At 46.4% G+C, this 123,277-nt stretch overlaps 4 protein-coding genes and 2 pseudogenes across 25 annotated transcripts; 2 read left to right on the forward strand and 4 right to left on the reverse strand.

Moving 5' to 3' along the window:
- The first annotated feature begins 10,097 nt into the window (after positions 1-10,097).
- On the forward strand, positions 10,098-11,306 carry NPPA (natriuretic peptide A). The gene is made up of 3 exons (XM_077130820.1): positions 10,098-10,286; positions 10,401-10,727; positions 11,295-11,306. The coding sequence occupies exons 1-3, from the start codon at positions 10,164-10,166 to the stop codon at positions 11,304-11,306; spliced, it is 462 nt and encodes a 153-aa protein (XP_076986935.1). The 5' UTR covers positions 10,098-10,163.
- A 2,412-nt stretch (positions 11,307-13,718) lies between these two features.
- Positions 13,719-85,153, reverse strand: CLCN6 (chloride voltage-gated channel 6). 4 transcript variants are annotated; one of them, XM_077151298.1, is made up of 23 exons: positions 84,832-85,153; positions 83,997-84,056; positions 53,424-53,489; positions 53,019-53,084; positions 51,229-51,295; positions 48,511-48,617; positions 47,783-47,909; positions 47,145-47,212; positions 45,971-46,029; positions 36,915-37,047; positions 26,793-26,906; positions 26,328-26,494; positions 25,700-25,826; positions 24,880-25,006; positions 24,430-24,583; positions 24,151-24,310; positions 23,957-24,063; positions 22,669-22,855; positions 21,681-21,838; positions 21,308-21,464; positions 19,940-20,047; positions 19,642-19,767; positions 13,719-16,690 (listed from the first exon to the last, which is right to left on the reverse strand). In XM_077151298.1, exons 1-23 carry the CDS (start codon positions 84,916-84,918, stop codon positions 16,610-16,612), a joined length of 2,613 nt encoding a protein of 870 aa, XP_077007413.1. In that variant the 5' UTR covers positions 84,919-85,153; the 3' UTR covers positions 13,719-16,609. The 4 variants fall into 4 exon arrangements, 3 of the variants coding, with proteins under 3 accessions (XP_077007413.1, XP_077007412.1, XP_077007414.1); XM_077151297.1 differs by lacking the exons at positions 53,019-53,084; positions 53,424-53,489; positions 83,997-84,056; positions 84,832-85,153 and having other exon boundaries at positions 51,229-51,765; XR_013171281.1 differs by lacking the exons at positions 13,719-16,690; positions 19,642-19,767; positions 53,019-53,084; ... (1 more) ...; positions 83,997-84,056; positions 84,832-85,153 and having other exon boundaries at positions 21,308-21,430; positions 51,229-51,765.
- LOC143674914 (extracellular matrix protein 1-like) lies at positions 59,098-63,862 on the reverse strand (annotated as a pseudogene).
- LOC143674915 (cyclin-dependent kinase 1-like) lies at positions 63,863-72,510 on the reverse strand (annotated as a pseudogene).
- MTHFR (methylenetetrahydrofolate reductase) lies at positions 84,898-98,598 on the forward strand. 7 transcript variants are annotated; one of them, XM_077151307.1, is made up of 12 exons: positions 84,898-85,090; positions 87,634-87,879; positions 89,019-89,257; positions 90,040-90,150; positions 92,913-93,106; positions 93,796-94,046; positions 94,306-94,440; positions 94,679-94,859; positions 95,141-95,323; positions 96,272-96,373; positions 97,411-97,530; positions 97,824-98,598. In XM_077151307.1, the coding sequence occupies exons 2-12, from the start codon at positions 87,647-87,649 to the stop codon at positions 98,019-98,021; spliced, it is 1,947 nt and encodes a 648-aa protein (XP_077007422.1). In that variant the 5' UTR covers positions 84,898-85,090; positions 87,634-87,646; the 3' UTR covers positions 98,022-98,598. The 7 variants fall into 7 exon arrangements, with proteins under 7 accessions (XP_077007422.1, XP_077007420.1, XP_077007421.1 ...); XM_077151305.1 differs by lacking the exon at positions 84,898-85,090 and adding an exon at positions 85,183-85,283; XM_077151306.1 differs by lacking the exon at positions 84,898-85,090 and adding an exon at positions 85,205-85,283 and having other exon boundaries at positions 87,637-87,879.
- Positions 98,599-98,947: 349 nt separating this feature from the next.
- Positions 98,948-120,974, reverse strand: C2H1orf167 (chromosome 2 C1orf167 homolog). 13 transcript variants are annotated; one of them, XM_077151292.1, is made up of 21 exons: positions 120,686-120,798; positions 120,308-120,328; positions 117,163-117,305; positions 115,068-116,224; positions 114,861-114,904; positions 114,188-114,395; positions 113,394-113,530; positions 112,184-112,293; positions 111,571-111,757; positions 110,050-110,180; positions 109,296-109,476; positions 106,945-107,131; positions 106,696-106,850; positions 105,745-105,953; positions 104,048-104,192; positions 102,411-102,690; positions 101,004-101,109; positions 100,429-100,627; positions 100,083-100,218; positions 99,699-99,809; positions 98,948-99,254 (listed from the first exon to the last, which is right to left on the reverse strand). In XM_077151292.1, exons 3-21 carry the CDS (start codon positions 117,263-117,265, stop codon positions 99,132-99,134), a joined length of 3,909 nt encoding a protein of 1,302 aa, XP_077007407.1. In that variant the 5' UTR covers positions 117,266-117,305; positions 120,308-120,328; positions 120,686-120,798; the 3' UTR covers positions 98,948-99,131. The 13 variants fall into 13 exon arrangements, with proteins under 13 accessions (XP_077007407.1, XP_077007401.1, XP_077007406.1 ...); XM_077151286.1 differs by having other exon boundaries at positions 120,303-120,328; XM_077151291.1 differs by having other exon boundaries at positions 120,275-120,328.
- Positions 120,975-123,277: the final 2,303 nt, after the last annotated feature.

Raw genomic sequence — 123,277 nt, forward strand, 5'->3', positions numbered from 1 at the left:
CTCACTTGATGTTTCTTTGAGTGATAGGGAGTTGGGAATGGTGGTTCTTTGTCCTATTTCTCATTTTAACCCAGTTCAGAGGTTATGGATATTTAATGAGGTCAAATTAAGATGTAACGAATGAGATTTCCGAGCCGCTTACTTTCCCACAAAACTGTGAACTTTGTCTAACATTTGAGTAATCAGAATGGTTAACATTTATAAAGACTTTATGTACCAGGCACAGTTCCAAGTGCTTTACTTAGGTCCTATAATCCTCACCACAGCTCTATGAAGTAAGAACTTTTGTTGCCCTCTATTTTACAGATGGGGAAACTGAGGCACAGGATGGTTACATAACTTGCTCACGGTCACACAGTTACTAAGTGGCAGAGCCAGGACTGAAGCCCGTGTAACCTGACCCCAGCACCCCAGCTCCTCACCTTTTTACCATCCAACCTCTACCAAGTCAACGAGTTGAGCTTGCTGCTGGAAGGGACTGTCCCCCTCTTAATGCTCTCCTGGTGGCAGCACTCTGCTCAACATTTGGGGCCACCGCCTGCTGGTGGCATTTCCCTCCTGCTTAGATGATGCATGCACCCCCTCCCAAGTGCAGCCAGCATTTCAGAATTCTTGCAGGCTGAGGCCCAGAGCTTCCACAAATAGGGCCCCAGTGGTGATGCCACACACGTGATACATCCCGTTACTTGGGCCTTTTCCCCCAGCAAAGTTCCAAGAAAAAGGACCCCAAAATGACCTGTGAAAGAATCAACTGTGATTGCTGGAGGCTGGGGAGTGGGTAGCCTGATATATCCAGCAGGGTTGGGTTAATGAAATTAATCTCCCTATGTGTTTGGTGTTTGTGCTGCCTATGGACACCCTTTAAAACCAGCCTTTCCTAACTTGTGACCCTGTCCCCGTGTAACTGTAGGCATCGTCTCAACCTCCCTAATTTTCCTATTATCAACCTTGTCCTCCAAAGAAACTACCAAATTATTTATCTCAGGTGCTTGTCACTTGACTCCTCCCTAGAAAGATGTGCTGGTGAAAACAGACCGGAGGAAGGTCTTCTCTAACCCACAGGGATTTGGGAGCAGGGTGGACTGGCTTTGCCAGGAGATGGGGGAAGTTAGGACAGTGGTAGGATTGACAGCGTCATGTCATGGCGCCAATTCTGTAGCTGTGACTTCCTCAAGGAATGCTGAGCTGCTCTTCATCCCTCCTGCAGCAGCTTTGACCCTTCTGAGAATGATTTGTGGCAAGGAAAATAAGTGCCTGTCTCTTCCTCTTCCCCCAGGGCCAAGTCTAGACAAGATCATTAACTTGGCCATTTTTCTTCACGCTATATTCTCAGTCTTCTATCTCTCTCTCACTAGGACCTATCAGCCACTGCCTTAGCTTCGTAGGGCTCCAATGGTGACACTATACATGTGATCTATCCCATTACTTGGGCCTTTTCCCCAAGCAAAGTTCTATTCCAGAACATGACCCATTTCTCCTATAAGGGTCAGGAGCCATCCCCGTACAGCTGCCTGGATATCCTGGAGCATTTTAAAAATCAAATTTCATATCTGCCTTGGGTAACTGACTCCCACTCTAAAGTCCATAGCTCTCCTTGCTTCGACTCTGTCATTGCTGGTCTGAAGTCTCTTGCCTCACTGCTCAGTGCACACTGAAGCTTCTTCCGTCTGTAGTACCTGCACTTTTCTCTTGAGGTCTTTCCTTGGCAGCTGGAGCCAACTTGGTCCCCCTTGGGCAGGAAGGGCATGCTGGAGAATTGACGAATACCAAGATGTTCATCCAAGCGGTTTAAGACACTTTGTTTCACACCAGTTCCTTGAGTCCGGGAGAGGGACTGGGGCAAAGGTCAAGCTCCAATTGCCCCTGGTGGGAATTGACGTCCTTCTTTCCCTGTGTCACTTCCCCACTCTCCTGCTGATGTTTCCTGGGATTGTCTCCAAGATAAAACTATTTATATTTGAATCTTTGTCTCAACTTCAGAAGAATTCAAACGGGACACTCCCAAATGATTAAACCTTCTCCAGTGCCCACCCTTGATGACACCAGCCCTTGAAATCTTCCTTGACTCCCGTCTGGCTGGACCCACCCGATCAGGCACCATGCCCACCCACTCCTTCCTTCCAGCATCTCCCGCACGCGACCCATACCTTCCATTCCCGGTCTGAGCCCTCATCATTCATGCCGATACTGGCACACCGGCTTCCTAACTGGCCTCCCCACTCCAGGCTCCCCTGATCCAGCCCTTTCTGCATCAGGGGAGAAAGTAGAATCTGTGGGCTACCCAGGGAGGGCAAGGTGCAGTGGTGAGCACCTGTGTATATGCCTGTGGTGGGAGGGTGGGAGAGGCACGGAAGGCAAACTCATTGACTCAGTCATTCAGGAAATATTTTCTAAAGTAGGTGTCTGGCTCTGTGCTAGATGCTGGGATATAGCGGTGCCCTGAAACTGACTCAGGCACCGCCTCATGTCTGCTCTGCCAGCCTGCACCTCTGACTTCCCAGCAAATGCAACCTTAGCAATGACTGACGTGGTTCCTGCGGCTGCTCCCCATCCCCACTCCCACCCCTGCCGACCTCCAGACACCAACCCCCCCAAGTGCCCACATGAACAGCACCCACCAGCAAGGAGAGATTGCCAAGCCAGGTCAGGTCATGGTTGCACTGGACCCTGGGGATGCAGCTTCCCTAACTGCTGCCTGGAGGAACTGGATAGCCCGGCCCTGGGTGAGGGGATTTAGCAGCTGGGGCTGGAGCGTGGGCTTTGACCAGTGAGAAGCAGGAGATGGGAAGGAGCCTGCGGGTAAGAGGCTCATCTTTCCTGCCCCCATGGACTGCTCCCAGGTGCTATGTTCCATGAGGCTCTATGGATTTGTTCAGCATGACCTGCCCATCAACCGCTAAGATGCTTTTAAAGCAAAGCTGTGGCCAGTTTGGTAACACATCACTATCTTTGCTCTCCCTCCTTCCCTGCCTGTGGCGGGCAGCCTCTGAGATGGCCCCCAGTGATGTCCAGCTCCTGGTGTCTCACCCTCGTGTGCCCCCTCCCCTTGAGTGTGAGCTGAAGCTAATGACTCACTTCTAATGAATAGCATAGAAAAAAGGTGATAGGAGAACAATTCCGAGATTAGGTTACAAAGACACTGTGGCTTCTGTCACTGCTCTCTCTCTCTCTCTCTCTCTCTCTCTCTCTCTCTCTCTCTCTCTTTCGATGCGGTGGAGAGGCCCATGTGACAGGGAACCGACGTCCCCAGCTGTCTCCGTCTGCCATGGCTGCTATAACAGAGTACCAAAGACTAGTTGGCTTAAACAACAGAAAATTTTTTTTAACTTTTTTATTGTATAGTATAACACATATACAAAGCAAAGAAACAAAAAAGCAACGTTTTCAAAACACTCTTCAACAAGCAGTTACAGGACAGATCCCAGAGTTTGTCATGGGCTACTACACGATACTCTCAGATTTTTCCTTCTAGCTGCTCCAGAATACAGGAGGCTGGAGGGCTTAAATATTTTTTTATCATCGCAATAGACTTTTCTTCCTTCTTTTTTTGTGAAAAATGACATATGTACAAAAAAGCTATAAATTTCAAAGCACAGCATCACAACTAGTTATAGAACATATTTCACAGTTTGACATGGGTTAGAATTTCACAGTTTTAGGTTTTTACTTCTAGCTGCTCTAAAATACTGGAAACTAAAAGAGATATAAATGTAATGATTCAGCATTCATATTCATTTGTTAAATCCTATCTTTTCTGTACAACTCCACCATCACCTTTGATCTTTCCATCCCTTTCTATAGGGGTGTTTGGGCTTTGGCAATTCTAAATTTTTTATATTGGAAGGGTCTGTCACTAACACGCAGTAGAGAGATGGAACTAGCTGATGTTCTGGAGAGGCTGGGCTAGGTTTCAGAACTTAACTGGACCAGGGACTCATCTGGAGGTTGTGGGTTTCTGGAAAGTCACTCTAATGCATGGAGCCCCTGTAGAATCTTATATATTGCCCTAGGTGTTCTTTAGGATTGGCTGGAATGGTCCTGGTTGGCTTGGCAGGTTATGTCATTTTACTTTTAATTCCTGAAATTCTGTGTGCAATCTATATAATAAAATGACATTTTCACATACACTGCTTTTTAACAGATGGTGCCATTGATTACATATCACATTTATGCATTATTTCTTCATATTTGATCAGGATTGCATTTCTTCATGTATAGAAAAAAACAATACCTAGTGTCTTAGGGAATTAAATAGCATCCTTTTCTTCAGCTAAATTTTCCTAGTTTATTGTGTGCAAACTCTAATTGTGTCATGGTGATGTGGAGGCCACTGAATCAGAGGGTATTGAAGTTTCTATGATGGGAAAAATGTTGTTTAAAAAGTTTTCAGTCAGTTGCTTCTATTAGTGCCATCATTTCAGATGCGTGCAGTGACTGGGTTTGCTCAATAAATTACACTTTAAGGCAAAAACAAAAACAAACAAACAAAAATACTAGTGTTTTAAATGATAGCCATATTGACTCAAAATAAGTAATTCAGGTTGGGGAGGGCCACGGTTGGTGCAGCTCCTCTTGGAACCGAGCTCTTCCTATCTTCTTTCTCTGCCACTCTTGCTTTGGGATTTTGTCCCCGTGGTCTCTCTCCCTGCAGGCACTCAAAAGATGTCTCAAGAACCAAGGCACCCCGAGGGAGCCAGGGATGCTATGTCCTCAACCGCTAGGTGGTTCCTAGTTCTTAATGAGCTGAAGCCCAAGATAAAATGGGGAAGAGAAACTGGATAATTTTTCCTGGCTGCAAAGAACCCAGGTACCCTACTTCTGAAAGTGCAGGGGAAAGGGAGGACATTGCGAAGGGGAAAACCAGACATGCATCCCCTGCCTTGTATCAAAGTTCTTCATCTTCCTTCCCCACTTGGATTTTCTTGAGGATTCTCTTCAATGACTCCAGTGGTTCCTAAAATGGTCATCTCCTTCCCCCATCCCCCACGGGCTGGGGAGTGGAATCTCACCCCATCTGAGGAGTAAATGTGGTCCCCGAGGGACTCGATGGACAAACCAGCTATCTCCCTTCTGCAATGATTGACTTTGGAGCTCCCCTTCTCCCTGCCACTATGCAACTGAGTCAGCTATTTAACAAATGTACAGTGTGAAAATTGAATGATTAGCTTATTGACAAATGACTCAGGAATCCTGAGACCCAGGTGACTGAGCTAAACTTTAAACAACAGAAATTTTTTAGCTCCCAGTTCTGAAGTCTTAAAGTCTGCATTCAAGGTGTTGGCAATGGCCATGCTTCCTCTTAAAGGGGAGAATCCATTCCACGTCTCTCCTCTGACTTCTGCTGTGTTGCCAGAAAACCATAGCATTTCTTGGCTTGTGGCCGCATAACTCCATCTCTGCCTCCGTCACATGACCATCTCTCTGCCTTTGTTTCTGTATCTGTGTTCAGATTTCCTGTCCTTATAAGGACACCAGTCTTATGGGCTTAGGTCCTCACCTTAACTCATAACATATTCAAAGATCCTAGTAACAAATAAGTTCACATTCACAGGTTCTGGGGTTAGGACTTGAACGTGTCTTTGGGGCAGGTGCTCACAATTCAATCCATGACACCCACCAGCAGCCAGCAAGGACCTGGGGCCTCCCGACAGCCACAGGAGTGTGCTTGAAAGCAGAGTCTCCCCGAGCCGAGCCTTGAGATAACTGCAGCTCTGGCAAACACCTTAACTGTGGGAGACTTGAGCCAGAGGCAGCCAGCTAAGCAGTTCCAGATACCTAATCCACAGAAACAATGAGATAGTAAACGTGGGTTTTTTTAAGTTGCTAAGTTTTGGGGTAATTTGTTACGCAGTAATTACTAACTAATACACTATCTTTTTCCTTCACTCTTACTTCCCTTGGATTAGAACCTGCAGAACCTCAGAAGATCATGGTCTTAAAGCGAACCCATTCCTGTGGGTGTAGACCTGTGGTGGGTGGGACCTTTTGATTAGGTTATTTCAGTTGAAGCATGCCCCATGTGGGTCTTAATCTTTTAACTGGAGTCCTTTGTAAGAGAAAGAAATACAGGGAGAGATACACACAGAAGACAGAGAGATGGTCACAGAAGCTGAAAGAGAAAGCCATAGAAACAGAGAGGAAGCCAGAAGCTGGGAGCACTGGAACCCAGAAGAGAAGGGAAAGACCAGTGGATTTCACCACGCGCCTTGCCATCTGACAGAGGAGTCCAGGTATGGTCTGAACGGTGCCTCGATTTGAACATTTTTGTGGCCTCAGAGCCCTAAGCTTGTAAACTAATAAGTTCCCAGTGTTAAAAGCCAGCCCATTTCTGGTACATTATGTTTTTCAGCAGCTTTACCAGACTAAAACAGAACCCCCATAAGGCTCTTAGCAAGTGAGCTTTTGCCTCAAGCTTAAGTTTTTTTTTGAGGAACTGACATTCGCCATCCAGCTGAGGAAGTAGCTTTACCTATTTCCTTCTTCTGCTTTGGGCCCTGCCCCCAACTTCCAGTCCCCAGTGACCTCCTTATGGTACCAAACACACACAGCATCACTTTCACACCTGGAAACACCCATCTCTTAAGTATGCAACGGTGTCCTCCCAGTTTCGCCCCACTGAGTCTTCTGCTCTAGACTGTTTGGTTCTAACAGAATCATGTCATGAATGTGACAGTTTTTCCTTCCAGTTCTGCTCACGAATGATGTTTCTGGGACCTCATGGAGGGGTGGGAAAGCAAACTCTGGGATAGAAATGGGAGATGCTCAAATTCTGGGTTCTCTCACCCACTTGCAATGCTCACATATGACTAAGACTCCTTCTTTCCCGTGATAAAGAGATGCTTTTGATTTTTCAGCTGGTGGGACACATGGGGGTGGGAGGTGGGTCTGATTTTTGTGTCTTTGGCTTTTCTTCTTTCTCATTCCTATAGGCTGACTTTTGAACACCCCCTTAAATATTAACTCCTCCACACACACCCCGAAGTAGAGCAGGGGCATGGAAACAGAGAGAAACTTTACGTCAAGTCATTTTCCATTTCAGGCTGAAATCAAGGGCTTTAATGTGATTTGGGATGATCCACGCATTTGAGGATTTTCTGTGTTTCTGCTGGGTCCTGTTTGGGCAGGTGGCATGGCTGGTTCTGCATAAAGCTTTCAGAGCAGCAAAACAGAATATCCCTTTTCTTGCCAAAAATAACAATAATGATAACAATAATAAGTACCTGGTTGATAGAAGAAACTCAACAAACGATGCTTTCACTCTGGAAAAGGAAAAGTGACCTTAACTAAAGGAAGTGGGGAAATTCTGAAATCCTCTTTCTGGAACCTGGGGTGGGACTTCCACTTCTTCTTGGGCCACCTGCAGACTTCAGAAGTGGCTCAGGACAGAGAAGCAGCAGTGGCCCTCAGAGACATAGCCATTGCTATGATGCCACCCTGGCAGTCTTTGCCTGCATCAAAGGTCTGTCTCAAAGGGCATCTCCAGGAGACAGGCTGTGTGACGCATGCAGCAAGGAGCACCAGTTCCTCCCAGTGAGGCTGCTCGCTGGATCTCCTTTGCTAATAATAACTCTGCCAACTGGGCAATTACACTGTGAATACATTCCAGGAACTGATCAGGACACAACGTTTTTTGCCCCCCAGAATTCCTATTCAGAATCGCATCCATTTCAGATTTCAAGTTGAGTTTGGCTTGCCAAATTAGTGACCCAAATCCCCAAACTTGCTAAAGAGGGTCCCCTTTTCCCTCAGTCTTAGAATAAAATCGCCCTGCATGCTTCTGGTGACTTTTGACCACTCTTGGTCCTGTTTCCCTGCTTTATCATAGTGTAGCGTTCTGTCCATCTGGTCAAACAGGGAGTGTGCACAGCTGGGGAAGGATTTGACCAGGACCAGACTGGCCACTCACACACATTTTCTGAGCTCCCACAGAATAGATAAAAATACATTAGGTGTATAAACAAGTCATGGGGATTGGATGTAGCCCTTTCCTTGAGATCGTCCAAAAGGAGAGCACCCCAAACACACAGAGACACAAAACACACAAAAGAGCTGCCCACGTGTACTTAGAAAGATGGGAAATGGAGGTGTGTTTAATCAGAAAACTGCTCCTAAAGGGTGTCTCATAATCTTCTAGGGTTTCCATCACAAAGTACCACAGATTGGGTGGCTTAAAGCAACCGGAATTTATTGTCTCAGTTCTGGAGGCCAGAAGTCTGAAATCTGCAGGTATCATCAGGGCTATCCTTTCTCTGAAGTCTTTAGGGCTCTGGCAGTGGCTTGTCTGCAATCCATGGCATAACAATCTCGGCCTCCATCGCTGGCTATTTTCTCTCTCCTTGAGTCCAAATCTCCCCTTCTTAGAAGGTCAGCATCATATTGGCTTAGGGTCCACCCTATTCCAATTTGGCCTCATCTCAATCATATCTTCAAAGATCCTTTTACCAAATGGGATCACATTCATGGGTCTGGGGGTTAGGACTTGAACAGGTCTTTTGGGAGGATACAATTCAATCTCTAACAGCTTGTTTGGGAACTGTCATGTCACGTATACTTGAAATAGATTAAGAATCCAGGTGTTAAGATCAGACCCGGGCTCAAGTCCTGGTTTTGCCACTTGGGCAGTTGACACGACCTCTCAGAGTCTCAGTTCTGTCCCCTCATATGGCGACGGTACTACCTACCTCCTGGGAGTTGTGATGAAGATGAAATAATCCACGTGAAGCTCTCAGCACACTGGCTGGCACATCATAATTCACCAAGAAGGGCTACCTTTCCTATGACCTTGCAACTGTATACTTCAAAATGCCTTCAGACATTAGCTTGTTCAAACCTCACCTGTGAGGTGAGCAGGGCAGGTTTTTACATTTCCCTCATTTTACAAAGGGGGAAGCTAAGGCCCACAGACTCGTATAACTGGGCTACCAATGCAAAGTTCTAAACCCATCCAATTTAGTGTCCCCATCTTCCCCTTCCCCCACCATCTGTATGTTGCATTGAATGGTATACTAACGTGCAGTGCTTAGCAAATGGAGGGAAGGGCCTTCATTAAATGCAGACCACCTTGCTGCCTCGTATTTATCTTTCAGGGGCCAGGAAAATTGAAGCTCTAAGTAGTCCAGTCATGTTTTTGGACCGGGAGAACAACACGGAGGACTTTAAGGGAATCTGTGCATTACATTCGCCTCCTATCTCACTCCTTCAGCCAACTCGCCATTGAAGCTTTCCTGGAAAGGTGATGGAAGAACATTGTACCTTCAGACTTAAAGAGTCTGAGCTTCTATATGCAGCAAATGAAACATCAGGATGCTCTAAGCTTCTAGATCCTTATAACCTTGGGGGTGGGGGGTGCTGTGGAAATGTGTGGAAGAGGAAGAGTTTGGAGAAAATTTATGTTCCCCAAATTTTATTGGTGTTTATATGGGGAGCTGAACTTGGAACATTCATAACATTTGGCTTCTGGCTGACTTAGTACTCTAAAAAATAGCTCCCTCTTCACCTGACTGCTGGGAGTGACTGCCAGGAATGAGGGCAGCCCTGTTCGAGGCAAGAAGTCTGCCCGTTCCCATTGATGAGTCAGGTGTGAAGTCAGCTTGAGCATCTGGACTAATTTGTCCCGAACTGTCAGCTGCCTGCCATTTCCTCCCCTCCCGCCCTTATTTGGAGCCCCTGACAGCTGAGCCACAAACAAACTGGGGAAGCTGGGTGCTGGCCAATCCTCACCCACTGCTTCCCCGCATGGGTCCCCTTGCCCAAGAGAAAGAACCCTGAGGCATCGGTGTGAGATAGCCAAAGATTCTTTTTTGCTCTTCTCACACCTTTGAAGTGGGAACCTCTTGAGGCAAATCAACAAGAATGTGGCTCTTGCAGCTGAGGGTCTGGGAGGTTGTAGGGGCTGCTCAAGGTTGAGGGCTGTGACAAGCTCTGCTGGACTGATAACTTTAAAAGGGCATCTTCTGCTGGCTCCTCACTCAGCTGCTTTATCGCTGCAAGTGATGGAATGGGGAGGGTTCCATCTCTCTTGTGCACTCAGAGAGCTGGAAGGAGGGGCTATAAAAAGAGGAGGCACAGGGCAGCTGGGAGACAGAGACAAACGAAGGACGAACAAGGGAAGAAGAGAAGAGATAGAAGAGGCAGCCATTATCAGGTCACTGACCCACTCCAGCATGGGCTTCTTCCCTACCATCTCTGTGGGCTTCCTCTTCTTTCTGGCATTTCAGATTCCAGATCAAACCAGAGCTAACCCTGTGTACAATCCTGTGTCCAATGCAGACCTGATGGATTTCAAGGTAGGGTCAAGAGAGGGGCACAGTTTTGGACCAGGGGGGTTTCTGATACTGGGTTGTTCTTGTTGATTTTCTCCAAGTCAGTGAGTTCTCTCCCTGTATTTTCCCTTTGTAAAGAATTTGCTGGACCGTTTGGAGGAGAAGATGCCTTTAGAAGATGAAGTTGTGCCCCCACAAGTACTAAGTGATCAGAATGATGAGGCTGGTGCAGCTCTCAATCCGCTCCCTGAGGTGCCTCCTTGGACCGGAGAGTTCAGCTCAGCCCAACGAGATGGGGGAGCCCTCGGGCGGGGCCCGTGGGACTCCTCTGAAAGATCTGCCCTCCTGAAAAACAAGCTGAGGGCTCTGCTCACTGCCCCTCGGAGCCTGCGGAGATCCAGCTGCTTTGGGGGCAGGATGGACAGGATTGGAGCCCAGAGTGGACTGGGGTGCAATAGCTTCCGGGTAAGTGGAGTGGGACATGGGAATGGGATAGGGAGGAGAGAAATTATAGCTTTTTTGAGGCTCACACCTTGTCAAAGAACACCATTGGGGGAAACTTCAGCAGGAAAGGAACCAGTGTAGAAGTTTGTTCCATTTGAGTTTTCTGCTCTGATTTGATGGGTGACCCATGAGTCTCAGGATGATGCCAGCATCCTCAGCTACAGCGTGCTGATAAAGTGTAAACAAAAAGCTACTTTCACTCACACTGGGAAATTGAAATGTTCACAAGGCAAGCATTGTGAACTGCTCGTTGGTAGTTCATGTATTGGGGAAAGGGGAACCTCCCTTAGAAATGCAAGAACACGAAATAGCAAATGAAATTGACAAAGTTTGCCTTCATTGACTTCTCATGAGTAGACTGTGTACCAATCATGAAACGCAAAGGGTCATCAGTCTGGGAGTTGGGGGCAAGTGGGGAGTAGATGGTCAGGGGTCAAGTTAAGTGAGTTAGCACAGTCATCTTAGATCGACTTTTCCAGGAAAGCCAGGTCACCAAGCCAAACTTTTGTTTCTCTGTTCTCTTTTTAGTACCGAAGATAACAGCCAGGGAGGAAAAGGTGGGCCAGGCCCCTGCACACTGAGAGAGAGACCTTCATCCCTGGGTCTCTCATGCAACCTTGTCCCATCTCACTGTCAAGTTGAGTTGTGATGAGCACTTTATTCAAGCTGCAGCTTCCTGTCAACATTTCTTGCATTTTTATGCTAACTTTAGATAAAAACAGTTTAATTGTGGCATCCTGTGTCTCCCACCCATGCATTAAATTTTAGGGTAAATTCTCACCTGTTACTGAAAGCAGTTTGAAAATGAATAAACTTCAGCACCATGGACAGAAGGCAAAGGCTTGAGTTGGTGTGATTTGTTTCCGGGGGAGAGAATTCAACCCGATATTCCTTGTTAGAGAGAATGCCCTGTTTATTCCTTTCTCCATCTATTTCTCCCTTTATCCCTTCTTCTTTTCCTCGTTTTTCCTTTTTGCCTCAAACTGCAGTTTTCAACCTGCACTGCTTCTGCTCAGCCCCAGTCAAGAGTCCTGAAAAAAACCCGGGAGATCTTAAGAGCTCTTATTTTGATTCAGATTTGCTTATGTCTAGGGAAGCCATTAATTGAAAAGAAACTTGAAAGCATCTGGGCTGCTTCTCTGGTTACATCTAAAGTAGTTTGTACTCAATTGACAGTTTTTACTCCATAGGCCTTTATAGATATTTTTTTAAAGACATTTATAAAACTAAATTTTCTGATGCATTTTGAGAATGTACCTGAGTGAGTTGCACATTTAGTTCTGAAAAAAAAAAAACAAAAACGACAACAACTAGGCAGAGTGGTGCTATGTTTAAAAGTTGAGCAAAGTGGAGAAAGAAATGCTTGCTCTGCTGACAATCGCAGGTTTATATGCCTTTTAGGTACAACACACGTGTCTAAAAAATAGCCATTTTTCCCTAATTCATGTCCGAGGTGCCTGGACTTGAAGATTTTACCGAGAATGTGAGAGCTGCTGGAGAAGACACAGCTTCTTTTTATCTGCTTCTGAAAGGGCGTTATCCTTAGAAAATGCCAGGCAGTTAAGTTCTGAAACAGGGATAGTATACTATTTTCCCATCCTCTACCCCCAACACCCTACTCTCCCCCTTAGGTTCTACCACACTCCTCCAACACTCCCGCTTCCCTTTTCCATGCCCTTGTTTATACTGTTTCTTCCACCTGAAATGCCCTTTACCCGGTCCTCCTGAGGATATGCTACTCATTCTTCTAGGCTCATTGCAAATGCCACTTCTTCCTTGAAGCCTTCCCTGATACCATGTGTCCCAAAAGTTAATCTTCCTTTCTCCCTGGGCAGTCTTCTGCATGTTAACTATTAGGACAATTTGCTGTGGTACCCAATTCTGTGCATCTATATTTCTGGATTGCAAGCTCCTTGAGGGTAAATGGCCCCTTCTGCAGCACATAGCAGTTGATGCTGGATAAATATTGGTGAAATTGTCTTGGTATTATACAGAAATTGGGGAAAGGGGAAATAAAGTAACAATTTGCTCCTTGTAGAATTGTTGGTTAGGGAGTAGGGTGGGAGGGAGAGCTCTAAATGAATCTAACTACTTCCAATTAAAAAATGTTCCTTATTTAGACTTCAATCATCGAAAGGCAGGAAACCAAGAAGCAGAAAATGACTAACGGGACAAGGGGGAAAGAGTCAGAAAAAAAGCTTTCATTTAAATTCTGGTCCCTGAGGTCTGGCCCTGGGGAATGTGAGTCCCTACAGGCGGTTGAACTCCAGGGTATCATAGAGCACAGTGGGTTCTCATTGGAATCAACTTAAAGAGCCAAATTAAAACCCAGAAGATGCCCCCTGGGGCTTGGAGGCCACCTGGGGACAGGAGGTGGAGCCTGGATCTGAGACTGCTCCCACTACTTGAGGAAGGGTGACAAGGCAGATCAAATAGAGACAGAGACAGACACATTTCTTGAAAAACCAAAAGCAAGTGAACAAAAGGCAATGACAGATGGCACTGACAGAAGCCAGCTGCAAGGTCTGAATATCTACAGACCTGGCATCAATTTTATTTCTTCTGGTTGGATCTCAGCAGAATCTGTGGGCAAATTCCTAAATACACACTGTCAGGAATATAAATGGATTCTCCACCTACTGTACGGAAAGCAGCAGCTGGAAGGAATAGGTGGATTTTGTAGGAGGAAAGGATACAAAAACAAGATGTAGTTGGGTTACTCTGAGGGGAGAACCAGAACAGTGGTAACCTGGTTTTTGCTGGGACGCACAGGACTTTGTTTTCAATAAGGCTGTTGTCTAATATAGATGGGTGAATTGAAGTCATGCTGGCAGAGCTATGTAAGGAGAGAATTGAGACTGTGAAAGTACTTCCTAGTTTTGCAATTAGGAGAGGGAATAAATGAAAAGTCAAGAACCACTCTAAAGAAAGAACTCGGTGGAGACAGAAGCCTAAAGGGGATGGATGAAGATATTTATTCTGATGTGTTACAGTTACAATGAGAACTTCCAAGTTCCAAAAGTTCAAATAAAAATAGACTTTCACAAATTAAAAAAAAATACAATTTATATACACAGAGGAATTAGCTAACATTATTGTACAAACAAACAGCACAAACAGAAAACAGGAGGCTGCGGCTGTCCGCAGGCGCCGTGGGGTGACACTGCCCCCCAATACTGCTGGGACCCACAAGGGGGCTTCCGGTCCTTGTGGAGGCGCTCCCGCTGGCAAGGACCGGGTCACTGCACAATTCTGCCTCGGAAATGCGATCTGGTCAGCTGGTCAAGCAAGCCAATTGCCCATTCCAGCCAGGAACTGTTAAAGCAGCTCACACAGCAGGCTCTTGTGTCCCCTCAGCAGGTGCCTCGGCTGGTGGGGGGTGGGGTGGGGTGAGACATGAGAAAGCAAGCTGGGGACGGAACACAGAAACGCACTCCTGACTAACCCCAACCCCCCTCTGTGTTTTTGTTTTAAAATTAAATTAAACATTTAATTTTGAAATGTTACTGAGGACGATGGAAGTCTTAACTCTCTGGGGCTGGGTGATAGGTAAGATGTTGAAAATGCTGGTTTTTAATTGACAGAAATCAAAGGAGCAAAGCTTGCCATTTAGTTACAAGTGGAGAAATGGTCATCTTTGGGCTTATCTGGAAAGGGCAGATGTGAACAGAGGCGGGAAGGAAACTGAAAGTGCCCTTCCCGAGGACCTGGGCCACCCAGTGGGTGCAGGGGGTGGAGGGCCCTGGCATTCTATTGTCTATCTCTAGGCTAAACTGACGGGAACAAAATATCTGGTGACTTAAATATAACACGAGGTGCCCGAGGGACGCATTCCAACAACCCCCGCCTCTGCAGACCAGCAGGCCCCTCGCAGGCCCTCAATTCTGCCAGGGTAAGAGGTGGAAAGGGGAGGACTGAGCTTCTGGGGCAGGCTGCATGCTCTTCTCCTGACTCAGGCAACTGTTTCCTTCTTAAGAAAAGGAAGAAACTTTATGGTAAACCTCGATAGCCCCATGAAGAAACAGGGGCAGCTAGCCCAACACAATCACCCTGAGAGGGCTTTACCTCTTTTGGTCCTTGTGACTTTCTGAACTATTTAGTGGAAGCATTATTTCCCAAATCATGTGCATCCAAGGAAGCTAAGAAATTTAGAAGTTATATAATTTTTGTCAAAGAGATAAGAAAATGGGACAGAATGAAGGTGGTCTCCCAGGCAGTTGAAAAAGACCCTGTAGGAACTTTCTCATTTAAGGACAATTATTCTCTTGAGTATGCTGAGCCAGAGACCTCAAATGGCAAAGACTAACATCCATCCTCAGCTCAAAAGGCAGACTCTGCAAAGGAAGTCAGCTCACGGCTGAGGGTTAGAGGACAGTGTCACCAGAGCCAGGCACCGATGTTTTAAAAAATCTAAATGCAAATGAATGTCACGTTGAGTCCCAAAGCAAATCTGCCACAGGACTGCTTGATGGGACCAAGATGCAGCGGAGAGAGCAGAAGAGGAGGTGCAAATGTCTGATACTTAAATGTTCACTTTGGGTGCCTATTCAGAGGGGGCCAATTTTACCCAGCCTGGAGAAAGGGGGTCATGGGAAGAAATGAGAAGGGTTTCCTATGTCTCACGCTGAACTCCTGGGGCATGTGCTGGTAGAGGGAATCTTTATCCTGCAGAACAGCAGACCCTCCAGAAGTCCCCATTTCTGACCCCTCAGGAAGTTAGGGATGGTGGCAACCAGCAGGAAGCGGAGGGAAATTTATGAAAGGCTGACAGCCTCTTCCTCCAATAAACCGCTTTTTCCTAACACTCTGGCTTTAAAGGTACCTTTCAGTGGTCACTGGCTCAGAAGTTTATTCCTTTCCATCTTATAAACAACAGTACCCTTTCCCTAAGCTAAGTGAAGCAGTTTTACATAGGGGGGGCCTGCCATGCTTTTCATTAACCTTGGGGGGTGATACCAAAATCCTCTGGGCTGTGGCTGCTTTCCCAGGAAGACACAGATAAAATTTAGGGAAGTTTAGTAATTCATGGAGGTGAAAAGGACCAGGGACAAATCAGGCTGAAAATGGGTGACTAGGAGGCCACGAGTAATTTGCAAACTGCAAAGAAATGTTAAGGATAGACACACTTCTGACCCTACTGTGAAATGTTTCATTCATACTATTACCGGAATTTAACATTTGTGCTTCTGGCGGGTGCTGGTTCTAAGGAGATTCAAACCACAGGAGCAGGTGAGGGGACCTGCTCCCACCCAGGAAGCAGAACCTTTCCCTAAAATGAATCAGAGGAGGTGCTGAGTTAAGCACCTCAGTGAAGGAAGGCCTTCCTGAAACACGGATGGTTCTCTCAGTGCCCAGTTCCTAAATTTAGTAATGAGCTGCCTTTTGCAGCTGGCATCCCCCCAGAGTTTGCCTCGGCCAAAGTCCCTCCCATGGTTTAAGGCAACAGCTGGGTTCTCTAAGAAAGCAACAAAGGGGGGGCACAGAAAACTGCTTTGAATGTCACTCCGTGGGTTAGGGCTGACGTCCACCTCTGGTCCAGGCACTAGCGGGGGTGCCTATACCAACACTGGAAGGTAGGAACACAGGGGGCAGAAACAGGAAGATGCTTGCTGAGAAAGTCAGAAGAGTCCAAACTATTGATATTTCTGGTTCAATACCATCTCCCCAGTCTCTGACCAGCAAAGCATTCAATGATTCTGGACTTTCCAAGTGAGAGAGTGACTGGAGCCTTTCGTGCCCTGGAATGGCCCCAGCTGGCTGTGCAGGTGAGTGTCAGTGAGCCGCCTCCACAGGCAGCCCTGGCAGAGGCCGCTGGCACGGGAAGCAGGGGGGCCCAGGCAGCCTCAGATGGTCTGGTAGTGCTGCCTCAGTCGGGCCTGCAGAAACTCATACGTCAGGTTGTGCCGAGTGATAATCCCAACAATCTAGGGAGAGAAGAAAATGACCCAAGTCACCCTCACCCACAGGATAAAACGCTTTGGCAAAACATGAGCAAAAAAGAACTGCCCACCCCCAAGAGAGCCTCTTTTGTTGCTCAGATGTGGTCTCTCTCTCTCCAGCCAACACAATGAGCAGTCTCACCACCCTCCCCCTCTCTACGTGGGACATGACTCCCAGGGGTGTGGACCTCCCTGGCAACGTGGGACAGAAACCCTAGAATGAGCTGAGACTCAGCATCAGGGGATTGAGAAAACCTTCTCCACCAAAGGAGGGAAGAGTGAAATGAGACAAAATAAAGTGTCAATGGCTGAGAGATTCCAAACAGAGTTGAGAGGTTATCCTGGAGGTTATTCTTATGCATTAAATAGATATCACCTTGTTAGTCAAGATGTAGTGGAGAGGCTGGAGGGAACTGCCTGAAAATGTAGAGCTGTGTTCCAGTAGCCATGTTTCTTGCAGATGATTATATAATGATATAGCTTTCACAGTGTGACTGTGTGATTGTGAAAACCTTGTGTCTGATGCTCCTTTTATCTACCTTATCAACGGATGAGTAAAACATATGGAATAAAGATAAATAATAGGCGGAACAAATGTTAAAATAAATTTAGAGTGAAATGTTGGTGACTGGTGAGAGGGAGGGGTAAGGGGTATGGTATGTATGAATTTTTTTGTTTTCTTTTTATTTATTTTTCTGAATAGATAGATACAAATGTTCCAAGAAATGATCATGATGATGAATATGCAACTATGTGATGATATTGTGAATTACTGATTATATATGTAGAACGGAATGATCAAAAGTTACAAATGTTTACATTTGTTTGGTGCTTTTTGGTATTTTAAAAAAAAATTTAAAAAGTAATTAAAAAAAAAAAGAATTGCCCAAATGGCCATGGTAAGCTGAGGGAGACCAAATCCATTTATAAATGTCCAATACTTGCTTTTTAATGAAGACAGAATGACTGGGCATACTCATCCTAGCCTCTGGATAAGGAAAAGATGAACAAATAATTAAGGGCCATAAACTGGAGGCCTCTGGGGACAACGTCTAACTCCAGAAAAGGTTTCAGCTGGGACAGCTAAAACCTGCATTTCATTGTCTCTTTAAACAGGGCACACATGTTCCCTCTAGCTTTCTCAGTTCCCATCACATCCAGCCTGCTTCACGTATGTTGCAAAAGGCGTCACGTAACCCCTGAAGCCTTCTGGGAGGTTGTGTGTTAAATCTCATAATTACCATCTATTAGAACTACAGAGTCATTTCTTGGAATTCATTATGGTGGTTCAGATTTGTCATTGATGCTGGAGACACCAAAACCACATTATAAATTGAGTCAGAACTGGTCATGGAGATGGCAGTTACGTCACTGATGCTGGGGACATCAAAGCCACATTACAAATTGAGTCAGAACCGATCAATGGAGCTGGCAGTTATCTTTCAAGGAACACATCTGCACTTGCTGCAACCAACGCTGCGTAAAGCAATCTGTGCTGCATCAGGGTTCTGCTGATGGGGCTACTTAATTTTAAAGAGGTGTGATCTCCTGGAGGGCTGTTTGGCAATATGTTATCAAAACCCTCAAAAGTGTGATCACTGAAGTGAAATTTAACTACCTAAATGCCCAACAGTCAAAGAATACTGAATAAGTGATGGTAAGGCTGCACCAAGGAATGCTATATTGCCATTAAAATAATATCACAGGTGAGTGTTTTCTGCCATGGAAAATCATTTTCTGAATAGGAAGTGAGCAATCAGGCTGTTAAACAGCAGGAACAGTGAATCCATTTTCGTTAAAGCTTGATATACAAAATCTCTATTTTTAGATGCATAGAAAAAAATACTGAAATGACTTGTAAAGTTAATATGGATCTGACAGATAAAGGTTTGATTTTTGTTTTTGTTTTTGGGTACTTTTGTTTTTTCTCTTTCTCTATCTGTAGTCTCATTCTTCCACAAAGAAAAAACAGTTATTTGTGTAATAGGAAAAACAGTTCAAAAAAAGAAGAAAAAATGGAAAAAATGTGCAGTAATAATTACTAGGTTTTATATCTTCTTAAACCCTTCAAGTATTTTGCTCGAAAATCTCTCATTTAATGTCACAGATTCCTCCAACAGGTGGGGAACTGGGGAATGCAAAGAACAGGTGCCTTTCTCCAGGAGGAGCAGGCTAAGGGTGAAGAAAAACATTTAGAATACAGCAGAGGAGCCCGGGTGCTTCTGGGAAGCACGAGGCCAGCGGGCACTGGCGGCATCTGCTGGTCAACAAAAGACAGACGGCAACAAACACGCAGAGCAGAGCGCAGAGCCCCACCAGGGGGGAGACAGGCAGGGCGGCACCCAGCCAGGGAGAGACAGGCAGGGCGGCACCCAGCCAGGGGGGAGACAGGCAGGGCGGCACCCAGCCAGGGGGAGACAGGCAGGGCGGCGCCCAACCAGGGGGGAGACAGGCAGGGCGGCGCCCAGCCAGGGGGAAGACAGGCAGGGCGGCGCCCAACCAGGGGGGAGACAGGCAGGGCGGTGCCCAACCAGGGGGGAGACAGGCAGGGCGGCGCCCAACCAGGGGAGACAGGCAGGGCGGTGCCCAGCCAGGGGGAAGACAGGGAGGGCGGCGCCCAACCAGCAGGGAGACAGAGAGGGCAGCACCCAGCCAGGGGGGAGACAGGCAGGGCAGTGCCCAGCCAGGGGGAGAGGATTTCAGAAGGACCCAGCACCACTCCGCCCCCTCTGCACTTGCACCCACGTCCTCCCTGGCTCTTGGATGGGGCGACCCAGAGGAGGTTCTAGCTTGAGAAACTGTCCAGTGGGATCCTAATGTTTCTCAGAAACAGCACTGCCGTTAGGATGCTTTCTAGAAGGCTGGTAGATGGACAACAGAGGGACAGAGCTGTGAACACAGACATCTTCCTTTTTCTGCCCAAAATTAAGACCCACCTCTCCCACGGCGTTCACCACCGGCAAGTGCCGCAAGCCCATCGTCCTAAAGAGGTTGAAGACCTGGGAGACGTGGGTATTGGGTGAAACAGTAAAAGGTGCAGGGTTCATGTACGGGGTGACATCCTGCAGAGAAGAGACAAACTCAAGTTACTCAAGGCTGGTTTGACCCTCCCAGGATTGGGTGCCAACAGCATGGCCAGGAGAGCTCAGAAGAGGATGCAGCTGTGTCCCAGACAGCTCAACACCACTGGCCTCCTTTCCTGGTTCCCTGGTCCCAAAGCTCAGTCCTTCTTACCACGATCATCCGGGGGTTCAGCAGTGTCAGGTCCAGGTCATGGATATCCGGGTACCGCGGGTAATCCTCAGCCATCTCGGCATAGGAGAGGCGCGGCTGGCTGGCACTCTGCAATTCCAACCAGGATACGGTCCTTGTAACCTGAGGGATGACTGCTGAGGCCACGTTTAGGACCATTTCCCTTTACAAATGCATCCCCTCATCCCGGCCCCAGTGATGGAAAGGCATGGGGCGGAGGCCGGCGGCAGGCGCTCTGGGGCAGACACCTTGAGCCAAAGCCAATTCTGGGCCAATTCCTAGCTGTGAACTCGGGCCAAGTTTCCTAACCTCTCTTAACCTCCCTTTCTTCATCTGTAAAATGGAAACACGTCATTCTTACATCCCAGTGAGGAAACTGCTCATCCACAGTAGCTTTGTCACTCATTCTCCACCACCAGTCTTCTGGATTTCCCCCAGGCTGCCCACTGCTGCCAACCCTCCCTGGGACGTGGGCTGCACCCCAGCTTGCAGGTCGAGCGTGGGACCACGAGTGCTGGCCACTGCTGTCCACCCCCCTAACTCCCTGTCACTCTATCAGGTGGGGTGTGGCTGGTTTCTGCATTCAGACCCGGCCTTCCACGATCTGCCTACTTCATTCCCTCCAGCTTTTTCACCGCCCCCGCCCCCCCCCCCCCAACGTACACCATGTTCTATCCCAGCTCCAGCCAGGCTGGTCCTCCCCACAGACCAGCCCCGCCCTGGCCACTCCACCCTGGGCCCTTCCTGCTTCACCTCCTTTTAACTGCAGGCCAGTCACCCAGGGAAGACCCCAACCAGGAGAGTCGGTTTGGAAACTGGGTCTCTGGGCAACCTTTTCAGTTTCCTTTTCAAGAGATGAAGTATGTGGAGGTGGGTGGGTCTAGGTGGCCAGGCACGACCCTGAACAACAGACCCCACCCCTCCTGCTTATCACCACAGAAACAAAACGAGAGAAAAAAGACTACAGGAGACTTCATAGAAAGAATGGTACTTTTTTTGATAACGCACATAAGAAGGTTCATTTGTATCAGAAATAAAAATATAAAAATTCTAGTAAAGTCCCAATACTGTAAGGCTACAGGCAAGCAGGAGGATGCAGGAGAACTGGTCCAGAGACAGAATAAAGACTGACTGATGGGATCCCTCACTCAGCATCTTCCTAGGGAGACACTGTCTGCAGCAGGGGTTGCAGGAGCCCTACACCGCCTCTCAACAGCCCCCTATTTGCACATGAACTCCCAGAAAGAAAGTGCCTCTCTTCTCTTCCTGGAGCACAGAGAATGTGTTCCTACCTCCTCTGTACCTACCATACACCACATATCTTCATTGTGCTAACAATGAGAGACTTACTGACTGACTCTCAGAATAACAAACCCCTCGGACGAGCAGGGTGACAAGCTGTGACCGAAGGATCAGGCCGTGGAAGGTCAAAGGGCGGAAGCGCTCCTCCATGGTCCAGTCTTCACTCGGGGACTGGTCAGGGTAGAGGTTGGGGTAGGGAGTGTATCTGTTACACAAAAACCAGACACTGCCTAGTGTACCCTAAGCAGGATCACTCCGTGCCCACATCCCCAGCATGCTCCCAAATTCCCATGAAGCCGGGAGCCAGGTGATACCCTCTGAGCAAAGGGCTGACTCCAGCGGAAACCAGGAAGGCACCAGTGCCCCTCGTGGAGGAGGAGTGTGCCTGGCTGCGGCAGGCCCTCCCCACCCCCCGGCTCACCGTCTCTCCAGCATCTGCTGGAGGAGGTCCTCCTTCTCTGCCGGCTCCTCCGAGGCCATGTGGTCATCGCACATGTTCCGCAGCTCACTCGATGGGTAAGACTTCATGGACTGGCTCCGTTTGCGCTGCTCGCCGGCTCGGGTGAGGATGCTGGATTTCTGTGGACAGGAGGCATGGAGAGCTGCATTTGGGAGCACCAACACAGCAGAACCAACTTGGTTGAAGGATTTGGCTGACAGTGAGGGTCAAAAGCACATCCTGACATAAGAATTGCAAGAAATCTTCTCAGATGCTCAGGGTCTTAGAGTTCAAAGAAGCCTCTTGGGAGTCTCATGACTTGGGTGTAGACCCCTGGGTTTTGCCGGTCCAACAGCCCTACCCCTTTGATTTGGGAATAGTACTTCCATTCTCCACGGGAGAATCGTCCCTCTCCTGTGTCACGTCCTGGTGGAACTGTCCACTAATGCTCCCCAGCCCTAGCCACCAAAGACAAGGGGTGGGCTCACGACCCAGGTGAAGCCATCAGACTCTTCCTCTCCCTGGATTCTGAACCTAGAGTAGTCCCCTGGGAACCTAGGGAGTGTCTGCTGGCCCCTGGTGCCTGCACCCCCACAGCGCTCCAGCCTGCATCTTCAGCTTTCCCATCAGTCTGGTGCTTCCAGCTGATCTGTTTTTCATGCTTAAGTAGGTCAGAGTCCATTTCTGGTTTTGGCAGCTCTAGAACCCTTAATACAACTTGCATTTTAGTAAATAATGAATAACGAAGCCCGCTGTAAAAAATTCTTGCTAAGGCCAGAATGAATGAGTGCACATCCTGCAGCCTGTACAGTCTACAGGTACCATCGAACCTATGCTTACTGCCATGGCTACTGAAAGAGTGTGCCGATTTCCCACCTACCTACAGGTGTGTGGCACACACTAGACCACTGGGAGCATGAAGGAACCACGTGTCTCCTTGCCCACCTCTGCACTGGGGCCATCTTCCTACCTTGAATCTGATGTTGTTACTGATAAGCTGGTTGCCCTTCATGAACTCCTTCTCGTTGCCCCGGTTCTCCGTGACCACGGGGAAGGCGTGATGCACCGTGGTGCGCAGGATGCTGACCAGGCTTTGGATGCGGGTGTGCGGGTAGACATAGGTCAGGTTGGGCTCCATGATGTCGCTGGCTCTCAGTCTGGGGAGGGAGGGGGCAGCTGTGCAGCTGGAGGCAGAGCCCGCAGCTCCCTGGGAAGAAGCTGCCGTGGCACTGGGCTGGCTCCCCTGCACTACCTGACCACTTGGGGCCCTCTTCTGGACCATCTCTACTGGTCTTTAAGCCTGAGCTAGGAGACCCTAAGCCTCAGCTGTCCCTTCCCTTGTGGTCAAACAGGTGAGCCTTTACGCCTCCCTCAGCCCAATACAGATGTCCTCTCGCCATAAAACCTACCTGCCTGCCAAGGGTTGATCACTCCCTCCTCTGCACTCCATGGCACATCCCACCTACCTCAACTGAGCTACTAATTATACCATGGGAATTAAAAATATAAACACGGAGTTCCCCATTAGCCCAGTGGTCGGCAAACTACAGCCCACTGGTCAAATCTGACCACGCTCACTCAGTGACATGCCTGTCTGTGGCTGCACCGGCAGAGCTGAGCAATTGTGGCAGAGACTGCATGGTCTCTATATCCCACCTTGTTTTTACATAAAACATTTGCAGGCCCTGAATTAGACTGTGAGGGCCTTGCAGATATCTGGACCTAGAGCCCAAATATTTATGGACTGATGGGTTGTCTGGTGATTCTGCCCAGAACAGTCACTGCTGAGAGTAAGCCATTTTGTTAGGCACACGTGAAGCAGGCCAGTTGTCACACCTGGGCTTGGCATACTCTAAGTTAAAAATTCAAGCATAACACAAACTTTACCTGGAGACCTCATTCTGGGAGAGCTGTCATACTTAACCAGAATGCCATAGGAGCCAAACAAACCCACAAAGCACTGGCCCCTGTCTCCCCCAGCCTCCACCCACATTCTCCTCTTTTTCCCACTGTCTTCCCCTCTCCTGGTGCTCCCAGCCATTCAGAGCTGCTCAACTTCCTCAGGCACACTCGGCAACCAGTGTGCTTGCTTTGTGAAGGAATTTCCTGTTGCCAATGACTGTTGTACCTTCTTCCAATCCAGGAATCTCTCGCTATTATTTCAAAACCAACCATTTCCCAACCTAACACAAACATTCCTTCGGCTCTAGAGCTTATGAGTTCTGAAGCGAGGACAAGAAGAGAAATTGTGGCCTTACTTGTCCATTTCCACCTCTGTCTCCCATTCCAGAAGTGGCACCCCTCGCAGGCCCACATGGATATCATAGATGCCTTTGTTGAAAAAGTCCCCAGTCCATTTGGCCACCTGGAATGCAAAGCCAAGACTGAACACAGGCACTTATGGGTGAATGTCACCCCGAACGTGAAAGGAGCCTAGAAGGGGGGTGCTCACCATCAGGGTGACCATAATGGGGAGCCCGTAGGTGATCTCGTTGGTGGACTCGATCAGGATGACTGTGAGGCTGATGGTCATGCGGACGACCCCACCCAGGAAAGCCGCAGCACCAATCAGGGCAAAAGTCCCCGAATAGATGTGGCCCAATCCAATGTAGCTAGCGAAGAAAGGAACCGAGGACAAGGCTTAGAAGCACATCCGTAGATGGTGGGAGAAGCCTACATCTTGCACACTTGTGCTTATGTACACATGCATGCACGGAGGCATCCACTGTACCTTTTTAGGACATTGGCAACTAAACGTCCAAAAGCTGCTCCGCACAGCAGAGAAGGCACAAAAAGTCCGCTTGGCACAGAAATGCCGTACGTCCAGCATGCAAGCAGGAAATAGAGGACGAAGAACAAGGCTAAGGTGATGGGACTGAAAGTACCTGCAAGGCAAAAACCAACCTGAGTTCCACTACCAGGTGTCTGCCAAGACCTACCAGACCCTCAGCTCCTGTGAGGTCCCTCTTTCCCCCAGATGGTTCATCTCCCAACACTGGAGGCAGAAACCCCAATCCTTCGTCTGGGGGATTGTTACAAAGGAAAAGCCTTGTTTCTGCTCAGAATTAAGGGTAAGCTTGGCTGTCTTTGAGAAGTAACAAAGGGACAGAGGAATAATAGACATTTATTCCCTGCAGAAGAAACCATGTGCCCGGGGACAGGCTGCAGCACAGACACTCACTCTCCTGGTGGAAGAGTTGAAGGATGGCTGACTCCTGGGGGTTGAAGAAGAGTGTGGCCATGTCATTGTAGGTCTCATTGGGACAAAAAAAGGTCTTGATACTTGAATTCACATCTTCTGATGTAACCTAAGAAGCAGAACTCAAAATGTCAGTAGAAGAGCACGTCATCAGGACACTCCTGAGTCTTCAAGGGGTAACTTTGCGAGGAGGCAGAAAACGTCTGTCTTGACATTACTGGTAAGTTACAGGGGCCGCAAAGAATGGGTCCAGATCCTGTGGCAGCACCTGTGACACCACATTCTCTGCACATGGGGATGAAAGAACCAGGGTAAGGGCCTGGATTCCTCCACATTCACAGAAGGAACGACACCTGCGGGTCACCACGGATCCCCAGCTGCTTCCTCCCAGGTGCTAATCTTCTGGGGGACATGAAAAGAGCCTAGCCTGACAGTCCTGAGGACAGGGGGTGGGGGTGGGGGGAATGAGGCAGGTGAGAGACAGATGGCTAGGAGGTGACAGGGGTCTGGAGAGGTTGAAATCAGGACATTCAGCACACAGAGTATCTGCTCAACAGAGAGGAGTCCCCTTCTCTGACAGCCAGTGTTGTTTACAAAGGTGGGGAAAACAGAGACCATTCGGCACTTAGACTCTCTGGGGTGAAAAGACAACCATAAATTCCTGCAACTTTTAAAAATTTGATATGTGTGTTGAACAATGAACCCCACACATCCATAAGCCCTAAACAGAGTCAAGTCAGACATTTCTGGATCCTTCTTCGTGGTGGGTGTGAGATCAAGGCAGCAGGTGCGCTGAGGTTACCTGGAGCTGGAATGAGTCGTTGCCGATCTGACTGGAGGAAGACATCTGTCGGCACTCCCCTAACACCATCGAGGCTACAAACACCACCACGGTGGTCACCAGAGACACCAGGAGGCTCTCTAAGACTCTAGGAGAAAGCACACCTGTTACTGGGCAGTAAAAAAGACACTCTGGTCTTGGGAACTCAACAATACAACCCTGCCTACCTCCCAACCATTCACCAACAATTGTATATTTTGTGTCCCACCAAGTTTTCCATAAAAAATGTAGTCAAAGTAGGCTGCTGCATCACGTCCTCTCTCTCCACGGAACGGCATGGCCTTCTACCTAAGTCCCAGGTCTCTGCACACGACAGCACCCTCAGCAGGGCCACACTGACCCTTCTGACTTGGTCATGCGTCCTAGCTGCAAGTCAAGAGCAGAGCTGATAAACAGACTAAGTTCTGACTTAGCCTTTCAGTCTGACAGAGAGTAGACATATGACCCTATTCTGTTCTGAGTCTTAGATGTGGAATCAAAGCTGGGATGGGCAGCAGGCTCTGTTCCCACAATGTCTTCTTGGGGGACACGGTCCTGCTCACACAAAGCTCAGGGAGCCCCAGCAGGTTGGGGAGGTGACTGCAGGTACCTGACGAGCTTAGGTTTCGGGTGCACGTTTCGCATACGGTATTTTGCGAGTCTCTTGTTCAGACAGTTGAAGGCGGCTCCTAGGAGGCCCCCAATGACCCCCATCACGATGAAGAAACCCAAATCCATAGCTGTCCAGAGATGACATTTTTTATCAGAGTCAGAGCACTGAGAGAAGGGGAAAGGGAGAGAGAGAGAAAAACCACAGTGCCCATGAGAACAGGAAGGGGGCGGAAGAGGGGAAGAGAGAAGCAAGAGCTGACGCCACCTTCCCTCTCAGGGAGCCAGTCCTGTGCTGGAATCTTGCCCACACCGACCACGGGGCCTACACAGGAGAGAGACCACAGGGGCAGAGGTGCCCCTCCAGAAGCTGTACCTACCCTTCTGGTCACTCCTCCCGGTACTTTACTTACGAGCAATTTTCATGGGTCAAGTAAGAAATTCTGGGGAAAAGGACAAAACATACCTTAAATTCGCCAAAGTTCAGTAATCCGGGGAGCTGGAAGGAACCCCAACTTCCAAACTGAATCCCAGAACGAAAGAAGTTGAGGGTGAAGGTGGCGGACATGGAACAAAAGAGCTAGGGGACAGGCGACAAAAACAAAACCCAATAGTGAGGAGTCCACTTTTTCCTTGGCACATCTTCAAAAAATCAAAGCTCTACACAGAAACCTGCAAATCTAGCTTTGGACACAGGGACTTGATAACCACTGCAGTAAATACACCACACATGTGAAAAAATTTAAATCAGGTTACAGGGAATTTTCATTCAAACGACCAATAAATACTTGTTGAGAGCCTGTTGTGGACCAGATCTCGTACCCAAGAGGAACAGCGAACATAAAAGGGAGCACCTTCCACTCTGAGATGGGAGGATTGAGTTCAAGTTCTGACTCTGCCACTTCTTACTTCTAACTATGGCCAGTTTCGTGTTTTAATGTCACGTGTTCAGCAAGTGAGGAAAATAGGAGATTGACTGGGGGCTTATTGTTTGGGTGATGTGAATAGTATTAACATGAAAAGGGTAAAAAAAGTTCTTTAGGGAGAAGATGGCAGCTTAGTAAGGCACGCAGGTCTTAGTTTCTTCTCCAAAACAACTACTAAAGAACTAGAAACAGTACAGAACAGCTCCCGGAGCCACAACAGAGACCAGACACACAGCGTACTCCATTCTGGAACAGCTAGACTGGTTAAGAGACTCCGCTGCAGTGAGGTCCCTGAGAGGCGTGCGCTTCCCCGGGCCGTGGCGGCTGGTGGCCGGAGCCCCTCCCTCCCTCCTTCCCGGGCCGGTTGGGAGCTTCGGATCGGCGGTTCCCCAAGCCGCGGCGGCCGGCGCCCCTCCCCCACACATGGCTTCCCAGGCCAGCTTGGAGCCTCGGATTGGTGGTTCCCCAAGCCGTGGTGGCTGGCGACTGGAGCCCCTTCCACATACGCAGCTTCCCGGGCTGGCTGGGAACCTCGGATCAGCGGTTCCCCAAGCCGCGGCGGCCGGCGCCCCTCCCCTACGCGCGGCTTCCCGGGCCGGCTGGGAGCCTCGGAACAGCAGTTCCCCAAGCTGCGGCGGCTGGCGACCCTCCCCCACAGGCGACTTCCCGGAGGGAAAGGAAAGAGTCTCCAACAGTAGTAGAGACTGAGCCCAACCTAACACCAATAGTGGCATTAATGAACAACTTCTGACTACTAAAAATAGGCCCTCAGCTCAGGCAAAACTGATCAAGGCGGAAGTCGCCGATTGGGCTAACTGAAAAAGAGGAAAGGGGGCGAATCAGAACCTTCTGCGGCTGTTTCTACGGAGGCTTCGTTGCCTCTGGGCTCAGCGCTGGGATTACACAGGTTGCAACTGCCCCAAACGCAGAAACAGGCTGCTTTCAGGGCTCTCTACCACCTGAACTTTCCCCGCAGGAGGGGTGAAACGCAACTCAGGTGGAATCCCTCTCTCAAGGAATTCAGATCCCAGGACTTCACAATTTGAAGCCATTAAAACCAACCTACAACCTTTCCTCTGTCTCCACCACACACCCAGCAGCGAGAGTCTTCCAAAGTTAAAGGAGCCACAACATCTTTTGCTGGTGGGACCCGCAGACAGACAAGCACCACATACTGGGCAGGATAAGAAAAACAGAGCTCAGAGACTTCACAGGAAAGTCTTTCAACCTGCCGGGTCCCACACTCAGGGAAATCTGATTAAATGCCCGGACGCCAGCAAAAAATAACAAATCACACCAGGAAAATTGAAGATATGGCCCAGTCAAAGGAACAAACCAATAGCTCAAATGAGATACAGGAGCTGAGATAACTAATTCTGAATATATGAACAGAAATGGAAAACCTCTTCAAAAACCAAATCAATAAATTGAGGGAGGACATGAAAAAGACATGGGATGAACAAAAAAAAGAAATGGAAAGTCTGAAAAAACAAATCACAGAACTTATGGGATTGAAAGACACAGTAGAAGAGATGAAAAAAACAATGGAAACCTACAATGGTAGATTTAAAGAGACAGAGGGTAGAATTAGTGAACTGGAGGATGGAACATCTGAAATCCAAAAAGAAACAGAAACTATAGGGAAAAGAATGGAAAAATTTGAGCAGGGGCTCAGGGAATTGAATAATAATACGAAGTGCACAAATACACATGTTGTGGGTGTCCCAGAAGGAGAAGAGAAGGGAAAAGGAGGAGAAAAACTAATGGAAGAAATTATCACTGAAAATTTCCCAACTCTTATGAAAGACCTAAAATTACAGATCCAAGAAGTGCAGCGCACCCCAAAGAGAATAGACCCAAATAGGCGTTCTCCAAGACACTTACTAGTTAGAATGTCAGAGGTCAAAGAGAAAGAGAGGATCTTGAAAGCAGCAAGAGAAAAACAATCCATCACATACAAGGGAAACCCAATAAGACTATGTGTAGATTTCTCAGCAGAAACCATGGAAGCTAGAAGACAGTGGGATGATATATTTAAATTACTAAAAGAGAAAAACTGCCAACCAAGACTTCTATATCCAGCAAAATTGTCCTTCAAAAATGAGGGAGAAATTAAAACATTCTCAGACAAAAAGTCACTGAGAGAATTTGTGATCAAGAGACCAGCTCTGCAAGAAATACTAAAGGGAGCACTAGAGTCAGATACAAAAAGACAGAAGAGAGAGGTATGGAGAAGAGTGTAGAAAGAAGGAAAATCAGACATGATACATATAATACAAAAGGCAAAATGGTAGAGGAAAGTATTACCCAAACAGTAATAACACTAAATGTTAATGGACTGAATTCCCCAATCAAAAGACATAGACTGGCAGAATGGATTAAAAACCAGGATCCTTCTATATGCTGTCTACAGGAAACACATCTTAGACCCAAAGATAAACATAGGTTGAAAGTGAAAGGTTGGGAAAAGATATTTCATGCAAATAACAACCAGAAAAGAGTAGGAGTAGCTATACTAATATCCAACAAATTAGACTTCAAATGTAAAACAGTTAAAAGAGACAAAGAAGGACACTATCTACTAATAAAAGGAACAATTAAACAAGAAGACATAACAATCATAAATATTTATGCACCGAACCGGAATGCCCCAAAATACGTGAGGAATACACTGCAAACACTGAAAAGGGAAATAGACACATCTACCATAATAGTTGGAGACTTCAATTCGCCACTCTCATCAATGGACAGAACATCTAGACAGAGGATCAATAAAGAAACAGAGAATTTGAATATTACAATAAACGAGCTAGACTTAACAGACATTTATAGGACATTACACCCCACAACAGCAGGATACACCTTTTTCTCAAGTGCTCATGGATCATTCTCAAAGATAGACCACATGCTGGGTCACAAAGCAAGTCTCAACAAATTTAAAAAGATTGAAATCATACACAACACTTTCTCAGATCATAAAGGAATGAAGTTGGAAATCAATAATAGGCAGAGTGCCAGAAAATTCACAAATACGTGGAGGCTCAACAACACGCTCTTAAACAACGAGTGGGTCAAGGAAGAAATTACAAGAGAAGTTAGTAAATATCTCGAGGCGAATGAAAATGAAAACACAACATATCAAAAACTATGGGACGCAGCAAAGGCAGTGCTAAGAGGGAAATTTATTGCCCTAAATGCCTATATCAGAAAAGAAGAAAAGGCAAAAATGCAGGAATTAACTGTCCACTTGGAAGAACTGGAGAAAGAACAGCAAACTAACCCCAAAGCAAGCAAAAGGAAAGAAATAACAAAGATTAGAGCAGAAATAAATGAAATTGAGAACATGAAAACAATAGAGAAAATCAATAAGACCAGAAGTTGGTTCTATGAGAAAATCAATAAGATTGATGGGCCCTTAGCAAGATTGACAAAAAGAAGAAGAGAGAGGACGCAAATAAATAAGATCAGAAATGGAAGAGGAGACATAACCACTGACCTCACAGAAATAAAGGAGGTAATAACAGGATACTATAAACAACTTTACGCTAATAAACACAACAATTTAGATGAAATGGACAAGTTCCTAGAAAGGCATGTGTGGCATACTTTTATTCTTGGCCTGGTGGCTTAGTCTCTTTCTCTCCCTCCCTCGCCATTTTGGCACGTCCGGTTCTTCTAAGCCTCTGAATTACAAGCCTCACCGGCGACTACTGATGATGCAGCCTTGTCTCTCTAACCCTATTGGCCTTCTCCTTAGTCCTCCACCTACCCAACATCCTCTGCTACGGGTACACTCAGGAACAGCATCTCTATGGTCACAGTCACTCATCCGTCCTCCCTGTGTGATTGGCTACCCTCCCCTGGAGGCCACGCCCTAACTCCGCCTCTCCTCAAACTGTATATAATCCAGGGCTCGTCAAGCCTCGTGGTCTTTAGCTTCTGGCGGCCATGGCGTAAGTGTCTACAACAATAAAGCTACCTCGCCTTATGCCTTAATTGACTCGGCCTCCAGTCCTTTAGACCCGCAGCGAGGTCTCCTGCGCGCGCCCCTTGGACCCAGACCCCCGGCTCGAGCCCCTTTTCTGCGTGCGGCAGTGTCGTCTAGCAAGCAGTGAGAAGCTGAGGAGTAGAGGGTCCCCGATAGCTTAGCGGTTGGGCCAAACCGCAGGCATGAACAACCAACTTTGACTCAAGAAGAAATAGATGACCTCAACAAACCAATCACAAGTAAAGAAATTGAATCACTCATTCAGAAGCTTCCCAAAAAGAAAAGTCGAGGACCAGATGGCTTCACATGTGAATTCTACCAAACATTCCAGAAAGAATTAGTACCAACTCTGCTCAAACTCTTCAAAAAAATCGAAGTGGAGGGAAAGCTACCTAATTCATTCTATGCAGCCAACATTACCCTCATACCAAAACCAGGCAAAGATATTACAAAAAAAGAAAACTACAGACCAATCTCTCTAATGAATATAGATGCAAAAATCCTCAACAAAATTCTAGCAAATCGAATCCAGCAACACATTAAAAGAATTATACATCATGACCAAGTAGGATTCATCCCAGGTATGCAAGGATGGTTCAACATAAGAAATCAATTAATGTAATACACCATATCAACAAATCAAAGCAGAAAAATCACATGATCATCTCAATTGATGTAGAGAAGGCATTTGACAAGACTCAACATCCTTTCCTGTTGAAAACACTTCAAAGGATAGGAATACAAGGGAACTTCCTTAAAATGATAAAAGGAATATATGAAAATCCCACAGCTAATATCATCCTCAATGGGGAAAAATTGAAAACTTTCCCCCTAAGATCAGGAACAAGACAAGAATGTCCATTATCACCACTATTTTCAACATCATGTTGGAGGTTCTAGCCAGAGCAATTAGACAAGAAAAAGAAATACAAGGCATCAAAATTGGAAAGGAAGAAGTAAAACTATCACTGTTTGCAGACGCTATGATACCATACGTCGAAAACCCAGAAAAGTCCACAGCAAAACTACTAGAGCTAATAAATGAGTATAGCAAAGTAGCAGGTTACAAGATCAACATTCAAAAATCTGTAGCATTTCTATACACTAGCAATGAAGAAGCTGAGGGGGAAATCAAGAAACGAATTTCATTTACAATTGCAACTAAAAGAATAAAATACTTAGGAATAAATTTAACTAAAGAGACAAAAGACCTATACAAAGAAAACTACAAGAAACTGTTCAAAGAAATCACAGAAGACCTAAATGGACGGAAGGGCATACCATGTTCATGGATTGGAAGACTAAATATAGTTAAGATGTCAATCCTACCCAAATTGATTTACAGATTCAATGTAACACCAATCAAAATCCCAACAACTTATTTTTCGGAAATAGAAAAACCAATAAGCAAATTTATCTGGAAGGGCAGGGTGCCCCGAATTGCTAAAAGTATCTTGAGGAAAAAAAACGAAGCTGGAGGTCTCATGCTGCCTGACTTCAAGGCATATAATGAAGCCACAGTGATCAAAACAGCATGGTACTGGTATAAAGATAGATATATCGACCAATGGAATCGAATAGAGTGCTCATATATAGACCCTCTCATCTATGGGCATTTGATCTTTGAAAAGGCAGTCAAGCCAATTCACCTGGGACAGAACAGTCTCTTCAATAAATGGTGCCTAGAGAACTGGATATCCATATGCAAAAGAATGAAAGAGGACCCGTATCTCACACCCTATACAAAAGTTAACTCAAAATGGATCAAAGATCTAAACATTAGGTCTAAGACCATAACACAGTTAGAGGAAAATGTAGGGAGATATCTTATGAAGCTTACAATTGGAGGCAGTTTTATGGACCTTAAACCCAAAGCAAGAGCACTGAAGAAAGAAAGAAAGAAAGAAATGGGAGCTCCTCAAAATTAAACACTTTTGTGCATCAAAGAACTTCATCAAGAAAGTAGAACGACAGCCTACACAATGGGAGACAATATTTGGAAACGACATATCAGATAAAGGTCTAGTATCCAGAATTTATAAAGAGATTGTTCAACTCAATAACAAAAAGACAGCCAACCCAATCACAAAACGGGAAAAAGACTTGAACAGACACTTCTCAGAAAAGGAAATACAAATGGCCAAAAGGCACATGAAGAGATGCTCAATGTCCCTGGCCATTAGAGAAATGCAAATCAAAACCACAATGAGATATCATCTCACACCCACCAGAATGGCCATTATCAACAAAACAGAAAATGACAAGTGCTGGAGAGGATGTGGAGAAAGAGGCACACTTATTCCCTGTTGGTGGGAATGTCAAATGGCGCAACCACTGTGGAAGGCAGTTTGGCGGTTCCTCAAAAAACTGAATATAGAATTGCCATACGACCCAGCAATACCATTGCTAGGTATCTACTCAAAAGACTTAAGGGCAAAGACACAAACGGACATTTGCACACCAATGTTTATAGCAGCATTATTTACAATTGCAAAGAGATGGAAACAGCCAAAATGTCCATCAACAGACGAGTGGCTAAACAAACTGTGGTATATACATGCAATGGAATATTATGCAGCTCTAAGACAGAATAAACTTATGAAGTATGTAACAACATGGATGGACCTAGAGAACATTATGCTGAGTGAGACTAGCCAAAAATTAAAGGACAAATACTGTATGGTCTCACTCATATGAACTGACGTTAGTGAATAAACTTGGAATATGTCGTTGGTAACAGAGACCATAAGGGGATAGAAATAGGGTAAGATAGTGGGTAATTGGAGCTGAAGGGATACAAACTGTGCAACAGGACTGGATAAAAAAACTCAGAAATGGACAGCACAATACTACCTAACTGTAATGTAATTATGTTAAAACACTGAATGAAGCTGCATGTGAGAATGATAGAGGGAGGAGGGCTGGGAACATAAATGAAATCAGAAAGAAAGATAGATGTTAAAGATCGAGATGGTATAATATAGGAATGCCTAGAGTGTATAATAATCGTGAAATGTACAATGTACAAATTTTAAAAATGTTTTGGCATGAGGAAGAACAAAGGCATGTCATTATTGCAGGGTGCTGATAATAGATGATAATTAATACTTTAAAATGTCACCTTATGTGTGAGACTAAAGCAAAAAATGTTTATTTGTTACAAAATTTAGATTTTGACTAGAGCATTTCCTAATATAACTCATGTAGATAGTTTGATTGAATGTCATAAGTACTTGGAATCTCAGGTAGCACATGAGATTTTGTTGGTTTGTCCAGAGTGATCCCCTGATGAATCCCAGAATGATTTGATCAGTGACTGGAAAAGTACTTGCAAGCCCCCTTTGGGGAATGGTGAGAGTGGGGAGAAATTCAACTTCCCCAAGTTGAATTCTTGATATTCTCACAAGCAGTGTGGACAACCAAAGCTATAGGCTGAGCCCCCAGTCTTGGGGTTTGTTCACATGAAACTTAACCCCACAAAGGATAGGTCAAGTCTACTTATAATTTAGGCCTAAGAGTCACCCCCAAGAGAGCCTCTTTTGTTGCTCAGATGTGGCCCCTCTCTCCAGCCAGCACGACAAGCAGCCTCACCACCCGCCCCCTCTCTGCGTGGGACATGACTCCCAGGGGTGTGGACCTTCCTGGCAACGTGGGACAGAGATCCTGGAATGAGCTGAGACTCAACATCAAGGGACTGAGAAAAACCCTAGAATGAGCTGAGAATTAACATCAAGGAATTGAGAGAACCTTCTCGACCAAAGGGGGAAGAGTGAAATGAGACTAAGTATCAATGGCTGAGAGATTCCAAACATAGTCGAGAGGTTATCCTGGAGGTTATTCTTACGCATTAAGTAGATATCACCTTGTTGTTCAAGATGTAGTGGAGATTCAACTCAACAACAAAAAGACAGCCAACCCAATTACAAAATGGGAAAAAGACTTGAACAGACACTTCTCAGTAGAGGAAATACAAATGGCCAAAAGGCACATGAAGAGATGCTCAATGTCCTTGGACATTAGAGAAATGCAAATCAAAACCACAATGAGATATCATCTCACACCCACCAGAATGGCCATTATCAACAAAACAGAAAATGACAGGTGCTGGAGAGGATGTGGAAAAAGAGGCACACTTATCCACTGTTGGTGGGAATGTCAAATGGTGCAACCACTGTGGAAGGCAGTTTGGCGGTTCCTCAAAAAACTGAATATAGAATTGCCATACGACCCAGCAATACCGTTGCTAGGTATCTACTCAAAGGACTTAAGGGCAAAGACACAAACGGACATTTGCACACCAATGTTTATAGTAGCATTATTTACAATTGCAAAGAGATGGAAACAGCCAAAATGTCCATCAACAGACGAGTGGCTAAACAAGCTGTGGTATATACATACGATGGAATATTATGCAGCTTTAAGACAGAATAAACTTATGAAGCATGTAATAACATGGATGGACCTAGAGAACATTATGCTGAGTGAGTCTAGCCAAAAACTAAAGGACAAATACTGTATGGTCCCACTGATGTGAACTGACATTCGAGAATAAACTTGGAATATGTCATTGGTAACAGAGACCAGCAGGAGTTAGAAACAGGGCAAGATAATGGGTAATTGGAGCTGAAGGGATACAGACTGTGCAACAGGACTAGATACAAAAACTCAAAAATGGACAGCACAATAATACCTAATTGTAATGTAATTATGTTTAAACACTGAATGAAGCTGCATCTGAGCTATAGTTTTTTTGTTTGTTTATTTGTTTGTTTGCTTGTGTCTTTTGTTTTTCTATTATTATTTTTATTTTTTTCTTTATATTAACATTCTATATCTTTTTCTGTTGTTTTGCTAGTTCTTTTCCTAAATTGATGCAAATGTACTAAGAAATGATGATCATGCATCTATGTGATGATGTTAAGAATTACTGATTGCATATGTAGAATGGAATGATTTCTAAATGTTGTTAATTTCTTTTTTCTTTAATTAATAATAAAAAAATTAATCTGTAAAAAAAAAAATGTCGTGGAGAGGCTGGAGGCAATTGCCTGAAAATGTAGAGCTGTGTTCCAGTAGCCATGTTTCTTGATGATGATTGAACAATGATATAGCTTTCACAATGAGACTCTGTGAATGTGAAAACCTTATGTCTGATGCTCCTTTTAGCTACTATATCAACAGAAGAGTAGAACATATGGAATACAAATAAATAATAGGGGGAACAAATGTTAAAATAAATTCAGTTTGAAATAGTGGTAAATGAAAGTGAGGTGTAAGGGGTATGGTATGTATAGTCTTCTTTTTCTCTATTATCATTTTATTTCTTTTTCTGTTGTCTTTTTCTTTTTCTAAATCGATGCAAATGTACTAAGAAATGATGAATATGCAACTACGTGATGATATTAAGAATTACTGATTATATATGTAGAATGGAATGATATCTAAATGTTTTGTTTGTTAATTTTTTTTAATTAATAAAAAAAGTTTTAAAAAAATGCATTATTAATCCTCATATAGTTTGGAGGTTGCAGGTGTTCTGGAACAAAGAAATTTCCAAGACGGTCAACCCTTCTGTTCTCATGAGAACTGCAGTTAAATGTATCAAGAGATGTCCAGTGTAATTTGGGGGGTGTGGTTAAGTCTAGGACAGGTTTCTCCTGAAGGCTCTCCTCACCACTTTCCACGTGAGCCCTTGGTTCCAGAAGGATGAGCCCTCCTCCAGGCTGAACAAGGTACCCCCAATTGGAGCCCCAAAAGCTGCAGCAACTCCAGCAGCTGCCCCTGCTGACACGAAGTCTCGCTTGTCTCTAAGGAGAGATGAAAGAGAAAAGGTTTATAGGGGAAGAATTCTCGGGCCACGAAAAGCCAGTTATTCACTTCCCTATCCAGGAACGTTTTATCTCATGACTCATGAACAGTTGGGGGTTGCAAAAGGACAACTCTCTGGTGAGCTCACTTAAGAGGAAATACAGTTCATTTAAATGCCAAATGCCCTCCTTAGAGTCCCTCCAGGAGTGCTGGCTCCTCTGCCTGGGGGAGCAGGAGCACTGCAACTTCAGTCCACTATGCAAACATGAACTGCAGAGCCTGTCCAGCCTCCTTCTTCAGGGGCAGGGCAGGCACTCCCCGCTGTCACTGCTGAACCCGTTCCCTTCCTCCCAGAAAATCACAGCACCAGTAAAATCGTCAAAGTGCTGAGTACTCCTAAAGGAGTTATACAGAGAACTCCAAGGTCCACTAGGAGGACTTGACTTCTGAATCTGGGCCACAGATTCCAAGGTCCTTATAAGGTGTGTGGGTCATTAACACATACAAATCTCACAGGCCCCAAAATGTCTACTGAGTACAGCCTCTTCCGACCTAGGAAGGCAGCTGACCAATGAAATCATTTTGGAATGCTAAATACACTCCAGAACATGCCTGTGGACTTTCTTCACTGTATTTCCAATGTTGGCATCACTGCACAAGATGCTGCTAGGCCTTCCAGCACGAGAAAATAGAAGCCATGATGCCAGTTTAATGTTTTATTTTTAACATTTTTTATTGTGAAATGCAACATATATACAAAAATACGCTTTTTAACAAGCAGTTAGAGAACGGGCTTCAAATTTTGATACGAGTTACAGTTCCACAATTCCATGTTTTCCTTCTAGCTGCTCCAAGACACTGGAGACCGAAAGAAATATCAATACACCGATTCAGCAGTCATACTTAATTGTTAAATCCTATCTTCTCTGTCATAACTTCTCTTTTTTCTTTAATCCTTCTCCCAATCTCTTTAGGGATATTTGGGCTAAGTCACTTCTTATTTTTTCATGTTGAGAAGGGGTGCCAACAACATGGGACAGAGGAATGGAACTAGTTGATGTTCTTGGAAAGGCTGGTCCCTCTGAGTTTCAGGACTTATCTGGCCTAGGAACCATCTGGAGGTTGTAGGTTTCTAGAAAGTAAACTAAGTGCGTAAAACTTCAGTGGAATCTCAGATAGAGCCCTGGGTATTCTTTAGGGTTAACAGGAATGACATTGTTTGGGATTTGGCAAACCATAGTAATTAGCGATATCTAGCTGAAGCTTGCATAAGAGTAGCCTTTAGAACAACCTCTCAACTTTATTTGAACTCTCTTAGTCACTGATACCTTATTTTGTTACATTTATTTCCCCCTTTTGGTCAGGAAAGCTTTGTTGATCCCAGGGTGCCAGGGCCAGGCTCATGGAGACTTTCACCCCTGAATGTCACGTCATACATAGCAGGGGATAGTAATTACTTTACTTGCAGAATTGGGCTTAGAGAGAGAAAGGCCACATCTGAGTAACAAACAGGTTTTCCAGAAGCAACTCTCAGGCATACTTACAGGTAAGCTTAGCTTCTCCGCTACAGAAGTAAGTTTCATAAGAGCAATCCTCAAGATTGAGAGCTTGGCCTATTAACTTGGGAGCGCCTAATGTCTGAGACAGTATCAGGGGTTCCCCAGAGGGGAAACTTTAATAGTTTCATAATTTTTTTCTCCAGTCCCTCAAGCAACTTTGCCAATACTTCTTAATTATCCGCCCAACAGACTCTGGAATATATCCAGGTACTACCTTAAGCTACACAAAATCACAAGCCCTCATTCCCATTCTGGGTTCCTTGTGTTCGGGTTATTTAAATGAGCTATCCAGACAGGTTGAGTTAGATTATGTGTTTCAGAAAATTTAGGTTTCGGACAGAATAAAACTCTTTTCCTTTGGTCTCATACAGTTGGTGAAGTTCTAAAATATATACAATATCATCTTTTATCCTGTATTCTGATTTACCTTAGTCCCAATTGGATCGTTTTTGTTCTTATCTCTAATTGAAGCCAGATCTCTTTTCTGGTTTAACAGTTCTATGTAGTAATGCTAACTTTCAGAGCTGTAGAACTCCAACTCTGTGGCCTAGGTGTCACACAGGTACCCAAAGTTTCAGGGAAATACCAGATTATACACACACAGGATACAGCATTTCAGAATCTAGCCATAAAACTTACAGCTTCAGTCTAAATGTGACTGCTATTTGAGCCTTCAATCTAGGCCCCAATTTTCTTATGAGTATTTTCTAAAAGAGACCTGTACAATATTTGTTCTTTTGTTTCTGGTGTATTTTGCACAATATAATGTCTCCAAGGTTCATTCACCATTACTGCATACCCCATGACTTCATTCCTTTCTGTAGCCGCACAATATTCCATCGTATGCATATACCACAGTTTGCCTTTCTGCTTCTCAATCAATGCATCTCCTGGCCACCTCTGCCCCTTAGGCATCATGGATAATGTCCAAAATAAGCAACCACGTCTTACAGCGTCCTCAGTTGTACAATCATCAGCACTCTCGATTTTAGACTGTTTTCACTGGTCCAGACAGACAAAGAACCAATAGGCCTGGCCCCACCAAATATCAAATTTAAACCTCCCCTTATCTCTTGTCCCCACCCCCCCTTTTTATCCCTGATATTGCTGTGGTACTATTGCCGCCTTCCTGCTAATTATAGGTTATAGCACGCAATATTACTTTTCTCCCTATACCCCTCTATTATTAACTCTCTGTACAAGATCAAATCTTTGAAGTGGTTTATGTAAGAACCTTTTATAATTATAGAGTTAATTGGTGGAATACAAGACTCTATACAACCCCTTTCAATTGTATTCACCTTCAATATGGCAATGTTACTTATTACCCCACTAATGACTACTCTCACTTCTATCTGTTCCCTCATGTTTAAGTTCAACCTCACTGGATAACCATTCAGCCGTCTCTAGCTTCTGTGAACCTCTAAGTCCCCTGTAATCTACATGTGAGCCTCTGAGTTTACCTTCACCAGTGTCATAGTAGCGAAATCATACAGCATCTGTCCTTCTCTGTCTGGCTTATTTCATTCAGCATTATGTCCTCAGGGTTTGCGCACCCTGTCACACACTTCAGAACCTCACTGCGTCTTACTATTGGATAATATTCCATCATACGCATATACCACATTTTGTTTATCCACTTGTCTTTCGATGGGCACTTGGATTGTTTCCATCATTTGGCAATTATAAATAGTGCCGCTATGAACACAGTCATGCAAATGTCTGTTTGTGTCACTGCTTTCAGCTCTTCTGGGTACATACTAAGTATTGGTATCGCCGTGTCATCAGGCATCTAGATACTTAGTTTTCTGAGGAACCGCCAAAATGTCTTCCACAGTGGCTGTACCATTATACATTTCCACCAGCAAGGCGTAAGTGTCCTAATTTCTCTACATCCTCTCCAACTTTTGTAGCTTCCTGTTTGTTTATTAGCAGCCATTCTTATCGGTGTGAGGTGATATCTCATTGTAGTCTTGATTTGCATTTCCCTTGTAGCTAATGAAGATGAGCATCTCTTCATGTGCTTTTAGCCACTTGCATTTGCTCTTCAGAAAAATGTCTATTCATATCCTTTATCCATTTTATAATTGGGTTGTTCTCTTATGTTGAGTTGTATGATTTCTTTATGTATACAGGATATCAAACCTTTGTTTGACATGGGTTTCCAAATATTATCTCCCATTGAGATGGCTGCCTCTTCACTTTCTTAATGAGAACCTTTGAGGCACAGAGGCTTTTTATTTTGAAAAGTTCCTGCTTACCTATTTTTTCTTTCATTGCTTGTGCTTTGGGTGTAAAGTTTAAGAAGCTACCTCCTATTACTAGGTCTTGGAGATGTTTCCCTTTATTTTCTTCTAGGAGTTTTATGGTACTAGTTCTTATATTTAGGTCTTTGATCCATTTTGAATGAATTTTTGTATAGGGTGTAAGGTAGGGGTCCTCCTTCATTCTTTTGGCTACTGATATCCAGTTCTCCCAAGACCATTTTTTGAAAAGCCTATTTTGTCTCAATTCAGTGGATTTGGGGGCCCTGTCAAAGATTAAATTGACCGTGGATTTGATGGTCAATCTCCACACTCTCAATTTGGTTCCATTGGTAAATACTTCTATCGTTGTGTCCGTACCATGTTATTTTGATCACTCTGGCTTTATAGAAAGCTTTAAAGTCAGGAAGTGATAGTCCTCCCACTTGGCTCTTCTTTTCCAAAATATAAATATTTCCCTTCCAAATAAATTAAACAATACACTTTTCCAAGTCTTCAAAGTAGGTTGTTGGAATGCTGACTGATACTGCATTGAACCTGCAGATCAGTTTGGTCAGAAACGATACTTTTTTAAATTATTATTATTAAAACAACAAACGTACAAACATTGTTTTGTTATTGTTGTTGTTGTCACATACTTCATAACTTTATTCTGTCTTACATCTGCATAATATTCCATCATATGTATATACCACACCAGCTGAATTAATTTTAAAGCAAATTTTAATATATATAAATATACCATTCTAGTGCATACAAACATTCTTGACATACATTCTTGACATGGTTACAATCAACGACTCACAATATCATCATAGTTGTGTATTCATCACCATGATCATCTTTTTGAACATTTTCATCTCTCCAAAAAAAAGAAATAAAAAAGAAAAAATTCATACATGCCATACCCCTTACCCCTCCCTCTCACTGACCACTAGTATTTCAATCTACTCAATTTATTTTTACTTTTGTTCCCCCTATTATTTATTTCTTATCCATATTTTTACTCATCTGTCCATACTGTAGACAAAAGGAGTATCAGACACAGGGTTTTCACAATCATACAGTCACATTGTGAAAGCTATATTATTATACAATCATCTTCAAGAAACATGGCTACTGGAACACAGCTCTACAGTTTCAGGTACTTCCCTCTAGCAACTCTAACACACCATAAACTAAAAAGGGGATATCTATATAATGCATAAGAATAACCTCCAGGACAACCTTTTGACTCTTTGAAATCTTTCAGCCATTGGCACTTTATTTTGTCTCATTTTTCTCCTCCCACTTTTGGTCAAGAAGGTTTTCTCAATCCCTTGATGCTGTGTCCCAGCTCATTCTAGCATTTCTGTCCCACGCTGCCAGGGAGGTTTACATCCCTGGGAGTCATGTCCCACATAGAGAGGAGGAGGGCAGTGAATTCACCTGCTGCATTGGCTAAGAGAGAGGTCATATCTCAGCAATAAAAGAGGCTCTCTGGGGGTGACTCTTAGGCCTAATTTTAAGTAAGCTTAGCCTATCCTTTGCTGGGATAAAAGTTTCACAGGGACAAACCCCAAGATTGAGGGCTAGACCTATTGATTTGGTTGTCCCCACTGCTTGCAAGAATATCAGAAATTCTCCAAATGGGGAAGTTGAACTATCCCCCCTTTCTCCCCATTTCCCCAAGGGATACCTCTTTACTCACTGTTCAAACCACTCTGGGATTTATTGGGGCATCAAACTAACCTGGACAAACCAACAAAATATCATGGTCCATGTACTTACGGTGGAACTGACATCTTGATGACATTCACCCTTTCTATCCATGAGCACAGAATGCCTTTCCACCTATTTAGATCTTCTTTGATTTTTTTTAGCAATGAAATTTTTTAGCAGAAAATTTTTTTTCTGCATACAAGTCCTTAACATCTCTAGTTAAGCTTATTCCTAGATATTTGATTCTTTTAGTTGTTATTTTGAATGGATTTTTTTTCCTTAATTGTGTCCTCAGTTAAGTCATTACTTGTACATAAAAACATTACTGATTTTTGTATGCTGCCACTTTGTGGATTTATTAGCTTTTGTTGAAGATTTCTCAGGGTTTTCCAGATATAGGATCATGTCACCTATAAATAATGAAAGTTTTACTTCTTTTTCTATTTGGATGTCTCTTATTCTTGACTGCTTCACCTAGGATTCCACTTCAATGTTAAATAATAATGATGACAGTGGGCATCCTTTTCTCATTCCCAGTCTCAGGGGAAACATTTTCAGTTTCCCTGTTGAGTATGATGCTGGCGATGGGTTTTTCATATATGCCCTTTATCATACTGAGGAAGTTTCCTTTGATCCCTACCTTCTGAGATATTTTTATCAGAAAAGAAGGCTGAATTTTGTTGTATGCTTTTTAGTGTCAATTGATATGATCATGTGATTTTTTTTTCCTTTTGAATTGCTGATGTGCTTCCTGTATTACACTGATTGATTTTCTTGTGCTGAACCACCCTTGCACTCCTGGCAAAAATCTCACTTGGCTGTGATGTATAATTCTTTTAATGTGTCATTGGATACAGTTTGCTAGTATTTTGTTGATAATTTTTGCATCTATATGCATTAGGGTGATTGATCTGTAGTTTTCCTTTCTTGTACCACATTTATCTGATTTTGGTGTTAGAGTGAAGTTAGCTTCATAAAATGAATTAGGCAGTGTTTCTTTTTCCTCAAAATTTTGGAAAAGTTTGAGCAGACTGGTGTTAGTTCTTTTTAAATTGTTTAATAAAATTTCCCTGTGAAGCCGTCTGGCCCTGGACTTTTCTTTGTATGAAGATTTTTGATGACTGAGTCTCTTTACTTGCAAGGTTTGTTGAGATCCTCTACTTCCTTTCAAGGCAGTGTAGGCATTTCATGGGTTTCTAGGAAATTGTCCATTTCATTTAAGCTGTCTAGTTTGTTGGCGTATAGTTGTTCATAGTATCTTCTTATGATTTTTAAATTTCTTTAGGATCCATGGTAACAATCCCCTTTTCATTTCTGATTTTGTTTGTATTCTTTTTTTCTTTGTCAGCCTAACTAGGGGTCAATCAATTTCATTGATTTTCTCAAAGAACCAACTTCTGGTTTTGTTGATTCCTTCTATTGTTTTTCTGTTCTTCAGTTTGTTTACTTCTCCTTTAATCTTTGTTATTCATCTTCTTCTATTTACTCTGGGGCTAGTTTGCTGTTCTTTCTCTAGTTTCCCCAGTTAAGTTGTTGATTTTTGCTTGTTTTTTTTTTTAATACAGGCCAGCACTGCCTTTGTCATGCCATAAATTCTAATATGTTGCATTTTCATTTTCATTCATCTCCAGATATTTAGTTATTTCTGTAGTAATTTCTTCTTTGACCCACTGTTATTTGAGAATGTACTTATGAAAGTTCTTTAATCTCCATGTACTTGTGAAAGTTCTAGTTCTTTGGTGGTTATTAATTTCCAACTTCATTATGTTGTAGCTGGAGAAACTGCTTTGAATAATTTCAGTCTTATTAATTTATAAAGACATGTTTTGTGCCCAGCATGTGATCTATCCTGGAGAATGTTCCATGAGCACGAGAGAAAAATGCATATCTGGTGTTCTGAGGTAACCATCTATAAATGTCTGTCAGGTCCAACTCATTTATCACATTGTGTAACTTCTCTATTTCCTTGTTGATTCTCTTTCTGGTTGTTCTGTCTATAGAGGAGAGAGTGGACTGAAGTCTCCCACTGCTATTGTTGAAACATCTATTGCGCCCTTCAGTTTTGCCAATGTTTGCCTCCTGTACTTTGGAGCTTCTTGGCTGGTGGCATAAACATTTATGACTGTTATTTCTTCTTGGCAAATAGTCCTTTTTTAAATATGTAATATCCTTCCTTGACTCTTACGACATTTTTATACTTAAAGTTTATTTTATCTGATATTAGTATAGCTACTCCTACCTTTTTTTGTTAAAGTTTGCACAGAAGATCTCTTTCCATTCTTTCAGTTTCAATCTATTTATAACATTGGGTCTAAGACGGGTCTCTTGTAAGCACATATAGAGGGATTGTATTTTTTTTTAACCATTCTGCCACCTGGCTTCTTCTAATTGGTGAGTTTAGTCCATTAATGTTCAAAGTTATTACTGTAAAGGCAGCTCTTGCATCTACCACCTTATGCTTTTAGTTTTTGTCAGATCTCTATGTTTTTCCCTTTCTCTCTTTTTACCCTTTAAGTTACTCTTACTGATGACTCTTCAATTCTGTGCCTTCCTCCAGACATCCCTCTCCTATCTTTTTTCTTTTTCAGCCAATAGAAATTCCTTTAGAATTTCTTGCAGGGTAAATATCTTGTTGGCAAATTCTCTCAGGCTTTAATCTCTTCCCCAATTTTGAAGGACAACTTGGCTGGATAAAGGATTCTTGGCTTAAAGTCCTTCCCATTCAGAATCTTAAAAATATTGTACCTCTGCCTTCTTGCCTCCATGGTGTCTGCTGAGTAGTTTGAACTCAGTCTCATGTGGTTTCTCCTGTATATAGTGAATCACTTTTCTCTTACTGCATTCAGGACTTTCTGCTTCTCTTCAACATTTGACAGTCGATTAATATGTCATGGAGTAGGCTTATTTGGATTTATTCTATTTGGGGTTCGCTGGATATCTTTGGTTTGCATATTTATGTCTTTTATAAGCATTTGGAAGTTCTCCCCCAATTTCTCTTCTACTAACCTTTCTAGACATTTACTCTTCTCCTCTCCTTCTGGGACACCAATGATTCTTATATTTGTGCTCTTTGTTTTATCCATCATTTTCCTGAAATCCTGTTCCATTTTCCCAATATTTCTTGCCTTTTTTTGGGGGGGGGGGGTGCATTCAAGCTCAATCGTCCTTTCTTCTAGCTCACTTATTCTTTCTTCTCCCTTCAAGTCTACTCTGGTGTTTCTCTAGCATATACCAGCTTGTATCTTTGCTGATTTTCAGAAGAGCTATTCAAAGCCTGCCTCCTTTTCTGAGATTTAGGCTGCTTAGGCTAGCCAGGCTAGAGCAAGTATCAGGTTTGACTGGAAGTAAATGAACATATTTGCTTTTTAAAAAAATAATAATTCCTCATCTTTCCATACCTGTCACTTCGGAAATAGGGGAAGTTAAACTGGATCTTCTGTAAGGAGATGCTCTGAAACTAAACAAGAGAGAACAAAATCAGAGAAAGGCTGACAGGAACTCACAACTTCTGGAGAGTTCCCTTTGCCTGAGCATACCTGGGCAGATGTGCTGCAAGAAGGAAGAGTCTAGGACAGTGAACTAGAAAAAAAGAGGCTATCTCTTTTGGGAGGGAATTATCTTCAGTGTCCCCCAAATTTCTAGTCTCTTCAGAAACTGCATTATGCATAGTCAACAAATCAGAAACAAAATGGAAACCAGCTGAGCAATGGGTAAAGAAGAACTGAAAGCTGCTGTAAAAGATAGAGCTAGCTCTTCTTAGGGGATGTCTGGAAGTACGGAAGCTGAAATAGTCATTTCAATCTGTTCAACAAATTCTTGTGTTGACATCCCATCCCAATCTGTGCTTGCCTTCCCCCTGCCTCTCAGCTCACAGGGATCTCATGTAAAGGAGTTGAGGCAGTAGCTAGAGACCATCAAAAGATGGGTGCTGGAAGAAAGAATCTTCACTGCTTTCCTTCAACAACTCACAGTCACAGCAACTTTCTCCCATTAGAGCACGAAGGGTAAAAGCCTAAAGCAATTGAGGTTTCTAAAACTTGCAGCCCTGGAATGTGGAAAAGCCCATAAGAATGGGGGTTCTGGAGTCTTGAGCTAGTGCCTTAACCTCTCTGGGCCCCAGTTTTCTTGTCTGAGAATGGGTATCATGGAAATGACTAAACACTCAGAGTGGATACACAGCAAGGAGGTGGTACTCAGGTGCCTGGCACAGTCTATCACACAGTCAGCACTTCACCACCAGGAGCTATTATTATTACTGCGCTACTTTAAATGGAAATCAGCACAGAACTGTGCCTAAAACCATCTTAGTTGACACTCCCAGCCTCTGGAGAGTTGATGGCCCTGTGATGACCCACCTGGCTACCCTACATGGATGGAGGAACTTGGCAGTGGCTAGCAGAGCACCCATCTGATCAGACTTCACGTATCTTTTCAGCGGTCCGAGGACTTGGCAGAATACTGCTAAAACTCTACAGGGCAAGTGGGAGGCAGATAACGTATTCTTCATGTCAACCCAAATTGCAATCAGATTCCAAAACCATGGGTCACAGGAGTGAGAACAGCAGCCCTTACCTGTGGGAGGCCGGCCCCCACCACTGCTCCACTGTGAATCATGGGGCCTTCCTTCCCCACAAAGAGCCCTGGGAAGAAGTGAAAAAGGGGGGACCATCAGCACAGAAAAGTTTCTGGGTCAGCTGACCTTTGCCACATTTGTCTTTTCTTGAGAAATATAGACAATTATATGAGGAAATGCGTGGGCTAAATTCCCAACGAATAAACTCTGTTTAAAGTTTTGTTAAGGGGAAATACTCTTTAAACTCTAAATCATGGGTCAACACACTATAGCCCATGGGTCAAGTCTAGCCAGATGCCTCTTTCTGTATGGCCCGAGTGCTTAGAACCATCCTCAATTTTACCTCTTGGCCTACAAAGCCTAAAATATTTACTGTCTGGCCATTTACAGGAAGAACTTGGTGACCCCTTCTCTAGATGCCTGAAAATCCTTTTGCTAAAAGAAAACCCCATAAACTAACTAGTCATTCTACTTCAAAGCAGAATGGTGTGCTCAGTCCAGCTATCTCTACAAGGTAACATGCTGACAATGTCTGCTCAAGGGCAGCCCAAATCTAATTATTTTACACGCATAATTCTTCTTGCCATCTTTACCCCTTGAAAGCTTTAAGGATAAAAATCTGAAAGATCCTCCTTACCTCCGGCCACGCTGAACAGCACCCCAAAGACTTTGCAGAGCAGCGTCCGGAGACGGACAATTCCTGGCACCTTCACACCATTCAGATAGCATTTGATCTCAGGAATCCCAGAACCTGCTGCCACTGGCTGGGGGGGAGGGGGGGGAGGCACACCATAAACTCAAATCCGTCAGCTCTTCAGTGACCCTCAAACCCAGACCTGGACAGCTGGGGAGGGAGAACTGATCTTCAAGGTCTAGCAGAGGTTCTCAAACGTCAGCAGCGTCAGCACCACCTGGAGGGCTGGGTAAGACACAGATGCTGGGCCCTAACCAGAGCTGCTGATCTGCAGATCAGAGGTGGAACCCAAGGCTTTGCATTTCTAATAAGTTCCTAGCAGATTCAGCATCACCTTTCCAACAACCAGTGCTGGGACCCAATGATTCTGATCTAATTGGTCTAAGCTGGGGCTCAGGTATAAATGTTTACTAAAAGTACCCACAGTGATTCTAACATGCAGTTAAGGTTGAGAATCACTGCCCTAATCTAGACTTTTCATCTTAATTAATCTCACCAGAGTCTGAAAACTTTACTTTGGAAGACATCATCTCTAAGTGAGCAAGAGGTAACTTTCTGCAGAAATCTATATACATTCTAAATCTAATTCAGTCTATGACATCCTAGAAATGGCTACAGAGCACAGGAATCTGAAATTTTAAAGCAAACAGGCAACACCCAAACCACCTCACCTCAATTAGGACAAGAAGGCTTGCCAAAAAGACAAACGTCAGGTTAAAGCCCAAGAGTTCAAGGAGGGATAGGGCAAGGCAGCCTTCCCTGCTGCACTCCTCCACCGCTGCAGAAACCAAGTTAAGGAAAATGTGTTCCCCAACCAAGAACCCTTCTTGCATTTACTTGAAATGGTGTAGCTTCTCCTCTTCTAAAACAGGTTGGCTACTTACTACATATCTTTCTATTCTCCATTTATAGATTAAAAACAAAACGCTGCCTGAGGTATGTCCTACAGTAGGAATCATTTTAATTTAAGAAATACTTCAAACATTTAAAAAGTAACAAACACAAGATGTAACGGAGAGGTTGGAAGGAACTGCCTGAACATGTAGAGCTGTGTTCCAGTAGCCACGTTTCTTGATGATTGTATAATGATATAGCTTTCACAGTGTGACTGTGTGATTGTGAAAACCTCGTGTCTGAGGCTCCTTTTATCTACTTTATCAACAGATGAGTAAAACATATGGAATAAAAATAAATAATAGGGGGAACAAATGCTAAAGTAAATTTAGACTGAAATACTAGTGATCAATGAAAGGGAGGGGTAAGAGGTATGGTAAGTATGAATTTTTTTCTGTTGTCTTTTTACTTCTTTTTCTGAACTGATGCAAATGTTCTAATGATCATGATGATGAATATACAACTATATGATGATATTGTGAATTACTGATTATATATGTAGGACGGAATGATCATATGTTAAGAATGTTTGTGTTATTTAAAAATAATAATTTAAAAAAATAACAAACACACATAATCTTACTCCAAGAAATTTCAGCATTTTGCCATATTTGTTTCAGATTTAAAAAAAAACTAAAATGTCAGATACTGAAAAAATGAAAAAAAAAAACTCTGTTTCCCTCTATATCCTGCCCTGGGAGAAACCACTAACCTGAAATTATTGTGAATCTTTCTCTCCATATTTTCTAAGTGCCCATATTGTTGCATGTTTTGAAAAATGATATTGTACTTTATGTACATTCTACAACTTCCTTTTTTCTCTCTTTCAACATGAAGTTTTTGAGAATTGATACATATTGCAGCTCTGATACATTCATTTCAATTTCTGTATAAAATTATATTGCTTGTTCAATTCCCAGTCCCTGCCCATGCAAAAAAAAAAAAAAAAGATTACATTGTTCAAAAAAAAAATTACATTGTTCGAACATTGCACAATTTTTCCATTCTCCCATTTTTTTCATCTTTTTTATAGTAATGTTACAAATTACTCAATTAACATAAAACAATAACTACAATAACAATAAATCTGCTGTAGTCAGGAGTCATAAACCATACCTTCCCCACCAACATTACCATCTTCTCTCGCTCCTCAATCTTAAGGGACCCGGGATGAGGCCCAAGCTGGCCGCCCCCAGACACAAAGGGAGGACACACCATGGGGCAGAGGAACCATCCTCCTTGTCCCCTGACAAGGCCTGATCCATCCTTATCTTTCTATAGTTTCCAAGGGCAGGCTAGAAGAAGATAGCTCCCATTTGCTTTGATTCCAACTTTTTGCTGTCATGAAGATGCAATAATGAACACTTTTGTGTACATTTAAGGTACATATTAAAAGAGGTATGCTTTCCTATTTGCTTTCATTTGCATTTCTGAGCAGTGGTGAGGTGAGCATTTTTAAATAGCGTCATACCATTCTATTTTCCTCCTTGAGAATCACCTGTTCATACCCTTTGCTCATTTTTCTATTGGGCTGTTTTTACTTTTGTTTTTATTGAGTTGAAGTAGTTCTTTCTATATTCTGGATACTAATTATTTGGCTCTTATGTGCATAATAGATAACCTCTCCCAGGTTATGGGCTTGCTTTTCATTTTGTTTACAGTGTTTTATTGCTGATTGGGTTTTTTAATTTTGACTGTTTTTATAAATAGAACATTTATTTTGATGTGATTGAGTTTATTGATCTTTTCCTTTACAGTCTGTATCTCTTGGGGTTTTGTTTAAGAAATAATTTCCTACTACTGACATCTTATGGTCATATTTTAAAGCTTACTTTGCTCATTTAATCTATAATTCATCTAGAATTATCTTTATTTATACTATAAAGTAGGACTCTGATTTTGAATTTTTCCACATGCATAACTAGATGCCCTCACATCTTTAAGGAAGCATCCATTCCTTCCTCACTGACTTACGACACTAATTCTGTTATTCATCAAATTTCTCTATCCACCAGCTGCTCCTTCCCTGTTATTTTCCATTGGTCTAATGGGCTATTCCTGTACATACCACACTGTTTCAATGGCTAGATCGTAAATATTATAAGTCTGGACATCTAGTAGGGCAAGTTTCTCTACTCGTTCTTTAAAACTGTCTTGCCTACTTTTGGCCCTTTACTCTTCCATGCAAATTTAGAAAGAGAATTTTCAAGTTCCAAGGTAAATTCTATTGGAATTTCCCTAATCAATGGACTAATTAGGGAAAACAGGTATCTTGATGGCATGTGTGTCTTGCCAACCATGAACATGAGTCTATCTTTCTACTTATGAAGGTTTTCTTTTTGTGTGTCCTTCAATAATAATTAAAAACCATCAAGCCGAGTGGCTAACAAATAGCCATTCAGAGATCATGTTTACTGTTAAACCTGTTTCTCGGCAAGAAAGCCATCGCAGTGACCACTCAAGTCCAGGAACACCAGGAACTGTGAAAAGGATACATGTCTGTACCACTCCAAACTTGAGTTGGGTGAAGAGTCGCACAAAAAAATCCACAAGGAGGCCCACCTGTGAAGAGCAAGAAGGCACCAACAGCCCATCCCCAGATGTATTAGGGACAGTTCCCTTGAGACACCATGACTCCCACACCACGTTTACAAGGCTAGGCAAGTCACCCGTGTTATTAACTGGCCATGCGTGAATTAACTTCCCTTCAGTCACTCTGGTTTTTAAGGAGATCCCTGCTCCAGCTTGGTGCCACAGCCCCTCCACAGAACAATGGAATGGGGTAGAGCTAAACTGAATGATGCAAAGAGGGGGAAGGATGCAGAAAATATATAAGAATAAGGAAGAGCATCCCATGATTAAAGAGTAAAGATATTGAGTTACGCGAACAACTGCTAAACTCTTTCAGAAGGCAATTTCAAAACAACTCCAAAAATGCTTTCAGTAATACACAGTGGGATAAGCATACAACTTAGGAAACTACTTTGAAAAAAACATTCATTTAGGGTACACCGTTAATGTAGGTTGGTTCATATCAGGCAAAAGGCAAACCATGGGTAGATAAGAAAACAAAGTGTTCCACCACTATTCTGCTCTCTTAAATCCATGCTGAGGACTTAAAGAACTGGAAGGACTTTGGATTTTGTGGATTCAATACCAAAGGCTTCCTTATGGCCTTCCCTCAAGTCAGTGCCTGGAGGGTTATTAATATTGATAAGAGTCAGTAGGGAGAGAAGCTGGTTGCTACATTAGAAAGGCAAGTTTCATATCAATATGAAACTAGAAGAATGACAAACAATTAGCTTGCTAAGGACTTTGCTTATTACAGAGAAATTTGCAACCGGAAACATGAATAGCAAAATAGACACCCTGGGATTTATTAACCCAAGTCCTCCTCCCAACCCTTTACGGCATCCATTAGAATGTTACCAAAGAACCTTCTGAATGCCATTAGTCTCACCTAGTAAGGCACTCCTTTACCTCTGGACTTGTTACAGTAAAACTTGACAGGTGCTATGAAAATAAAAATTGTGGTTGGCCCTTGTGGCTGTATTTTATTAACTACACGTCTATATTTTATGGGTAGATCATTGTATTGATGGAAAATCAGATTTGACATGTGTCATTTTGATCAACTGTCAGCCTTTCCAGTTTCTCTTTTTTCAGGTTTGACCATGTCAACTCAGAAGCTGTACTTCTAGAACGTTTTCTACTACAATTTTTGGCAATGTTTCACAACATTTCCCTATTTTGTGATTCATCTGTGAACTTGCTGAGCCCTGGGACCCCTGTTCATTCAGGCATATCTCTCCACCCACAACCGCCAGCTCCACCTTCTAGACAAAATTAGTAATGAAAAGGGAGAAAGCCCAGGACAGGAAATAAATTTGCTGAAAACTAGTCCTACCCTGCTTACTAGCATGCTATGCTAAAGGATAGGCACACCATTCGAAATTTTGTCCCACTACTTTGCTTTCTCCGCACGGAATGACTCAGCATCCACTGTGTACTCTATCTACCTGATAGGACTATGACCATATGTAGAGGGTAAGTCTTGACCAAACCTTTAACTGCTTACAGAGCACTACAGTTGCATGGTTCACTTTCATTTCACAAATCAAAAAGCAACAGAAGTAAGAAAACCTCTGTCAGCATTATTAACTAATATACACGAGAAAGAAAAGGCAGTCTTTGTTATAAGCAAATGGCTTACTCACCAGGCCAGTTGTCCCTTGGCCCCCTCCACCCCTGTGGCCTACCATCTCCCCACACCCTCTCTGCTCACCAGCCCAGTGCAAACTCCAATGGCAAACACCACCATCCACTTCACCGCCTCAAACCTTCGGCCTTTCTGTTCATAAAGGAAAAAATGATTCAGTTTGTTATTGGGTTATTTTGGCAGAAGGGAAGGTACACATCACAATCAACCATTTGACTAAATTCCACATGTACAGCAAGCATGGTGAAGACTGTATCACAGGGTATCATGGGGGCTCTATGATGCAGAGATGCTGAGCTCTAAGGGCCTGGGCCAGTGAGTCCTCTGGCTGGAAGGAGGCAGGACTTGCTGTCTCATGAAAGGTGGTAAAAGGCCAAGGGTAAGATAGTGCAGAGCATTTGGGACAGAAAAAGAAGCTTGCTTTGTTTGAGATCCATTCAATTCCAAGAAATCGAGAATAATGGGGCTTACCTTGTTATCCATGGTCTCCAGAACTTCCAGATAAGGGTCATTGATACAGCGATCATAATCCAAACTCTGAAAGAAGGACACATGAGTAAAAACATCACAAACAGGCAGAAAGAATTATTAAAATCTGGGAGGAGTCAAACTTTAGGTTCTTGCCACCCAAAGTGTGGATGGGCAGAGCAGTGGCACCCACAGCACCCAGGTGTGTGTTAGAAATGCACAGCCTCGGGCCCCCTAGGCCACACGTCAGAGTCTGCACCCTAATAAAGATCCCTAGGTGATGCAGAAGTACAGTGAAGTTTGAGAAGCACAGCTTTAGGTTAATACTCTATACTTCAGCAACAGTTTTAAATCAGCATATTTTTAAACACCCTGTTTCTGCAAAGCATTTAAAGACCTTCAGCTATCGCCAGCCTTGTTCAAATTACTTCATTAGATGTGAACAAATGCTAAACAAAAGCAAATTATTTTATTCTTTAAACTTTTGTTTTGAAATACTTTCAAACTTACAGGAAAGTTACAAAAATAATGCAAAACCCAAACAAAGAATTCCTATATACCCTTATCCCCCTAGATACCAAGATCACCAATTTTAACATTTTGCCACATTTGCCATATCGTTCTAGCTAACTGTCCAACATTCTATCAGTCCATCCATCTAATCTATCCATCTATACTTGGGTATCAACCCATTTTCTGAACACTTGTGTGTAGGTTGTATACCTCATGCTTCTGGAACACTTACTATTGCCATGGACATTTCCTAAGAATAATGACTTTAACTTATGTGTCCACTTTAACTGCAGTTATCAAGTTCAAGAAATTCAAAGCTTACAGTCTACAGTAGATTTTTTCATATGTCCCAATAATGTCCCTTTAGAGCCCTTTCTCCTCCCTTGCTAGACCTCATCCTCCTAGGAACACATACTACATTTAATTTTCACTGTCTCTTTAGTTGCTCATTCTTTTTTTTAATTGTGGGAACACATATACAATGTGAACTTCCCGGTCTCAACCACTCCCAAGCACACCATTCAGTGGGATCACTCATTCACATTGTTGCAGGACCTTCACTATCTTCCATGACTAAAACAGTTCGTTTCCCCAAACAGAAACCCTACACCCATTATGCATTAACTCCTCACTTCTCCTGCCCCCTCGCCCCCAGCAAACGGAACTCATTTAATTTCTGTCTCTATGAGCTTGCATATTCTCTGACATTTTCTTTGTAGTTACTATGGGGCTAAAGTGAACATTCCAAATCTATAATGCTCTCATTTGCTTAGACACCAGTTTAACTTCATTGGTATATACAACTATGTTCCTATATCCCTCAGTCTCCCAACCTTTATATGGTTTTTAGCACAAACTGATTGTTCATATATTACAAGTCCCAAACCACTGATTTATCATTACATTTTTGCATTTGCCTTTTAGATCCTGCAGGAAGAAAAGGTGAGTTATAAGGAAAAATAAAATAGTACTGGCCTTTGATTTATCCATGTTACTCTTAGGAGAGATATTTATTTTTTCAATCTATTGTCTATTGTCCTTTCCTTTCAAGCCTGCAGAACTCTAGCAACTCTTGGAGGTGCAGTCTAGTGGTGGCAAACTCAGTTTTTGTCTATCTGAGAATATCTTAATCTCTCCCCCCTCCTTTTTTTTTAACTACAAAGGTGTTTAAATTGTTATTCTAACAAGTGTTGTCTCTGCATGGACAGCTCTATTAGTAGGAGGAACCCTTTGAGGTTTAAACGACAGAAACCCAATTCAAACTAGTTTATGTAAATCAAATTAAAACAACTCACATATCTAGGAAGAATACTGGTTGGCTTACAAATTTTAAGGTTGTACTGCAGGAACCAGGGCCTCAGGACCAGATCTTGGAACATCAAGTTCCCAGCGATCTTTTTCAGTTGACCTCTTTCCTCTCTCCTTGATCCAGAGTAGAGAAGATGCCTCTCAGACTCTCCAGTCACATCACCCCAGCTCAGCAATTTCAGCAGAAAGAGGAATTCATTCTCTCAGGGTTTCTGCAGCAAAAAGGACCCTGACAGGTTTCATCTGCCCACCTCTTGGACCAATTACTGCTGCTGGAAGCTGGTCCGTTGTGACTGATGCAGTGTGGGCCACCCTTATGGAAGAGGGGAGAGCCAGAATTATGAACGCCATAAATATCACAGGCAGTAGTGGAGAACTCCAAATAAAATAGGATATTGTTACCTGCCGCAAGATAGGAAGAGGGGTGGACTGAAAATGGTATCTGAGTCTAGCAGCCCTGGGTCTTTCAACGTTGAGGGACAGGTTTCTGATGTCAGGAGCTTCCACGCTAAGAGGGTCTTTCAGTAATGACCGGCAGGGAGTAGGAGGAAAACTTAAGGGGTAATAATGTAGTACTATGAAGTAGGACACACACAAATCTTTGATTTAACTATGGATTCGTATGTACTGGATTGTGATAATTAAGTAGTTATTAATGAATGAAGAAGAAATTATTATTTCCCTATTTCAGATATCTCATTTATTGTGGGTTTTCTATTATTTTAAAATTCTTATTCTCTAAGACATTTTAAACATCATGACAGCTAATATTCCTATGACAATCAACAAATTACTTTAAACTAAAAAAAAAAAAGAGGGCCTTTCAGTCTTGTGGTCTTTGTTTTGGGAACCCTGCGCTTAGTGCTTGTTGGCTTGAGCCACACTGGATTTAGGGCTTGCCTGTACCTTCTTCAGTCTCTTCCTTAACTTCTGAAACTGGATGCATGTTCTCTTTAGGGATTTATCTTGGGAATCAACATGATGCTACAGAAGGAAATATTTTAAAGTCAGAAAGCTCGATACTATCATCTTTGCCTTGTGACTCTCTGTTCTAGTTTGCTAGCTGCTGGAACGCAATATACCAGAAACAGAATGACCTTTAAAAGGGGAATTTAATAAGTTGCTCATTTACAGTTCTAAGGCTGAGAAAATGTCCCAATTACAAGTGTATAGAAATGTCCAAACAAAGGCATCAGGGAAAGATACCCTGGTTCAACAAGGCACATGGCGAACACAGTTTCTCTCTCATCTGGAAAGGCACATGGTGAATAGGTCAGGGTTCCTCTCTCATCTGGGAGGGCACACGGCAGACATGGCGTCATCTGCTAGCTTCTTCTCCTGGCTTCCTGTTTCATGAAGCTCCCCGGGAGACATTTTCCTTCTTCATCTCCAAAGGTCACTGGCTGGTGGACTCTGCTTCTCGTGGCTATGTCGTTCTCTCTGACTCTCCTTCATTCTCCAAAATGTTTCCTCTTTTATAGGACTCCAGAAACTTCTCAAGACCCACCCAAATGGGTGAAGACATGTCATTGCCTAATCCATCCAGTTTAATAACCACTCGATTAAATCACATCTCTGGGGAGATGATCTGATTACAGTTTCAAATATACAGTATTGAATAGGGATTATTCTACCTTTATGAAATGGGATTTTGATTAAAACATGGCTTTTCTAGGGTACATACATCCTTTCAAACTAGCACACTTGCCACCAGTTAAGTTTTCTGAACCTTCGTTTCCTCATCTCTAAAATGGAGATTTTACCATTTTTTTTTTACCTCCTCCCTTACAAAGTGGTGGCGAAGAACAGAGGAAATGTGAGGAAACAGTGCTGTGAGAGTTCAAAGGAGAAAGAAATTAACCTTAAAGAACCTCTCTCCTGGGAGCTGAGCTGGGGTTTGAACATTCTAAGAGAGAGGGGATGAAGGCAGGGGAAGTTGGAGGTAATTGGGAATCATTGTAGAGTTGCGAGCTAAAGTTATAAGATAGTAAAACGACTTCCTACTATGTGCCAGGAACTTTATTCTCTCCAACTAGTGCCATCTTTAATGGGATTTAAGTGCCAATTACTGTGGGAGAAAGAGAGCTTTAGTTGCCCAACTTTTGTTCTGAATTGCAAAAAGCTGAATACAGAACATTTTGGGCATCCTGACAAACACAGAATGTGGGGCAACATCACTAAATACAGGATATGCTCTACATGTAAGGTATGATTGGCAACCCTATCTCCATCCCTCATGACAATTCTAAAAAGAGGTATTTGTTATCTCTAGTGTACAACTGAGTGACTTGCTCAAGGCTACAGACAAGAAATGGAACAACTGGGAACCAAAAACCTAATGACTGGCTCTAAAGCCTTACATTATATAACAAACTGTTCTTAATAATGACAATGGAAGATTAAGGTTTGAATTCCAGTTCATCTGCTAAGTGTGTCTGACCTTAGGTCATGTTCCCCATCTACAGCTCTGTGCTTCTGCTACAAATGGACAAGGGACCAAACAGTTGATCTTCTCTTTAGCTCTAGAATTCTGAGAATCACCTATATACTTAATCTCATAGTGTAGTGAACCAGCATCATCACCTGGGGACCTTCTTAGAATAACATATTCTTGGGTCAACTCAGACCTACTGAATCAGAAATTCTGGAGATGGGGGCCAGCAACCTGTTTTAACAACCTCTCCAGGGAATTCAAATGCAAGTTTGAAAGACTTAACAGTCAGTGATCTACAGGAATGCAACTTCTGTTTGTGATACTTTTTTCCTCCTCAACTTGGAAGCCTGGTTCCCAATATATTTCTTCTGAGACTTCTCAGATCTCCTAGAAACTTGATATTTATAATTTGGCATGGGCCTGAAGATGTCTACAATCTTGCTTTTAAATCATTCACTAAACGTCACCCCCATCCCCAAAGTGAGTAAAGTTATGATCCATGTGTAGACTATGACAGTCCCACCTTTGCCATCTCCTGGGTTATATTTTTAAGTTATAAATAACTTTTCTTCAGGTTCTTTCATGCTTTTACCTCTCCATTCTTCACATTCCCTTCAGTCATTCATCACTCTTTATCCATCATGTCCCAAATTTGTTTAAACAATGCCCATTATTCTCTTCATTCCACATCCTACAAAAATCACTAATCTCTCTGCTTTGCCCACAACACAAATGATTCTATGGTCCTACAGTACCTCACTGACTCTAGGTTGAATATGATACTTATGTAAACAGGATGGTACTGAAGTCGATGTATTCTAAAGTACAATTCGCTAAAGGAATTACTATAAAAAAGTTTGTTCCATCCAATAATGAGCTCTTTCAAGTTTCCTCAAGCACTTTAAAAGAATATTACTTTACTAAATAAAAATTATTTTAGCCTATTAATCTAAGCTAGATCCCCAAAAGACCTTTTACTGGGCCATTTTATTAACTCAATTCTAAAGTACCATCTAATATGCTCCTTTTATCTACCTTGTCAACAGACAAGTAGAATATATGGAATGAAAATAAATAATAGGGGGAACAATGTTAAAATAAATTAAGTTTGAAATGCTAGTGATCACTGAAAGGGATGAATAAGGGGCATGGTATATATGAATTTTTTCTGTTTTCTTTTTATTTCTTTTTCTGAATAGATGCAAATGTTCCAAGAAATGATCATGATGATAAATATGCAACTATGTGATGATATTGTGAATTACTGATTATATATGTAGAATGGAGTAATCAAAAGTTAAGAATGTTTGCATCTGGGGGCGGGCCACGGTGGCTCAGCAGGCAAGAATGCTTGCCTGTCATGCCAGAGGACCCGGGTTCAATTCCCGGTGCCTGCCCATGTTAAAAAAAAAGAATGTTTGCGTTTGGTGTTTTTTGGCATTTCAAAAAAAATAAAAAATAAATAAAGTACCATTTAATACATCTAATTCACATATGACATACCCACATATAAATTTCTAAGGTTTTACTGTACATTATGTATTAATTTCTTTGCATCATCTTTGCCTATGTATTCAAATTAAAAAAATAAAAAACCTCGCTCTAGAGACTAAAGACAATATTTCTTCTTTATAGGAAATGATATGCTCAAGTATATGAAAGACTTATACTGGTAATGAAATAGAGCCCCCCCCCCCCGCAAACGACAATGAGCGCAGACTGAAATAGAAATAGAACAAGTAGATATTGCATTTTCAAGGCTGATAAATGACCCAAAAGACTAAAACTAATCATATGATGGCAGAGAAGTATAAAATAACTAAAACTAGATGCAGGCCTCCAAACTATCAAACTCACCACCAACTGGTGCTAACTGGCTACAGCAGAATCACCTGAGGCAGCTTTTGAAAACAGATTCCTGGGCTACATTTTCCCAAAATCAGTACTGTTCAGGGTAGCACCAGTTAGCCTGTACTTGTTTCTAGTATGAAGAAGACTGAAAAAACACTGCCCTATAGATAAGCTATTAAAAAGTAAACAGAAGCACCAGAGCATAAGCTAATTTATAAATATGCAAGAGATGAGGGTCCAATTCAGGAGCCTTTTCATCTCATTACTGAAGTTGATACACTTTACAGAAGGACTATTCATATTTGAAGCAGAAAAAAAGTAGGTCACTCAAAAACTGATGAAGATGTTCTAAGATCTCACTTCCCTGATCCACCAGTTAGTTCTACTGATTCAACTGATATCCAATTGATACATTATTGATTTTATTTTCAAAGAATTCTGACTTTTTAAAGCAAGAGCAATGAGGTACATGCTGCTTCTGTACTATGTGCAACAAGGTCCCAACACCCATGTGTTACATACTACTGAAACAAGTGTACCTTAAAATATTTAACTATATATGATGCCCTGCTGTTTCCTATTCTACTTTTCTTTTGGTTAATGCTAGTACTAAAATAATGAAGCTTTGTCAATCACAATATGATCAATTGATTTCATCCATTACCCTTCGTAGGTGAGGAAACACAGCCTGTAGATGTTGTCTTGTCTAAGGACACAAAAATCAGAAGCAGTGATAGTCATGCCATGGCCATCAGTGTTTCCGTTAAATCTTTGACTTTTTACTCACCAAAATCCCATCATGAAATACATACATACATACATACATATATATATATATATATATTCCCCCCCCCCCAAGAGCTGGTTACTATAATGAGTGTTCAAGGAGGGTTGGGTTCCCTCCAATTGATCCTCCAAGGTTCTAGGATGAGTCATTCTTCTTGGGCTCCAGGGTGGGGCTGATATTTGTTCGCCAAGTTGGGCCCTGCTCGCCCTGGCCCTTGGGATCCCCTGTGTCTCCAGCCACTAGAGCCACACTCCTCAAGTAATTGGTGTTAAAGCAGTTGGTCTGTTCATTCCCAGAATTCAGGTCACAGCAAAGGGCAGCGTCTCGCCGGAAGTTATGTCAGGGACCACACAGGTCATCGATGAAGACCGATTTCTCCTCTTCAGCACAGCAGACCTGCTCTGAAAAGGGCAGTTCACACCAGTGGGCAGTCATGTTCTGGATCAGCCAGTAAATCCGTTTACATGTGGTGAGGAATCTTCCATTTCCATAGAGATAACCCATGAGCTTAGGGGTGATGAGGCTGAGGTTTAGAGTAAACATGTCCTGGTCAAAGCTGGAGTATGGAGCCCGATGGGCAAAGCACTAATGACAGGCAGGGTGTTGTAGTTTGCAAGCTGCTGGAATGCAATATACCAGAAATAGAATGGCTTCTAAGAGGGGGAATTTATTAAGTTGCAAACTTAAAGTTCTAAGGCCATGAAAATGTCCCAATTAAAGCAAGTCTATTAAAATATCCAATCTAAGGCATCTAGAGATACATTGATTCAAGAAGGCCGATGATGTTCAGGGTTTCTCTTTCAACTGGAAAGGCACATGGCGAACATGGCGACATCTGCTAACTTTCTCTCCAGGCTTCCTGCTTCATGAAGCTCCCCCAGGGGCATTTCCTCCTTCATCTCCAAAGATCTCTGGCTGCGTGGGCTCTTGTGGTTCTCTTGTGTTTTCCAAAATGTTTCCTCTTTTAAAGGATTCAAGACCCATCTGGAATTGGTGGAGTCACATCTCCCACTAATCAAAGGTTAATACCCACAATTAGGTGTGTCACATCTCTGAGGAGATAATCTAATCAAGTTTCCAACCTACAGTGCTAATAGCAATTAAAAGAAATGACTGCCTCTGCATGATGGATCAGGACTAAAACATGGCTTTTCTAGGGTACATAATCCTTTCAAACAAGCAAACAAGGCTGGGGGGTAGTGGCAACACCCATGGTCGTGGGTCTTTATGGCCTGTTCTCGGTCACAGTAGCTATCAGGGGTATCTTCCCAGGCCTTCCATGTACAAGTATGGTTGTGTCCTTGGTGGCACTAGTGCTGGAATTCCCCCTCCAGCTGGGTCAGAGCTTACAGCTGCTTTGGGATGGGGTCCATAACGGGGAGGTTGCATGGCACAGAGTGGAAGTGTCTCAGGTGGCAGATGATCTTTACATTGTCCAGTGTGGGCATCCCAGGAGGAAAAGGGAGCTTGGGGCCCGAGGAAATACCAGGCTGGTGGCTGGGACAGGCATAGAGCTGGTATTGTGGCTAAGGAGCTTCTTCCTGGAAGCAGGAGACTCGAGCCTCCCCTTGCCATCTGCAGCACCAGTGGGCTTAGGTCTTGACTTGAGAAGTCAGCCTCACAAAACTGGGTCATTGCATCCTTCCACACAGTGCAGGTGGTTTGTGTGGCAGTGGGAATATCCAGCAAATTGAGGGTCTCACCTTGGTGACTGAGGTGGGAATAGCCAGTTTGGGGCAAGTTCCAGGGGTCAAATATATTGACAGTCAGGGAGGCAGATCTGGTTCAGATTGTATGGAGAAGGCCACCTGGGAGGAAGCCATCCAGCCGGTGGCCCCAATTCCAAGGGTGAGCCCTTTTGGCAGTGTTGGGCTGGATTCCAAGACTCAGGTTCTGGGAGGTTTTGGCCTGTGAAGGGAGCTGGCTTTTCTTCTTTCTGTTCAGTAGGGAATTGGGGAGGGGGTAGCTCTTCTTGGAGGGGGTTGGCTTCATGGGGGTGGGGGCATTTATTTTTTTCATCAGGGAGTTGGAGAGGGGTCAGCTCTTCCTCCTGAACAGGGATGGGTTCCTTGAAGGGAAAGGGCTGTGCTTCTTGAAGCGCTGGGTAAGGTACTCTGACTTCAATTTCCTCTGCCCTAGAGCCTTGGGACCCTCCCTCTGAGGCTGCAGAAGTGACTTGGCCAAACAAGACCAAAGCTGCTCTGGATATCGTCCCCATTCTAGGGCAAGCACTGGCTGATGGCCACCTAGGAGGTGGGTTCTTAGGCAGATGTGAATTTGAAGGGCTGGGCTGCTGGAAGCCTGCTTCTCCAGCTGCTGTTATTGCTGTTATCTCATCATGAAATCTGAACAAACCTCTGCAATCTACCCCAATCTATTTCAATGTACAGTCACTGCATTCTGTCACTACAGACTGGCTTCCACCAAACGGCCTACCACAAGGTCACCAAAACCTCACATCTAATAGGTTCCACTGCCAGAGACTTCCCCTTACAGAGTGAAAAAAGTCCAAGACAAGGGAACTAATGTGTTAAACATGAAACAGGTACATCCCCCGTACATATCTAATCAATGGGGTAAAGGATCCCACCATCAGAATGTCCATTCTAGTCACATATAACCAGGAAGAAGAGTAGAAGGGACTGTGGTCAGACAGAGGAATAGATAGATGTGCACTATAAAAACACACCAATAAACTATTTTTATAGACATTCTCTTGACTACAGCAAATAATTTAAAAGAGGCAGCTTAGATAAAAATCACCATGAGCAGCATTATCAAACAACTTCTAGAGGTTTTAGCAAAATACTTGTACTTAGAACTTTTTAAAGAGGCTGCTAATAAACAACACTATGTCAAAAGATTTAAGCAGATTTTAAGTGAGACTTGAGAGCCAAAATAAGCAATTCCTTCATTAAGTTGTTAACTCTGACCAAGGCATAAGAATCAAATAGCTTTCATAACCTAACTAAAAATAGGACACTTGATAAATTTTCAAACCTATTCTTCACTGCTGTGGACAGCCCTTTAATCTCTGACTGTAAAACTTAACAAAACTGTGGCATTCCCTAATGTTAGTTTTATAAGTCACTGAAAAAACCCTATAAATTTAGCATAATTTCTCAAATCTAGATAGTAATTTCATCCTGAATGCTTAAACATTCAGGTCACAATCTGAAAAACAGTAGAAAAATATTCATCTTTAGGCAAGTTGTACAGTTACCATATGCCAAGAAACTAACAAGAAAATTTAAACATCCAGAGCATAAAATTACCTCAAAGCATTATGAAACTTTAACACATTTTCCTAAATTGTAATAGCTCCAACTTGTGAAACATAATTGCCTTAACGATTAAGATGATTTAAGCTAACTCAAAATTGTCCTGATTCCTGGCATCAGTACTAGATTTATAATTTTATTACAGTAACTGTTCCTCACAGTGAGATCTACACAGAATTATTATATTTAAATTAATATAGAACAGTATTTACAATTTTAAGTTACACTTTTGAAATTAGAAGAAATACAGCTCAAGTTTTACAAAAAAGAAAAATACATGACAAAAACAGACAGGGTTAACAGTAAAAATATCACTGCATTCTTGAAAGAACACATGAAAATGAAAATTTTTGTTGAAAACCTACATCTTCTTAATCTGATTGTCTAAATCATTAAAATATGGATGATTCAGTGCCATTGTGCCAGAAATTTGTTTGGCAGGAGCACAGACTAATATTTTTAAGAGCAAATTCAAGCCATTTTCATCCAAGTTTTTGACACAAGATGTTAGGCTTCCTGGTTTCCAATTGGGAAATGTATTCTTATAATGTCGTACAAATTCTACTTCTGGCCACACCCCATTACTGGGGTTACCCAAAGCTCTGAAAAGTTGATCAGTTTCTAAATACTCACAGAACAGCGGTTTCTTAGCTGTTAATTCTGCAAATATACTGCCTACACTCCAAATGTCAACTGGAGTTGAGCAATGAGCTGGCCCCTGCAATACTTCTGGAGATCTTTACCCAGAATGTTACCACCTCACGTGTATATATTCAACCAAGTATTCAAAAGCTCTAGCAAGCCTAAAATCAGCCGGTTTAATTGTTCCTTTGTCATCAATCAATAGCTTTTGAGGTTTTAAATCTCTTTGAAGAACTTTTCTAGAGTGACAAAACACAATCCCTTGTAGAATTTGATACAAATAACTCTTAAAAAGTGAGAAATCCATGAATGACCAAGTGGAATAGAATTTAAGTATTTACTGAGATCCATGCAAAGGAATTCAAAGATGAGATATAAACTGGAATCCTGCATAAGCATATCTAGAAGACTGACTATATTTGGATGACAAAGTTCTTTTAATAGGGAAATCCCTCAAATTACAGTACTAGGAACCCCTCTCTCTTTGCTTCCTACTCTCATTTTCTTTATGGTTACCACTTAACCTGTAGCTTTGTGCTACCCTTATACCCAATTCCATATGTACCTTCTCCAATATTCTCTATTTTGGCATAGTCTTCCATTGTTACTCAACAGGTAGCATAGATCCAGGCTTATTATCTGATACAGTGATAGCAGCAGTTACATCGGCATCACTCTCTCCAAACTTCCAAGAGCCAGGTTTGAAGCAATGTCTCTCCCTTACTTTTGAAAGATAGTTTTTCTGGATATAGAATTCTTGCTTGGCAATTTTCTGCTTCAGCACTTTAAATATTACCATTCCACTGCCATCTTGCCTCTATGGTTTCCAATGAGAATCTGGGACTTAATGTAATGAAATTCCCTCGTATGGGACATGCTTTTCTCTTGCAGTTTTCAGAATCCTTTCTTCATCTGTGGCATTTAATAGTTTGATTATGGTATGCCAGGTGGGTCTGTTTGGGTTTATCATGTTTGGAATTCACTGAAGATCTTGGATGTGTATATTCATGTCTTTCATTAAATTTGGGAAGTTTTCGGCTATTATTTCTTTGAATATTCTCTCTGTTCCTTTCTCTCTCTCTTTTCTTTCTGGAACTCACACAATGCACAGGTTTCTCAGGCTCTGTTCACCTTTCCTCATTTTTTCTGCTCCTTAGGCTGGATGCTTTCAATTGTGTTATCTTCAAGTTCCTTGATTCTTTCTTCTGCCAGCTCCCCACTACTGCTGAATCCTTCTGGGAAAATTTTAATTTTTGTTACTGTGGTCTTCAGCTCTGTTTGCTTCCTTTTTATAATTCCCATCTCTTTATTGATATTCTTTTTCAGCTCATCTATCATTTTCCTGATTTCCTTTAGCTACTTGTCCATGTTTTCTTTTAGCTCTTTGATTATATTCAGGACAAGTTTTTATAAGCCTTTGAATGGTATATTCCATGCTTGATACTCTTTATTTATGGTTTCTAATGCTTTAATCTTCTTTGCCTGAACCATTGATTCCTGTATCTTTGTACGTTTTGTAATCTTTTGTTGAAACCTAGATATTTTGGCATTTCAATGTGTTATCTCTGGCATTCAGATTGAGGTATCTGTTCTTTAAACGTGTATCTAGCTAGCATTATGACAGTGCTTTCCTTGAATGCCAGGAGCTAATACAAAAAGAAAGAAAGAAAAAACCGAAGATGGCAGAATAGGATAGGCTGAGTTTACCCCTGCATGCGGAACAACTAAAGAAAGGACACAAAAACAACCAAGACAGCAGTTCAAGGGTATAAGTGACCAGAGAGGGACTTCTACATTATATAGAGAGGACCTGGATGAAAAAAACAGAGGAACTATGAGTGAGAGGATGGGGTGAGTTTACTGGGGCAGGCTGCAACAGGTGCTGAAGGAATTGCATGTTCCTGTGCTTCCACCTCCATATCAGCTTGAGAGATCTTCCCTTTCAGCTCCACCGCCCTTGGGAGGTCCCCTGTGGGAACCCAAAAGCCAGCAGATGTAGTATACCTACACCTGGCTGCTGGTGCCACTCCCCACCCCTGACTCAGGTTGCTGTGGGTGCCTGGTTTGGGGGGACACTGGGAGGTCTTCCCTCAGGAAGATGGGGGATGCAGAGCAGAGTTGTCCAACATGACCCGTGAAAGAGACTCTCTGTGTCTGCTACCTCTGTCTTACTCCACAGAGACCCAGAGTGCTCATGGCATGCATGAGTGGAGAAGTGGGGATGAGGGACAGAGCAGTGTTGCACTGCCAGACACACCCTTGCTGTGGGCAGGAGGAGTTTAAACTTTCAGCCACAGCCTAAGGTCATTCCATGTGGAAGCCTGGAAAGCACCAGACCCATCGTACCCTTTTGGGAGTTCAAAAGTGTCATCTGCTGAGAAGACTGGGAAAGCACACTCTGGCAAACTGCCTCTCTCCCTAGTTTTTAACAGATCTCCAACTAGGTTGCACCTCCTCCATCAGGTCTCAGTCTTGGTTTGCTGGGAAATTATCAATGAACCAAGTGCAAAACGAGACCTTCAACACAAACCCAAGCTACTATAAAATTTTAGATGAACAAGGGGAATCAATTTTCAAAATAACCTTCTCAAGATAATCAAATACTGAAAAATAAACAAAAAAACACTAAGCACATGAACAATCAAGATGGCAGGGCCAAGTCAAATGACCAAATTAAAATGCTGAGGAGACACAGAATTTGGAACAATTAATCAAAGATGTTCATACAAATCTCCTAAATAACTTCAATGGGTTGGCTAAAGACATAAGATATATAAAGAAGACACTAGAAGACATAAAGAAGAATTTGAAAGAAAAAAATAGAAAAACAGTAGATCATACAGAAATGAAAGTTAATACAGATCAAATTAAAAGTATACTAGTGACACACAACAGCATAGCTGAAGGAGGAGAGGCAGAAGAAAGAATAAGCGAACTAAATGCAAGGTCACCTGAATCTGAATACACAAAAGAACAAATGTTGAAAAAGATGGAAAACACTAAATTGGATCTCAGGGAAATGATGGACAACACAAAGGGCCAAATGTTAAGAATCACTGGTGTCCCAAAAGAGAAGAGGGCTAGGAAGATTATGTGAAGAGATAATTGAGGAAAACTTCCCAATCATTACAAAAGATATAAATATGCCAATCAAAGAAGCTCAATGAACTCCAAATAGAATAAATCCAAACAGACCCACTCCAAGACATATACTAATCAGACTATCAAATGCTGAAGAGGAAGCATAAAATCCTGAAAGCAGCAATAGGAAAGCAATCCACCAGACACAAGGGAAGCCACATAAGACTAAGTTCAGACTACTCAACAGGCACCATGGAGGAAAGAGGGAGTGGTATGATATATTTAAGATTCTGAAAGAGAAATATTTCTAGCCAAGAATTCTTTATCCAGTAAAATTGTCCTTCAAAAGTGAGAGAGAGAGAAGAAAAAATAAAAAACAAAAACAAACAAAAAATGAAAAAAAACAAAAGAAAAAAGTGAGGGAGAGAACAAAATTTTCACAAATAAACAAATAGGAAAAGAATTTGTTAACAAGAGACTTCCCCTGTGAGAAATACCAAAGAGAGCTCTGTTGGTTGAAAAAAAAAGACAGGAGAGACAGATCTGGAGAAGTGCACAGAATTGAAGAGTACCAAAAAGAGAGGAAAAAACATACAGACATCTGAAAAATAAAAAACAAAGGATAAAATGGTAGATTCAAGAACTGCCTACACAGTAATAACTTTGAAATTTAATGGACTAAACTCCCCAATTAAAAGATACAGATTGGCAGAATGGATTAAAAATATGATCCATCTGTATGCTGCTTATAAGAAACTCATCTAAAACCCAAGGATACAAATGGATTGAAAATAAACGGATGGAAAAAGATATACCACACAAACTGTAAACAAAATAATTCAGGAGTAGCTATACTAATAATGTGAACTAAAACAGACTTTAAATGCAAAGATGTCATAAATGATAGGGAAGGACATTACATATTAATAAAAGGGACAATTCACCAATAAGAAATAACAATCATAGCTGTTTATGTACCCAGTCAAGGAGCTCCAAAGTACATGAAACAAACAATGCAAAACTGAAGTGAGTAATAGATGTTTTAACAATAATAGTGGGAGACTTCAATACACCACTCTCCTATACACCACTATAGACAGAACAACCAGATAGAGGATCAACAAGGAAATAGAGAACTTATACAATGTGATAAATGATCTATATATGTATATAGACAGAAATATATAGATCGCGACACCCCAAAACATCAGATAAACATTCTTCTCTACTGTTCATGAAGTCTTCTCCAGGACAGATCATATGCTGGGGCACAAAACAAGTCTTAATAAATGTAAAAAAGACTGAAATTATTTGAAGCACACTTTCTCTGACCACAATGGAATGAAGCTGGAAATCAATAACCACCAAAGAACCAGAACTTTCACAAATATATGGCAAATAAATAACACACTCTTAAACAACCAGTAGGTCAAAAGAAATTGTGGGAGAAATTGTTAAGTATCTGGAGACGAATGAAAACAAAGATATAACATACCACAACTTACGGGATGTGGCAAAGGCAGTGCTGAGAGGGAAATTTATTGCCCTGAATGCCTATATTAAAAAAGAAGAAAGAAAAAAATCGAGGACTTACCCACTCACCTGGAGGATCTAGAGAAAGAACACCAAATTAACCCCAAAGCAAATAGAAGAAAAGTAATAAAGAAGATTAAGGCAGAAATACATGATTTGGAGGAAAAAAACAAATAGAATCAATAAAACCAAAAGTTGGTTCTTTAAGAAAATCAATAAAAATCGATGGACCCTTAGCTAGGCTGACATAGAAAAAAAGAGGATACAAATAAGTAAAATAAGAAATGAGAGTAAGGGTCATTATCATGGACCCTAAAGAAATTTTAAAAATCATAAGAGGATACTATGAACAACTATACACTAACAAACTTGACAACTTAGATGAAATGAACAAGTTCCTAGAAACACATGAACAACCTATACCAACTGGAGAAGAAACAGGACCTCAACAAACCAATCACAAGTAAAGAGATTCAGTCAGTCATCAAAAGCCTTCCTACAGAGAAAAGTCCAGGACTAGAGGGCTTCACCAGAGAATTTTATCAAACATTTCAGAAAGAACTAACACCATTCCTGCTCAAACTCTTCCCAAAATTTGAGGAAAAACGAATGCTACCTAATTCATTTTATGAAGCTAAGATCACTCTAATACCAAAACCAGATAAAGATACTACAATACCAAAATCAGATAAAGATACTACAAAAAAAGGAAAACTATAGGCCAATCTCCCTAGTGAAGATACATGCAAAAATTCTCAACAAAATACTTGCAAATGGAATCTAATGGCACATTAAAAGAACTATACACCACAACTAAGTGAGATTTATCCCACCTATGCAAGAGTGGTTCAACACAAGAAAATCAAACAACATAATAAAGAACACTAACAAATTGAAAGGAAAAATCACATGATCATCTCGACTGATGCTGAAAATACATTTAAAAAATTCAGCATCCTTTTCTTACAACAACACTTAAAGGTAGGAATTGAAGGAAACTTCTGTATTAGTTTGTTAAGCTGCCGGAATGCAATATTCCAGAAATGGAATGACTTTTACAAAGGAAATTTAATAGTTATAAGTTTAGTTCTAAGGCCATGAAAATGTCCAAATTAAGGCACCCAACAAGAGGTTACCTTCATTCAAGGAAGGCTGATGCAGTCCGGAGTACCTCTATCAATGAGAAGGCACATGGCTGGCATGCTGGCCCTTGTTTCTGTTTCGTTGCTTTCAGCTTCTGATATCACTGGTTTCCTCTCTAAGCATCTGTGGGCCTCCACTTAGCTCCTCCAGGACCCAATCTGGGTTCTAGCTTGCTTAGCATTTTATGGGAAAGCACGTGATGACATCTACTGGGCTCTGCCCATGTCCAGTCATCTGCTCTCTCTGTCAGCATTCCAAGCATTCCCAAATACCCATGTATCTGTCAGTCCCGAAGCAACTGTTGTCCAAGCATCTGCATCTGTGGTTTCTTCAAAATGTTTTCCTTTTAAAGGACTCCAGTAAACTAATCAAGACCTATCTTCAATGGGCAGAGTCACATCTCCATCTAAGCAAAGGGCCACACTCACAATTGGGTATGCCACATCTTCATGGAGATAATCTAATTGAAAGGTCATACCCCCAACTGGGAGTGTGGCATCTCTGTAGAGATAGTCTAATCACAAGGGTTTCCACTCTACAATATCAACTCAGGATTAAAAGAAACAAATGCCCCCACAAGACTGGATCAAGAGTAAAACATGATTTTTCTGGGGTACATATTAATTTCAAATTAGCAACACTTCCTCAGTATGATAAAGGTCCATATATGAAAAACCCACAACTAGCATCATACTCAACAGTAGGAGACTGAGAGCATTTCCCCTAAGATTGGGAAGGAGACAAGGATACTCAATGTCAACAACATAATTTAACACTATTGCTAGAAGTTCTAGCTAGAGCAGTCAGGCAAGAAAAAGAAATAAAAGGCATTCGAACTGGAAAGGAAGTAGTAAAACTTTAATTATTTGCAGACGACATGACCCTATATCTGGAAAATCCTGAGAAATCTACAACAAAGCTATCTGAGCTAATAAACAAATTCAGCAAAGTGGCAGGATACAAGATCAATGCACAAACATCAGTAATGTTTCGACACACAAGTAATGACCTAACTGAGGAAGCTATTCAGAAAAAAATTCAATTCACAATAGAAAATAAGAGAATTAAATATCTAGGAATAAATTTAACCAGGTGTGTAAAGGACCTGTGCATAGAAAACTACAAAACATTGCTAAAAGAAAGCAAAGATGATCTAAACAGATGGCAAGACATGCCATGTTCATGGATAGCAACACAACTGACATTATTTAGATGTCAATTCTATCCAAATTGATTTACAGACTCAATGCAATAGCAATCAAAATTCCAGTAACCTACTTTGAAGATTTGGAAAAGCTAGTTATCAAATTTATTGGAAAGGAAAGTGGGCCTGAATAGACAAAAACATACTAAAAAAGGATAATGAAGTAGAAGGACTTACATTTCCTGATTTTAAAGCTTAATTTAAAGTCACAGTGGTCAAAACAGCATGGTCTTGATGCAAAGATAGACATACTGATCAATGGAATCAAATTGAGAGTTCAGAAATAGATCTCCAGATTTATGGCCAATTGATCTTCGATAAGGCCCCCAATCCACAGAACTGGGATAGAACTGTCTTTTCAATAAATAGAACTGGGAGAACTGGATATACATAGGCAAAGGAATGAAAGAGATTCCTTATCTCACACCCTATACAAACATTAACTCAAAGTGGATCAAAGACCTAAGTATAAGAGTCAGTATATAAAACTCCTAGAAGAGAATATAGGGAAACATCTTCAAGACCTAGTATTAGGAGGGAGCTTCTTAGACACTACACCCAAAGCATAAACAAAAGAAAAAGTAGATAAATGGGAACTCCTCAAAATCAAATGCTCCTGTGCCTCAAAGGACTTCGTCAAAAAGGTGAAAAGGCAGACAACTCAAAGGGATAAAATATTTGGAATCCACATATCCAAAAAGAGTTTGATATCCAAGATCTATAAAGAAATCATACATCTCAACAACAAAAGAACAAACGACCTAATTATAAAATGGGCAAAAGATATGAATAGACATCTCTCTGAAGAGGAAATACAAATGGCTAAAAAGCACATGAAAAGATGTTCAACTTCATTACATATAAGAGAAATACAAATCAAAACTGCAATGGGATACTATTTCACACTTACAAGAATGGCTGCCATTAAACAAACAGGAAACTATAAATGTTAAACAGGATGTGAAGAAAATGGAACACTTATTCACTGCTGATAGGAATGTATAACAGTACTGGGGAAGACAGTTTGGCAGTTCCTCAGAAAACTTCATATTCAGTTGCCCTATGAGCTGGCAATACCACTACAGAATTTATACCGAGAAGAGCTGAATGCAGTGTCATTAATAGACATTTGCACACCGATGTTAATAGCAATAATATTCACAATTACCAAATGATGGAAATAATCCAAATGTCCATCAACTGACTGTATAAACAAAATGTGGTATATAGACTTCCAGGTCAAGATGGCGGCTTAACAACGTCCTCCAGAACAACTACTAAATAACCAGAAACAGTACAGAACAGCTCCTGGAGCCACGACAGTGACCAGACACACAGCGTACCCCAGTCTGGACCAGTTGGACCGGCTGCAAGCAGCCCCCCAGAACCGTGAGTTCCCAAAGCTGCAGCGGCCAGCGCCCCTCCCCCACAGGCTGCTTCCCAGAGGGGAAAGGAAAGGACTTTACCAGCAGCAGGGACTAGGCACAATCAAACGCCAATTGTGGAACTAATTAACAAATTTTGACTACTAAAAATAGGCCCCCAGCTTAGGTGAACCTGATCAAAGCAGAGGTTGCTCATTTTTGTCCCGGCACCAAGGGGGCAAGACTGACAGAAAAAGGGGAAAAAAAAAAAAAAGAAGGAAACAGAGGTTTTTGTGGCTGTGTATCTACAAAGGCTTGACTGCCTCTGGATACAGCGGCAGGACTTTTCAGGCGGCAACTGCCCCAGGCATAGGCAGAAGTGAGCTCTTTTGGAGGCTTATCTGGAGCTTGTGCCTTCCCCAGGGGAGGGGTGAAGCCTCACCCAGGTGGAATCCCTCCATCAAGGAATTCAGACACCAGGGCTTGGTAATTTGAAGCCATTAAAACCAGCCTACAACCTCTCCTCTGTCTCCACCACGCCCCCAGCAGGGAGAGTCTGCCAAAGTTAAAGGTACCGCATCATCTTATGCTGGTGGGACCTGCAGTCAGACAAGTGCCACATACTGGGCAGGATAAGAAAAACAGACTCCAGAGACTTCACAGGAAAGTCTTTCAACCTGCTGGGTCTCACCCTCAGGGAAAACCAACGCAGGTGACTCTTTCCTCCTGATAGGAGGCCAGTTTGGTCTGGGAAAATCTGGTTGGGGTCTATAATATCTAAGTAGATACTCCTAAGTGTGTGTGGGGTAAAGGCACCACACAAGCAGGGCAAGAAACAAGAAAACAAGAACCGAAAAATTCTCCTCTGTTAAACAAAACTTAAGCTAAAGGTCCGGATAAAGCTGAACGGAATGGTAAAGAACAGATAGACAACAAATTCATCCAGCAAGAAAACTCTAGATAAAAGAAGTGAAAGCAATCTCCAGAATAAACTAATTAAGGTAATTAAATGCCTAGATGCCAGCAAAAAATAACAAATCACACTAGGAAAATTGAAGCTATGGCCCAGTCAAAGGAACAAACCAACAATTCAAATGACGTACAGGAGCTGAAACGATTAATTCAGAATGTACGAACAGACATGAAAAACCTCATCAAAAACCAAATCAATGAACTGAGGGAGGATATAAAGAAGGCAAAGAAAGAACAAAAAGAAGAAACTGAAAGTCTGAAAAAACAAATCACAGAACTTATGGGGATGAAAGACACAGCAGAAGAGATGAAAAAAACAATGGAAACCTACAATGGTAGATTTCGAGAGACAGAACATAGGATTTCTGAACTGGAGGATGGAACATCTGAAATCCAACAAGAAAAAGAAACTATAGGGAAAAAAAGGAAAAATGTGAGCAGGGACTCGGGGAATTGAAAGACAATATGAAGCACACGAATATACGTGTTGTGGGTGTCCCAGAAGGAGAAGAGAAGGGAAAAGGAGGAGAAAAACTAATGGAGGAAATTATCACTGAAAATTTCCCAACTCTTAGTAAAGACTTAAAATTACAGATCCAAGAAGTGCAGCGTACTCCAAAGAGAACAGATCCAAATAGACATACTCCAAGACATTTAATAATCAGAATGTCAGAGGTCAAAGAGAAAGAGAGGATCTTGAAAGCAGCAAGAGAAAAGCAATCCATCACATACAAGGGAAGCCCAATAAGGCTATGCGCAGATCTCTCAGCAGAAACCATTGAGGCGAGAAGACAGTGGGATAATATATTTAAATTATTAAAAGAGAAAAGCTGCCAACCAAGAATTCTATATCCAGCAAAATTGTCCTTCAAAAATGAGGGAGATATTAAAACATTTTCAAACAAAAAAATCACTGAGAGAATTTGTGAACAAGACACCAGCTCTGCAAGAAATACTAAAGGGAACACTAGAGACAGATACGAAGACAGAAGAGAGAGGTGTGGTGAAGAGTGTAGAAAGGAAGACTATGAGTAAAGGTAAAAAGAAGAAAAATTAGATATGACATATAAAATCCAGAAGGCAAAATAGTAGAAGAAAGTACTACCCATGCAGTAATAACACTGAATGTTAATGGATTAAACTCTCCAATCAAAAGACATAGTCTGGCAGAATGGATTAAAGAACAGGACCCATCTATATGCTGTCTCTACTCAAAGGACACAAGGCCAAGGACACAAATGACATTTACACACCAATGTTTACAGCAGCATTATTAACAATAACCAAGAGATAGAAACAGTCAAAATGTCCATCAACAGACAGTTGGCTAAAGAAACTGTGACATTTACATAACATGGAATATTATGCAGCTGTAAGACAGAATAAAGTTATGAAGTATGTAACAACATGAATGGACCTTAAGGACATTATGCTGAGTGTGATTAGCCAGAAACAAAAGGACGAATACTGTATGGTCTCACTGATATGAACTGACATTAGTGAATAAACTTGGAATATTTCCTTGGTAACAGAGACCATCAGGAGATAGAAATAGGGTAAGATACTGGGTAATTGGAGCTGAAGGGATACAGACTGTGCAACAGGACTGAATATAAAAACTCAGAAATGGACAACACAGTATTACCTAACTGTAATACAATTATGTTCAAACACTGAATGAAGCTGCATATGAGAATGATAGAGGGAGGAGGGCTGGGGCATAAATGAAATCACAAAGAAAGATAGACGGTAAAGATTGAGATGGTGTAATCTAGGAATGCCTAGAGTGTATAATGATAGTGACTAAATGTACAAATTTAAAAAATGTTTTTGCATGAGGAAGAACAAAAGAATGTCATTACTGCAGTGTACTGAAAACAGATGGTACTTAATATTTTAAAATTTCAACTAATGTGTGAGACTAAAGCAAAAAATGTTTATTTGGTACAAATCTATACTTTGACTGGTGCATCTCCTAATATAACTTATGTAGATAGTTGATTGAACACCTTAAGTACATGGAACTTTGTATAGGACATGAGATTTTGTTGGTTTGTCCATGTGATGCCCTGATGAATCCCAGAGGGATTTGATCAGTGAGTGGAAGAGTATTTGCAAAGTCCCCTTCGGGGAAGGGTGAGAATGGGGGAAAACTCAATTTCCCCAAGTTGAATTCTTGATATTCTCACAAGCAGTGTGGACAACCACAGCTATAGGCTGAGCCCCCAGTCTTGGGGTTTGTTCATATGAAACTTGACCCCACAGGGGATAGGTCAAGCCTACTTAAAATTAAGCCTAAGAGTCACCCCCAACAGAACCTCTTTTGTTGCTCAGATGTGGCCTCTCTCTCCAGCCAACACAGCAAGCTGACTCACCACCCTCCCCCTGTCTACGTGGGACATGACTCCCAGGGGTGTGGATCTTCCTGGCAGCGTGGGACAGAAATCCCAGAATGAGCTGAGATTCAGCATCAAGGGATTGAGAAAAACTCTAGAATGAGCTGAGACCCAGCATCAAGGGATTGAGAAAACCTTCTCGACCAAAATGGGGAAGAGGGAAATGAGACAAAGTGTCAATGGCTGAGAGATTCCAAACAGTCGAGAGGTTATCCTGGAGGTTATTCTTATGCATTAAATAGATATCACCTTGTTATCCAAGATGTAATGGAGAGGCTGGAGGGAACTGCCTGAAAATGTAGAGCTGTGTTCCAGTAGCCATGTTTCTTAAGGATGATTGTATAATGATATAGCTTTCACAATGTGACTGTGTGATTGTGAAAACCTTGTGTCTGATGCTCCTTTTATCTACCTTGTCGATAGATGAGAGGAACATATGGAATAAAAATAAATAATAGGGGGAACAAATGTTAAAACAGATTTAGTTTGAAATGCTAGTGATCAATGAAAGGGATCAGTAAGGGGTATGGTATGTAAAATTTTTTTTTTCTGTTTGTTATACTTTTCTGTTGTCTTTTTATTTCTTTTTCTGAATTGATGCTAATGTCCTGGGAAATGATCATGATGATGAATATGCAACTATGTGATGATATTGTGAATTGCTGAGTGTATGTGTTGGGAATGTTTGTTTCTTGTAATTTTTTTTAATTAATAAAAAATTAAAATGTAAAAAAAAATGTGGTGTATACATACAATAGAATTTTATGCAGCAGTAAGATGAAATGAGGTTCTGAAACATATGAAAATGTGGATGAACCTTGAGGACATAATGCTGAGTGAAATACGCCAGACACAAAAGGACAGATACTATACGATTTCACTAATATGAGCCCCCTTAGAAAATGTAACTCAGAGTCTTAAAAAGTAGAATATGGGGGACCTAGAGATAGTCCGAAGCTCGAGAAGAGGGATTCGTTAAGTAATTTGTACAGACTTGTTAATGAGGTTAGATTTAAATGCATGGGAATGATTAGAGGTGATGATGGTTCATTAGGTGGGTTATAAGTAGCAGCGGCATACTGAAGGCAAATATGATAGAAAGGGGTTGTTTAGAGCCATGTATCTCACTGATTACCACTACAAATACAAATAAATTATTGCATGAACTATTTCAAAGGTGAGACACTTGTAGAAGGAGTTAATAATAGAGGCATATATGGGGAAAACTACGTATTGTATGCTATGGGCTGTTTAACATGAATACCATACTAGTACAACAATACTAGGGTTAAACAGTTGGGCAGTGGGGATGAGTTAAGAGGAGTTTGGGATTTTTCTCTTTGGTATAGATGTGCCTGTTGTCTTTCGCTTTGGAGCAATGAAAATTGTCTAAAATTGAGAGGATGATGATTGTACGACTAAGGATACTATGAGACACTGTTTATTTTGGATAGAATATATATATGAATTATATATATATATATATACACACACACACACATACACATATGAAAGCAAAAAGGTAAACACCAAAAATTAGAAGTAGTAAACACTGAGTTGAAGAACTATGGGTGATTGTTTTCTTCTTTAAACTTCTCTGTAATTTCCAAATCTTCATGGTGATCATGTATTACTTTTATAATTTAAAAAATACAAGATATATTTAAAATTTAAAAAAAGAAAACACCTTTTCTAGTCTCTGTAGGGCAACCTTTACAAGAGCTCGCTCCTTCAGGGCGTACTCATATGGTGAATTTAGAGACTAGCTCGAGGTCAAGGCATAGGGGTCGCCCTGGTCCCTCCTGCACGTCTTGTCTTGGACATGCACAATGTGGCCCTGGCAATTCCTCGGTGTGCCTGGGTACGTCTTCTCAGGGAAACAGTTTTCTCACATTCCAGGCACTACACTGTACATCCTGCAGCCAGCAATCCCCTGCCCCAGGCAGCCACTTGACTTCTCTCCCACAGCGTTCTGCATGAGAGCCTCTGAGTCACCTTCCACAAGCGGGGCAAGTTCTGGGACGGTGAGTTCCCAGGCCACCGCGAGACAGACTGGGCCAGATACACATGCTCCCAGTACGTGCAAAACGGTCACTCTGCTCCCTCCAGAACTGGGGCCAGGGATCTGCACAGGAAGCAAGGGGGCTCCATGCCAAGCAGCTGAGGGGTGGGAGAGGGGCCAGCCAGGGCCCCAACAGGTCCTACCACTTTAAGTGGCCTTTTTCTTGATTCTGTGCTCACCCTGCCATTGCAGCCTTTTAACTAATTTCCTGGAACTTTGAGAAAGATATTTCTGCCAGTTCTTGCTAGTTGTTCAAAGCTTCTGTGGGGAAAGAGTACTGAAGCATCACAATCTGCCATTGTGATTGGGGTGAGGCCCAAATTGTTTTTTTTATTTCCTTTAACTATAACTTTTTTGTGCAGTAAGCCTCTATGAGAGAGAAGTTAGTCACAAGACATACTGGTATGAAGAATATTTTATAACAACTTCCAGTTTATGTTAGGCAAAAACATAGAGTTAGCCCGCTCCCGTAACTTCATTTAAAGCAGCATTCCTTAAGCCCTGCTTTACAGAACCCATTATCCACAATTTGCAGACATGCCACAAAAATTCAGAATAACAATTCAAATGCAATAACTTTATTTCTTTGTCTTGTGAGAGAACCAGCAGTTTGGCAACAAAAGAAAGAGACTACTGATTGGCTCTCTCCTTCTATCAGATGTTCTCACCTACACATCAACTAAAGCACAAGGGATGCTGGCCTGGCAGCCACACTCCCAAATAAGGATTTAAAACCAATGAAACACAGGTGTGACGTGATAATTTATGCCATAGATATGACTATCTAGAGAAAGTCAAAGATCCTTTTTCAAAAGGGTCCTGCGGTATCAAAAGGGGACTGATTAAACAAATAAATTATAATATATCCAAAAATGGAACACTGTGCAGGAATGAAATAATTATGCTAGGCTGATATGGATAGATGTGGAAAATGTCCAAAAATCATTAAGTAAAAAGAGCAAGATGTAGAATAGAAATTTATAATATAATCCCATTTTTATTAAGCAAAATTAAGATTATGTATTACATCAGCATGCATAATGCAAAAATATCTGGGAAAACTGTTAACAGTGGCCATCTCTGAGATGGTGTTTTAGGAGGTATTCACATCTGCGTTCGCTTGAAATGTGTACAGCAAACAGCGTGTACTTTTTATGTTTTAAAAATTCCAGAAAGGGGGTGCACAGTGGTTCAGTGGTAGAATGTGTGCCTTCCGTGTGGGAGACCTGGGTTCGATTTCCAGACCATGCAACAACAACAAACACGGAAGAAGGATCTAGCATGTAAATTCAGCAAAAAGTCTCAGAAACATACACCCTCCAAATGGGTTCCTAGGCCAGATAAGTCCTGAAACCCAGAGGGACCAACCTCTCCAGAACATCAAATAGTTCCATCCCCATCCCATATTATTGAAAGCTCTTTCCAATTTGAAAAAGTTAGAATGAGCATAGCAGAGACTGGGAGAAAGATCAAAGGAGAAGGTGGTTATAACAGAGAAAATAGGATTTAATAAATGAGTACGACTGCTGAATCACTAGATTGATATTTCTTTTCATCTCCACTATTTTAGAGTAGCTAAAAGGAAAAACCTAAAACTGTGGAACTGTAACCCATACCAAACTCTGAAATCTGTTCTATAACTAATAATTGCAGTAAGCTTTGAAATTTATTGCTTTTTGTATATGTTATTTTTCACAACAAAAAAAGTTCATATATTTATATCTATATCTATATCTATCTATACATATATAAAGTGAAAAATTCAGTGAGTGGAAAATTCTTTTGCTGGGAAATTAGACTCATCATGAGTGATTAAATTAGTATATATTGAATCAAAATGACATCGTATTCTAGGAACAAATAAAGAATAAAATGTTGAAAAATATGAATAGCCTTCATATCAAATATGCATGGAAATGACTGGCCAATTAATAATTTGCTTGACGGTTTTATCTCACAATGCTATGGCTCCTTAAACATGTCGATGGTATTTAGATGTCTACAACAGGCCAATCTATAGAGACAGAAAACAACCAGTGGCTGCCTAGGGCTGCGGGGGAAGGATAATGAGGAGTGACTTCTAATGGGCCTGGGGTTTCTTTTGGGGGTGATAAAAATTTTCTAAAATGAATTGTGGTGGTTTCACATGGCTCTGAATAATCTAAAAACCACTGAACTGTACACTTGAAACGGGTGAATCGTGTATGTGAATTATATTTCAAAAAAGCCTTTAAAAAGGCATTTTGAAATAACTGTAACACTAGATCATCAATCTTTTCTCTTCCTTTTTAATAAATGAGTTAGGAGTTTAACACTTTGGAAATGTACACCAATGGAAAACATATTCCATTAAAACCAGACAGTGTTATTTCTCCTTTGTAAATTACTTCCTTTGGTTTGGGGGAATAACAACTTTTTTAAAAAAATAAAATGTTTCGGTGTCCTGTAAGGCTGCTGAATGTAGTTATGAGCAAAAAGGTACCGGGTCATGGAGGCAAGTGGGGCGAAGTGCAACCCTAACTCAGCCTGGAAGGGGCAGGCTATTCCTGAGATCGGGAAAATAGGCTTACTGTAGCTGAACTCAGCAGTCTACAGGAAGATGTTACCAGACCTTAACAGTTCTGATGATAACAGAATAGCATCAAGAACACCCTGTGGTCCAGTGAATCAATGACTTTCTTCTCAATATGCAAAAGCCTGACATTACTAAGGATCAGCTAAGTAGAGTCTTGAAGACCCTACACGCAAGCGCTTGCACAGCAGTATGTAAATCTAACCGCTGACACTGGAGCAACAAGATTACAGGATTGAAAAATTACTTGTGCCCTCCTCATAAAGATCCAACATCATCGCTGACCTGACAAGAGTGAATCACGTGCCCATTACTTAGTTTTTGACCCCCTACTCCTTTTCCTTTACCTGTAAAAACCCTAGCTCACATCCCCACTTTGAACTGATCTTGGGAAGATTCCTTCAGTTTCTTGCAAAGTGCACAGGCAATAAATCACCTTCACACTGAGAGACATTTCTCCTTTGTAACACCGGGCTAGGCGGGCCTTTCTATGGAAAGAGCTATGCTTGTGGTGTCACACCTTGTCCTCATACCTTCAAATGGCCTTGAGCCTTTTACTCTAATTGCTTTGCTGGGAGGGGTGCCTTTTTCCAACTTGAAAGAGCAGTATAGGCTCTGTGACCTGCATGAAAACTGCCTTACAAGATCCCACAGATAGTAAGTAACTATTACATTCAAACCATCTTCAATATAAATGGATGTCAAAATGGGGATTCTGACATCTTGTAAGACCTCAACTCAGCTAAGAAGAGTCAAGCAGGCAATGAACTCTTTCTGAGGCAGGAAGGAGAAGGAACATATTTTAGAAAGATTTTCAACAGAAGGATTTCCTACCAGACTCTTAGTAAGTAAAATCTGAGTAGACTATTCTGAGTAAATGCCCAACTGAATTTGCTTGCACACAAAGGAAATGCCCTCGAGAAGCTCATGCTTGGAGATGGTTAGTTGAGAAATATTAACGATTCACATGAAAGCACATTAACCCATAAAAAGTATATGTCAGCATATAAGCTGAAAGCATGTGCATTTACAAAGAAATATATGCGCAGTTTAGCAGAAGGAGTGAAGGAGCCTTGGGAATGGAAGGGTGGGTGGGGCAGAGAAGCCTTGGGTAAGCACCCAAGGGGTAGGACGAAAAGAGTCTAAGGATGATACCAGAGGGGGCACAGGGGCACAGCACAATTTGGAGTGTCTTCTAATTCTTGCAAACGTCTCAGCTACAAAAAAGGGCCCCTCTTGCAATAGGAAATAAATATTTAAAGAAATACGAGAAACTACGTCAGTGGAAACCATACTTTTGGATACAGTAAAGGCAGCACTATCCGGGGAGCACATTAAACTATACCACAATGCTACAACTGGTAAAATCCAGACTGCAGAAAATTCCAGAATCCCAATTATTTCATCTAATAAATTGCAAGAGAAAATAAAGATGAAGGGGTGTGACAGTTAGGTTCAGGGGTCAGCTTGGCCAGGGGATGGTGCCCAGTTGTCTGAGCAGACAAGCACTGGCCTAACCATTACTACAAGGATATTTCATGGCTGGTTGCCAAACCAGAAGACAGGTTTAGTAAACTGTCAGTCTGGTGATTGCGTCTATGATGGATTACAACTATGATAAACTAAGGGTGTGTCTTCCACAAATGAGGGAATCTAAGCAGTTGGATGTGATCCAATCAGTTAAAGACTTTCAAGGGAGAAGAGAGGATTTTCATTCTTCGCCAGCCAGCCAGCCTCCCCTGTGGAGTTCGCAGAGCCCCCTCATCAGAACTGCCAGCCTCACAGCCTGCCCTATGGACTTTGGACTCTTTTGTCCCTAAGGTTGTGTGAGACACTTTTATAAATCTCATATTTACAGATTGCGCCTGTTGGTCTGTCTCTCTAGAAAACCCTGCCTAATACAAGGGGGAACCTACAGGTCAAAAGAGATTTAAAGGACATATCAAACAACTGTAATGGGAGGCTCATATTTAGACTGGTTCAAACATGTTTAAAAATACGTGTGACTAGAAATTTTGAACACTAGATTTTTGATGATACAGAGAAATTACTGTTATTTTTTAGGTGTGATAATAGCATTGTTTAAAAAAAAAGTCCTTATCCTCTACAGCATGCTGAGTCATTTATGAGTGAAATAATACGATGTACGGAATTTCCTTTAAAATAATATGTGAAATGGGACATGCACATGGGCATGGATGAAACAAGATAGGCCAAGTGTTGAGTAACTGTTGATGCTGGCTGATGACTGCATGAGGGTTCAATATACTGCTCTATCTACTTTTGTATATATTTAAAATCCTCCTTAATAAAAGTGAAAGAAAACAAAAAGTCCCAAATTGCACTATAAATTTTTAAAGTTACACTGAATTCTACAGCAAATGTAAGATGAAAAGTTAAAAAAAAAAAAAAGTCTGGTTATATTATTGCCCAGTATAGAAGATTTTTTTAAAAGCCTATGTGACTTTAAACAAATACATGACTAAATCCACTTCTGGGAATTAATCCTAAGGAAACAATTAAGGATGAATAAGAAAGGCTGCTGATCGCTATACCATTAGTCACAGAAAAGTAGGAAGCAACTGGAAATGGATTAAATAAATTGTAGCACAATAAAATACTATATGCATCTAGTTCAACAGTTAATGTAGCAAAGTAGTATACAAAAATGTAATCAAGTGGGGGGGAGGACAGGTTAAAATGACACATCCAGTCAAATCTTACTCTTGTCACTTAAAAATTAAAAGGTATGTAAACACCATGGGAAAAGATCTAAAAGAACAATTAGTAAGGTACTAGATTTTTATTAAGATTTTAACAGCAGTTACCTTTTAATAAGTGAAATTATGAGTTCTTCTCTAGATTCTTCTTTGTTTAAATAGTTTAAGGAGTCTGCCATAACCATGCCTTACTTTTGTAATTACAAAAATCTAGAAAAAGTCATCTTGAATTGCTTAAATATTAAAAAGTCACACAATGTTAAGTTTCAGTTTAGCAGCATTGGCCTTACTAAACACATGCACACTCTTAAAAGTTTCATACTTGAAACTGGGAACTACAAGCCAGAACACTTCAGTGAGAAGCTGAAAACTAAGTTATTTCAGAAGGGAAGCAAGGCTTCCTGGTTTGACAACCATAATGAGCACACAAGGTTGGTAGCTTTAACAGTGGGTCTCTACAAGTTGTATTAAGGACAGATAGTCTATCCAAATTAAGAATCATAGATCTATGAAAGCATAAAGACATCCAGACTTTGTTTGGGAGTTAAGGTGAGAAAAGGGCTTGATAAGCAGCCCCCTGCCCAGAGGTAAGCCACCTCCGTAGGATCGAACATCATCAAAGAGCATCTCCGGTGGATATTCTAGTGCTTTGGTTTGAAGAGACCAGGCCACTCACTACTTAAGTTACCCAAGTCAGTATCTAAGGGTCTCACCTCATAGTCTTTCCTTGGAAGGATCTCATCATCCTCCTCCTGCGTTTCTCCAAGAATGGTCTAGAAAAACAGACCCACAGAGGTTAAAAACGGAAAGAAACAGAAGTATTTACAGAAACCAGTCGCTAGTTTTAAAATCATCTGGAGCCATTATCATCAAAATGGGAATAAGATCTTTAAAAAAGTGGAGAGGGGAGGGAGTGGTGATATGGATGAGGACCTAGTGATCAGCTAAGCTCTTTATTTCTATTGGCACATTCTCCAAATAACTACTTTAGTCTGCAGGAAAGCTCAAAGACGTCCACTATCAGCTGGGGGGGGGGGGGGGATCAGGTTCCAATTTGACAATGCACCGAATCTGAAAACAGAAGAGAGCTGTCAACTCTGGGAACACAACAACTCAAGTTTTCCCAGTGTGCTTTGCAGAGGGAAATCTGGATTGTCAGTGACCCAAAAAGAATGAGAGAGTCAGTGAGAAGGGGCTGGAAAAACTAAGCCCGGTGCAGGATAAGCACCGAGACCTAGGAAGGGGCTCATGCCGAAAACGCTTGTTTCATTCAAAACTCCTTTCAAATAGAAATAAAAGGAAATATCGATGAGACAGACTGCAGCTGGCCTGGGCCATCTCCCTCCGATTCCAAGGAGGGATGATGAGGGACGACCCCAGACTTGACACATGAAGAGAGGCAGAGGCTTCCAGAGCCCAGGTTGTGGTCTCCAGGCCCCACCCGCTGCCACCTGCGAGCCCAGCTCAGCCCGGCCCCACCCCCGGCAACGCCTCCCGCCGGTTCTTAGCAACCACCCCCTCCCCAGCCCGGCCCCGCCCGCTTCGTACCAGCTCCTCCGGCGTGCGGATTTCACGCTCACCGCAGCAGCAGCACCACCTGCAGCAGCAGCACAGGGACCCCCTGCACCCCGCCATCTTCCTCCTTTGCTGCCACTCCGGACCCCTCCGCCAGCCCCCTCCCCCACCTAGAGCCACGCCTCACGTGACTGGCCCGGGAGAGTCACGTGGCCGTCTCGAGCTTGGGGACGGAATCAGGGAGTGGCTGAAGACGTGTGGGGCGAGGACCCGCGTCACATGACGGTGGAGGGTGAGTCTCAAACGAGCCGCCTGGGCGCGGCCATCTTGGGGGCGGGGCTCCCGCTTGCCCGCCCCGCGGGTTTCCGCCGCTCTCCCGGCTTCCCTTGGCAACCGGCCGCCGGCACCGCGGCCTCCCCCGCGCGCCCCGGCAGCGACCACCCTGCTGTGGCGTTCGCGCGCTCGGCGCTCCCTCTGAGGGAAGGGTGAGTGACGGCGGGCCGGGGGTCGTCATCTGGGAGGGAGACTCCGAGCCTGGAAACACCCACCCGGGGGCGGGGACTTGCTTTGGGGCGGGGAGCTTTGGAGGCGGCCCGCCCCTCTAAGTGGGGGGGGTCTCCCGCCATCTCTGCGCGCGCCGAGCACGGAACCCGGGCACTCCCCCCAATGGCTGCCGCCCCTCAGGGGCCCCAATTCTGAGAGGCTCACTTACAGCCCCGGGGCTCTGGGGGCCCGAGCCGGCGGTCTGTGACTCTGCATGGCGGGGCCGGCCTTGGGCCCGTGGCCCTGCTCCCATCCGTGACCCAGTCATCCAGTGACTCGATTCCCGGCCCTCGGGCCACCCGGGTCCGGGAGGCGGCTTCCGCCTCCAGCCTCTTAAACCTGCCTCTCCTCGGAGCACCGGAGGGAAAGAGGCGTGGGCCGCTGGCGCTGCCGTCTCCGATGCCCGCTGCGTCCCGCGGCGCCCGGATGCCCACTCAGGCCCTTCTGGGAGGGGTGGGCTCCTGTCCCCCGGCTGCCGGCACCTCGCACAGACCGAGTGAGCGCTCAGTAAATGGCGGGGGTTTATTCTGAGAATGGAGGGCAGCTCCTAACCCTCTGGCTCTGGGTGATTGTTGGCAGTTGTTACCTTGTGCTCAGCACTGGGATACCACAGGAAGAGAACCTGCCAGGTCTTAAGGAACTAAGAGATGGGCAGGGACGCAAACCTAATAACCTACAATCACAGCACAGGGTGTTCAGGGAGCCCAGCTTAAAATAGATCAGTAGTGAGCGTTGATGGAAAAAGGGAATATGGCACGTGCCTGGCACTACTAGGAATGCAATAAATCTTTATCTTTATTGAGCAAGTGAAAGAGGAGATAATTTATAGGTGGATCACCTGGCTCTTGAATGAGGTCCTCTTATGAATGTGGGGGAAAGGCAAGCCAGGCTGATTTTACCACTACCCCCTCTCTCATTCCTTCCCCACAGTCTCCACTGAGAATATGGGGCTTTAGGTCAGAATCCAAATGGGCGGCCCCAGGTGAGGAAAGCTTTGACACAAGAGTTCTTAGTCTGGTCCCATGACACCTTGACTTTGATGCATACTTGTGTGTTATGTGTATGAAGTGTTTCAAGGGAGCGAAGCACTGAATTTCGCCGGATTCTTAAGAGTCAAGAAACCCAAAATGCTTAAAGACCCTGACTTAGTGGACATTCCCTGAAAGGTCTGAACTTGGCCTGGCGGTCCCTCTGTTGCCCCATGCCACCACATACTGAATTTTCACTACCGTGTTTACACATTGCTGTGCAAAAGCAGCATTTTTTTTTAAGTATTTGTCTTATTTTCCAGCAGACTGCCAAATGGTGCTGTGTTGGCTGTTGGCCTGCCTGTGGATGCCATAGTCCATGGCCTTGCACATGTGCAGTCACTATAATTACTTTGCTTTCAGTGGTGTGTGTAAGGAGCACAGCCTGGAACGCAGGCATAAATGGGACAGCCTTTGATCTCAGTTGAACATAAATTGATGCCCTGGCTGAACAGGGTCTGACTACTGTTGAAATACTGTCAAGCTTTAGCCCGTGAGCTCAGAAATAATCTGGCTGCTCCTCCATCCTACATGCAAACAGTTCTGAGTAATAGGAGATGTTACAGGCAGGGCCAGGCCCAGCTATTCTTGCTTTGGAGAGTGATCCAGTGACCCTGAACTTTCGGCTGGCCTCTTCTCAACCAACCCCAGCAACCTCCGACCCTCACACACGCCCTCCTCCCATCCATCCCCTCTCCTTCCTTCTTAGTGGGAGCCTTAGTCCTCCCTTGGGCCTGGGAGCCCTGCCCCCGCCCCGGCTGTAGCTCCGGGCTCTTCCTTTGTCATGGCTCCGCCCAGTCCGACAGACCCGCAAGGAAGAAGGCTCCTCTGTTCCCTTCCACCTACTCTGGGTTTAAGCTGACAGAGATGGACCATCCAAAAGACAGCGCCCTCCCAGTGGGTCCCCGCTGCCCCTTCCTGGGAATGTGGACCTCGGAGGCCGGCAGCAGGAGGCTCTCTGTGCCGCCCTCCATCAGGTAGCTGTCATGGAGCAGCCATGGGCTGAAGGAGCATGTTTGTGTCGATTGGGGGCTGTCATGCATGGAGCCAGCCAGTAGAGGAGCGCAAAGCTTTGTGTCTGGAGGCAGGTCAGAGCTGTGGAGTGTGGAGCCGCTGGGTGGGGGCAGCGGCAGCCTTACCCTCTCCGCCCTTCTTCCTGTGTGGAAATATAATGTCTCCTGAGGGACTTGCCACTCGGGTGCCTGAATGTGCTCGGCTTGGCCGCCGCCCGCCCTCAGACATCCCCTGCCCCCACCCTGTGCAGCAGGAACCCCGCCATGGTGAACAAAACCAGAGGGAACGGTGGCCCCCACCCCCGTTCGGAGGGCAGCAACAGTGGCGGCGAGAGCTCCAAGGAGAGTTCGAGATGTTCTACCCCCAGCCCGGACCCTGAGCGGCATGAGAGACTCAGGGAGAAGATGAGGCAGAGGATGGAATCTGGTGACAAGTGGTTCTCCTTGGAGTTCTTCCCTCCTCGGACTGTGGAGGGAGCTGTCAATCTCATATCAAGGTGAGCTGAGAGGAGAAAGATAAGGAGTGTGGCCCGGTGCAGGGGGATGGTGAACGGTCACAGCAGGGCTGCGCTTTGACCCGGCAGTACAAGGCAGCCAGAGGGGGTGGAAAAGAGCAAGGGCGGAATAAGCCATCTGATCGCCAACTTCTCTAGCGTCCCTAGAAGTCCCTCTAAACGTCAGGACTTTTTAGACACACCCTTCTTAGAAGCCAGTGGGTTAAAAATGTTTATTCTCTCAAACTACATTCTTTGGAGAATGGGGCTGGATCATGGGTACAGTCTAGGAAACCCCAAAGCAGTTCCTTGGAGAATGTTTTCAAACTAGTTAGGAATTTGGATAATGGCACTTGAAGTCTTGAAATGCCAACTGAATTACTTCAGCACTTCATGAATTGCAGTTTCTTGTTGCCTTTTGCTGTTTGTATCTCATGTGTCTTTAGAATCACGGTTTTGAAGTTTAAAGGTTCGTAGATGCTTAATACACCATGTTTTGGCCAGGAACTATATACACATGCGTGGCTTTCTGGTCACGCTCAGGAACTGTGGCCTTGGTCTGTGGCACTATTGGCTCCTACCCTGGGGTGGGGGTGGGGGTGGGGAGCCAGCAGGAAAGGAGCCCGTGTCCGCTGCTCCTCTTTTTCCCTATTCCTAGGATGAGTGTCTACTTCCCACTCTGAGGATTCCTCAGTCCTTGACTATCGAAATGTCTTAACTCACCCAAGATGATAATTGTGCAAGCACTCTGAAGAGGCTGAATGCCACACAGAGTGGTGGCATTGCTGTTGTATACCATCACCATAATAATAGTAATTGTTGTTATCGTAATAGCTGCTCACATTTATTGAGTGTCCACTGTATCCCAAGCACTCATTTAGGTGCTATGGAGCCATCTATCATGGTATCATCTGTGTTATTATGAAACAGGTTCTGTTCTTGGCCACGTTTTCCTGATGAAGAAACTAAAGCTTAGTGAGGTTAAGTGATTTACCCAGGGTCACATAGCTCTGGAGTTGCAAAACCAGGAGATGAACACAAACTGGTCCAACTCCAGAGTGCACGTTCTGCTTCTCTAACTTCTCGGCCCTGTAGAAGGCTGCTTCCCTAGGAAGCCCTCTTCAGAAAGAAATCCCCTACAGGTTTGACCGGATGGGGGCAGGCGGCCCCCTCTTCATAGACGTGACCTGGCACCCAGCTGGGGATCCGGGCTCAGACAAGGAGACCTCCTCCATAGTGATTGCCAGCACCGCCGTGAACTATTGTGGTCTGGAAACCATCTTGCACATGACCTGCTGCCATCAGAGCCGGGAAGAAATCACAGGCCATCTGCACAGGGCCAAGCAGCTCGGCCTGAAGAACATCTTGGCATTGAGGGGAGGTATGGAGCCAACTCTGCCCTACTCTCTGGGTTTTATCTCCTGATAGCCTCTGCTGTCGCTGGAAGGGTCTCAGTTTCCCTGGGTTCCCCACTGAGCGTGCTTAGAGTCCCATCATTGCCAGTAGAAGCAGAGACGTTGTGGGCAATGAGTTTGCTGTGGGTGCTACACAGATGGAGCCACCTCTTGACCTCGACGTAGTTCAGTCAGGAATATGGTTGATGCCTGATAACCTCTGCCCTGGCCGCACACAGTTTCATCGATCTCTGGCTGCACCCAACTCTTGACCCAGTTCGAGAGTACAGTTTTGGCATTGGCCCCAGGAGTGAGAATTGCTGGTTATTCCTCTCGTGCCTGTTGTCATTTGGGTCACCCAGATGTGGGAAGAGAGAGGCTGATGGGTGGGACCTTGTGGCCTCATGCCACCCATTGCAAAGCTCTTTCTTCTCATTTGAGGTGAATAGAAAGTTCTCCCAGGAAGCAGGAGCTCCAAGAGAGTGGGAGAGTAAACAGTCGGGTTGGGAGAGGGTTTGTGTAGGGAAGGACTTTCAAATCCTCCTGGCTAACTGAAGGGCACCACCCATCTCCTGTTCACCACTGCTGACACGGAGTCTGTACTCAGGAGATGTCTGACAGCTGGCGGCTTCCACCAGATGCTGCTGGGAAGGGGAGGCCCAAACCTCAATCCTATGAGGTCTGTCTTTCAGGAGCTCAACATTCTGGGTGTTGGGGCAGGGAGAAGGAACAAAAGTCCCAATGACCATGACCTTCACCCACCTTGTAGACCCTGTAGGGGACCAGTGGGAAGAGGAAGAAGGGGGCTTCAACTATGCTGCAGACCTGGTGAGGCATATCCGGAGCGAGTTTGGTGACTACTTTGACATCTGTGTGGCGGGTGAGTGGCTGGAGCATCCCAGCAGTGGGGGAGGTGAGGGGAAGAAATGGGATACCTAGCCCTGGTCTGAGGTACAGAAAGCCGGTCAGGATTCATTCAGGTCATGGTTATCAGGTACCCTGTGGGCCTGGAGACTGCTGGATAGGGGAGGTACACAGGTGAATTAAACCACGTCCTTACCCTCATTCTGTCATGCACTGCCCTCCTCACCCTGCCACCACCCACTTCAGTTTTTGTTCCTTGCCTATTCATGTGCCTAGCCTGCTTCCAACCCTCTTCTTTAAGGCAAAAAGGGATCTTTATTAAGAGATCCCAAGATATGGGGGATCTTAGGACCCATGGTTAGAAAATGACGTCAGACCTCATGAGGCACTGGAACCCCAAACTAGGAAGCAGTGCCATCCCTCCTGCTCTCTGGGGAGAGTCCCATCTCTTCTTTGCACTGCACACCTGCTTCAGGCTTCACCCTGTAGGCCTGTTGTGTGTGCCTTTCCACGTCCATGACCAGTCGTCTGCTCCTGAGCACACCTGGTGTAAGTGCCAGACGCTAGCCCAGACTGACAGGTCTCAGCTCAATTCCAAATTCCTGGGTGAGAGAATCTGATTGACTCAACTCTAGTTCCATCTATGTCTTGGTTTGGCAGGGCTGCTGTGACAAGTATACCACACTCTGATTGGCTTAAACAACAGGAATTTATTGTCAAAGTGTCAGCAAGGCCATGCCTTCTCCCAGAATCTGTAGTGTTCTGGTGATGGCTTTCCAGTAACTGTCACATGAGATCTGTTTCTTTCTAGCACCTCCTCTGTGTCCAATGTCCTTTCCTCATAAGGACTTCAGCCACATTGGATCAAAGCCCACCCTCATTCAGTTTGTCTACACCTTACTAATGACATCTTCAAAAGTCTATTTACAAATGGGTTTCACCCCATGACTAGGGATTAAGACTTAACATTCCTTAATGGGGGACATGATTCAATCCTCAGCAATCAGCTGTAGCTAGGGGGCCAGTTTCAATGGATAGAAACATGACGGGGTGGCCTCCCTCTTACCCTCACTAAGACTGGGTCGTCAGTTCCCCAGACAAGGCTCAGGTATACGGTGAGGCAGTGTGTGCCAGGGACACGAGGAGCTCCCTGATGAATTTGGGGCATCTTCTTGGAATGATAATTTGATGTGGAGTACCACATCAAAGTAGTCTGAATTTTAAAAAATACACCATGTAACTTCAAGGAAGTTCCTTGTTACAGATTGCTGGGCTGTATCCACAGTGTCCCCTGTCCCTGTCTGTCCGCAGTCAACAGGGTGCTCAGGTGGAGAGGTCTGGGAAGCACTGATAAGGATAAGGTCGTAGAACATTGCTCCTATTGACCGTAATACAGTCAGTTAATTAGGAAATGGGCACACAAGCACCAGAAATGGGCACGGGTGATCATGACCGGAAATGAGCAAAGCTGTGTGCTAACACTTGCTGAATGTTTTATTGTGCTTTCCTTATCACAAAGTAAATGATGAAGATCAGTGGATGAGAAACACCAAGCTGGTGAAGAAGAAAATAGTAAATCAAGCAAAATGCAAATGTAATCAACGGCTACATTTCTGCAGTTGAATTTAGATTTTACAGATACACAGTTTCAACTATCAAAAAGCTTCTTTGTTTCTGAAATTCCTACTGGAAAAATTAGCATTGTTATGAAACTGGCACTTAATCTCCTCCCTTATCCAGTGAGATGATTTTTTTTAATACCCATTTTTGATGACTTGGGGTTTAAGAATGAAACTGCCTTTCACAGCATAGTAGCTTCTGCTTGGCTTCCAGCAGCCTAGATCTCAGCTCTGCTCCCTTCCTGGCTGGGAGCCCTGCCCTGAAGAAGCCAGCAGAGCTCTCCTTGTCGTTTTGTTAAGGCCTAAAGCCTTCCCCGCTGTCCTGTCCAGTAGAGCCACTAGTTAAATCAGCCATCCAGAAAAGGGGTCATGGAGTTCATAATCTGATTCAACCTCCCTGGCAATTCTGGAATCCTGTCTTCATCGTCCTGCCAGATGGCAATCTAGCTGCCCTAGTGTTTTCAGACTTAAGGAGCTCTCCATTTTGTGGGGCTACTTGTTTGGTTGTTAAGCAGCTCTCTGAAATTAATCCAGGTGCTGCTGTCAGGGGCAACACAAAATATGACTAATAAGGGTTTAGATGTAAGGCAAGTGCTTTTTCCCTGTGACAGACCTGTAGACATTTGAAAGTAGTTACTGTGTTCTCTTTGTTATTTTCTACGAGCAGAACTTCCACTTTTTTCAGTTCTTCTTCATACACATGGTTTCTAACTTTTCACTGTCTTGGATCCCTGAGTAATTTTTTTTTTAAATCCCCCTCACCCCCAGTAATGTTGATGTTGAATTAAAAACGATATTGTAATCCAGTGCCTAGAGGAAAATCCAAATGCAAAAATGCCACCTGACCAGTACATTTTCTCTCCTGATTTACTTGGTTGGTAGTTGTAAGGGAGATGCAGCAGGACAGTGGGGCGAGTTGGGGGCAACCCACCCCCTACTCCTAGGAGAGTGGTTCCAAGGCATGTCCCACGAGGGTGATGGGGCACATACACTGAGAGCCCAGCCACTCATGCTCTGCCTCTGCTGTGCTGTTGGGAGGGATGAATTCAGACCCCTTCCCCCTAACTGAGGCAGATAACTCCCTGTTCCTGGGCTCTCTGGTTTCTTCCTTACTCACCTTGAGCAGGTGGAGGCCAGCCTTTGTCATCCCTGTTGGCAGGTTACCCCAAAGGCCACCCTGAAGCAGGGAGTTTTGAGACCGACCTGAAGTACTTGAAGGAGAAGGTGTCTGCAGGAGCTGACTTCATCATCACCCAGCTTTTCTTTGAAGCTGACGCATTCTTCCACTTTGTTAAGGCTTGCTCCGAGATAGGCATTACCTGCCCCATTCTCCCTGGGATCTTTCCTATTCAGGTGAGGGTCCGGGGGGCTGATGGACTTCCTCCAGCTCCCAACATACCCCTTGGGCATGAAGTTCTGAGCTTGTACTGAAGTTCTTCTCCGATGCTTCCTAGAGTTCAGGACGCCAGACGCTCCAGTCCTTGCAAAGTCTTGTCTTACCACCCATTTGGTTATATCTGACTTCCCCCAGAAAACAGTCGGGGCATGTATTGGAGTGGCTTGTTGTGCACTGGCTTACTGACAAATGCCTTTAACAGAGATTATAACTCTCATACTAAGTTTTGGTTAGATCAGAACCATTGGATAAGTTTTATCAGAAGATGGATATCTAAGTCTAGAAATTCTGACTTAGTAGATCTGAAATGTGGCCTAGGAATTAGTATTTTACTCCATAAATTTTGCAGGTGATTCTAATGATCTGAGGCTTGGGAGCCATTGGGTGAGATGACCACCATGACATCAATAAATTAATCTAGGAGTTAAAAGGCTGACTCAGACCCATGGCAGAAATGCTTATAGCAGGTGCTGGACTCAGCAAAGATGGAAAAAGCAAGCTAATCCCAAGCACACTCGCAGGATACGATCCGACTTCCTGAGTCGCCCATGCTGCTACAGTGGCCAGGGGACTTTGGTGGGGGTGAGTGTTAAGGGTGAGAGACAGACTGGGAGGTGGCACCACAGCTCCCTCATGTCTTGGCCAGGGCTATCACTCCCTCCGGCAGCTGGTGAAACTGTCCAAGCTGGAGGTGCCACAGGAGATCAAGGACGTGATTGAGCCGATCAAAGACAACGATGCTGCCATCCGCAACTATGGCATCGAGCTGGCTGTGAGCCTGTGCCAGGAGCTTCTGGCGAGTGGCTTGGTGCCAGGTCTCCACTTCTACACCCTGAATCGTGAGACAGCCACCATACAGGTGCTGAAGCGCCTGGGCTTGTGGACCGAGGACCCCCGGTGAGGACAGAGGCCCTGAATTCAGACCAAGGGAGCCACGCAGAGAAGCTGGGTGTAGGGAAGTCAGAGGGAAGTCCCAGAAGAATTGTGTCCTAGCAGTGGTGGCCACCCATCATGGTACAAAGCCAGTGGCCAAGCACACTTAGGGTTCCAATCTGAGGTCTACACGTCAGGTCTAAGAGCAAAGGTTCAGTGCTACTCCCTTCCTTCCTGCTCCCTCCAGCCACTGCCTGACCCTTTTTGTTCCATCCTTGCCCAGGCGTCCCCTACCCTGGGCTGTCAGTGCCCACCCCAAGCGCCGGGAGGAAGATGTACGTCCCATCTTCTGGGCCTCCAGACCAAAGAGCTACATCTACCGTACCCAGGAGTGGGATGAGTTCCCGAACGGCCGTTGGTGAGCACTGGCAGACATTCCTGTGCATGTCAATCCAGTGTCTTGGGAGAGGAAGGGGAGGATGGGGGCAGGGGAAGGTGGAGCAGGAGTTTGCATGCTTGTGGTTGAGCCCTCTAGAGAAGTCAGGACTGGAGTCACAGGAATGTGCCTCGCCCTAGGCATGTGGGTGGCAACCGTCCTTCAAGTCAGGAGCGCAAGGTCAGGAGCAGGCCTTGACCTCTTCCACCTCCTTCCGCAGGGGCAATTCCTCTTCCCCGGCCTTTGGGGAGCTGAAGGACTACTACCTCTTCTACCTGAAAAGCAAGTCTCCCCGGGAAGAACTGCTAAAGATGTGGGGGGAGGAGCTGACCAGTGAAGAAAGTGTCTTTGAAGTCTTTGCCTGCTACCTCTCTGGAGAGCCAAACCAGAAGGGTGCTAAAGTGAGTGATGCTAGGTGGGTCCCTGGTGGCATTCTCTACTCACTCCAGCCTTGGGCTAGGATGTGCCTTGAGCCTCATCTTAGATGTGGCACCTAGGCAAAGAGAGAAGGCTGAGTTGGGAAATCACCTGGAGATGTTTATGGAGGCAAAGACTGGGTCTCTGCCAGAGAGGTTGACGGTCAGGGAAGGAGGGAGGCTTTGAGGATTGACTGTTAGAGGGAGAAGCTGGATGGCAGATCTGACTGCTGCTCTAGCCCCTACCCATGTGCTTTCTCTCGCAGGTGACTTGCCTGCCCTGGAATGATGAGCCCTTGGCAGCTGAGACCAGCCTGATGAAGGACGAGCTGCTGCGTGTGAACCGGCTGGGCATCCTCACCATCAACTCCCAGCCCAACATCAACGGGAAGCCCTCCTCCGACCCCATTGTGGGTTGGGGCCCCAGCGGGGGCTATGTCTTCCAGAAGGTGTGACAGGGATGCATGCAACTGATCAACACCCAGGGGTTCCTCAGAGAGTGGCCTAGAGAAGCCTTTCTCTGCTGAGGCTCTTTGTTCTGAGCAGTATAAAGAGTTAGTACTTTACATCAGAAAGATCTGGGTTCAAACTCTCTGCCACTTATTGACTCTAACACTAGGCAGGTCATGTGACCTGTCTGAGCCTCAGATTTCTCATCTGTAAAATGGTGATGGCCATCATGTTTTGGAGATGAAACGAGACAAAGCATGTAGAGTGCTTAACCCAATAGGAAGAACACAGAAAGCTTCTGCTAAGTGGGAGCAGTGATTACTATTTTGAGTTAACACCTCTCTCCTAGGACTGTAGAGTTAAATGTATATTCTGAACTGAAGACCATGGGCTCTGGAGTTAGAAAGACCTGGGTTTCAGTACTTTGCTGTTTACCACCAGTGTGGCCAAGTCACTGAACGTCCCTGCTCTAAACTTCCTCATCTGCAAAAGGGCTAGCAGTGCATACCCTGCTGGATTAGGAAAGCAGGTGATCACAACTGTTCCAGCTTACTGGGACAGTGATGACGGACAGGCACGAGGAGCCTCAGTGTCATTGTTACCCAGTACTGGGGAGGTTGGAATGTGTCACGCCTCCCTCATATACCTTAGGTCATCCCATTGGGCCTCCTGAAGTCAGCCTTCCCTAACTGTGGTAGATAATCCCTCAGCCATGTCCAGATGGAGAACTCTCACATACCTCTGCTCCTCACCCTTTGCTTATGTCCTTGCCAACTCCAAGCTCTGAGTACCTGTAGTGTCCTATGGCATGTGTTTGCATAGGACACTGCAAACCCCTGGGACGGTTGGAGGGAGGGCAGGCATCTGGCTGGTGCAGCAGAGTACACAGAGAGGGCATTTGACTAGGACCTGGGATTGACGGTGGGGCGTCTGTCTCTCTCCTACAGGCCTACTTAGAGTTCTTCACTTCCCGTGAGACAGTAGAAGCGCTTCTGCAAGTGCTGAAGAAATATGAGCTCAGAGTGAATTACCACATTGTCGATGTTAAGGTAGGCCAGGCCAGTTCAAAGGGCACTGGTCGGGGTCCTTCATCCTATGCCCCGAAACTGAGCCCAGGCCAGGCATCAAGCTAGACAAAGCTATCCAGGCCTCTGGCCTCAAAGAGCACCAGTCCAGTGAGGGAGACAGACATATAAATGGGTAACTATGAACCAGCGTAAGTGAGAAGATAAAGTTCAGCATGGGATGCTGTGGGACCCCAGAGGAGGGACATCATCTAACATGAGGGGTGAGCTTCTTGGAGGGGTCACATGTGGCCTGCATATTTCAGGGTGAAGGTGAGTTGGCCGGAAGGGAAGAAGGGCATTCCAGTCAAAGGGTAGAGGATGTGGAAAGGCATCGAGCTGCGTGGTCTTTTTTTTTTTTTTTTTTAATACCAAAAAACACGAAACAAACGCAAACATTCTTAACATTTGATCATTCTGTTCTACATATATAATCAGTAATTCACAATGTCATCACATGGTTGCATATTCATCATCATGATCATTTTTTGGAACATTTGCTGCATGGTCTATTCCAGAAACTGCTGAATGGGGACTCGGGTTGAGGCAAAAGTGCTAGCAGAAGCCAGGTCTTAGGGGTCCTGATCATCCTGATGGAACTTGGGTTTTCCCCTAGAGGCAACAGGGAACCTTGCTCCAGCATTGGAGTAACTTGGCTCTCTTTCATTTCAGGAAGATCCCAGGGCCAGCTGTATGGCTCATAGGAGCTGGGGAAAGACTAGAGCCAGGGAGGCTAGTTAGGAGCCTCTTGTGATAATCCAAGTAAGAAGATGGGCCCAGAATGGGCTCGACTAGTAGAAACAGATCATAGGGCCAGTAAGGAGAATCAGCTAGATGTGGAGGCTGATGGGCGTGTAGGGAGGTGGAAGGACATGCCCAGATGACCTCTAGGTTTTGGGCTTATGGGACAGTGCTGACTGGAAGGAAGGGCAGGTTGGGGGTGAGGGTAGGAGGTACTGAGTAGGCCTGGTGTACTGAGATTCTCCAAGCCTGCTCTTACCTCCTCACCCCACTCTGTCTAGGGTGAAAACATCACCAATGCCCATGAGCTGCAGCCCAATGCCGTCACCTGGGGTATCTTCCCTGGGCGAGAGATCATCCAGCCTACGGTGGTGGATCCTGTCAGCTTCATGTTCTGGAAGGTAAAGGAACTGGGAGTAATCCCACCCTCCCTGCCTTGGAAGGCTGGGGGTGGCTGGATTGCGAGGTCCCAAGCTGGTGGCTGGAGGACTCAGCCCCTCAGCCCTGGCAATTGCCTCACCAGAGTCTGTGTTTCTGGCGGTGACAGTGGGCCTTGTTCTATTCTTGTATGTGCCCTGGTGGGCAGTGGGCAGAAGCCTTGGGCACTGAGCATGGAACCCAGCCTGCGGGCAGTCCTGCCAACCGTGGCTTCTGCCCTGGTAACCGTGTCTTCTGCTTTGCTAACCATGTCCAGGATGAGGCCTTTGCCCTGTGGATTGAGCAGTGGGGTAAGCTGTACGATGAGGAATCCCCGTCCCGCATGATCATCCAGTATATACATGACAACTACTTCCTGGTCAATCTGGTGGACAATGAATTTCCGCTGGACAACTGCCTGTGGCAGGTGGTGGAGGACACATTTGAGCTTCTCAGCAGGCCCAGCTCAGAATGAAGACAGTAGCTCTGATTCAGGCATCCTGATGTCCTCCGACTGGAGCTGAGGATAGGTGCTCTCAGCTCTAGCTGTGAGGCCTTGGTCTTTTGAGGGGGAGCATCTCCATCTTACTGAGAACCATGGACTGGAGTGGAGCACACTGTCCTCTTTGGGGAAGGGGGAGCCCAGGGAACCCTCACACCAGGGCAGGCCCTAGATACTAGGCTGAGAATCCAGATGAACTTGCACTCAGGTCCTCTGCAGGATGGGTGACATGAACATGGGCAATGGCGTCTGGGACACTGCAGAAGGAATGTGGCAAGGTGACGGTGCTGCCCCCTTCCACCTCCACGACGGTGGCAGCTGGGGCCTGTCCTACTCAATTAAGGGGCAAACCCCTACCCAACCTACCTACTTGCTGGCCAAGGTGTGGGCCCCTGGAGGCTGAACCCCACCAATGCAAGCATGTCTTGACACCTGAGAGCTCAGCTGGGTTTTTCACCTTTCTACAATGCTACTTTTTGAAACAGTTGTTTCTGTGTTTGGATGGCCAAGAGGAAGTGTTCTTTGAAGGTTAAAAGTAGTCTGACCTATTGTTCTTGGTGGAACACTTGGCCTTCCTTTTTTTCACCTTTGAGGGATGTGCCTGCACCTGTTACTGTCAGATGCAAAGGTGAGACTCGCCTGTGTGCAGGGGCTGCATGGTGGCCATGCTCCCTGATTTATTTTTTAGGTTGAACTTCATCCCACAGCTGCTTGCTTCTCTCCTTATCCTATCCAGAGGTTGTCTGCCTGGCGCTTTCCCCAGCCAGACTGCTGGGCTTAGCTGGCTCAGTGGAAAAGAAGACTGCACTCACGTGGGGATGGCGTGTTCAAAGAGCAGCCTGATGGCAGAGGGTGGGCAGAGGGGCCGCCTTTGGGAGAGACTGAGCAAGACAAACAGCTAAAACTAAGGAAGGCATTTTATTGTCCGTTTCAGTCCCCAGGCCATGGGATGAATACCTGCACTCGTGGTGTGGGTGGGGTGCAGTTCTTTCCCCGGGGAAGGCTGGACTCAGTTCCTCCTTTTCCTTTATGGGAACAAGTCAACAACTGCAGCTGTGCCACCGCTCCGCCATACCCAGCAGCTTAGATATCTTCTGGCCCGCTCCCAGGGCCCTTGGTGCCCAGCTTGCTCTGGGGCCTTGGGCAGCTGGTGCCTCCTGTCCTCAGACCTCTGGCCGTCAGGCACTGGTGCCATTTCTCAAAGGCCTGGAATCAGGAAGAGAGGGAGGAAAAGCTATTGGCCTCTGTCTCAGATGCCCTCCAAGACTGTGTGCTGGGCTGTGAGGAAACACCTGCACCCTGCTCCCTAAGGGACTCTGAGGCCCCTCCCTCTGCCCCAGGGCAAATGCACACACTGAAAATAGACCTGATTTGCTGCTGTCTGAGAAGCTGAGCTCAGAGAGGGGCAAATGGGGGGATGGGGGAGCAGTTGTTCCAGACACCCACACCCTTCAAGGGCTAGTGGCATAGGGCAAACCAAGTGACCTGGAATGGGACTGGGCTGAGCATGTGGTCCCCTGCTAAATTAGGAGCTCCAAAATCAAGCTGTGTTTTCTATATCTGAGTTGCCCCCTCCCCTGAAAATGGGGGGTCCCAGTTTGGGACTGGTTGAAGGGTCTGCAGTAGGGCAGGGGCCACACCATCCAGTACCTGGGAAAGGACACGGCCATCTTCTTGTTGCAGCATTCGCTGAGCCACCCGCAGCTGCAGGGTCCGCCGCCGCCATGTGCTCCAGGCCCTTTCCAGGTGCCACTGCCTGAGCTGTGGGGACAATTGGCAGAGAAGGCCCAGGGCTCACTGCTGCCTTTCCCTTCCTGCCATTCTGTGGCACCAGGATGAAAGGGATGTGAAAGGGATATCGTCTGAGAAGTGTTACAATGCAGTTTACTGGGCCTGACCCCCAAGGTTGCAGGCGTGGTAGGTCCATAGACTAAACATTTCCAGGGATTATGGGTGAGAAGTGGAGGAAATGGTGGTGAGCCACAGCTCTTCCAGCTGTGGGATTGAGGAACATCTGCTCCCACCCCCACTCACCAGTGTCCGTGCCAGCTGCTCCATCTCCTGAGCATCTGCCCAGTGCTGCCAGGTTGCTGCCAGGAGCCTGGCCTGCCGGGGACCCTGGACCCGGCGAAGCAGTATCTCAAGGTGCCAGCGCTGCAAGTACTTCCTCCTAGAGGGAGGTCCTGGTGTGTGGCCACAGCCAGGACAGCCACACATCCTGAGCATCGTGACCCCCACCCCCGTGACCAGGAAGGAAGGGCAGAGCCACCGTCCTGAGCCTGCTTCTCAGGGGTCCTGTAGGGAGGGCCCAGCATGGGCACTGGCCAGCCCCTCCCCGCTGTGCTCCCCCAGCCATGCCTGCACACACAGCTGCTCTGACCCCAGCTGCCGCAGTTGGGCCTCGTCTCTGCCTTGGAGGGCTCTGGTCTCAGAGCTGCAGCCCTTGCCAGGTCTTGTCCAGAGGGATGGTCCCCTGGCCCAGTCACAGTGCACAGGCCACTGCAGCCACAGCTGAAAGGTGTGGTACAGGGGAGGCCCGTAGGGACCAGGGGACAGCCTGAAGTCCTGCTTTCTGTCACCTGGAAAGGGGAGTCGAGTCAGAAGAGGTTACAGTGGTTCAGGGTGGCAAACTCTCCCTTAAACCGAATGTTCCTCCTAAAAGGAGAGTAACAAAAGGGGTGAATGGCAAGAGGGGCTGAATTAGGCGCAGTGCCTCCTGCATCCCCATCCCCACGTCTGCCTGAAACTGCTGCTGTTCGGGGCAGTAGCCCACAGAAACAGTCAGGGGCAGGGCAGGAGAAAATGGTTGAAATGCTCAAAGGGGCTGGGAGGACTCAGGGTGAAGATACTAGGACTGATTACCAAGGAGGATAGGCTGGTTTGCAGGTCCTTGAGGCCTGGTGACCGCCTCAGCCCTGCGTTGCAGCCACTGTCCCCAGGGGCAGGGTCCCTTACTCTGAGCGCAGAACGTTTCTTGCTGCTTCCTCTGTCTGCTGGGACTGTGTAGCTGTCTGGGCTCTTGTGGCACAAGTCCTGTGGCCTGTGTCCAGCAGCTGCCAGGCTGAGGGAGTGGCCAGAGAGGAAGACCTGAACCTAATGGGCCTGGGTCTCCTGGGGCCCCAGTGATCTGGCACATGGCCGTCCGTACCACCCTCTGCTTCTTCGTCCACCACTCGCCCTCCCTCCCTCGTGAGGAGCACCACTTTGGGCTAGGCCCTGGGCTGAACATTTACAGGTGACCCTGTGAGGTAGGGGCTTATTCTTCCCCTATATAGCAAAGGAAACTAAGGTTGCAAAGATAAATTCTCTACTGAGGCACCAGCCTCGGCTTTCTACTAGCCAGGGGGCCTTTGACCCTGTGGCACCATGACGAGGGCCAATACCTGCTGGTGTCTTGGGGGGCAAGGCTGGAGAGGCATCTGGGAACGTGTGGTAGGAAAGAGGGGCCCAGCGTTAGGAACCCTAGATAACATTCCCAGCGTTTTTACTTCCTATAAGCCTCAGATTCTCATCAGTCAAATAGGATCCCTGCCTGCCTCTGCTCACAGGAATGGAATGAAAGTATAAAATCACTCTGAAAATAAAATGCCCTGTAAACCAGCTCTAGAATAAAGTACGCTGAGACCCCAGAATCTGGTTGCCGCAGCCTCACTTATGCAAATTCTGCAAATAACCAGAGCTAGTCTCTCACTACTAGAAAATAAAATGAAAAACCAAAACGGTTTAATCTTTTTTTCTTAAAGTTTTTCTACTGTCTATTACATACCCCCTGGATTCGTGATGCCAGCTCTGCTACACTCCCTGACCCGCTGGAAACACGGGCTGTGTGTCATTTCTTGTGCCTGATGTTCATTATTGCCTCCTCCCTCCTGGTGGCCCACCAAGCTCCTTAGCCCTATTTGCTGACATTGAAACTAACTGCTCCTGGTCCGGAAAGGGACTGAAAGTTATCTTTGGGTAGATGGAGTTATGGGAGAAATGTGAGATTTAAAAAAAACTTTTTCTGATTTTCTGTAATGAAATATTTCAATTTTTAAGTAAAAACAACCACACACAAAAAAATTGGCTACTGCCCATCTCGCACCATGACCTGTGCTGAGCTTAGGCGTGTGCCCTCCTGGGGGGTGCTCTGCACAACCCCGTGCTGGGCCGGCACCCGGGGCTGCCCAGTCAGTATTTGCAGACTAAACCCGGTCTGGTAAGCCAGGGGGGGCTGTTTAATTGGAACGAGTCGGGGATGGTGTCCACAAGGCCACAAAGCATCCAGCTGTGTAGCCACAACGGGCTCGAACAAGCTGGTTCTAAGGCCAGGGGCCGGCAGTTCACTTTGGGACCTCCCACCCGACCTGGGCCTCGCCTCACCTCTTTCCAGGGGGCTGGGGTGGCCATCAGCAGTAGGGGGCGCCCTCTGGTGGCCAAACTCGGGCGGTGCCTGAGGTCATCGCCAGCCCCAGGGCAGACGGTGCCCAGCCCTGCGGCCTCCGCGGCCTCCTCAGCCCGGGGTTGCAGCTCCAGCCGCACTTGGAACAGCGCCGCCTGCCACTGGGACCAGTGGGTCCGCAGGAGGCGCCTGCACCCGGACTGCTGGAGCTGGACCTGGAAATGGCTCCGGGTCACTGCCTGGGCCCAGACGTCCAGGGCCCTGGGGGAGGGAGAAGCCCACACTCAGCCATCAGGACCTCCAGTTCTCACTGGAGGGCTGGGGTGGGTGAGGGTTGTGCCTGGGGCCCTCCTCCCCCATCTCTCTTCCACAGAAATCCAGTTAAAATGGGTGTGGGAGGGGTGCGCTGCCAGACACTCCCAGAAGCCCCTTGTCTGGGAGACAGGGAGAGGCCAATCCTGCAGCAACACTTGGCCTCCACCTCCCATAAGCACTCCTGTTCATGGGGCCCTGCTGTGTTTCTGGTGCTGCACTGAGTGCTTTACAGCCCTGTCTGTGGACCCCTTGACGCCCTGCACACAGGCGATTCTCTTCCTTGGATTGTTAAGAGATGCCTGAGGCCGGGATACCCAGCTAGAATGTGGCAGAGTGGACTCTGGCCCCAGGGCCAGCTGCAAGGACCAGCACCACCTCTCCCTGTCCCTGACCCAGTCTCAGAGCATCTCAATCCTGGCCAAACACGAAGCTCAAAGCTGCCCAAGGCCAGGGGCACCCAGCAGACACAGAGGGATTCCACAGGGCCTGGCTCCCTCTCTCACCCACCCATGGGCCTCGCAGGGCTGCCCAGGGCCATCCACATGCTATGAAGGCCTGCTGGGTGCAGTCCCTTCGCCTGGACTCCCACCCGGAGGGCAGCACAGCCCCCAGCGCCCATACCCTCAGGCTTCTCCCGCGCCACCCTGCAGGCCTGGATGTGGCCTCCAAACAGGAGCAAGAGGAGGGCCCAGCTGGTGGCAAGGGTGGGCATGTCACCCCAAAGCACAGTGGTCACAGTGGAATGTACTGCAGAGGGGTAACGGGGGAGAGTGTGGCCTTTCCTTCAGGGCCTCGGCACACAGAACTCCAGTGCAGGGGGCAGAAGCTGCCACCATCAGGGGCGGGGGGCCCGACTAGCTATGGGTACCAGTCCCAGCCCTGCCAGGGCACAGTCAAGTCCAGTCTCCCCTCCCTGCATCCCCACTTTGGGGCAGGCAGTCGGTGTGGGAAAGGGGCTCCCTGGGGGGAAGGACAAGTCTATGCCACCTAGAGGCCAAAGCAGAGACGCCAGCCACCCCAGCAGGGTGGGATCCCCTGGTCAGGGACATAGGTTAGGCCCAGAGGGTTGCCAAATATCCTTCCAGAGCAGGTGAGGGCAGGTTGGTGCTGAAGACCATCCATCTCCAGGCTGAGGGTGCCTCCATGCCCCCCATTTCCCGGGTCCCAGACCTCAAGCCCGGGTACCCCAGACCTGCAAGGGAGACCAAACGTCCCATCCCCTGGGCTCTGTCCCTGCTTTTCTGTGGGGGAGGGGGTGGGAGAGGGTTGATGCTCCCCCCATCCCACTGCCAGGCCCACCCACCTCCGCAGGAGGAGCCGCTCTTGCCAGGCTGCCCTGCGTCCCCGGACAGCTGCCGCCCGCTGCCAGCTCTGGAACGTGGTCCTCCGCAGGCCCTGCAGACGGCGCTGTGCCCACAGCTGGTACCTCTCCCGCAAGGCCTGCTGCCCTGTGCCAGAGAGAAGCTGGGGTGCTCAGCCTGGTGCTCCGCCTACCCCCCCAGCCCTGGTAACCGTGGCCCCTCCTCACCCAGCCTTTGGCTCTCTACCCACATGGGGGCAGAGGAAACCCCCTGGGCTGTCCCAGTTAGCAAGCTTCGGTTACAGGTGGCCTCCTGAGGCCCAGGTCCGTCCAGCACATAGAACTGTTTTGTTTCAATTTCTTGACAAGATTTAGGGATCAGGGGAAATTCACATAAGAATCTGGATTTCCAGATTTTCTTAAAAACCCAGGAGGGCAACAACTGGGCTGCAGAAGCAGCTGTCCCCTGCGGACAGGACCTGGGCCTTCCAGGCTAACCAAGCGCCCACTAGTGATGTATCGGTGTGGTGGGCAGCCGTGGAGGCTGCCGGGACCTTTCCCTGGTACGTGCCCCAGCCTAATGCCCTTCCCTGAGCGTGACTTTCTTCTAACAAATGGATTATAGCAGAAATGATGGCCTGTCCCTTCTGAGCTGAGGGTACAGAAAGGGGGTGGCTCCTGGCTTGGATGCACACTCTCTCTTGCTTTCTCTCAGATCACACCCCTGGGCGAAAAGCAGCTACCACGTTGTAGAGTGGCCCTGTGGCGAAGCCCACATGGCCAGGGCCTGAGGCCTGCCAAGTTGCCTGAGCCTGGACGTGGCTGTCCTCCCCCCACCCCGACCTGCCGGGCCTTCGGATGAGACCAGGCCCTGACCAACGGGACTGCCACCCCACCGGAGCCAGAGGCACTCACCTAAACCACACCTGGGTTCCAGTCCCACCAAAACCGTGAGAAAATGAAAGGTTGGTGGTTTTAGCCATTACATTTTGGGGTAACTTGTTACACAGCCATAGATGACTGATACAATTGGCTACAGACGCCCATCAGGCTGTGAGTCTGACTTAGCTGGGTTGAAACTGAGGTGGCAAAAAAAAAAACCCTGAGCTCTTTCTTTTTACCCAGCAGCCAGGACGCCCAGAGCGAATCTGTCTGGGGACTACCCTCTTCCCTTCGCAGGTCTTGTTCCTCGGGCCAGACTCAGCACAGTCCTTCCCACTCCGCCTTCCACACTTCGCCTGTGTCACCTCCACTACCTCAACCTCCCTCTCTACTGCTCTGCCCTCTGAGCCCTCCTGCACACCTCGTGGGGACCCTTCCCAGGCTCCACGACTCTGCCCACCCCCAACTCGGAGCCTAGAGCAGGGAGTCCTGAGGGCCAGGCGGGGTAAGGACGAAGAGAAGGGTGGTGGTCGCACCTGCTACGAGGTAGGGTGAGCCGAGCGCTTCACGCGGGTCGTTTCCTAGACTCCCCACAACCACCTCCTCGGGGCGGGGGTAGGGGGAGTGCACTATTATCCCCACTTTACAGACAGGTAAGCTGAGACACGGGAGGTCAAGTCACTTGGTCAGGGTCTACCCAGCCAGGAGTGCAGGGGCGTGGACGCAGCCCGACACAGCCCCCAAGGCTCCAGCCTCCCACCCCGGCTGTGACAGACCCTCACCTCCCTGCAGAGCCCCGAACCCAATACCCGACTCACTCTGCCAGCGGGAGTGCCAGTGGCGCAGGGAGCCCCGTGCCAGGGCCCAGCTCCGCTCCCGGACCCACTGTCCCTCCTCCTGCCTCTGTGCCAGCCGCTGACGCCACACGCCCAGGGCGGCCCTGCAGCTCCGGCCCCAGGCCCAGCAGGCGGCCAGCTGTCTCCGGGCTCCTTGGGCTGCTGCCCAGTGGCTCCAGCTGAGGAGGACGCTGTGGAGGGAAGTGTCCCTTCTGGGGACGGGCACTGCCCCTCCTTCCCTCCACAGGCTCAGCCCGCTCACCCCTGCCCTGCAGCAGAGGGCAGCTGGGGGTGACCCGTCTCCCTAATTCCACCATGGGGAAGGTGGGCTTCTGGGGGCTGGAGGAATCAAAATGCCCCTCCGAGGGTCACAATGACAGGTGTTTGGGATAGCGGGGACCCCAGGCCCCCTGAGGTACAGTCCTGTGCTCAGCCACTAGCAATCATAACTACAACAGACTGAGTGAGCGCTTACTATGTGCCAAGCACTGTGCTAGGGGATGTGTGTGGCCCTACCTCCTTGATGCCCTACTGAACCAAGTATAATTATTATCCTATTTTATAGAGGCAGAAACCGAGGCACAGAGAGGCTTGGCAAGTTGCCTAAGGCCACACAGCCACTGAGGAGCACAGCTGGAATGAGAACCCAGGCAGCCTGACTCTTAGCACTGCGTATGGACGACTCCGTGGACGGACCACAGCTGTGAAATCTCCAGGACCACGGACGAGCCCCAAAGTGAACCCCCCCAGTAGAGCAGGGTGGGAGGGCAGGAGGAGTTGAAAGGATCTGAACCCAGGGACCGAGCTGCCTGGGTGTGACCGCAAGGGGATGCTGCCGCGAAGCCCAAGGACGGAAGGGAGGAAGGGGCTTGGGAACAGGGCACCCCCCAAGTGGGCCCAGCACCGCTCGCCATCCTAGGCCGGGGTCCCTACCGCCGCTGGAGGGTGCGCTGGCAGCACCTCGCTGCTCCGCGCCACTGCTGGGCCCGCGCCTGCCACAGCAGGAGGCACTGCCCCTGCCGCCGCCGCCTGGCTGCCTGCAGGAAGGTCACCTGGAGGTTCTCCAGGACAGTGGGGTCCCGGGGTGCCTGGAGAAGCACGGATGGAATCCTGGGTCCCCCAGCCCTGGCCTGACAGCCCCACCTTCAGCCCCCTGCCCCCACCCGGGCAGGCCCCCCTCACCCTCTGCTGTGAGCCCCGGGGGGTGCTGCCGGCCAGCGAGGCCTCCCTTTCCGGGGTGCTGCCCACAGGCGCCGGGACTGAGGTGGTGCGGGTGTGGCCTGATGGGGCACCCAGGGGCCACGTCCTCCAGTGCCACCGCATCAGAGCGCGCCGCAGGGTCCGCCGCCGAATGCCCTGGAAGAAGGTGCTACCAGGAAGGGGCGGGTGAGTCCCGGGGCCCCCAGCCGCGTCCTGACTCAGGGGTGGGGGGGGCATCTGCCAAGAAGGGGCTCCCCCACCTTGGCCTCAGGGAAAAGCGGGCTGGATGGGGGACCACTTGTGCCAAACGCGGGGCGAGAGCTTGGCGCCAGTGCTTCCCAAACCCGCCGCTCGCTGGAACCAAGGGGCGCCTCCAAATATGCTCGTGCCCCCGCCGCCCCCACCCTCCCTGCCTACATGGGACATGACTCCCAGGGGTGTGGACCTTCCTGGCAACGTGGGACAGAAATCCTAGAATGAGCTGAGACTCAGCATCAAGGGATTGAGAAAACCTTCTCCACCAAAAGGGGGAAGAGTGAAATGAGACAAAGTGTCAATGGCTGAGAGATTCCAAACAGAGGCGAGAGGTTATTATCCTGGAGGTTATTCTTATGCATTATATAGATATCACCTTTTTAGTTAAGGTGTAAAAGAAAGGCTGGAGGGAACTGCCTGAACATGTAGAGCTGTGTTCCAGTAGCCATGTTTCTTGAAGACGATTGTATAATGATACAGCTTTCACAGTGTGACTGTGATTGTGAAAACCTTGTGTCTGATGCTCCTTTTATCTACCTTATTGACAGATGAGTAAAACATACGGATTAAAAATAAATAAGTAATAGGGGGAACAAATGTTAAAATAAATTTAGTATCAATGAAAGGGAAGGGTAAGGGGTATGGAATGTATGAATTTTTTCTGTTTTCGTCTTATTTCTTTTTCTGAATTGATGCAAATGTTCCAAGAAATGATCATGATGATGAATATACAACTATATGATGATATTGTGAATTACTGATTATATATGTAGAATGGAATGATCATATGGTAAGAATGTTTGTGTTTGTTGTTATGTTTAAAAAAAATTTGTAATTAATTAAAAAAAAAAATCCTGGTGCCTGCCGGGGCCCCACGCCCAGACACTGACTTACTGGGTTTGGGTGCAACCTGGGATCTGGATTTTTCTAATACTCCCGTAGAGCGCCAGTGAGTGGCCACGGTTAGAGCAGCTGCTCTTCCGGGCTGCCTCCTCGGGCAGGGGTGGGGCCACACAGCCTGGACAGAGCAGGGCTGGGACCAGGGATCCCAGACTCCAGAGCCCACCTGCATAATTACACCAGTGATTCTGTCTTTGGGAAACTGAGGCCCCGGGGGAGGGCCATTTCCTCTAATGCCCACAGGGACCCAGAAGCAGATCCTGGATCCAAGCACTCATTGCAGGCCAGCAGGGTGGCCTGGGGACTGCCAGGGAGATGGTGATTGTGCCCTTGTGTCTGAAGGCCAGAGGACACATTGGGGAACAACCTACATTCTGAAGGATCATGATGGATTGAGATCCCCTGGGACCACAGGGGCTTTAAAAGAGGCTGAGGGTCCAAGTGGACCAAGTGGGTATGGAGATGGTGGATGCCAGGACAGAATTCTTAACCCTGCAACTGCTGGCTTATATTCCCTCTGACATCCCATCAGGGAAGCCAGACCCCCCCCCCAACCCCTAGCACCCCCACTCCCTTCATCCACAACCATCAACCTGGGTTCCGACCCCAGCAATGACCATTTTATGTAAAGGTAGCACTATGGTCCCGTACGGAGCCTGTTCTCGCTCCTGGTTCACAGTGTGATTTAGAGCCAGCTGCTTGACCCCCTGAGCCTGTTTCCCTAGCCAAATGAGGCAAGTGTGCTCCCTCACATATTCATTTACAGTATTTATTCTGTGCCTGGAACACACAAAGCATGTGCTGTTAGCTGTCCTGGAAGCTAGGGAGACAGTGGTGAGGAAACAGATGTGGTTCCTGCCCCCTGGAAGCCCCCACCTAGCAGGGAGAAAATTCCAGATTCTGGGGAGTGGGGTAGGGGGGCGCCTCCCATCAGGCTCCAGCCACCTCGGCAGAGCTCCCTGCTTGTCCAGTGGCCCCACGGCTCTCAGTGGTCGTGAGGTCACTGATCAAGCACCAATCAATATCCCTGAGTCGTCTCCCCAGGTCCCAGGTCCACCGGGAGGCGGCCTGCGCCCTCCAGGGTGCTCCTCCTGGTGCTGAGCATGAGGAGGCTCCCCCATGCCCCCTGGCCCCCATATCCCTCCCCGGGCCCAGGTTGCAAGTTTGGGGACACCTACTCTGCCTGCTGGCACTGGGAGAGCCGCGTCCTCCAGAGCAGCAGCGCCCGGCAGAGGGCTAGTCTCCGGCAGGCTTCCTGCAGGGAGCCCCATCCTCGCCCTGGGGGCAGCCCCTGGGCCACCAGCCTCGGGCTGTGGGCTGTGGCCATCCCAAGGGCCGAGCTGAGGAGGGCCATGGTCTCTGAGAAGCAATCAGGAGATGAACCAACCAAGCCCCAACCAACCTCATGCCCAAAGCCCTCATAGCTGCTGCCCCAGGCATACCCGGGACCTCTTCCCTCAAGGGCACTGCCCTCCCCATGCCTCCAAACCCCCATCCAGGATGCCTCAAAGATCCCATATTCCCCACCAAGGTTCTTTTGGGCGGGGGCGGGGGGGGGATAGGGGGATGGGGGTGGAAAAGGGCAGATATCTCAGGCCAGGCACGTCCAAAGAGCAGGACCAAATCCCTTTGGGGTGGGATGTGGGAAACCCCACACCAAGCTCGGCCTCCAGCAAGCCTGCAGTGGAAGCGAGGAACCACGTCTCCCTGGCCACCACGGGGAGCAAGTGTGGCCCAGCACAGGCCTGCCTGCTCCAGGCACCTCTCCCAGGCTTCCTTCTTACAAGAACCCATAAATTCAACTGGGGCCCACCGGAGAAACACTGAACAGAGATGCCCTTGGCCGGGTTGGGAGGGCGTGGCCCCTCGGCCCTGCCACTCACTCACCTGCCTTCTGTCGGCACAGGGACAGCTGGGTCACTTTTGCCCTACCTGAGTCCCGGAGCTGCTTCATCCGCACCCACTGCTGCAGGCACGTTCTCAAGTTCCCCAATCGGAGGTTAGCGAAGTGGTCCCGGCACCGAGCCCTTCTTTGCACAAACTGCCTCCAGGCTGTAAAGCACCTGGGAGTGAATCGCAATGGCTGCAGCAACAGCAGCCTGCAGAGCGCCAGACACTGCTGAAGTCTGAGGTCCCTTCACCTCTCAGTCTCATTTCCTCATCTGTAAAATGAAGCTGCTTTTGGGATGGCGTGTCACACCCCCTGCTCAGACCACGACGCCACCATCCTGGGGTGCTCGGCTGACCTCAGCAGCCTCCCACCTGCCTCCTCGCACCCACTCTTGTCCCCCTCCAGTTACTCTCCACTCAGAAGCCAGAATGGTGTTTTTTCAAATTTCAAGTTAAACCATCTTGCTCCCCGACAAAAATCCTATAGCAGCAGCCTCCTTGCTCTTATGGTAAAATTTCAGCTCTTTCCATGGCCTTCAAGATTCCACACAGCCTGATCACAAAGTTCTAATAATAAGGCGGTAACGGGACTCTTGGCTGTTCTCTGTGATTCCTATGCTTCCCCTGTCACAGGCTTTTGCATATGCTGTTCCCTCTGCCTGGCACACTCTTCCCCATTCTCCCTTCTCTAGTCAACTATTCAGATCTCCACTCCATTAGACCCTGGCAGGCGGCAGGCCAACTTCCTTTGTTGAAAGTTTCCATAGAAAACTACACCAGGGGAATGCAATCAGCAAAATTTAGATAGATGATGGGAAACTCAACCAGACAAAGCAACCTGATTTCTTTGACCAATAAATTGCAAGGAAAGAAAAAAAAAAGGAGGGGGCCCATTAAAAGACTTTAACAATATATCAACCAATTACAATATGTGGGCCTTACTTACAGCCCAATTCAAACAAACTATAACAAAACCTGTATTTGTGAAGCAACTGGAAATTTGAATACCAAGAGGTATCTGTCGGTTTTAAGGAATTGTTTTTCTGGGTGTGTGTGTGTGAGCATGGTATTATGGTTTTATTTTATTTTTTCTAAAAAGTCCTTACCTTTTAGAGATGCATACAAAATACAATGTGTGGGATTTGCCTCAAGATAATGAGGGAGGGGAGAAGTAGTTGGGTAACAGACAAACAAGCCTTCCCAGGAGATGATTTTGTTGAAGCTGGTGATGGATACACAGGGGTTCATTATCCCATTCTCCCTACTTTTATTTACGATAAAATTCTTATAAAAAGTTAACAGGGAAAAAAAACCCAAAACCCAGACTTACAGAACTGTGTTCTGTCCCTTAAAGCGACATTTAACCCAGGCTGTATTCACATGCCGGCCTGGTGACTGCTAATGCCCATCTGTGCCCCCACCCAGCCTGGGCCCTCAGTCAATGGCAGCTGTTTTCACTGGTCATTTCCATCCTGGTCTCTCAAGGGCCATCTCCTGGCCGTGTCCCTCCCTCTGCCTCTGGGAGGGGCCCCCAACCCCAGCACTGCCTTCCAAGTCCCCTACCTGCAGAGCCAGGCTCTCTGGCACCAGGTTCCCAGCAGGGCCCCACGGGCTATGTCTGCAGGCTGAATGGGCCGGGCCTGGGGGTGTCGTGCCACCTGCGGGGCCCTTGCTGGGGCCTGGGCAGCCTCCTCTGGGAGCCCCCTCTCTTGCCCGGCCCACCCCTTTTGATGACACCAGAGGAGAAAGACTGCAAGGGGAGAAGAGAGAGAGAAAAGAGAGCCAGTGAGCCGAGGGGAGGATCAGCGCATGAGGGGTGAGTGACACCCCAGATCCTGGGCTCCCCGTCTCTGGGCCTCAGTTTCCCCACTAGTGAGTGCCCCAAGGGACTTTCCAGTTCTACCACTCAAGCTTCTGCCTGGACCTGCATCAATGTCAGTGGCCCCAAAATACAATGTCTGCCCCTCTTCTACTCGGGCTGGTCACCTCTCTGGCCTCAGTTCCTATCAATAAAATGAGCACACAATACCTTGCTGAGGTCACTACGAGGCTGAAATAAGGTCATGTCTGGGAAAGCGGCGGAGTGGATGCCCGGGAAACAGTCACTGGGGACCCACCGCCCTGCCCGGCCTGGCCCTGTCCGCAGCCCGTTCTCCCAGCACCCCCACCATCTCACCAGCCAGCTGCTGCAAGGTCTGCGGAATCCCGCCTCTGCTGTTCCCGCCATCTGGTCTCTGCCCAGGAAGCTGCCAGGCTCCCTCCTCCTCCAACCTCAGGCTCCCTAGGCTGAGGGTGAAACTGCTCAGAGAGAAACTGATGCCCAGGCTGAGGGTGGGAGCAGGCATCCGGACCCCTCCACCCAAGCCTGAGGATGCTGGGCCACCCTCTTGCTCTTTTCCAGAGGGTTCATTTTATTCCGGATTAAAGGGGTGGGTGGAGGGGAGGAGGGGGGAAGGGAAGTGCTCCTTTGGCTTTACTTTTCTCCAATGTTATTTGCATTTTTCACAACAAACATGCATTAAAATAAATATTGTATAATTATTTTAAATACCTGTTTAATTTAAAAATAAGAACAAAAGGAATACATCGGGTGGCACCACACTGCGAATGTAATTAACCACTGAATTGATACTTGAATATGGTTAGAATGGGGAATGTTATATTGAATATATGTTATTCCAAAAGCAAAGAGAGAAAAAGATAATAACACACTGCTGCAGTGGAAACTTGGGGAAATGAAGAAGAAAATAACAACTAGCTTTCATCTGGCTTTAATTTAATATGGGGATCATTTTCCTTCTGTTTTTTTCTCTTACTGTTTTTCATGGTTGAAAAAAATATTATTTTAAATACTGTTTTTTATCGTACCTATTTTCATTTAACTTTGTCAATGCAAATACCCGTAAACATGCTTCTAGGAAGAGGGATACATGGGGGGGATGAAACTTTCAAAATAATCAATGCACTTCTAACTATTGTGAATTTTTTTCTTATCAAACATGCATTACTATTGTGAATGGAAACAAAACCAATAAAGTTGCAGAAAAGAACAGGATAAAAAAAAGAGACAGTAGGGAGGAATTTTTTTAAGTCTTCATGAATATTCATATTGATGGATGAGACAGCTCACCATGTGGTTAAACCATAACTTACTTCCACGTCGGACACTGAGGCTGTTTCTATATTTTTACAGTTTTAAATAAAACTGTATCTTTATTATCGCCATGATGGACATCTTTTTGCCCAAAACTTGATCACATCTGCTCATTTCATCCTCGTTCCCTTGTGGGGAAGGGGGATGGGAGCCATGGAGGCAGGAGGTATGGGGGACCAGGCTGCCGGCGCTGCTCAGGCCACACTGACCAGGCTGGGATAGCCCAGCTTACCGAGGTCTCTGGGCGGGGTCCGCCTCGGCCTTCCTTCCCGGGTGGCCCTGGTCCCGGCCTCCCCCAGATGCTGGGCGCTCTGGCCCAGCCTGGATGTGCGGCTGCCCCTGCTTCCGCTGAGCAGCCAGGTGTTTCCACTGGGTCAGGAGAGAAGGGAAAGGGGGGTGTCAGCTGCAGTCTGGAATACACCCCTGGAGGGGACATGAGGAAGGGGTAGGGGCAGGAGCAAATGTTTCTCTCCATCTCCAAAGTCAGAGCTGTTAGCCTATTCTGCCTCTTTGGGAATGAAAGGATGCATGAATGAATGGATGGATGGAGAGGTGGAGCCTAAGAAGAAGGGATTTCTTTTAGGCGACAGGGCCAGGGAGGGATGCACACAGAAAGGCACCCCCAGTCCTGGCCGGCAAGCAGTAATAAGAACAAAGCAAAAAGGCAAACACTTTTTCTTGCTATGTGCTTTGGCAGGGCTCTGAGTCCCTTATATTTATTAATTTAACCTCACGACAACCCTGTGAGGTATACAGTATTAGTATCTCATTTTAGGTAGAGATAAGGAGACAGAGACACAGAGAGGTTAAGTGACTTGCCCAAGGTCACACAACTAGAAAGAGGCAGGGGCAGGATTTGAATGTGAGCAGGGGCTGGTTCAGGGGCCTGGGCTCAGAACTGCGCTGCCCTGCCAATCACTCACGAGGTGCAACCTGCGCCTTGGGGGTGCCCTGGCAGTTTACAGAGCCTCCTCCCCACTCCCCCTCCTTCCTCACACCCGCCCTGACCCACTGGAGGCCCCTGACCTCTCGGAAGCTCCAGGCCAGGAGGGCCTTCGTGCGTCGCCCCTGCGCTGCCTCCAGTCGGGCCTCCCGGAGCCGCTGGGCTCCCCGCAACACCCACAGGCCCGTGCGCAGCAGGTGCCGACGGCGCAGAGCCTCGGCCGCCATCACTGCCCGCAGCCTCTGTGCCAAGTGCCACCAGGCTCGGAAACACCTGGACAGCAGCTGCTGGCTGGGGCCAGACCAGGGCCAGTCAGCGGATGGACAACCCCCCACCCCACTCCCAAGGAGCTGCGGGGGGCTTGGCACCACCCGTATGGCCTCGCCAGCAAGGAGAGGGGTGATGACCCACGTCTGCATCTGCAGCAGGAAGGGCTGGTTGCAGACTCGAAGAACTCCCCCTCTTACTGATGGCCACACTCGGAAATCCCAGACAAGAAAGTCCCCAGAGGCAAGAGTCCAGGGCAGCCAAAGGACCTTGTTTCCCAGGGTCCTGCACCCAGGATCAGCTGTCCCCACCCTCCTGTCCTCAGGGCCGGCCCAGGAGGCTCCCTGCATTTCCCAGCAGGGGCGGCGGAAAGAATGATGCCATGTGTTCTCCCCTTTAGTCCTGCCATGGCTATTGCACCTGCCCTGCCAACAGGAGGGGCTGTCCCAGGGTGGGGGTGCCCCTAACCTCCCCAGCCCAGGGCCTCACCAGGCTGTTTCCGTCTCCAAAGTGACAATGTCTCGAGCCTTGCTCTGGGGATGCAAGGGGACACATGCAGTTCTCAAGCAGCACGCCTGGCCCCTGCCAAGCTCGCCACCCCCACCATCACGGCCTCCTTCCCAGGAGAAAGGGAAAGTGACAGCCAGCTTTGAGAGAATCCCCGGGAGCCCGGCCCCATCCACCTCTGGCCTTTACCTGCATGGGGTCAGCGGCGGGTGCACAGGAAGCCGTCTTCTCCCCCTGCAGGGACCCCTTCCCTCCATCCTGCCCAGGCAGGACTCCCCAGGCTGCTCCAGGGAGCCTGGGGCGCCTCCTCTGCACCCCGACACACAGAGGCCCCGCGGAGCAGCTCTCTCCTTGGCTGAGGGGCTGGGTAGGAAGGACTCCCCGCTCAGGGCCGAGGGGCTCCCCGGGCAGCAGCCCCGAAGTGACCTCTGACAACACCGGCTCCCCGTCGGCCACGGAGTCCGAGGCACCAGCCCAGACCCAGCTTGTCTCGGGGGACTCTGTGGGGTCCCTGGGACTGCTGGGAGGTCTCTTCCTCGCGCCGAAGGAAGCAAGGACCGGTGGGCTGGGCTGGGGCCGCACAGGGAGTGCCTGGCTGCAGTGGTGCCGGGGGAGCCTCCGCGCAGGGCCTGGGAGTTTCCAGTGTGCCCGCCGCCCTAGACGGGCCACCTGGTCCTCCAGGCGCTGCACAGACACCAGCAGCTGGTGGATGGCAGCTCGCGATGGGGTCCGGGGCCGGCTCGGGGCAGGGACAGCCAGGTCCTCCAGGCTGAGGGACTTGCCCACGGGCCCACGGGTCCGGCTCGCTGGGCCACCCCAGGATCTGGGGCCTGGCCGGGGGCACCCCTCTAGAGAGCCAAAGCCTGCCGCGGGCCTCACATCTGGGCAGGGGGTGCCTGCAGCCGGCAGCCAGCACGGGCTGGGGGAAAGGCGAGCCAGTGGCCGGCGGTGGAGGGGGCTGCGCAGGCAGAGCATGTGGGGTGCAAAGTTTTCCCGAGGCCCTGGCCAGAGGTGGGGGCCTCTGCGGCTTCCACACTCAGCCAAGCTGGGCCCACTTGTGCTCAGGTTACTCTGCTGGACAGGAAAGTCCCGGACCCGGCCTGGAGGTCTCCCGGCCTGGGGCTGCAGGTTGCTCTGCTGCAGGAAGCTGGAAGCAGCCAAGGAGCTGGTGGTGTCCGTCAGGGCGGGGCCTGGGCCGGGGCTGGCCAGGGTGGTCTGCACGGGCAGCACCGCCCCCGGGGAGGGCGAGGCGGCAGGCCCTCTCCTCTCGGCCCCCCATGGGGCCGCCCATGGGCCATGTCCACTGCCCAGGCCCACACTCAGGCTCTCCAGGAATCTCCGTCGATCTAAAGAGAAGAGAGTCCCACCCTGTCAGGCCCCGGGGAGGGCTCGGGTGCTCAGGGCCCAGGTGGGATGGGGGGCCAGGACTTTGGGGTGCTGCTGCCCACCCTGTCTCTCTGGTCCAATGGGCAGCCCCGGGAGTCTTGGTAGAAGAACATGACCACACGGGGCGGGGGCAGAAGGGAAAAGGGAGGCACGAAGGAGGCTGGTGAGGGGGTTCCAGGAGAGAGGTGTCAGGGTGGGCTCACGGTGGCAGTGTGGGTAGAGAGGAGGCAGAGGCAGGCAGTGGAGGGAGCACCAGGCTGAGAAATGGGGGGTGAAGAAAAGGGAAGACTCAAGGATGATGCCTTGGTGAGGGAGTAGCAGACTCTGGAGAAAGCCAGACTCAACATCCATCAGCCAACAGGGCACTGTTCTGGGGAAATGGGGTGGAGCTGCGGCCCCTCCCTTGCTGCTGGTCCTTACCAACTCCCCACCCCCAGCGCCGGGGCACCCGACAGGCAGGGCTCTCAGCACATGCCCTGGCAGGCAGAGAGAGCTATAAAAGTTGCTGCTTTTGTGGCTAGGAACTGATGAGGCTCAGAGAGGTTAAGCAACTTGTCCCCAAGTCACACAGCCTGAACTTGGAGAAACTAGGATATGAATGAGAATTAGAGCTTGTTCTTAGGCTGCTCCCACTCGGAGCAGGGAGGCCCCCAGCCTACTACTCCTAGACAGACTCCTCAGCCTGGGGCCCCAGCCAGGCCACTCCTGCCCAACCCCCTTCCTGACCTCACTCATGTGCTTAAGTCCCCTCCCTCTGGCCCCAGGTTGGAGCAGACTGTTCTGGGCCTGGCTGATCCTGCTGTCCGAAATTAGGTCTGCCCTGGGTTGGGCCTGCCTAGGAAGGGCTCTGGGCACATGACAGAGGCCACTGCCCCTGCAATGTCCCACCCAGACCCACCAAGCCTCTTGCCTGGCCTCAGAGGGGCCGCAGGCCTGGGGGGCACATTCTCCTTGTGGCTGGTGTTCGTTCTCAGTTCCATGGGCAGCGGCGTCCTTGACATGCCACAGACTGTGGTCTGGCCTGTGCGGTCAGATGGGACTCTAGGGACAAGGACAGGCGTGCTGGCTCCACCCTGCCCCGGACCCCCAAGTCCACCCCTCAGCAGCACCTCTGGTGGCCCTTTAGGCTAGACCCAGCTGTTCTGGGCCTGGACCCTCACCTGTCAGTCCCCCCATGGGGTCTCCTCTCCCTGCCCCGTGCCCTCCCTGCACTCCCTGGTGTCTCCCAGCGCCCACTCCTGCCAGCAGTGACTACAGAGCCCAGGCTGCCCCTGCAGACCCTGTAGCCCTCCCACAGCACGTGCCTTCTATAAACCCCTCCAGCTCCAGGCTCCTCTTTCCCCACCTGAGCAACCACCCCCCTCCTCCTCGCTGCAGGCCTGGACCTGCCTCTTCATTCCTTGAAGATTTCACTCCCAGGCTCTATCGCTCTCTCCAACACAGGCTGATCAAAACTCTGGCAAGTGGGCCATGGTGGCTCATCAGGCAAGAGCCTGCCACGCCAGAGGACCCGGGTTCGATTCCCAGTGCCTGCCCATGTAAAAGAAAAAAAGAAAAAAAAAAAACAAAACTCCGGCAAGTTCACCATCCCTGTGGGCACTTCTGCTGACCCCTGGCCACCGCCCTCCCTGGCCCTCTCCCCTTCCACCCAACCTCAGCCACCAGCTCCCATGGCCTCTCCCAGCCTGGATAGCTGTTCCCCCTCTGTCACTGCAGCTCCAGGAACCCCCCCTCTCTTTCCAGCTGGACGGGAAACTCCAGGGTCCTCTGGCATCTGCTTCCCAACACTCCCTCCGCCCCTGAGGCCCCATCCACCAGTCCCACTCCCTTCATTCTCTCTCCCTTCCTGCTGCAGCTGGATGATTGGGTGGTGCACACGGCACCCCAACCCCTGCTCTCCTGAGCCCCTCCCAAGCCCCCCAACCCTTGCTCTCCCAAGCCCCTCCCTCTTCTGCACACTTGACTGGTAAAACCACAACCTGGTTCCAGCCAGCGCGCCACCTCCCCCTGCACCCGAGCAGATGAACGGGGCTAAGGAGATTGCACTGGCCCCAAATGCTGCTGCTGGAGAATCACCCTAGCCCCCTCCCTCCCAGACTAGTCCTGCTTGCCTCTATTTTCCAAACTCCACCGCCCCTTTCCCAAACTCCCCCTCAGAAGCTTCCTCTTGCACACACAGAATAAGACGACCAGAGGACAAATGCCACCAGCACCCCCAAGACCTCCTGCCTGGGCCTGCCAGTGTCTCGCCTGTGGCTTCCCTCCTGTGGACATGGCGCCCAGCACCCAAGGCTACTGATGGCCTCTCAGGAAAAGGGCCCCACAGGGCACTGAGTCGTGCCTGAGGGCACATGCATAGGGGCGGGATTCAGGCAGTGATACAGGCCCCTAGGCAGGGGTCCCTGGGGGGAGCATGGCCACTGATCCAGCAGCCCCGCGCTGCTCGGCAAATCCCCCCCACCCTCCCATGAACACATCTTCTCTACTGAACCCTTCGCACCAGCACAAGCACTGAACACCCTGGCTATTTCTCCCACCTCAAAAGAAAAAAACGCACACAATAAGACCCCTCTCGCCCTTCCAGGTCCCAGCTCATTTCTTGCCTTCTCATTGGAAATCCATCCCTCTTTCTCTCCTCTCAGCTGACCTGCTTCGATCAGACGTCCTGTCTCCCCTACCCCTAGTGCCCCCATCCAACGGCTCTCCTTAAAACAATCTCCCAGAGGTCAGTTGTCAGCCCTGGGTTTTCTTGAGGCATCGGGAGCCGGGCTCAGGTGGTTGCAGCCCCTCCTCTAGCCCCTGCTGCCCTGATTCGGGGATGCCACCTCCCCGCCCCCGCCTTCCAGCCTCCTCTGCTGGTCCCTCCCCTTCCCACCTCACCCTAGAGTAGGAGGCCTCCGGGCTCAGCGTTACAGGTGCTGAGCTCACCTGGGACTTCTACCCTGACCGCAGGGACGTGGCCACTCCAGAGTCTCACAGCACCTTTTCATCATGCCCCAAGCGCAACTTCCCATCAGGCCCTCGAACCAGCTCTCCCCCGTCTCTGTTCTCCCTTCTCTGCAAATGGCAGCTCCATCCTTCTGCAGCTCAGGCCAGAACTGTGGGGCCGCTCCGACTCTCTCTCTCTCTCCCACACCACATTCAATCCATCGGCTAACTCTGCTGGCTCCACCTTCCTAAGACACCCGGAGCCCAGCGCCTTCTCATTGCCCCCACCACCTCCCCAGGCCAAGCCGCCCAGCTCCTAACCCACCCTCCTGCTCCTGCCTTTGCCCCACCCACAAGCGTCTGGGCGGCCCACAGCAGCCGGGGTGACCTGCCTCAATTCCAAACCCCTCAAAGGCTCCCCAGCCCACTCAAGACCCTTCATCAGGGCTTGGCAAACTACAGCCCAGGCTATGGGCTGCTTTTATAAATAAAGTTTTATTGGTATCACAGCCAAGCCTGTTTATGTATTCTCTAAGCCTACGTTCCCACTACACTGGCAGAGTTGAGTACTTACAACAAACACTGCATGGGCTGCAAAGGCTACAAGTTTACTCTCTGTATTTCAAAAAAACTTTGCCAACCTCTACCCTATGTCATCTGGCCCTGGGTATCTCACCACCTCATCCCCTACTCTTCTCTCCCTTGCTGGCTCAGCTCCAACACCCCAGCCTCCCATCTGTTCCTTGAAAATGCCAGGATTGCTCCCACCACAGGGTCTTTGCATCTGCTGCTTCTTCTCTCCCTCGCTCCTGCAAGTCCTGACCCAAGCATCACCGCAAGCCCCTTCCTGACCACCCTCTCTCCAACTGCAGCACCAACTCCCCACTCCTAATTCTTTTTACCTGCATTCTTTTTCTCCATAGCACTTACCACCATCTCACATACTAAATAAATTTGTTTTTCTCCCTCTCGTGGACTGGGAGCCCCATGACAGTAGGTCCTTCTGTCTCCCTTGCTGTTTCCCCAGCACACTGAACAAAGTTAGGTACCTATTGTGTACGAAACAAGTGGCTGAATCATACCAAGCACCATGCAGCCTTTAGTACGCACCCTACCATTTCATCTGCACCGCAGACCTAAGAAAAATGGAGCTCAGAAGGGGTTACCTGCCCAGCTACAGGCCCCACCGTAACCGCGGATCCGCAGCGGTTGAGACCAGCTCAGGGCTGCCTCCACCGCGCATGCTCCCGCCCAGGACCGCCCCCCCCCCCCCCGCCCCGCCTCTTTCCAACCGAATCCCCGGGCGGCTCAATCAATCGGCAGCGTGCCTTGCCTACCCCAGCCTCCAAGCCTGGGCTCTTCTGTCCATCTAACTGCTCCCCCAACCCCGCCCTCTCTTTCCCCATCCCCCAGTTCACCCCCCTCCTTGTCCATTTAAGGACACTCCCAGTCTCCCTCCCCTGCGGTCCGCGTCCCTTCTCTCCCGGACTCACCCTCGCGTGCGTCTGTCCTCCCGGTCCTCCTTCACTCGTCCTGTTTTGAACCTGGAGCTGAGCTCAGGAGGACCGGTAACTACCCCGGCGGGGTCAGCCATCGTGCCAGGGTCCCGCCGCTGCCTCGAGGGTGCAGGACCGAGCGCTGGCGCAGGGCCCACTGCACGTGGATTTTGGCGCGTGGTGCTTCCGGCTCCAAGCCTGCTGGCCCCGGTCAAGTCTTGCACGTGCTGGACCGGCAAAACTCTCCCACGCCTTCAGGTCCCTCCAAAATCCGGCTGGAATCCATCCTCAGCCTTCCTCTGAGTGCAGGGTGTTTGGCCCAATAACATCCTCTGGAAGCTCCAAACACCCTGCATTTTCCTCCTGCGAAATCTTCCCCGGCACTGTGCCCTGCCGCGTCCCTGCAATGTCTCCTTCAAGGTCCTACCCAGATGTCACTGCCTCCGGGACGCATCACCCTGCCCCCACCTAAAAGGGAAGAGAACTTTCTCCTTTCTAAACAAAACCTCCAGGCCAGGAGTCAGAAGACCTGGGATGGAGATTATTCTACTGCTGTAGTCTCTAGCCCTTCTGAACCTCAGGCTCTTCTTCTGTACAAGCGGGGTGGTGACACCTACACTACCTCCCTCATAGGTTTGATGTGAGGGCTAGATGCTTAGCGAACATATGCCGAGGAGCCTTTGAAATGCCAAAGCAAGTAAAATCTATCTGTCTACTCTCTCTACCTAAGCCTGGTGAATTGAATCTTTTGTTATTTGGGTTTTGACCCTCTTTTATTGATGCCAGTAATCTTACCTTAAAGTCAAGTTTGATATTAATTTAGCGACATCAGCTCTATCTTGGTCATTATTTGCCTGCTATAACCTTATGTTTTAGGGATGTCTCTGGTAAACACAATACGACTGGAATTTTTAAAAACCTGGTTTGACAATCATATATTTTAACAGGAGAATTTAATCCATTTATTTTAATCATCTTAATTTGTGCTTTCTAATGGTCAAATAGTTTCTTTTTTCTCCTTTCTCACCTTCTTTAGAATTGATCAAGGTTTTCTTTTTCCTCCATTTTTTCCCCCACCACTAGCTTAAAAGATACACATTCTATCTCTGTTCTTTCTGTGGTTCTCTAAGAAATTTTATTGCATATATTTAATTTAATGAAATCTAAATTTAATCCAATATTTAGCCTGCTTCCAGACCGAAAAAGTGACTTTAGAACACTTTGTCTCTGGTCAGTGCCTCTTGACATATATGGTTGTCTGAAGACTGAACCACATATTTGTTTCCTTCTTGCCTTCTTACTGATCTCCCTTTTGGAAGATTCCTTTGTCCTCAAAAAAATTCTTTAGATGTTTCTGTATTGAAGGTCTGTTGGTGATAGGGTCTGTGGTAGTTTGTCTGAACGTGTCTTTATTTTACCCTCATTCATGAAAAATTGCTGGATACACAATTCTAGTTGACAATGCTTTTTCTTAGCACTTTGAAGAAATCACCCCCACTGTTATTTTGACTTTTCTTGCTGCTGTTGAGACTGAATCAGCTGCAAATCTAATTGTCATTTCTTATCAGATGATATCTACCTGGATACTTTTGAGATCTTAATTTCTGTCTTTGGTGTTTTGCAGTTTTCATTTACTACAAATTTTCTAAAACTACTTAGGACTTCCTTAAGAAATCTCTATTTTGGGGTCTGCTTCTGGGGAGCCCGGTTAGGCAAGCTGCTTTCCTCTGCCCCTCCCCACGAGTAGGGCAGACTTGGGGTCTGGGACATGAGGGACGGAGCTCCCTGCCCATGCTGTCCCTCTGCTTGGCACAGGCTGCCATTTGTCCTTTGTACAGAGGCACATACGCTGCCAGCATTCCACGTGCCGCACAACACAGTGTGAACTTCTGTCCCCTCCCCTCCCTCCAGGCCTCCCCAATCATGACTTTGAATGTCTTTCTGGCCCGCGTTTTTGTATTTTTACAGCAGGTGCCCCCAGGAATGATAGGTGGCATGCGCAGTCTTAAGGTTTTTCATTTCACATCACTCCTCGTTTCTCAGGAGACTCTTTCAACATCTGTTCCCTAGTGTGGTAGATTCAGTTGTCAACTTGGCCAGGTGAAAGCACCTAGTTCTGTTGCTGTGGACATGAGCCAATGGTAGGTGAATCTCATCTGTTGCTAATTACATCCGCAGTCGGCTAGGAGGCGTGTCTGCTGCAATGAATGAGGTTTAACTTAATTGGCTTGTGCTTAAATGAGAGAACGCAATGTAGCACAGTCTAGCAGCTTGGCATTCCTCATCTCAGCACTTGCAGCTCAGCCCGGGCCCTTGGAGATGGAGAAAGAAATCACCCCGGGGAAAGTTGTTGGAACCCAGGGGCCTGGAGAGAAGACCAGCAGAGACCATCCTGTGCCTTCCACGTAAGAAAGAACCTCAGTGGAAAGTTAGCTGCCTTTCCTCTGAAGAACTAACAAAATAAATCCCCTTTTATTAAAAGCCAATCCGTCTCTGGTGTGTTGCATTCCGGCAGCTAGCAAACTAGAACACCTAGGATGTACCTGGACGTGCCCGCAGCAGTGCTGGGCATGAGTCAGGATGGCCAGG

The sequence above is a fragment of the Tamandua tetradactyla genome, chromosome 2 (genome assembly GCF_023851605.1).
Source record: "Tamandua tetradactyla isolate mTamTet1 chromosome 2, mTamTet1.pri, whole genome shotgun sequence".
Taxonomy (NCBI): Eukaryota; Metazoa; Chordata; class Mammalia; order Pilosa; family Myrmecophagidae; genus Tamandua; species Tamandua tetradactyla.

Coding starts and splice junctions, on each gene's coding strand:
- NPPA (XM_077130820.1), top strand. CDS start 10,164: ATGGGCTTCTTCCCTACCATCTCTGTGGGCTTCCTCTTCTTTCTGGCA. Junction 10,287..10,400: donor CAGACCTGATGGATTTCAAG/GTAGGGTCAAGA, acceptor CCCTTTGTAAAG/AATTTGCTGGACCGTTTGGA.
- CLCN6 (XM_077151297.1), bottom strand. CDS start 51,589: ATGGGATGCTCTTCCTTATTCTTATATATTTTCTGCATCCTTCCCCCT. Junction 24,584..24,879: donor TCAACTCTTCCACCAGGAGA/GTGAGTGTCTGT, acceptor TTTGCCTTGCAG/GTACTTTCAGTCCCATCACC. Junction 16,691..19,641: donor TGGTGAACGCCGTGGGAGAG/GTGGGTCTTAAT, acceptor TTCTCTCCCTAG/ATTGTTGGGATTATCACTCG.
- MTHFR (XM_077151300.1), top strand. CDS start 87,237: ATGGACCATCCAAAAGACAGCGCCCTCCCAGTGGGTCCCCGCTGCCCC. Junction 89,258..90,039: donor CATCTTGGCATTGAGGGGAG/GTATGGAGCCAA, acceptor CCCACCTTGTAG/ACCCTGTAGGGGACCAGTGG. Junction 95,324..96,271: donor GGGGCTATGTCTTCCAGAAG/GTGTGACAGGGA, acceptor TCTCTCCTACAG/GCCTACTTAGAGTTCTTCAC.
- C2H1orf167 (XM_077151283.1), bottom strand. CDS start 120,786: ATGGCTGACCCCGCCGGGGTAGTTACCGGTCCTCCTGAGCTCAGCTCC. Junction 114,905..115,067: donor CCGCCGCTGACCCCATGCAG/GTAAAGGCCAGA, acceptor TTGCATCCCCAG/AGCAAGGCTCGAGACATTGT. Junction 114,396..114,860: donor TTGGAGACGGAAACAGCCTG/GTGAGGCCCTGG, acceptor GTCTGGCCCCAG/CCAGCAGCTGCTGTCCAGGT.